Source organism: Euleptes europaea, chromosome 2, assembly GCF_029931775.1.
Source record: "Euleptes europaea isolate rEulEur1 chromosome 2, rEulEur1.hap1, whole genome shotgun sequence".
NCBI classification, from domain to species: Eukaryota; Metazoa; Chordata; class Lepidosauria; order Squamata; family Sphaerodactylidae; genus Euleptes; species Euleptes europaea.
In genome coordinates this window covers 17,576,552-17,706,915 of record NC_079313.1, presented here as the reverse complement: position 1 = coordinate 17,706,915, position 130,364 = coordinate 17,576,552, and the positions used below count along the sequence as shown (strand labels likewise).

General features: G+C 47.2%; 3 protein-coding genes across 3 annotated transcripts; all 3 read left to right on the top strand.

Annotated features, from left to right (window-relative positions):
- Positions 1–13,154: 13,154 nt before the first annotated feature.
- Positions 13,155–24,861, top strand: LRRC52 (leucine rich repeat containing 52). Its single transcript, XM_056844690.1, has 2 exons — positions 13,155–13,854; positions 24,599–24,861. The coding sequence occupies exons 1-2, from the start codon at positions 13,155–13,157 to the stop codon at positions 24,859–24,861; spliced, it is 963 nt and encodes a 320-aa protein (XP_056700668.1).
- Positions 24,862–47,290: 22,429 nt separating this feature from the next.
- MGST3 (microsomal glutathione S-transferase 3) lies at positions 47,291–57,436 on the top strand. The gene is made up of 5 exons (XM_056845116.1): positions 47,291–47,415; positions 52,903–52,976; positions 53,545–53,602; positions 54,923–54,995; positions 57,327–57,436. Exons 1-5 carry the CDS (start codon positions 47,299–47,301, stop codon positions 57,434–57,436), a joined length of 432 nt encoding a protein of 143 aa, XP_056701094.1. The 5' UTR covers positions 47,291–47,298.
- Positions 57,437–61,848: 4,412 nt separating this feature from the next.
- TEDC1 (tubulin epsilon and delta complex 1) lies at positions 61,849–115,050 on the top strand. Its single transcript, XM_056844689.1, has 9 exons — positions 61,849–61,928; positions 62,025–62,178; positions 64,320–64,398; positions 65,490–65,692; positions 74,704–74,871; positions 77,113–77,211; positions 98,795–98,881; positions 103,844–104,047; positions 114,670–115,050. Exons 1-9 carry the CDS (start codon positions 61,849–61,851, stop codon positions 115,048–115,050), a joined length of 1,455 nt encoding a protein of 484 aa, XP_056700667.1.
- Positions 115,051–130,364: the final 15,314 nt, after the last annotated feature.

Here is a 130,364-nt window from a genome sequence, read left to right as displayed (position 1 = left end):
CCGCGCCAGGAGACTGCCCGTCCCCAGCTGGCGGTCCCTTTTGGCCACCCCACCCCGGCCTCTCTGGGCCCTCTACTGGAGAAGGCAGAGCAACAGCGGCTCCTCCCCTTGCCTGCTGCTGGCTTCACATGAACACACATGAAGCTGCCTTCTACTGAATCAGACCTTTTGTCCATCAAAGTCAGTATTGTCTGCTCAGGCCGGCAGCGGATCTCAGGTCTTTCACATCACCTACCTGCCTAGTCCCTTTAACTGGAGACACCGGGGATTGAACCTGGGACCTTCTGCATGCCAAACAGATGCTCTACCACTGAGCCATAGCCCCCCTTCCAGGGCTCTCCAGGGTCTCAGGCAGAGGTCTTTCACATCACCTACTTGCCTGGTCCCTTTAACTGGAGACGCCGGGGATTGAACCTGGGACCTTCTGCATGTCAAACAGATGCTCTACCACTAAGCCACAGCCCCCCTTCCATGGCTCTCCAGGTTCTCAGGCAGAAGTCTGTCACATCACCAACTTGCCTGGTCCCTTTAACTGGAGACGCCGGGGATTGAACCTGGGACCTTCTGCATGCCAAGCGGATACTCTACAAACTGAGCCACGGCCCTTCCCTTTAACCCAAGACGCCTCTCCAGGGGCCTTCGTCGCGGCCCCGCCAGGTCGCTCAACGCGCCATCCTAACCTCGCACCTGTAGCCGATGACAGTCGACTACCGGTGGACCTCATTCGCGAGCCTTTCAAAACGAGCGGGGACCCCGCCCCGCCGAGTACGTCACGCCACGGCCCGCCCCTGATAGGCTGACGGGGAAACCTGTTTTTTCTTTCACTTTTTTTTAAATTTCGTTTCTCTTGTTTGCTTCCAATATTAATAGAAACGATATTATTTAAACCTGTATGTTAAAAAAAATTGTGGTTTAGAAAGTGTTTTTTTAAAACTCAGGGCATCGCTGGCTCCTCCTCCTCGCCCACCCCTCTACTGTGCTCATTATCCCATTCCCTACTGAGGCGGGCTCGTAAGGACGCTCTATCCGCCAGAGCCTCTATGGTGTTCTGTCTTGTGGGTAAGGTTCCTGGGTGGGAAACCGGAAGTGCCTCTCGAGGAAGCTAAGGGGGTGGGTCTAAAGGGCCTTTCTCGAACCTCTGATTGGAGAAAGGCTTGTTTGGGAAGTGGTCATTTGTTGGGAAGCGGAGGAAAGAAGGAAGTCTTGGGTGTAACCGACCACCTGCTTTATTTACTAGTTTATTGAGACTATTTCTGTGCGGTCGCTTCGGAGTCCTGTTCGTTTAAGTTATTTAATCCCCGTTTTATCTTTAAATACTCAAGGCGCTTAACAAAACATCTTCAGCGTCCGCCAAGTTAAAACCGAACAGTTAAAAAGCCGATAATACATGTAAAAGGGCCACAGTTAAAAACACACCCCAAATGGTATCAAAAGTGGGAGCAACGGAGCAGATTGTGACAGCAGGTAGACTTCCCCTGACTATGGAAGATCCACTGATTTAGCAATTTGTAATAATCTCTTTTCCTTTCTGTAAAATGTATTAGGACAGCCAGGGAATAGCTTGTTGCTGGGCAGAACATCCCTGTATGTCTGTGTGCTAAGGAAGTGGGTTAAGAGTCATGGAGAGTCAGAGTGAACTATAAACATTGATAGGAGAAACTGGATAGAACTGAACTGTACTGCGCCGCCTCTATGTCGAGTGCTATCAGCCTACCCTGAATGTTGATGGGTTGTCATATCTTGAATTTGGATAAATATCCCTTCCTCAGTATGATCGGGGCTCAGAGATTTCTGCCCATTAGGGCCTCTGAGTCAGCAGCTGCAAATAAACTGTTTTCTTGAAATATTGATCTCAGGTCTCTCTCTCCCCCCACGAACCCTTGTTTGCCATATCAAGATCATGGCCTTATTTTGTCTGGGGAAACATTATGTACTTATGTTTTTAATGGTGTTGCCAACAACCTGGAGGAAAAAAATGACCTGCCTCTTTAATAGAGGGTTAACGTGTGGAAATGGGCAGCTGAAGGTTTTCATGGCAGGGGAGTAAATCGCATTAAATAATAATAAGAGTTGGTTTTTATATGCCGACTTTCTCTACCACTTAAGGAAGGCTTAAACCGGCTTAAAATAACTTTCCCTTCCCCTCCCCACAGCAGTCACCCTGTAAGGTAGGTGGGGCTCAGAGAGCTCTAACAGAGCTGTGAGTAGCCCAAGGTCATCCAGCTGGCTTCGTGTGTAGGAGTGGGGAAACAAATCCAGTTCACCAGATTAGCGTCCGCCGCTCGTGGAAGAGTGGGGAATCAAACCTGGTTCTGATTAGAGTCCACCACCAGCAACATCCTCACAGCCCATAGTGCGTGGGGGGGGCTAAAACTGCATGCTTCACACCAGCCTTGCAGCGCAGTCCAGTGTTGCTGTCCCCAAGGTGTGATTAGGTATTTGACATGTGTGCATCAAGAAAGCATAACCCTGTGGCGATAGAAAGGATAACTCCAGCGACACCCTTGATCCATCCTTGCTCTTATACCGGCACAACTCTGCCACAGCCGGGGGGGGTGGAGTTGGATGTAATTGGGGATGTGGCACAAAAGGAATGTAAGATCGCTCAAGTCCTGTACTCGTTTGGGTCAGTCTCACCCCCTGACAACTACATAACAGATGGAGCAAGCTTGAGCAGGTCTACTGAGAAGGAAGTCTCATTTTACTAAGTGGGCCTTATTCTCATTATGCCTGAAAAAGAGGTGTGCTGAAGTTCTCCCTCACAGTGGAGTCAGTGGCCATTTATGCATGGCTGTTTCCTCGTGGTCACCCTGCGGACTACTTTGGGGCTTTGCTTCGATTATGCTTGCATTTTCCAACCATCAGAGGTTGCCTCTCTCCCCCCCACTCCCCCCCCCCACATTTCTGCGTGTTTTGCCCACATTTTCGGGATTCGTGTTTAGCCAATGTTGCAGCTTCCCGCTGCATACATAACACCCAACATCCAGAAAACCTGGGGGGAACCCACGGAAACGTGGGGAGAGCGAGACGACCTCTGACGGTGAGAAAATGCAAGCATACTCAAAGCAAAGCCCTGAAGTAGTCGGGGTGACCATGAGGAAGCAGCCATGCATAAATGGCCAATGATGCTTCGGTCATTTTTCAGCATGTTTCCCCAGGAGACCCAAGGCAGAGATCAAACCCACACCCACTAGGATGCAAGCCTGTGGTGCTCTGCTGAGCCAGGACTCTATCTTGAGCCTCTTCACTAATGAGCTATATAGCAGGGAGATTTGCTAAGTACCAAGTGTGTGTCAGCATTATGGAACAGCCCCAGAAAGTCTGTAAAGATCCCAGCGAGCCTCACTCTTCTTTGGTATTGCTCTGTGGTGCAGACGATCTCCACTATATTCTCACAACAACCCTGTGAGGTAGGCTACTCTGAGAGTGTGTGACTGGCATAAACTCACCCAGCAAGTGGGGATTCATACCTGGGTCTCCCAGAGCCTAGTACAGCACTAACCACTACTGTATATCACATTGTTTCTTTAACTACTGTAGGTAGAATGGTTTTCCTGAGACCAGTAAAATAATATACTCCCGAAAAATATTAGAGGTGGCCGCAAGATGTCAGTGTTGTATTACCTCTGTGACTCCCCGCTCCCATTTGCCTGCTGTGGGCAGGGGGGAGAATTTCAAGAGTTTCTTCCTATTTACCACAGGAGCATTCTGAGCAAATAGGGCTGGATCCAGCCAGCTTTTTCACTCAATAATACCTAATTCCCCTCTTAATTCCCCAAATGGCTTTTCTCTATTCAAGTCCCATAGCCCCCAGCATAGGCTTTTTGAAGGTCAAAAGGGTCCCCTTCCTCCTTTTCCCACCAGTGCAAAAACTGTTTGGATCCAACCCATAATTTGGAACCATGGTGGAGGGGGAAGCAATATATGACACCCAAGCACCCAGCCAATGGGGTGTAATGGTTAAAAGTGGTGGTTTGGAGCAGTGGACTCTGATCTGGAGAACCGGGTTTGATTCCCCGTTCCTCCACATGAGTGGAGGATAGGGTTGCCAGGTCCCTCTTTGCCACTGGCGGGAGATTTTTGGGGCGGAGCCTGAGGAGGGCGGAGTTTGGGGAGGGGAGGGACTTCAATGCCATAGAGTCCAATGGCCAAAGCGGCCATTTTTCTCCAGGTGATCAGATCTCTATTGGCTGGAGATCAGTTGAATTAGCAGGAGATCTCCTGCTACTACTACCACATACTGTAAAGGTTTAGCCAGAATATATTTGGCATCATTTATGGCTGGATTCCTGTACTGAATTTCTCATCTTTTGGTAATTGTACAGAGGTGTCTGATTTTTCCTTCACTAATGTGAGGCACTATGGCTAATTTTATGGATACTTTTTCATTTAGTGTGGCGGAACGTGACCTAATTTTGCAAGATTTACCTAGTGTATGTGACCTTAATTTTGATAAGGATGAGATTGATGTGTCAGCTCTCTGTTATGCCCTTAAAAAGCTCACCAGGACAGAATTGCATGCAGCTGTGCTCTCTGATTATGTCCGTGCTAATATCATTCCTAGAGGACTTAGGATGAATAAGATCCCTACATTGTTTAGGAGCAATAAGGAATTTAAAGACAAATGGATTGCAATACTGAATCGCTGCTCTGTAGATTTAATGCTACTCATTATTGAACAAGCAAAAAAGGAAGCAGCTAATATCAAAGTAGACACACAAAAAATGAGAACGACTAGAGAAGGATGCTGGTCCTGATAGTTTCAAAATACAAATGGGAAAATTGGAGTCAGAAATTACTAAATTCGCTGAAGATATTAAGGAGTTCAAGGCTAAGAAGTTTAGGAGAGATAAAGATGATTATGCTAACAAGAGAGTGTATCCATGGTACTACTCTGATGAAAATGTGAATCGGAAAGTTGGAAGAAATGGTGGGAATAGGCAAAATAGGCAAAAGACTTACAGAAAGGACAATCAGTTTAGTGAGGGAGATTCGAATAGTGACTCCATGACTAGCTCGGGCTCTAGTTACGGGCTACGATCACGAGACGGCCAAACTCATTTTTTCGAGAAGCGTCCATATCGAAAAAAGACCACTTAGTGGTCAATTTATCTTCCAGGACCTTGACTTCTATTGAGGAAAGAGTCCTGAGCTATGGATTGAATTTTGTGCCAACACCTAACTACTACTCCTTTCAAACCCGTGTAGACCTCTTCAAAATGCTTAGACTTGTAAAAATAAAAGATCATTTCAAAAACAAAAATATTTCTATGACTCCTTTTCGCCCCAAATCAAGATTTATTCCGAACACTAGCAATCCCATGATTACTGTTTTCCAGATGGCAGTTAGCAGAGACGTTGAAAAGCTAGAGAGGAGACATATTCCCAAGTATTATAATTTAACAAATACTGAGAAGGCTGCATTGGAGGGACTTGAGACAGATAATAATTTGATTATTCATCCCGCAGATAAAGGTGGGGCTATAGTCCTACAAGACAGAAATGACTATGTGGAGGAAATTATGAGACAGCTGGGACAAAATGAATATTATCAAAAAATTGCTAAGGATCCTACTAACATTGTCTCCAATTTGATCATTAAAGTAACACAAGACGCCGTGCAGGATGGCAGTATTGATAATACCATTGCTGAATTTCTGGTCAATAAATATCCAAGAATGCCAGTTCTATACACCTTACCTAAGATACACAAGCCAGGGAGGATTCCACCGGGAAGACCCATAGTATCAGCATCACAGAGTGTTTTGGAGCCAGTGGCACAATATCTAGATTTCCACTTGAGACAATTTGCAGTAGATACTGAATCATTTATTAAAGATACCACTGACTTTATTAGGTACATTGAGAACGTCCAGTTACCTGGGGATTGTATTTTGGCCACTGTAGACGTGGTGTCATTGTACACAAATGTCCCTTTAAGTGACACCCGCCGGATCATTGTAAGTTTGTTGGAATCCCGGGTAGACCCAACTCCACCCACTAAGTTCCTGGTTTCCCTAATAGACATAGTGTTTAAGAACAACTTTTTTAGATTCGATAATCAGTTGTATTTACAAACCGGGGGCATTGCCATGGGCTCGCCTGTGGCCCCGACCGTTGCAAATATTTTCATGGTCGATTTTGAGAACAGATTCATTTATAGCGACCACCCCTACAAACAAGATGTGTGGGGGTATCGACGGTACATTGATGACTTGATATTCTTGCTTTCCCCCGATGTAGATTTTGAACAATTCTTAGGCTGGCTTAATAGCTGTGCCAATATTCAGTTTACTGGGAAATCGGACAAGATGCAAATACCTTATTTAGGTACCATGGTATATAAGGACGTTAACAACAGATTGGCAGTGACTTTATATAAAAAGAACACAGACAGGAATGCCTTGTTACATTTTCAATCATTTCACCCCAGGCATATGAGGGAGAGTCTACCTTATGGGCAATTTTTGCGTATTAAACGCAATACTACTCGTGTAACTGATTATCAACAGCATGCAGCAGCACTAGAAAAAGTGCTAGATAATAGGGGCTATCCTTTAAATGTCATTCAAAAGGCTAGATGGAAAGCGGATGGCATGAATCGTGATGCTTTAATATATAATAACCCCAGGGATAAAGGGGCTGATAGACCCTTAGCTTTTGCTTTACAGCATAGCCATTTATCGGGGCAAATCTCTGGCATTATAAAATAACACTGGCATCTGCTAGCTGACATCCCCTGTTGTGAGGTACTTCCTAAGATAGGGTATAAAAGAACAAATTCATTAAAAGATAGACTGGTACATTCAGATATATATAAAGATCCAAAGAGACATTCAGTTGTGGGACACTTTAAATGCAATCAGTGTCTAGCGTGTAACTTTGCTTTGGAGGTGAAGGAGTTTAAAAGAACGGACTCTGCTTTTAATTTTCAAATACGTTCTTTCTCTAATTGTAGTACGAAGTATTGTATTTATTGCCTCATTTGTCCGTGCCAACTTATTTATGTTGGCTCTAGCATTCGACCGATAAAAGCACGGATTTTGGAACACAGGTCCAGGATCAGGGCGGGCATAACCACAGCCCCAGTTGTTGATCATTTTTTAAAGTTTAAACATAATGAGAATGATCTTAGATTTTTTGTAATTTGGCGGTTACATTCCAGTAGATTTAATAAGAGTGACAATGAAAGAATACTGAGACGCAAGGAATCCTATTTTATACATATTCTGAATACCATGGCTCCTCATGGCTTAAACTTGGAGAATGATTTGTCTTGCTTCTTGTAAAAATGTACGGTCACTTTAAAAATCATTCTCTGATGTAGGAACTGCAGCTGCCACAAGGCTTGCACACCGGATGGCTATTTAAGGTACTAAATGCATTGCTGCAATAACGCCACGGGAGTCCTTACCTGGAGTGGAAGGAATCCAATATCTTACCCCTTTTGGGGAAGAATTTTGCACTTTAATTTTGAATATGGTATTCAGCTGAAACCTGATATTATGAATGGTGATGTATAACTGCACGCAGTATATATTTTTGTAAGTATATGAAGTATTTTTGTATGTATTTAATTATTAACTGATTTTTAATTGTAGTAAATTATTACTTAACATAGAATGGATGATAAGAAGCTTGAGACTATGAAAAAGATTTATTTATTGTGTTGTATAGGAAGAACTGAGGAAGAATTGGGCTTTGTGCTCCGAAATGATCGTTTTCTCCTTCAATAGCCTGCTGTGCTGCAAAGAAAGAAATACACCTTAAAAGGACATTTTTAAGTGAACTTTGCTTCAATACTTACTTGTTAAAGGAATTAATTGTGAACTTACCTGTTGAAATATCCTGTAAATAAGAAAAAATACACTTGTTTGTTGGCATTATATGGTGTTGGTGGTTACATTACCACATACTGTAAAGGTTTAGCCAGAATATATTTGGCATCATTTATGGCTGGATTCCTGTACTGAATTTCTCATCTTTTGGTAATTGTACAGAGGTGTCTGATTTTTCCTTCACTACCTGGCAGTTGGCAACCCTAGCGGAGGACGCTAATTTGGTGAACTGGATTTGTTTCCCCACTCCTACACATGAAGCCAGCTGGGTGACCTTGGGCTAGTTCCAGTTCTCTCTGACCTCTCTCAGCCCCACCTACCTCACAGGGTGTCTGTTACGGGGAGGGGAACAGGGAAGGTGATTGTAAGCCGGTTTGATTCTTCCTTAAGTGGTAGACACAGTAGGCCTGTAAACACCAATTCTTCTTCTTCCCTCTTTACAATGTTAAATTTGAATATGGCCTTATTTGAGACACAGTTAGGGTGATCCTAAGCAGTGTTATACCCTTCTAAGTCAATTGAACTCAGTGGGCTTAGAAGGGTGAAACTCAGTTTAGGAGTGCAGTGTAAGAACCAGAGCACAGGTTTCATTTGCCATGGATACAACACTGAAAAAGGCTTCTCCAGCCCCTACCCTAGTATTTGGAAGTGTTCCCAGATGCATCGTATATTAGGATTGTCAACTCAGGGCTAGGAAATTCCTGGAGATTTGGGAGTAGAGCCTGGGGAGGACAGGGTTTGGGGGAAGGGAAGGACCTCAGCAAGGTATAATGCCATAGACTCCACCCTCCAAAGCAGCCATTTCCTCCAAGAGATCTGATCTCTGTAGTCTGGAGATCAGATGTAATTCTGGGAGGTCTCCCAGTCCCACCTTGAAGAAGAGAAGACAAAGAATTTGTTTTTATACCTCATTTTTCTCTACCGAAAGGAGTCTCAAAGTGAACACATGAAACTGCTGTATACTGAATCAGACCCTTGGTCCATCAAAGTCAGTATTGTCTACTCAGACCAGCAGCAGCTCTCCAGTGTCTCAGGCAGAGGTCTTTCATATCACCTACTTGCCAATCCCTTTAACTGGAGAGCCCGGGGATTGAACCTGGGACCTTCTGCATGCCAAGCAGATACTCTACCACTGAGCCACGGCCTCTCACCTGAAGTAGCTTACACTCACCTTCCCCCCCCACGCACACAACAAGCATCCTGTGAGGTAGGTGAGGCTTTCTGAGAGAACTGTGACTAGCCCAAGGTCACCCAGCAGGCTGCATGTGGAGGAGTGGGGAATCAAACCTGGTTCTCCAGATTAGAGTCCACCACTCTTAACTACTACACCACGCTGGGTCTCGAGGCTGGCAACCCTAACACATTGTGAGTAGGGTTACCAGGTCCCTCTTTGCCACCGGCAGGAGGTTTTTTTGGGGCGGAGCCTGAGGAGGGCGGGGTTTGGGGAGGGACTTCAATGCCATAGAGTCCAATGGCCAAAGCGGCCATTTTCTCCAGGTGAACAGATCTCTATCGGATGGAGACCAGTTGTAATAGCAGGAGCTCTCCAGCTAGTACCTGGAGGTTGGCAAACCTAATTGTGAGGCTTTTCACTTTCCTTCATAGCTGCTGGATTAAATGTCCAGAAAATAAAACAGACTCATATCAGCCTGACAGTCGTAACATTATTTTTTTTACCCCCTGGGGAAATATCACTTAACATTCCTAGTTCAAAGCATTAATATCTCTTTTATTCATATCACTTTTACTTCATTATATATGACATTGCCGTGAATTACACATCACTGTTGTAGTTTCATTTTCAAATTGTGATGATCGGGCAAAACATCCAGAAATACATTGATTAAAAAGGACAAGCGTATAATGTGGTGCTATCCTTGCCCTGAGAGGCAAGGCCACATGGTGTAGCCCGATTAGGGTTGCCAACCTCCAGGTGGTGGCAGGAGATCTCCTGCGATTATAACTGATCTCCTGTTTGATGGACCCTAATTATGTGGTTTTAATTTTATGCCTCCTAATCGCCAGAGCCACAGGTGCTCTTGAACAATAACTGTGTGTGATTGAACCACAAGAGATAGAGTTGCCAACCTCCAGGTAGTCGCTGGAGGTCTCCTGCTATTACAACTGCCAGCCGATACAGATCAGTTCCCCTGGGGAAAATGGCTGCTTTGGCAATTGAACTCTGTGGCACTGAAGTCCCTCCCCTCTCCAAACCCTGCCCTCCTCAGGCTCTGCCCCCAAAACCTCCCGCCAGTGGCAAAGAGGGACCTGGCAATCCTAAGCCTGATCTCATCAGGTCTCAGCAGCTAAGCAGGGTCGGTACTAGGATCAAATCAGAACCAAGCATAGAGATGCTACAATGGTACTGTGTCCCAGTTGTTTCTCTGTCTGCCGTGAAACGTCTTTCAAAAGCACGATAAGTCTGGTACCCCCATTTCTATGCAATGCTGCACTCCTATATGAACCCTCTGTAAAAGCTTATGATGATTCGCTAATCGACAGTTCACAGATGTCACCACAATGGGACATGCAAGGAGAGGTGAGAAAATTGGGTTCTCTACCATCCTTTGCCATTGGGTGAAACAGGCTCCACTAGGGTTGCCAACCTCCAGGTGGACCAGCATTAAGCTAGGAGAGCCCGTGGGGCTGCTGGTCATTGAGGTCGTTGTACCCTTATGAAAATTGATTAATCAACTGAAGAAGTTGAGGTCGTTGTACCCTTATGAAAATTCATTAATCAACTGAAGAAGCTCTTTCCAGGGAAAACACACTCAAATCCGGAGGTGTTGTCTTGGATTTGTTGGACTTTGGACCTTGATGAACACTGTTATTATTGCAAGTTTCATACCAGATGGTTTCTGGATCTTCCCGGAACCAGTTCATTTTCTCTTAAGAGGACTCAGTATTGGACTTTGATTTGAACTCGAATTGTACATTTTGGACTCTATTTCATTTTGATGTTTATAATACTTTTATTTTTCATTGGTGGGGTAACCTGTGACACCTTGGTTGTGACTGTTTTGATTATATCACTGACAAATGTACAGAATAGTACACCAATACTGAATTATTTTTGAGTAATCATTATAAAATTCAGTTTGATTATTGTTAATTGGAGCTGGTGCTGTTTTTCCCTTTAACCAGTGTTTTCTCAGCACACGTTGTGATTTATTGAGAAACCTCCAGGTGGTGGCAGAAGATCTCCTGCTATTACATCTGATCTCCAGCTGATAGAGATCAGATCACCTGGAGAAAACGGCCGCTTTGGCCATTGGACTATATGGCATTGAAGTCTCTCCCCTCCCCAAACCCCGCCCTCCTCAGGCTCCACCCCAAAAACCTCCCGGTGGTGGCAAAGAGGGACCTGGCAACCCTATTCAGTATTGTTTCTGAGTTAAATTGATTTTCATCCAGAACTAGGGTTGCCAGGTCCCCCCTCACCTCCGGCAGGAGGTTTTTGGGCAGAGGTAGTGAGAGGAAGTGAAACCTCCGTTTTCCCGCAACAGTAGGGAAAGATCGCAAAGGGGCCTGCATTTAAGTGGTAAAAGTCCCATTGCGATACAGCACTTCCAGGTGTAAACGCATGGCTAGCGGCCGTTTACCACTCAGACTCCCAGTTTGAGTGGTAAAAGGCCCCTTGTGATGGGTTTGCACCCAGAAGTGCAGCATCACAAGAGGCCTTTTACCACTCAAACTGGGAGTCTGAGTGGTAAACGGCCCCTTGCCATGCGGCGCTTCCAGTTGTAAACTGGAAGTGACGTGGCGCGATGGGCAGGTATGCGTGCACGTGTTGCCCACTGACCCTCAGGTGTTCGGTGGGCAGCCAGGTGGATTGGCAGGGGTTTGCCCGCCACCTAGGCTTGCCAGGCCCTGCAGCTCTACCGGAGGGAGCTTCGTGGGGCTGTGGCGTTAGCGCACCCGCGCACAATGCACCTACATCACTTCCGCTTTAACCTGGAAGTGACAGGGACGCTCTAGCGATCCCGGCCAAAACTCTATGGTTTCCATACAGTTTTAGCTGAGGGTGGTAGAGTGTCCACGTCACTTTCGGGTTTACCCGAAAGTGATGTGTGCGCCGCATCTGCGCACGTGTGCCCGCAGTGCCCACTGGGTCTCAGCTGGCCGGCAGGCAGCCCGGTGGATGGGCGGTAGTTTACCCGCCACCACCGGGCAATTGGCAACCCTACCGCCACCACCTTGCACCCTCTGTGCAACAGCCCTAGACTTCCTTGATGGTCTGCCACACAAGTATTAACCAGGGGTGACCCTGCTTAGCTCCTGAGATCTGATGAGATCGGGCTAACCCAGGCCATCCGGGTCAGGGTAGCTTTGTACATACAGGACATTGTTTTCTATAGGAAAATGCAAGTTAGGCTCCCTCTCATAAGGCCTGCCTGCTCAATCGGTCCAAAACCCAGCCTTCCTCCATTTATTTAGGAATTTTTATCCCCTTTTTCTGCCCAAGGGGGACCCAAAGCAGCTTAAAGAAACCACTGCAATATAATTATAAAACAATTTAAACCAACAAAATGCCATTTAAATAGACAGGGAATATACAAAGCCACTTCCTGGGCTGGCATATGGTCATGTCCTAAGGCTTGCAATTCTGGCTCCACCCAGGCTTATATACTTGCAAGCAGAGGAGAAACACACTCAACCCTCAACTTATTCAGCTTGCTGCTAGCAAGATTTTTCTCTTCCCTCCACTTTAAAATACATCCAGTTCTCTGGAAAGTAGGCACATAGAATCATGGAATCACAGAGTTGGAGGGGGCCATACAGGCCGTCTAGTCCAACCCCCTGCTCAATGCAGGATCAGCCTAGAGCATCCCTGACAAGTGTTTGTCCAGCCTTTGCTTAAAGATTGCCAGTGAGGGAGAGCTCACCACCTCCCTAGGTAGCTGATTCCACTGTCGAACAACTCTTACTGTAAAAAACTTTCCCCCTAATATCCAGCCCGTACCTCTCCACCTGCAATTTCACCCCACTGTTGCGAGTCCTATCTTCTGCTGCCATCGGGAACATGCGCCAACCACAAAGACACCTCCAGTCCAGAGGCACACTGGAGTCGATACACAGATAGCAGCAAAACCGTGTCTGCTCATGAGTTCCCCGGGGACGTCACCGAGGTGTCAACTGACAGTCAACATGACACGATGCTTCCAGCAGCCTGCAGTGGCTCTCTGTTTTCCAGCCGATGAGCTTTCTCTCGGCCCCAGATGCTTTCGCCGACAGTTCACCAGAGGTCTTGGTGAGCAAAGAGCCTCCTAGGAAACAGAGAACATCACCTCCCCTTGGGGTGAGTGGCGAGGAGAGATGGCTTCTCTCCCAGAAGTGCTCAGGCCACAGCAGTCTGCAAGGGAGAAGGTGTGCTGCTGGAGATACCACATCCTGTCCCCTTCAGATAGCTCCAAGGGTGTGTGGATGGTGCTTCTTGTTGGAATCGGCTGCGCGGTGGAAAGCGTGAGCTGCCCGAAGGGATGCACTTGCCAGTATCTGGCTGTGAACTGCACGGGGAAGCATCTGGAAGAGTTTCCAGCCGTCATCCCCCTGGACACCCGGCAGCTGATTTTGGCGCAAAACAAGCTCGGCTATCTGCCGTCAGTGGACCTGAACTTCCTCAGCGACTTGATCTACCTCGATTGCAGTGGCAACGTGCTAGGGGAGGACTTGGACTTCAGCTTTGTCAGCATCGTCAAGTTGGTCTACTTGGACCTCAGCTTCAACAACCTCACACAAGTCACGTTTGGGACCTTTTCCCAGCTCGGTAGCCTGGTGGTGCTGAAACTCTCAGATAACCCCAGCCTGGTGGAGATTGAGAAGGACTCCTTTGCCAACAACACTTGGCTGAGGCACCTGGATGTCAGCCGTTGCAGCTTGACATTCATTGACACAAGCACTCTCCGGGACCTGCCCAATTTGAGAAGCCTCGGCTTGAGTGGGAATCCCTGGTTTTGCAACTGCTCCTTTGTGGAACTGTTCACCTGGATGAAAGAGAGCGAAGTAACTTTTCTAGGTGAGTATTTGGGGCAGTGTCTCCCGCCTCACCCACCCTTTCCAGTAAAGGAGAAGACCGACTGTTGGGTTGAATTCAAGGAAAGGTGGATAGGATTCCACAAGGCCCAAACCCTCCCAAGGCCATTGATGGTCTAATAAAAAAGTAATGTGAATTCTATCTGACACCCCTTGCACACAGGGCATACACACATATACTGGAACATAGTCAGATATTTTGGTACCAAAGGAGAGGAGAACCCAGTGGCAGCCACTTCTACTAGGCTTGTTTGTTCTCAGACAAGGAACTTCAAAGGGGGAATCCTATGTGAAATTGCTGAATTAGAATTCATTAACAAGTTTGAGATTATTTACTCCCCAGGTCTCCCTCACTCACTGTAGGAGCTAGTATCTTGTTGTTTACCTTTCTGTAACATCCTATTGTATCTGCTTACTTTCCACTAGATTTTGTGTTAATCTCACTTCGTCTACCTATGGGTGGCCCTCACTCACTCTGTGTGAACCTATTACTCTTTTGAGTAGCTCTTGTTTTAAATTGGACTTTTTTGGTAACATCTCCTCCCACCCCTTCTGTTGTGAAAGTAAAAACATCAGCTTAACAGAGGTGCGCTCCAATGCATCTAATGAAGCGATCTTTCATTTGCAAAAGTTTATGCCGGAATAAACTTGAGTATGCCACGATGCTCCTGTCTTATTTAACTTCTGTTAGGCTTGTATGGCTCCTGTTCCATTAAAAGGGGAGAACTTGCCAGTGGAGAGCATCAAGGAACAATCTGCAACATGAGTAGGGTTGCCAACCTCCAGGTTGTGGCTGGAGATCTCCCGCTATTACAACTGATCTCCCGATGATATAAATCCATTCCCCTGGATTATATGACTGCTTTGGCCATTGGACTCTATGGCATTGAAACCCCTCCCCTCTCCAAACCCTGCCTTCCTCAGGCTCCGCCCCCAAAATCTCCAGGTAATTCCCAACCTGGAGCTGGCAACCCTAAACGTGAGGCAGCTACCCCATGTTTCCTAACATAGGCCTTTCAGGAGAACCAGTTCTGTAGAGCAGAGGTTCACCATCACCTCCCCTTGTTAGGGTTGCCAGGTCCCTCTTTGCCACCGGCGGGAGGTTTTTAGGGCGGAGCCTGAGGAGGACTTGGTTTGGGGAGAGGAGGAACTTCAATGCCATAGAGTCCAATTGCCAAAGCGGCCATTTTCTCCAGGGGAATTGATCTCTATCGGCTGGAGATCAGTTGTAATAGCAGGAGACCTCCAGCTAGTACCTGGAGGTTACAATCCTAAATGGAGAGCACCTCCGTGCCTATACCAATATGGTTAGGAAAACAGCACTGGAGATAAAGTGTACAAAGATAACAAAGTTCTTATATTGTGCTTAATTAACAATGACATATAAAAGTGGAATACATAAACAATAACACATCACAAATATATACAATATATACAATACATGTTTGATGCAGTCTCTGTGCAGAATAATGCAATTTTCTTGGTATCTTTTTGTAGCTAATATCAATTTAAATGGTCCAAAAGGTACACATTCAAACAATCCCAAAGGTCTACTCCCATCTACTTCCAATAAGTGTACCTTTGGGATTGTTTGAATGTGTACCTTTTGGACCATTTAAATTGATATTAGCTACAAATATATACCAAGAAAATTGCATTATTCTGTTGCACAGAGACTGCATCAAACATGTATTGTATATATTGTATTTATTTGTGATGTATTAGTGTTTATATATTCCACTTTTGTATGTCATTGTTAATTAACTATCTGGAGGTGGGCAACTCTATCTCTTGTGGTTCAATCACACACAGTTATTGTTCAAGAGCACCTGTGGCTCTGGCGATTACGAGGTATAAAAATAAAACCACATAATTAGGGTTGCCAACCTCCAGGTACTAGCTGGAGATCTCCTGCTATTGCAACTGATCTCCAGCCGATGGAGATCAGTTCCCCTGGAGTAAATGGCCGCTTTGGCCATTGGACTCTATGGCATTGAAGCCCCTCCCTGTTTGGCGTATGTTAGAAAGCGTTGCAGCTCTACAGGCGAGTAAGCACAGAAGACTCAGCACGTAGTACAAAAGTGCTCTTTTATTCACAGTGACAGAATGCTCCGCTTGGTCATCAACTCTCCACAACCCACAACCCAATACATATATAACACACCTATATACATATCTGGCATAGTCTCTCAGCCAATCACCTGTTGGCTGCCTTGTCTCCAGGACTATCTAGCTCAGTCCAGTACAAGCCAGTTTTTCTGCTCAGTCATTGAGCTGTCATGTGACACCACCAATCACCTGGCTGTCACATAGATCTTTTACATCTGCTTGCCATCTGCTTGCCATGTGCAGTCTCATATTCCAACACTCCTCCTAGACTGACATTGCAAGCCCCAATTTGCTTCTAAATAGTTCAAACTTTTCAGTAGACAAACATTTGGTGAAAACGTCAGCAATATTTACATTTGAAGCACAATGTTTCAGAACCATTAAACCATTGTTTACCGCTTCCCTGACATTCTGGTATCTTATTGTGATGTGTTTACTTCTTGTTCTTATACCTTGATATCCAGCCAATTGCTGTGCTGCAGTATTATCACAGTAAACACTTACAGGCATTTCATATTCAAGATTTAGGTCTTTAGCCAGTTGACACAGCCATTCCAGCTGAATCTCACTGTCGCTTAATGCAGAATATTCTGCCTCACATGTGCTGGTAGCTACATGAGTCTGTTTTAAAGACTTCCACATAACCAGTGCCCCATGTAGAAATAACACGTACCCAGTGGTAGACTTTCCTTCTTCTCTTTCCCCCCAACTGGAGTCACTATACACTGTGATTGTTTCCTCTGCATCAGCCTTTAAACACAACCTGGCTGAAGCTGAGCCTTTTAAGTATCGCAGCACCCTTTTTGCTGCATTCCAGTCTTTCATGTATGGACATGCACATTTCTGGCAAAGCAAATGTACTGCCATACAAATGTCTGGTCTTGTCCAACATGACAGATATAACAATGAACCCACCAACGATTGGTATTGATTTTTATCATGGAATACCTTATCATCCACCTCTTTCACATACCCTGTTGTCATGGGAGTCTCAGTGCTTTTGGCCTCTGTCATTTTAAATTTTTCTAGGAGCTGTTCAATCTTTTTCTCCTGGCACAATTCAAAATATCCTTCTGGGTTCCTGGTAATTTCTACCCCCAGATAATTTTGAATGTCACCAAGATGCTTCATTTTAAACAGTTTTCCAGTTGCCTCCTTAAACCAGTTTAGTTGTTCTTTTGTATGACACAACAAACAAAGATCATCAACATATAAAAATACAACACAGTCAGAGCCCTTTACACATTTGGTAAACATACAAGGATCAGCAACACCTTGCTTAAACCCAAGATTTGCCAATGCTTCACTAATGCATTGGGACCATGCACGTGCACTCTGCTTTAATCCATACAGAGCCTTATGCAATTTTAATACTCCTTGTTTACCCTTGCATTCAAACCCAGGGATCTGCTCCATATATATTTCTTCACTTATTGTTGCATTCAGATATGCAGTGGTGAAATCAAAATGGTGCACTAACATGTTATCTCTGACAGCTTTACACAATGCAGCTCTTATAGTATCAGCCTTCACAGTGGGAGCAAATAATTCATCAAAGTCTTGCCCTTCAACTTGGGAATAACCCTTAGCCACAAGCCTGGCCTTACGGAGTATCTTCCCTTCTGGACACTGTTTGACTTTGTAAAGCCATCTGCACCCTATGGCTTTTCTTTGAGCTGGCAGTTTTGTTACAGAGAATACCTTATTCTCTTTCAGGGAATCAAACTCAGTTTGCATGGCTTCTAGCCAGGCCTCCTTTTCCCTGCTTTCCAAAGCCATTACCTCCTGAAAGCTCTTTGGTTCTTTGACTTGTACATGATTTACATCAGTGGTCTCAAAACCATACCTCTCCGGGGGAATTCCTTTAGTGCTCCTGCTTGACACCTTAGGAATCTGTCTCCCCTCTTCAGCCCTTGGCGATGAAGCCCTTTGAGGAGACCCCTCCTGCTTCACCCCATCTGCATCCTGTGAGAGATCTGTCAATGGTAGCCCAATTTCTTTTGGCTCCTCCTGTCCATGAATTCTGGCCCAGTTATTACCCTCACAAAAATTCGCAGCTCTGCTGTAGCTGAGAGAATTATGTTCATCAGCAAACCTGTATGATTTCATGCCAGACTGATACCCAAGGAAGGTTAGTTTTTTAGCTCTCGCTCCTCCTTTCCTTCTCTTGGATATTGGCACATCAACCCAGGCTTTTGTACCAAACACTCTGAGGTAACCTAAGCTAGGATCCCTCTGGTACAAAACCCTATAAGGTATGTCTTGTATGGACCTGGTCCAGATCCTGTTGGAAACATAGGAGGCGGCCTTTATTGCTTCTGCCCAGTATGTCATTGGCAACCCTGCATCCTGCAACATGGAATACATTTTTGTTTGTAGCATTCCCCCATGTCGTTCAGCAACACCATTTTCTGCTGGCACCGCCACGTTGGCAACTCTGTGCCTCACACCTTGCACCTGTAACCACTTCTTAAACTCATTTGACATGAATTCTCCCCCAAAATCTGTTTGGAGAGAATCCAAGGTACATTTAAGTTGTTTCTGCACTCTTTTGGCCCAATACTTAAATGTTTCAAACACCTGTGACTTCTTTTTCAAAGGATACACCCAGGAGAATCTGGTGCAATCATCCACCAGAATCAACGCGTAATGGTTACCTGAGTGACTCTCCCTGTAGGGGCCTATTACATCTGCATGCACTACCTTTAATGCAGTGTCTGAGAGTCTCTCACTATGCTTAGCCACTGGGTAAGCCTTAGATTTGGAACTTTTGCATACCTCACAATCCAGGTAGTTCCCACACTCTTTAACTTTTTCCTTCCCCAGTAAGGCTAGCGTTTTCTTTATGGTCTCATAATTTGCATGAGCCAACCTTCTATGTAGCAGATGTATGCAATTGTCATGGGGGCTCTTATTAGTTATCATCTTTGCCTCCACATGCCTATTTTCTACCACATACACATTATTACACATTTTCCCTGTAAGAAGCACTTTCCCACCTTTGGATATCTTACAAGCCTTGTCTGTAAATGTTACAGTATATCCAGCCCTGTCAAGGGCACTTACACTTAGCAAATTATTCTCTAGTTCAGGGACACATAGCACCTTTTTAAATGTATAGTTCAAAGCTGGGAACCACACACTCCCCTCACGTGTCACCTCAGAATTCCTTCCATCAGCGAGGCTTACGTGCGGCAAACTTGAGTCCCGTGTGTCTTTTAAAAGTTCCTGATGCCGGCAAATGGTCTGTGACGCACCAGAGTCTAAAATCCAGACACCGGCTGTGTCACTGTGCTCAGTCAGCACCAATGATGCCTTCTGACCGCTCACAAACTCACGTGACGACTGGTCCCTTCGGCTTTTCTTCCTTGCTTCTGGGCAGTCACGCTTTAAGTGATTTGTAGCCTTGCAGATGTAGCAACGTCTGACCCTCAGAGCCACGTGCTGCTGTAAATCACCCGGCTTTCTCTGCTCCGCATTCCTTTCTCCGCCGGCAAACCTCCGCGTCTCCTGGCTTGGCAGGTTTCCCTCCGGCTTGGCAGGCTTCTCAGGATTTCTTGCAAGCAATCTCTTTTCATGTTCCAAAATTCTTCCAATAACATACTGTAAAGTTAGTTTATCAATTTCAACCGACTCCAGAGCTGTAATTAGCATGTTATACTGCTCAGACAGAGAGCTCAGGAGTATATAAACTTTATCATCCTCCGGTAGAGTCTTCCCCCTCTGCTCCAGCATTTGGAAACATTCAGTCAGTTCATTTATATGGTTTCTCACAGGAACTGACGGCAAAAGAAAAGTTCTGTACAAACGTCTCGTTATGGCTATCAAAGAGCCAGCTGTTTTTTGGACGTAGACCTGTGATAATGAGTTCCAGGCTGCTTTCGCTTTCAAAGCTCCCGTCACATGGACAAGCTGGTCGTCAGCCACGCTCAGCACTATGCTTGCCAGTGCCTTCTCATCTTTCACCACGTCCTGCGGCGTCTCAGGATCCGGTGGGTTGGAGACATAAATCCACAGTGCCTCTCTTTTAAGGTAGTGTTGCATTCGTAACGCCCACACATTGTAGTTGGTAGAAGTGAGCTTCTCCACAAGCAAGGACATTGCAGCTTGAGCCATAATTTCTCCCGCTCCCTGCTGCTCCTGCTCCGTGTCGCTCTCCTCCTCCGCCTCAGACGCACTGCTGCTGACAGACCTGCTGGGCACCTCCTCTGCTCCGTCTGACTCAACCTCAGACATCCACTCGCCTTCTGCTCACTACAGCCCTTGTTCCACAGATAGTACCTCTGCTCAGAACCTCCAGGATGTAGCGCAGTTGAGCTGTTCTGGGCCCATAACCCTGTTTGGCGTATGTTAGAAAGCGTTGCAGCTCTACAGGCGAGTAAGCACAGAAGACTCAGCACGTAGTACAAAAGTGCTCTTTTATTCACAGTGACAGAATGCTCCGCTTGGTCATCAACTCTCCACAACCCACAACCCAATACATATATAACACACCTATATACATATCTGGCATAGTCTCTCAGCCAATCACCTGTTGGCTGCCTTGTCTCCAGGACTATCTAGCTCAGTCCAGTACAAGCCAGTTTTTCTGCTCAGTCATTGAGCTGTCATGTGACACCACCAATCACCTGGCTGTCACATAGATCTTTTACATCTGCTTGCCATCTGCTTGCCATGTGCAGTCTCATATTCCAACACTCCCCTCCCCAAATCCTGCCCTCCTCAGGTTCCGCCCCAAAAACCTCCCACTGGTGGTGAAGAGGGACCTGGCAACCCTAACCATAGGCCTGGCGGAATAGCTCTGTCTTACAGGCTCTGCAGAACTCTTTATGGTCCCGCAGGGCCCTGGTCTCACTAGACAGGCTATTCTACCAGGCAGGGGCCAGGGCAGAGAAAGCCCTGGCCCTGGTCAATGCCAGCCGGACATTCCTTGAACCATGTGGTAAATCCATTTGTTGAATCCTGGCCCTTTCTACTGAAATCTCTAGCGCACGCACTTCAGCAAATCTTGAAGTGCCCATTTAATCTGTAAAAAGGGGCACGTACACCATCATGGATGGCGCTCTGAACGCGCTCTGGCCACAGCAGCTGTTGGGTGGCAATAGTGTTCCATATTGTTTTGTGAGTAGGAAACCTCATTGGCCATTTATGCATGGCTGTTTGCCCCTGCCAACTACTTCGGGGCTTTGCTTTTATCATGTTTGCATTTTCTGACCGTCAGAGGTCGCTTTGTTCCCCCTGCATATTTCAGTCCATTTTGCCTGCATTTACTGGATGCAGGCTAAACACAAATCCAGAAAATGTAGGCAAAATGCACGGAAAGGCATGGGGAAAGCAACGTGACCTCTGATGGTCGGAAAATGCAAGCATAATCAAAGCAAAGTCCCGAAGTAGTCAGTAGGGTGACCGTAGGGTTGCCAACCTCCAGGTAATGGCAGAAGATCTCCTGGTATTACGACTGATCTCCAGCTGATAGAAATCAGTCCACCTGGAAAAAATGGCTGCTTTGGACTCTATGGCATTGAAGTCCCTCCTCTCCCCAAACCCTGCCCTTCTCAGGCTCCGCCCCCAAAACCTCCCGCCGGTGGCAAAGAGGGACCTGACAACCCTAGGTGACCGCAAAGAAATAGCCATGCATAAATGGCCATTGTCTCTACACATCTGTTTAGGAGGGATACCTAGAAAAAGTCAAGGGAGGCCGAGGGGCAGGAGGTTCTTCATTCATGTATAACATTTATATGCACACCTTTCTCTTGACCAAACGTAGGGCCCAAGGCAGGTAATAACAGCCATATATATTTTTTTAATTTTATTTATTCCAAAAGATTTATAAGCCCACCTGAGCATCTCAGGACCCAACATGGCTCTGCAATAACTGTATACAACCAGGCACAAAAACAGAAAACGTTAAAGCAATAAATAAAAAACACATTCGCACTACATTAAAATCACAAATCAAACCCCTTGATGCATATTGCCTTTTGCCCAGACTCAGACTGCCTGCCCCCAAGCTCTTGGGAATAATTCTGCAGCCTCATCAGAAATCCTGAAGGGTAGAACCCCCCTGAACTCTTCCGAGTACTTTTTCCCCAAGCATGGGGCAGCCACTGAAAAAGAAGAAGAGTTTTTTTTATATGCCGACTTTCTCTACCACTTAAGGTAAAATCAAACCAGTTTACAATCTCCTTCCCTTCCCCTCTCCCCACAACAGACACCCTGTGAGGTAGGTGGGGCTGAGAGAGTTTGGAGAGAACTGTGACTGGCCTAAGGTCACCCAGCTGGCTTCATGTGGAGGAGTGGGGAAACCAACCCGGTTCACCAGATTAGCGTCTGCCGCTCATGTGGATAAGTGGGGGATCAAACCCAGTTTTCCAGATTAGAGTCCACCTCTCCAAACCACCGCTCTTAACCACTACACCAACCCTAGTCACCTGTGAGCTTCATGGCAGAGTGGGGAACTGAACCTGGATCTTCCAGATCCTGACCTCCCACTAACTAGTACACCACATCCCCCCCCATTCATGTTCATTGCACGAATAAATAAATTGGCCTTTTAAAAAACGTTTCCCCCACTCATTTGGCAATGAATACACATCACTACAAAAGCCAGTACAAAGCAAGTTAAGTTGCAAGAAGCTTCTTATTTCTTTCCCAGGATCATGGTCAGGGATGAATGAAGGGTGAAGAGGTGAAAGAAAGGGTAGTCGAGCCAAGGTTGCTCTGTTTCTCACCTTTTCCCTTGTAGCTTTGCAGCGCATCGTGTGTGAAACAGACACATCATTTTGCCGTTTCTCGGGGCCTTTTGTGAGAGCCATGGTTAAACTTTAATGCCGGTGTAAGCTTATCGGGTGGCACGGCTCCTCTTTCCTCTTGGAAGCGAAATCAGACACACCTTCTTCCATGTCAGCCTCTGACCCAAGATGGCTTTGATAGCGGGAGGGCTAGATTTGAAACCCCCCTGCCTACTTTGCGTGAAGGGATTCTACAGGCAGCTTCACACGTTATAGAGTACACAATGTTGGGTCCAGGGTCCGATGGGAGTTGCGGGTTCTCCTCAGTTCCTGCTCATGAGGTGCTCGATTCAGATTGGCACAGCTGGCTGAAACCAGGATCCTATTATGCGGTTTTTGCATCACTGCAGACCCTCCTCACATTTTTAGATGGCCTGAATTTGCTGTAGGGTGGCCAACCTCCAGGTACTAGCTGGAGAGCTCCCGCTATTACAACTGATCTCCAGCCAACAGAGGTCAATTGACCTGGAGAAAATGGCCGCTTTAGCCATTGGACTCTATGGCATTGAGGTCCCTCCCCTCCCTAAACCCCGCCCTCCTCAGGCTCCGCCCCCAAAACCTCCCAATGGCTTCGAAGAGGGACGTGGCAAACCCAATTCACTTCTAAAATGGTGGCGATGTCCCTGGGTTGGACCTAGGCTTGCCAGCTCTGGGTTGGGTAATACCTGGAAATGTTTTTTTTTTTGGGGGGGGGAGCCTGAGGAAAGCAGGGCTTGGGGAGGAGAGGAACTTCAATGGGGTATAATGCCATAGAGTCCACCTTCCAAAGCGGCCATTTTCTCCAGAGGAACCGATCTCTATTGCCTGGACATCAGTTGTAATAACAGGAGATCTCCAGCCACCACCTGGAGGTTGGCAACCTTAGTTGGATTCGTGGATGCCATAACATCTAGTTTGTCCTTAGAAGCAAACCAATAAGGGAGGCCATGTTATGAAAAGAATGATGGGTGCTGAGGCAGTGTACAATAATTCATACATCGATTGGCATGGCCACCGGCGTGGTGTAGTGGTTAAGTGTTAGAATTGAGCCTTACTTCTTAGTATCTGCTACCGATTCAGAGGGTTGGATCATTTGGTTATGGCCTAATGAAAATATAGTAAGTCACACACACGCACAAAAATAGACAAAATCCTTTTGTCTTAGTCAAACAACCTTTACTCACTAAATCAGGGATAGGGTTCATGGGAGGTAAAACAAATAAATTCTTTCTACATCTCTACAGTTACCTATACTGCCAGATGCTTCTGGCAGGCGCTAAGCTTAAACACGAGGCATTTCTAGATATAAGAATCACCCCTCCATCCTTCCAGGTTGATGGTCAAAAGTTAACTAGGACTGTGCTTTCTCTACTAAACAAAGGATATAAGGAAAGCACAGTAAAATGCAGATTCACTTGTGTAGGTGACAAGTGGCATGTCTCCAATGGATGCTCTTCACTGACCAAATGCTAGATTAACATATTACAGGTTACATCATACCTGTAATATCATATTAACCCTTGCCTGTCTGAAATGAAACAAAGCTTGCTACCTAATGCTCAACATTAAGAGCGGTGGTTTGGAGTGGTGGACTCTAATCTGGAGAACTGGGTTGGCTCCCCCACTCCTCCACATGAAGCCAGCTGGGTGACCTTGGGTTACTCACAGCTCTCTCAGCCCTACCTACCTCACAGGGCGTCTGTTGTGGGGAGGGGAAGGGAAGGTGATTGTAAGCCGGTTTGATTCTTCCTTAAGTGGTAGAGAAAGTTGGCAGATAAAAACCAACTCTTCTTCTCGTTCTCCTTCTTCTCTCCAAGGCTTGTTTTTATCAGTGTGTTTCCTCCACAGACTCAGACAACACCACCTGCTACAGCCCGGCTTTCATGCATGGCTTCAGCATGCTGGAAAAGGGCCCGGAACAGCTCCATTACAAGTGCTATATCCATTTCGAAGACCGAGATTATCTCTTCCTGGGCCTGATCGGCCTCTGCATCTTCTCGGCTGGCACAGTGTCGGCCTGGCTCCTGGGGGTCTGCGCAGTCATATATGAATTCTTGACCGCCACTGATGAGGATGAGGAAGACGAAGAGGATGAGGAAAGAGGCCACTAGATGTCACTGTATTAGGGTTGTCAACGTCCAGGTAACAGCGGGAGATCTCCTGCTATTACAGCTGACCTCCAGCCGATAGAGATCACTTCCCCTGGGGAAAATGGCCACTTGGACAATTGGACTCTATGGCATTGAAGTCCCTCCCTTCCCTGAACCCCGCCCTCCTCAGGCTCTCTGCCCCCCAAAATCTCCTGCCAGTGGTGAAGAGGGACCTGGCAACCCTACACTGTACCACTGTACATAAAGGTGGGTTTCGTGAAGCTTCTTGCCAGACCAGGAAGACGGTGCGCAACAGCGCCGAAACGAAGCTTTCCCTGTTAGAAAGAAAGAAGCAAAATAGAGTCTGCACCTATTTTCCAACTGTTTGAAAGCTGGGGCTGCAAACTGGAAATACTGCACACTGTGGCCAAGTCCTTTTACTTCCTCCAAAGATATGTCAGTTTGGGAATACCGAAAATCCAAACAATGTGCTAATATACTGTGTGTCTGACATTGTTGAAAGAAACTGACATTGTTTTGAGGGCAATAGGAGAGAGTTCCCTTAATGGCCAACTCTGGTTACCCTACATTGCCCAAACTGAACACTCAGGACAAGGTCAGTTCTGCCATGGGCCAGTATTTTGGAAGCATTCTCATGCTAATGAAAGTGAAGATCGGTCAAGTCGCTTGGCTAGATTAAAAGTTCAGAAATGAAGTGTTCTGTGCTTGGGAGCCAGGGTGGAACTAGGGTTGCCAACCTCCAGGTGGTGGCTGGAGGTCTCCCGCTATTACAACTGATCTCCAGCTGGTAGAGATGAGCTCCCCTGGAGAAAATGGCGGCTTTGGCCATTGGACTCTATGGCATTGAAGTCCCTCCCCTCCCCAAACCACACCCTCCTCAGGCACCCCCAAAATCTCCAAGTGTTTCCCAACCTAGAGCTGGCAACCCTAAGTGGGATAGAGCTCCCTTTGCCCCGACGCTCTGCAGGGTAGAGTCCAGAGGAAGTCGTGTACCCACCGGGTTGATAAGAACCCCCTTGGAACAGATGCCTCCCACTTAAGAGGACAGAATTAACACACAGCTCAATCTATATGGCCAAGGTGAAAACCCTGGCCGAGGTGTATCTATCACATCTGGCTAATGTATCCTCACCGGTGTAATCTTAATCTTGCTGTTATCAATACCATGGAGCACACTGGAGAAACTGTCACAGATTCTGTTGCTGACCCTGAAACTCACCAAATCGTATTTGAAATTATACCAGCAAATGCTCTCAAAGGAATTCCTCAAACAGAATTTGATACATAAGAAACTCCATGAATGATGCTATATTTGCATATATTCTGAATTGTACAATATTACCAATTGTGTATTAACAGTGGTCTCGCTTACCTATGGCTGTCTACAAATTTGTAAGGGAAGGAAGGGTTGAACAGTAAGTTTGAATGGGGATATGTGAATAGGATATGCAATTCACACATGAATGTATGAATGGGATGCAAGCGGAACTTGTAAGAGCCAATACACATGGACAGGTGTGTGTGTATGGAGAATGAGTACTGACAAGGATGTTACAAAAATGTCATTTTCAATTTTCCCAGGTCTCTTGTTTCTTTTTTATCGGTTTTTCCATACAATTTGTGAAACTGGAATATGTATACACACTCTCCAATTACACAAGTTCACAACAACCACATCAATAATCTATGGCTGCAATCCTAAAAGCACTTTCCTGGGGGAAAGTCCCATTTAATAAATAAGACTTACTTCTGAGTAGACCGGCTTAGGCTTGTTCTCCCTGTCATGTATAGTTCCATCCTATGCCGACACGCCTGCCTAAACCTATTGATTTCTACATAGGATTGCAGGAGAAATTACCTGTTTGGCCTCAGGAAGTCTGTACCAAAACCAAACTCAAGAATACTCCATGCTGCACAGGTATCTAAAACAAAACTAGCAGCATGCAAAATAAGCAGTGCAAAAATCTATTCAAAACGCCTAATACAAATGCCACTGTTAACACTGACATACAATAAATATACTGAATACACTAAATACAAATGCTACTATAACATTAACACACAACGAATATACTATTACAGCAATTGTTTAACAAATACATTTCCTCATGTGTCCAATAAGGCAAACACAGTTCGTAGCGATGAGGGAAACAGGGCTTCAAAAGAAACAGTTTCATTAATGAGCCCTGTGTGAGTTCAATATGCAAAGTGAGTGGTTGAGAGTTCCTGTAATAAACTTATCTTTATTGCGAGGAAGTAGGGTTGCCAACCTCCAGGTAGTAGCTGGAGATCTCCTGCTATTACAACTGATCTCCAGCTGACAGAGATCAGTTCCCCAGGAGCAAATAGCTGCTTTGGCCATTGGACTCCATGGCATTGAAGTCCCTCCCCTCCCCAAACCCCGTCCTCCTCAGGCTCCTCCCAAAAAACCTCCCACCGGTGGCAAAGAGGGGCCTGGCAACCCTACGAGGAAGATATCCACAAAGGCTGTGTATTGGAGGCAGAAGACAACTTTGCTAGCTGAGTTGCAGTCGTTTCGCCACACCCCCCAAGGCGTTTCTGGCTTTTTCAGTTCTCCTCCAATGCAAAAGTTGTTGACATTCATGAATTCCTTAAAGCCATAACATTTTACTGCATCTCCATCGCCAGAGTTCTGGTCAAAGATAATTGCTTTAACCTGGTCCTGATATGCATTTGCAACATGCCCAGAATGTCTGTGCCTGCCATCTTACAGTTGAAACCACAAGCAAGTCAAGTGCGCTCTGATACACATGCCATTTGCCTGAATTCGGTCATCTCACACACACTTCGTGCATGCATGTTGACGCACACACATCACATGACTTCCTTCACCCTGTGAGTGACCTACGTGTTCATTCCCAAATCCTGGGGCAGCCTTCTATTCTGGGAGATTACAGAGGCTGATAATACCTGAAACCGCTGGTAGGGTGACAGTGTGCCCTTTTACGCAGATCCTTAGTGGGTTTCAACATACAAGAAAATCTACCAAAGATATCTTTAAACGGGGAACACCCATGAAGCTGCTTTATACTTAGGGTTGCCATCATCCAGGTGGTATTCAACCAAAGGGCAATCACTATGGCAAAGTAGACAAAATAGAAAACCAATGATATTAAAGCAAAATTTGTATTAATTTGTTCCTTCCCACACGTTATATAAACTACAAGTATATTCCAGGACCAACAATCACAAATCAAGGCAGAATTCCGGTATTCATTCTGTTTCAAAACTTTCCTCAGTTGGAAATTGTTAAGGCCCATCCAGGTGGTGGCTGGAGATCTCCTGCTATTACAACTGATCTCCAGGCAACAGAGATCAGTTCCCCTGGAGAGAACGGCTGCTTTGGCAATTGGACTCTGTGGCATCAAAGATCCCTCCCTTCCCTCCTCAGGCTCCGCCCCCAAAATCTCCAGGTATTTCCTGGAGCTAGCCACCCTACTTATACTGAATCAGACTACTGGTCCATCAAGGTCAGTATTAGGGTTGCCAACCTTCAGGTGGCACCTGGAGATCTCCCGCTGTTACAATTGATCTCCAGATGTCCAAGATCAGTTCCCCTGGAGAAAATGGCTGTTCATTGGGAAGGACCCGATGACGTCCTTCCCCGTCCCATGCCCCGCCCTTCCCAAAATCACCAGGTATTTTCCAACCCAGAGCGGGCACCCCTAGTCAGTATTGTGTATTCAGACTGGCATCAGCTCTCCAAGGTCTCAGGTGGAGAACTTTCCCATCACCTACTGCCTGGTCCTTTTAACTGGATATTCTGGGGGTTGAACCTGGGACCTTTTGCATGTAAAGCGGAGGCTCTTCCACTGAGCCACAGCCTCTCCCCTAAGAGTGAGGGGCAAGAGAAAAAGGAGTTAGGGCTCTTCACTCAGGGGCCAGGACAGGAAATTCACTGTTTTACATTTTTTAATCCCTACCCCCACCCCAGCCCTGACCTGACCTGGATGGCCCAGGCTAGCCTGATCTCGTCAGATCTCAGAAGCTAAGCAGGGTCAGCCCTGGTTAGTATTTGGATGGGAGACCACCAAGGAACACCAGGGTTGATGTGCAGAGGAAGGCACTGGCAAACCACCTCTGTTAGTCTCTTGCCATGAAAACCCCAAAAGGGGGTTGCCATAAGTAGGCTGCGACTTGAAGGCACTTTACACACACATCCCAAGAGCTGGATTAGGACTGGACGTGGGTTCACATCCCTGCTCATCTGTGATGTGGTAGGGTTACCAGCTCCAGGTTGGAAAATGCCTGGAGATTTTGGGGGTGGAGCCTGAGGAGGGCGTGGTTTGGGGAAGGGAGGGATCTTTGATGCTACAGAGTCCAATTGCCAAAGCGGCCAATTTTCTCCAGGTGAACTGATCTCTATTGGCTGGAATCAGTTGCAATAGTGGGAGATCTCCAGCTAGTACCTGGAGGTTGGCAACCCTAAGACAGATGCATACGGTTGCCAGCTCCAGATTGGGAAGTACCTGGATATTTTGAAGGGAGGAGCCTGAGGAGGGCAGGGTTTGGGGAGGGGAGAGACTTCAGTGGAGCATAATGCCATAGAGTCCACCTTCCAAAGTGGCCATTTTCTCCAGGTGAACTGATCTCTATCAGTTGTAATTGCAGAAGATCTCCAGCTAGTACCTGGAGGCTGGCAACCCTAGTGATGCGGACTTAAGCCAGTCACTCTTTTTCACACTCATTGTTGCGGGATGAAAGCAACGATAGAACCATGTATACCTCCTTTAGTTTCTTGGAGAACTGGCAGTATAAAAATGTAACCGTTGGGTAGTGCAATATTCAGTATCTCAACTCTGTGCTTCACTAATAACCACGCGATTCCCAGAAGTTGTCAGGGTAACATTCAAATTAGCAGGCAGTGCATGACACAATTTAATGCAGCCTTTGGCATTCCCAGTTTGAAGTCATTCTGTTTTAGATTTTGTGGCTTTAACATCAAAAGACAGTGTGTCTCCTAGACAAGACTCTCAAAGAGAGGGCAGGAAGCAGCTAAGCATCCCTCCAGCATGCCTGAATCCCAATCTAGCCGAAATTCCCTCCACACAGAACAATAGTATTACATGTAGTAAAGCTGTTTTGAGGAGCCGTTTTGGGCTGAAAGGTTGGATTAAAATATAATTATGCCCTGTCAGTCTGAGGTTTCACTCTCCTGGGAGCGACTGCTACCAGCGTGGGTGTAGTGGTTAAGAGTGGAGCCAGTGGACTCTAATCTGGAGAACCGGGTTTGATTCCCACTCCTCCACATGAGCGACAGACTCTAATCTGGTGAACGGGGTTGGTTTCCCCACTCCTACACACGAAGCCAGCTGGGTGACCTTAGGCTAGTCACAGTTCTCTTCGAGCTCTCTCAGCCTCACCTTCCTCCCAAGGTGTCTGTTGTGGGGAGGGGGAGGGAAAGAGGTTGTAAGCCGGTTTGATTAAAAGGCAGAGAAAATCAGCACATAAAATCCAACTCTTCTTCTACTAGGGTTGCCAGCCTCCAGGTAGTAGTTAGAGATCTCCTGCTATTATAGTTGATCTCCAGCCAATACAGATCAGTTCACCTGGAAAAAATGGCCGCTTTGGCAATTGGACTCTATGGCATTGAAGTCCCTCCCCTCCCCAAACCCCATCCTCCTCAGGCTCCACCCCAAAAACCTCCCGCTGGTGGTGAAGAGGGACCTGGCAACCCTATCTTCTACTCACCAGAGCGGGAGACCCCTTCCTTGTTAAGCCTGTGGACACTTCCAGATTTTGAAGTCAAGCAGCAAGCATCACCACAAAATGGCTGCCATAGGGCCAACATCACTGAATGTTGAGAAGTTCTAAGATAAGTGTCTTCTTCTGATGAAATCCTTTCCCAAATGGCGTCTCCCTGCAGACAGAATGGTGGTTTCTTCTGGGGTTTTCTGAAGCATCCCATGATTCGCTCTTGGGTTTGGGGAGGAGATGCTCTCGGGCCAAATGGAGTGGGCACCAGGAAATACATAAGCTGGCACCACATTGGGGATCAGAGCACCAGAGGCTTTGACACTCTAACCGCTATACCACACCGGTTCTCAAATGTTCTAGGCACATATATTGGTTTAATTTACTCTATGAAAACAAGTTTTTTTTAAAAAATGGTTATATTCTTATGAAACACGATTAATTGATATTTCTGACTTGAGCAAAAAAAGGAACTGCCGCAAAAATATAAACCAACGAATAAGAAGTTGCAGAGAAACAGTATATTATCAATGTATATTATCAAAAGTAAATACAAACTATCTCTGTCTACATAAAATACCAAGACAAATCAGGAATCCACGATCAACAAAATATCTCAATTTACATAAAACATCAGAACAGATCTGAAATGCACAGCAGCGCTGGCTTTTTACTTAATACATATTTATTGTATCCTAGTAATGTTTCATTGTGGTATATTGTCTATATTTGATGACCACTGAAGAAGACATTGTCAAAACGCATCTGGTCATGCATTTCAGATCTGTTTTAATGTTTATGTATATTGAGATATTTTGTTGATCATGGATTCCTGATTTGTCTTGGTATTTTATGCAGACAGAGATAGTTTGTATTTACTTTTGATCATGTAAATGAAAAGAAAGGATTTCCACTCTCTTGTACTAGCACTTCTTCTGTGCCACTGTCATAGAATTTAGTAAGTAAAACTCTCCCTGGCAGGAAAGCCTTTGACAATGTTATTGTCAGAGAGCTCTTTAAGGGCCATAAAAAGTTTGTAATGCAAATCTCACTGAGTCCCATGATTGGTTGTAGCAGAGTATGGTTACTGTGCATGCATATATTCTCTTCAAATGTTACAGTAAAGGGGGGGATCAACCAGTGAGATGGGGGCAGCTCTGGGAGCATATGCCTCAGCAGATGCAGCTAGATCATACTGAACACAAGCAAGCAAAGATGCCTTATACTGAATCAGGCCATCAGTCCATCAAGGTCAGTATTTTCTCTACTCAGACTAGCATCAGCTCTTCAGGATCACAGATACAGGTCTTCCACATCACCTCCTAGCTGATCTTTTTAAACCGGTGATGGCGTGGACTGAACCCAGGAACCCAGGAACCAGTGTGGTATAGTGGTTAAGAGCGGTGGACTCTAATCTGGCGAACCGGGTTTGATAGTCCCTCTCCTCTACATGAGCGGCAGACTCTAATCTGGTGAACCGGGTTGGTTTTCCCTCTCTTCCACATGAAGCCAGCTGGGTGACCTTGGGCTAGTCACAGTTCTCTCCAAACTCTCTCAGCCCCACCTACCTCACAAGGTGTCTGTTGTGGGGAGAGGAAGGGAAGGAGATTGTAAACCACTTTGAATCTCCTTAAAAGGCAGAGAAAATCGGCATATAAAAATACTCTTCTCTGCATGCAAGGCAGAGGCTCTTCCACTGAGCCACAGCTGCTCCCTTTTTACTGTGACCATAAAACACAGTAAAACAGTCGGGAAAATAGCCAGGAGTGTAAGCCAGAGGGCAACCATAATGAAACACTATAAAATTAAGAACGTTGCAAAGTTCGCATGGAATGTGTTTGTCCATCGAACTTTCTAAGTTCAGCTCTGATGATCGATATGAGCTAGTCACTGGATCTGTTCAGTTGAGTACCAAGAGCACGAAAGCACTTGAACACATGCACTTTCAAAACTGTGCACGCATGAAAACGCTGCCAATTCAAACAGATCTGCAGCTATTATGGTTGCTAAGGACTACTTAGATGAAGGGCGAAGGTACGATGTTTTTAAAGACACAGTGTTTATTTTTACCGATTTATGTGAGTAGTGACTGATTTAATTATCTGTTCAAACAATTGTCATCAAGCAAAACAGAAGCACAAACTGGAGGGGGAAAGCAGAAACTCAATCAGGCTGTGAGTGAATATGCATGCACAAAAAGTCTATTGCGCTGTGCTCGATTGCAGTGTTAGGAAGGAATATGGCAAAGTAACCTATCAGGATTCCATAAACAGGCCACCAGACTGACAAGCAGTCTGTTGAAAAACTGGCTTCCTATTTGCAACTGGCAAACAGGGCACAAGCAAAATTGGTGGGTGCTTGGCCACCTCTAGTCAAAAGTGGGTTTTATTTTCTGGCTGCACGTGAGCAGAGAGCTTGAACACACATGATTGTCAAGGGCACCCCCAACATTTGCTTTCATTAATTGGCTTTAATAAATTCTTAAATCAGCATGCTTGCTTACTGTTTATTTGATTCCATGCGATAGGGGAAACATGTAGATGTGACACAGTCGTTTTAAAGAGCATTTTCATGAGGTACGTATTAGTTCCTTTTATACTAGTTCAATCGCTGATCGGGAAGGTTTTGACACGCTTCAAAAAAACCTGTACAATTTGGAAACATCCTCATCACGAGCATGCACCACTATGGGCAATAATGATTCTCACATTACCTTCATCTAGAGTTGCTGCCCATAATTTTTATAGGCCTTTTCATAATTTTATCCTCATGGCCAGCTGCCAGTACTGAACGATGTGAAGCTGGCAGAGACAACTGCTGAGTCATGCATGAAGTGCATAAAATGCATGAAGACATGCGGGGATAAGCACTTGAATTTTAAGTGTGTAAAGTGCATGAAGACATACGGGGATGAGCTTTTGAATTTTATGTGCATTGTGTACCACTAGAGGACTTTCAGTCAAATGATCATGGATGCCATTTTGCTCGGCACTGGGAGGATTCCAATGCGGAATTCAACACAAAACTGCTGAACTAGGATTCATCAAGAAGTTCAACATTATATGTACATGGCTTGAACAAGGACTTGGGTTTCTTCAGCCTCTATAGGGCTAATAGCTCAGCATGACCCACCCTTTACAGATGCTAATGAGTTTGACGGTACTTTGAGAAAGTCTCTGTACTGCCCTAATTAGATTTGCTTGTCATACCTTATGCTGCACTTTCCTTTATGAGATCTGATTTTATGTTACTACTACTTTGTCCGTCCATCTCCAGTTGGGAGTGGAATGCATTGATTTCTCTTTCCTTCTCATTTAAAAAATGGGCTTCTCTTTCCAACTACTCCCCATGCCTGCCATTCTGCTGCTGGAGGTATAAATATATCTCCTACAGATGTACATTTCATGCATCTAATAAAGCGAGCTCTGACTCACGAATGCTTATGCTGGAAGCACATTTTGCTAGTCTTTAAGGCACCACCGGACTTCTGTTTAATGTATGCTTGGGTCTCTCAACCATCTTGGAAACAGAGAATGCAGTTGAAAGATCTCTCCTCTGGCCTTTTTACCCTAGGTAAGCCTTAGAATTGATAGCCAGCATGGAATAGTGGTTAGGGTGTCAGTCTAGGACCTGGGAAACCCAGGTTCAAATCCCCATTCACGCCGTGGAAGCTTTCTGGGTGACCTCAGGCCAGTCACAGGGCGAAAGGAGGCTCAAGCGACCGTGCGTTTTCGCCCACACACTCTCAGCCCTGACTCTGGCTAGTGTTGGGTGGGAGACCTCCAAGGAATACCAGGGATGTGGCTCAGAGGCAGGCAATGGCAAACCACCTCCAAATATCTCTCGCCTTGAAAATCCTACATGGTCGCCATGTCACAGCTATGACTTGATGGCACAAAAAAAGCCTTAGACAGGAGGGGAGGTGGCATGATACAGCCTGGTCCCGTAAGATTTCGGAAGCTAAGCAGGGTCAGTGTTTGATAAGGAGACCACTGTGCTTGATAGGGAGATAGAGAGAGCCAGTGTGTAGTGGTTAAGAGCATATGCAAATTTTGTCTTATTTAATTACCTGGAAATAGACAACCTATGACAGGCCCAGTCTGCAGCTTCCTGCAGAGAGCCAGCTAGCGTAGTGGTTAAGAGCGATGGTTTGGAGCGGTGGACTCTGATCTGGAGGACCGGGTTTGATTCCCCACTCCTCCACATGAGCGGCAGATGCTAATCTGGTGAACCGGGTTGGTTTCCCCACTCCTGCACATGAAGCCAACTGGGTGACCTTGGGCTACTCACAGCTCTCTTAGAGCTCTCTCAGCCTCACCTACTTCACAGGGTAGTGGGGAGGGGAAGAGAAGGTGATTGTAAGCTGGTTTGATTCTTCCTTAAGAGGTAGAGAAAGTCGGCATATAAAACCCAACTCTTCTTCTACCAAGGAAGACTCTTCAGAGGAAGGCAATGGCAACCCCCTCTGCTTCTCACTTGCCTTGACAGCCCCTTGCTGGGGTCATCTTAAGTTGATGGCAACTTAACAGCTTTTAGGTGCATACGTCTCAGATAGCACAGCATGCAAGGGATCACTGTCACAGTGTACGTTCAAGGCGTAGGATGCCCGGTTCCACACTACAAGGTGGGTCCCCTTCCAACTGTAGGATTCTATGAAATCGGTCTCCTGGAGAGGAAAGGAGCCAGGCGAAGCTTGCACTCAGCAGGTTATCGTCCCCCCCCCCCCCCGGGAAAGAAGCAAGCCCTGACCTGGATGGCCCAGGCTAGCCTGATCTCGTCAGATCTCAGAAGCGAAGCAGGGTCAGGCCTGGTTAGCATTTGGATGGGAGGCCACCAAGGAAGGCCAGGGTTGCTGGGCAGAGGCAGGCGCTGGCGAAAGCACCTCTGAGAGTCTCTTGCCTTGAAAACCCCAATAGAGGTCGCCATAAGTCGGCTGCACCGTGACACACACACACACACACACATTGGGCGAAATGGCGCGGTCGCTTGAGCCTCCTTTCTTCCCTGTTCCAGCCAGGATTCAGCCAGGATCGAACGCACGGACGTTCTTCCCTGTTCCAGCCAGGATTCAGGCAGGATCGAACGCACGAACGTTCTTCGAACGTTCGTGCGTTCGATCCTGGCTGAATCCTGGCTGGAACAGGGAAGAACGTCCGTGCGTTCGAAGAACGTTCGTGCGTTCGAAGAACGTTCGTGCGTTCGATCCTGGCTGAATCCTGGTCCGTGCGTTCGATCCTGGCTGAACCCTGGCTGGAACAGGGAAGAAAGGCGGCTCAAGCGGCCGCGCGTTTGCAAAGCAGCCACGCCGGAAGGACGGGGGAAGCCCTCGCTCCGCACGCCGCTTCTGGCTTCTCCCTCCCGCTTGCACGCAAGGAGTCGCGCCGCCCGGCGTCCCTCCGCCAGAGGCGGGGCCGCGCCGGATCCTCCCCGGCGGGGGATGGCGGCCCTTCCCGAAGAGGGCGGGACCGCCTCGCCTTGCCCTGCCTCGCCTTGGGTTTTGCAGGCGGCGGCCGCGGGTTCCAGCTTCGGGGGGACGGGTTGCGAGGTAAGGACCGGCGCCGGCGAGGCGGCAGGGGCGGCGGGAGGCTTCAAGGCAGCGACCGCAGGCGGCCGTTGGCAGCCCCCTCCCGGGTCGCCCCTGGCCGGTGGCGAGCGCGTCCGAGCGGGTGGGGTCGGATGTCTTCCCGTTGCAGGAGTTGGGCTCAGCCCACCCTGGCTTCGAACGGGGAAACGCTCCCTTGCCCCCTGCGGCGTCCCGGTTGCAGAAAAGCGCGCGTGGGGGAAAAATCGGCCAGAGTGCCTCTGAGCTTCTGCAGAGAGCCTTTTCCCAATGTTGGCGCCGACCCAAGGTTTCAAGGGTGTGCGGGCGAAGGTCGGGCAGACGTCATCCTCCCCTCCCCCCCCCGTGCCTCATAGGTCAGAACGGCCTTGGTCTTTCCTCCGCCCCTTTCCTTCCCATGCTCGGCTATCATCGGCAATGCTTTAGATGCTTCCCCTTTCTCATGCCTCGTGTGAATCCTCTTGGCTGTGCCTTGCTTGTGCGTTCGTGCCAGGGACTGGTTAAACTTCAGTAACCTTGAAGGGACATCAGAAAGGCCCTGCTGGGTCAGACCAAGGCCCATCAAGTCCAGCGGTCTGTTCACACAGCGGCCAACCGGGCGCCTCTAGGAAGCCCACAAGCCAGACGACTACAGCAGCATTTATCCTGCCTTTGTTCCACAGCACCTAATATAATAGGTGTGCTCCTCTGATCCTGGAGAGAATAGCTATGCATCATGACTAGTATCCATTTAGGGATAGTCCTCTCCTCCATGAACATGTCCACTCCCATCTTCAAGCCTTCCAAGTTGGCAGCCATCCCCCCATCCTGGGGCAGGGAGTTCCACAATTCAACTATGCGCTGTGTGAAGAAATGCTTCCTTTTATCTGCTTTGAATCTCTCACCCTCCAGCTTCAGTGTTCTAGCATTACGAGCGAGGGAGAAAGCATGCCCTACTAGTTGTGGTGGGTGCGATCTTCCAGTGTGCGTGTCGGGCAATGGCTGGGAAGAGTCATGCACGCTCGAAGGAAAGAATGTAATAGCCCGTGTTTTATTTAGAGCATTGGCTTAAAAGTTAGGTCCTGCCTCTAGCTTCCTTCCTGTGCAGATGGGGCATTGGGTGGTTGTTCATAATTCTGAATGGAAGAGATGGATCTCTCTCTACCTATCTCTCCTCACGTGAGAGGTTCTTCTCACATGGTGGCTGTGCATGACCTCTGTCAGTGATGTGGAGCAGACAAGGACCCTTGTCTAAGTGAATGATAGTGGCTCAATTAATGCGCTTGTGACTGACCGATAGGGTTGCCAGTTCCTGGTTAGGAAATACCTGGAGAGTTTGGGGAGGGACTTCAATGCCATAGAGTCCAGTTGCCAGAGCGGCCATTATTCTCCAGGTGAACTGAATTGCCATCATCTGGAGATCGGTTGTAATAGCGGGAGATCTCCAGCTAGTACCTGGAGGTTGGCGACCCTACTGACGGAGTGGCTACACCCCAAGGGAAATGATCCAGGGCTTAAGTTTTGAACAAACGCCAGGGGGTATAATCTTGCCTGGAAACTGCTCCTCTGTCTTAAACAAATGCAGAGTGGTAATGGCTTTTCAGGGCGTAGCTACATGTTACACTGTTTATAGACCCGCCTTGTCTTCACCTTGCGTCAAGCAGGGAGTTCCTTGTTGATTCTCAGCACCTGGGGTCCCCAGTCTGTATCAGGCCCAAGGCAGGCATGGAGAGGGAGATTTAGGATCCCCGCCATTCTGTTTTTCTAGACTGCTGTCTGGATGTAACCTGTCGGTACACTGATGTTTCCTGCGATTTTTTTCAGGTTAGGAAAATGGTGCCAAGTAAGTGCTTAAGTGCCTTGTCCCTGCAGGGTGTGGTCCTGATCCAAATTGGGGCCCTGCTTGCCCCTCCTTGATATGGTGATCACACATGCCCATTGCATGCATGTGCTTCTGTTTCACTTAATATGACCTCTATATGACCTTGGCTGCATGCGGACCTGAGTCACCACTGGTAGCATGGGAAGACATTGCCAGTTCTTTGAACGGGTCCTCAGTCTCTAAGGTGGTGCAGCGCAAAGACTTAAACTGTGGAACTCCCTGCCCCAGGATGTGGTGATAGCTGCCCACTTGGAAGGCTTTAAGAGGGGAGTAGATGGGTACATGGAGGAGAGGGCTATTCATGGCTACTAGTAAAAATGGATACTGGTCATGATGCATACCTATTATCTCCAGGATTAGAGGAGCATGCCTATTATCTTAGGTGCTGTGGAACACAGGCAGGACAATGCTGCTTCAGTCGTCTTGCTTGTGGGCTTCCTAGAGGCACCTGGTTGGCCACTGTGTGAACAGACTGCTGGACTTGATGGGCCTTGGTCTGATCCAGCATGGCTTTTCTTACGTTCGTATGACTTCTGTTGTGGGCTCCCAGTTCAAATTTCACCTTGCTATGAACTCAGTAGGTAGCTTTCAACAAGTCGCTCTCTCAGCTTTGGTGCTCCTCTAGCTGCAAGTGATGTATCTTACAAGGCTGTTGTAATGATTGCACTAAAACAATGTAAATATTCTGAAAATGTTACAAAAATTGCAAAGAATAAGGTTCCTACAGTACCCGTTGTGGACAAATACCCAGTTCAGGCATTTCTCTGGAAGCATGGTTACTGCTGAGAAGCAGTTACGCACTATTTTGCATGGTTAATTTCCTAGCCTAGCAATGAGCCTAGCAATGAGCCTAGCAATTCTGGAAAGAAGATGCAGAGGGTAAGAAGGTGGCAGAGAGCTTTAGACTAGTGGGGCTATGGTTTAGTGGCAGAGAAGAAGAAGAGTTGGTTTTTATATGCCGATTTTCTCTACCTTTAAGGAGAATCAAACTGGCTTACAATCTCCTTTCCTTCCTCTCACCACACCAGACACCTTGTGAGGTAGGTGAGGCTGAGAGAGTTCTGAGAGAACTGTGACTAGCCCAAGATCCCCCAGCTGGCTTCATGTGGAGGAGAGGGGAAACCAACGCTGTTCACCAGATTAAGAGTCCAGCTCTCATGTGTAGGAGTGGGGAATCAAACCCGATTTTCCAGGTCAGAGTCCACCACTCTTTAACCACTACAGCTCGCTGGCTGTTGCTTTGCATGATGCAAGTCCCAGGTTCAGTCCCCAGCATTTCCACTTAAAAATAGGATCGGGTAGTAGATGATATAAAATACCTCATCTTGAGACCCATGAACACATGAAGCTGCCTTATACTGAATCAGACCATTTGTCCATCAAAGTCAGTATTGACTACTCAGACTGGCAGCGGCTCTCCAGGGTCTCAGGCAGAGGTCTTTCGCATCACCTACTTGCGTAGTCCCTTTAACTGGAGATGCCGGGGATTGAACCTGGGACCTTCTGCATGCCAAGCAGATGCTCTACCACTGAGCCACGGCCCCTCCTTGAAGAGCAATTGTCCAGAGAAGACAATACTGTAGACAATATGGACCTTGTTAGAATAATGGCTCGGTTCACTATAAGGCAGCTTCCTGTGCTCAGTGACTGAAGACCATGGATTGTGTGGTCTATTCTGGGTGGTAGGTAGAAGCATGCGAGTAAAGGTAGTGATCACTAAGGTTATGGTATATGGCAGTGTTTGTCTGACCATCATACAGTCGAACATTGGTGTCCAGAAAGTGGCCAGTCCATGAGGAAGGTTTAGGCTTAGACTGGTGGTGGAATTACTAGATCAGGGGTGTCAGTTGTTATGAGGGTTGGACATGACATCAATGTCACTTGGTCGGGCCAAGCCATGCCTCACCATCCCAGGTTGAGATTGGGGGTGGGGGAGTTGTCTCGGCTGGTTTGCGGGCCGGATAAGAGTTCTCAAGCAGTCGGATCTGACCCATCGGCCTTACGGTACTAGATGGTCCCCTTAAAATTTCACTTTATTTTGTTTACTTCATTTGTGCCCTGCCTTTCCCCCCTCTGTGGATCTGATGTGGCAGCGTTTTCAAATTCAAGATAAAACAGGTCTCGAAAAAGGCAAGGAAAACACAGGGGGAGAGCAAGGCGACCTCTGATGGTCAGAAATGGCATGCCTAATCAACACAAAGACCCAAAGTTGTTGGAGGGGTGACGGCGAGTGAAACAACCATGCATAAAAGACCTAAGAGTGCTGGTAGCTTGGAATCTTTGAAGTCAACATAGTCCTGAAATGAGATTGTCAGCTCTTGAGGCAATGGGACACCCAGGATTCCCCGTTTTGTGCGTCCTGTGTAGCAGATAGAGGACCCTTGTCAGCTCTGTGAAGATTTTGCTCCTGTGCACATACAGGAAGGTTCTTCAGCAGGTTATGAAGTTCTTGATTGTATTCCTCGGCAAGGCCTGAAGATAGAGGTCTGCAGAATGTGGTGATAATGTCAGTGTGGTTTCCAAGACTGTGGGTGGTGTAACATTCTGTAAGATGGAGATTATGGGGCTACTGATGCTGCTCGCCCACCATTTCAGCCTGAGCATTAACAGGGAACTGACCATCTGGGGTCTGGGGAACTGACCATCTGGATGATTGGTGTGTTGATCCATTGGTTCTAGAAGTATTTCATCTGAGACATCAAAATGAGTCTTTGGGTCACCACATCTTATTTCTGTGGATCTGGTGGAGTAGAAGGAGAATCCGTGAGACAGGATAGACTCTTCTGCCTGGCTCAGTTTGCCGCTGGACAGACTTATAGTATTTTGGGGGGAGCTGATAGTACCTATGTGTGATCGCTCCATGTAGCATATAGGGGTTTTCAAAGATTGGTTTCCTACTATTTCTGTAGAATACCTGCTGTAGGCGGTTTGACTTGGGTCTAAGAAGAACTTCTAGATGCAAGCTTGTGTGATAGGCTGGTTCATTACCTGAGAGTCTAGGTCAGGGGTGGGGAACCTTTTTTCCACCAAGGGCCATTTGGATATTTATAACATCATTTGTGGGCCATACAAAATTATCAACTTAAAAGTTAGCCAACCAAGTCCCAAGCAGGCAGCTGCCCCATATATCCCCCCCCCCCGGGCGCAGGCAAGCAGGCAGGCATCCAACCCTTTGTGCACTCGCCCACCTGGTGGCACAGGATGGTCTGTTGCACCAGCCGGGCATAGCCATCCAGCCGCACGCCAGAGTTGCTCCTGCTCCGCATGGTCGGGGCCGGATTCTACAGCCGGCTCCTGCTACCTCTGCCTGCAGGGGTGAAATGAGGACACACTGGCTAAGAACTCAACCCCCCTTCACATTCTGGCCCTGCCCCCTTTAACCCCTCCATTGTCACCACTTCTGCCTCCAGCCCTCTTATAGTACAGAGGGAACACGTTTCTCCGCCGCCCGGGTGGGAAAGGGTTAACACAGGTTCTTGGGCGGTTCAGCAGCTCCGTAGCTAATGACTCTTCTGCAAGGGGGAAAGAAGGTTCCTTTTCTCAGCAAAACAAACTCACATCTGCCTTGAATAGAGGCTATTCCTGTCTGCGGGAGGGGGCTGATTGCCAGTCTTAGATCCTTCTGAGGTAGAGATCTGCCATGGCCCACGGAGGGCCTTATATGGTCCCTGGGCCTGACGTTCCCCACTCCTTCTCTAAAGACACAGTGCGATCCTGCGCAGATTTCCATGGGTCTGTATAGGATTGCACTTGAATTTCAGCACACCCAAAGAAGTGTGCATGGGGTGCGAGAATGTTATCCTCTCATCTCTTTCAACAGGATTTAATTCTGTTCCATGGTGGTCACCGGGGCACTTCCGTTTCATTCGCTTGCATTACTTGTTAGCGCAATCAGACTGGTGATTATGAACTTTGAGAGGAGACCTATAAATAAGAATGTTAGTGTTGGTGTTCTTGGGCAGTCCTAACAGCTCCATAGCTAACGACTCTTCTGCAAGGGAGAAAAAAGGTTCCTTTGATCAGCAAAAAAAACTCACATCTGCCTTGAATAGAGGCTATTCCTGTCCACGGGAGGGGGCGGATCGCCAGTCTTAGATTCTTCTGAGCTAGAGATCTGCCAGGACCCACAAAGGGCCAGACCAAATGATTTCGCGGTCCTTAAACGGCCCCCAGGCCTGACGTTCCCCACCCCTGGTCTACGTTTAAGAGAGGGCTTTCAGTTTTCTCATTCGCTGAACAGGACAATCAGATGGTTATATAGTTTCTTTGGGAGTGTCTGGCTCATTTTGCTACTGTACCTTGTGCAATATGTAGATAGCAATAGATGTTTCAACCTGAGCCCATTTGGCACGATTTCTAGCTTGCTTGCATTTAGATAAAAAGATTATATCTTGGTATCTACACAAGGGGTGTGTGTGTGACATTGATGAATTTCCACTTCGTACAGCTGAATTCAATGCCTTCCACAAGGACAAATTCCAGAGGTCAGTGAAAGGTCAGTGAAAGCTGTGGAAACCAGGCCTTCTGAGCTCTCTTTGTAATAATGTGTTTGTAGTGGTCCGATGTCTCTGCGAGCTCTGACTTGGAAAAGATAATGCTGCAATAAATTTGTTAGGTGCCACAGGACTCTTGGTAAATTTTGGCTGCGGAGGGTTATCCTTCTGAAATTGTCTGTTCATGCAGTGGAAGTCTGTATTACCAGACTATTTCGATGTGCTTTGTTCAACACAACCTTTGATCCCGTGAATGCTATACAAACCGGTAAATCTAGTGCTAGAATCGAGCTCACAGAGTTGTAACATATCGTTTTGGCGATTATGAATCCACTGGGTGTGAAGCAATTATGACTCTGTTATTGATGAGCCAATAATGGGATCTATAGAAAAGTGTTAATGTTGGCTGAAAGGGCCCCCGGAATACCATCTTGCAATCTTTAATGTGATCTCTGACAACATCTCAGCTCCCTGAATGTTCATTACTACTTGAACTGAAATGAAGGTGGGGTCAGGGATAACTCAGTTATGAAGCTCTCTTTTGATGCAGTGGTTAATAGCAGCGGACTTCAATCTGGAGAGCCAGGTTTGATTCCCCACTCCTCCACATGAGCGGCGGACTCTAATCTGGTGAACCGGATTGGTTTCCCCACTCCTACACATGAAGCCAGCTGGGTGACCTTGGGCTAGTCACAGTTCTCTTTGAACTGTCTCACCTTCACCTACCTCACAAGGTGTCTGTTGTGGGGAGAGGAAGGGAAGGAGATTGTAAGCCAGTCTGATTCTCCTTAAAAAGGTAGAGAAAATCGGCATTTAAAAACCAACTCTTCTTCTTTTCTTGCTGTTGGAAAATTATCTTGGAAGGATTTAGGGTCTTCAGTGCAGATAGTGTCTTAGAATCATAGAGCTGGATGGGTCATGCAGGCCATCTAGTCCAACCCCCTGCTCAATGCAGGATCACCCTAGAGCATCCCTGACAAGTGCTTGTCCAGCCTCTGATTAAAGACTGCCAATGAGGGAGAGCTCACCACCTCTCTAGGTAGCTGATTCCACTGTTGAGCAACTTCTTCAAAGAGGGAGCCTTGAAAGAAGGTTTGCTAGGGGAACTATCAGAGTAGCCTAGGAAAGAGACTTCAGAAATGGATCACAGCATTGTGGCTAGTGAGGGAGCCGAGGCAGTAACAAGCAAGGTCTGTGGCATGTTTGTCTTTTTACCTGAGGGTAACATTAATTACACTTGCAGCAAGTGTAAGTTGGTAGCCCTGCTGGAGGAGAAGATACAGGGTCTTGAGGCACGCTTGTTCACACTCCATTTTTTAAAGCAAGGTGAAGAGTTCATGGACAGAACTCATGAAGCTCTCTTTAGCGAGCAACAGGAGCAGGAGAGTAAGGAATCTGAACAAATGGAGGTAGAAACAACACAGGAGGAGGATGCATGGAAGAATGTGGCCCACAGGAGTAGGAAAATCAGGACACATCCTGATCTTCTCTTGCTCAGCAATCGGTTCCAGGATCTCCCAATAGATACTGATTCTGGATCACTGGAACAAAGGCTATCCCCGCAAAGCGTGAAAGAAATTCCTCAGGCTCTTGAGCATGAGAGGACTCGATCTTCCGCCCCACAATTTAGGAAGAGGCATGTTCTCGTAATTGGGGATTCCCTCCAGAGAGGGGTAGAGTCTAAAGTATGCTGACCTGACTTGTTGTCCCGAGAGGTCTGCTGTTTACCGGGTGCACGCATCCAGGATGTGACGGAAAGGGTAGGAAGACTCATCAAGCCCACAGATTATTACCCTTTCTTACTTATTCATGTGGGAACAAATGATATTGCTCGGCACAGCCCAGAATGTATTAAAAGAGACTACATGGCTCTGGGTGAGAAGGACTTGGGGGCACAGGTTGTGTTTTCGTCAGTTCTGCCTGTTGAAGGTCGTGGCTTAGCAAGGGAAAGACGAATACTCCAAATTAATGACTGGCTGCATAGGTGGTGTCGTCAAGAAAGGTTTGGATTTCTGGACCATGGCTTACGCTTTCGAGAAGAAGCTCTTCTGTCGGGGGATGGTTTACACCTCACGAGGGTAGGAAAAAATGTGTTTGATGAGAGCCTTGCAAACCTGATCAGGAGGGCTTTAAACTAAATCCTATGGGGGAGTGAGACAACAATTTAAAGCCTTGTATGTTGATAATACCTGGAGACGAGAACAATAAAGATTTGCAGGGAGTGGCATGTATGCAAGGAAACATAAACTCGCAGGTAAGTACAGAAACGAAAACCACAGGGCACATAAACCATGGATTCCGATGTCTGTACACTAATGCGCATAGTATGGGAAACAAGCAGGAAGAACTCGAAGCCCTAATACAGGAAGGGGATTTTGACCTAATAGGCATTTCTGAAACTTGGTGGGATGTCTCTCATGATTGGAATATTAAGATTGAGGGGTACAACTTATTTAAAAGGGATAGATTGATAAAGAAGGGGGGAGGAGTCAAAGATGTGTACACTTGTGAAGAAGTACATGAATCTGAGCATGGTAGTGCAGTTGAAACTCTGTGGGTAAACATAAAAGGAATAAGAAATAATCATGACATTCTTGTGTGGGTCTGCTATCGACCACCAAACCAGGCAGAGGACTTGGATGGGACGCTCCTAGACCAGATCTCAAAATTCTTAAAGAGACGGGACATGGTGGTCATGGGAGATTTTAATTACCCGGATATCTGTTGGAAGTCCAACGCTGCTAAAAATGCAAGATCTAATAAATTCCTGACTTGTCTTGCTGACAACTTCCTATTCCAGAAGGTGGACAGGGAAATAAGGGGGTCTGCTATCTTAGACTTGATTCTCACCAACAGGGAAGAACTGGTCGATGAGGTTAAAGTAGTAGGCACCCTGGGTAGTAGTGACCACGTACTCTTGGAATTTATAATCTTGGGGAGAGGAAAACCTGTATGTAGTCAGACATGTAGGCTGGACTTCAAAAGAGCAAATTTTAACAAACTTAAACTTATGCTAGGTAGAATCCCATGGTCAGAAATACTTAAGGAGAAGGGAGTTCAAGAAGGGTGCTAGTTAATGGTTCCTCGTCCACTTGGGGAGAAGTGACTAGTGGAGTTCCTCAGGGATCTGTGCTGGGCCCTGTGTTGTTCAACATCTTTATAAATGATTTGGATGAAGGAATAGAGGGGATGCTTATTAAATTCGCAGATGATACTAAATTGGGAGGGGTAGCAAATACGGTAGAAGACAGAGCCAAGATGCAGGATGATCTTGACAGGCTGGAGAAATGGGCTAGAACTAATAAAATGCACTTCAACAAAGACAAATGTAAAGTTCTGCATTTAGGTAGGAAAAATCAAATGCATAATTATAGGATGGGGGAGACTTGTTTGAGCAGTAGTGTGTGTGAAAAGGATCTTGGGGACTTAGTAGACCAAACGCTGAACATGAGTCAGGAGTGTGATGCTGTAACTAAAAAGGCAAACAGAGTCTTGGGCTGCATCAACAGAAGTATAGTGTCCAGATCACTCGAAGTGATGATATTGCTTTACTCTGCTCTGGTTAGACCTCAGCTAGAGTACTGTGTTCAGTTTTGGGCACCACAATTTAAGAAAAATGTAGACAAGCTGGAACGTGTCCAGAGAAGGGCAACAAAGATGGTGAGGGGTCTGGAGACCAAGTCCTATGAGGAAAGGTTGAAGGAGCTGGGTATGTTTAGCATGAAGAGGAGAAGACTGAGAGGGGATATGATAACCATGTTCAAGTACTTGAAGGGCTGTCATATAGAGGAGCGTGCCAAGTTGTTTTCTGTTGCTCAAGGTCAGACCAGAACCAACGGGTTGAAATTAAATCAAAAGAGTTTCCGTCTAGACATTAGGAAGAATTTTCTAACTGTTAGAGCGGTTCCTCAGTGGAACAGGCTTCCTCGGGAGGTGGAAAGCTCTCCTTCCCTGGAGGTTTTTAAGAGGAGGTTAGATGGCCATCTGTCAGCAATGGTGATTCTGTGACCTTAGGCAGATGATGAGAGGGAGGGCATCTTGGCCATCTTCTGGTCACTAGGGGTGTGGAGGGGGGAGGTAGTTGTGAATTTCCTGCATTGTGCAGGGGGTAGGACTTGATGGCCCTGGTGGTCCCTTCCAACTCTATGATTCTATGATACAGCTTGAGCTTTGCATCCAGAAGGTTGTACCCCAGTCCCTGGTTGTTTTCCGTGAAAGGATTTAAGGAAGTGGGTCTTTGAAAAAGGAGAAGATTTAGTTTTTATATGCTGACTTTATCACTCAATGAAGAATTAAACCGGCTTACAATTGCCTTTTCTTCCTCTCCCCACAACAGACACCTTGTGAGGTAGGTGGGGCTGAGAGAGTTCAGAGCGAACTGTGACTAGCCCAAGGTCACCCAGCAGGCTTCATGTGTAGGAGGGGGAAACTAACCCGGTTCACCAGATTAGCGTCCGCCGCTGACGTGGAGGAGTGGGGAATCAAATCCGATTCTCCAGATTAGAGTCCACCGCTCCTAACCACCGCTATTAACAACCACACCACGCTGGCTCTCCAAGACCCAAAAGAAGCCCAAAACCCTAGAGGTCAATTGCCAGAATAGACAATGGTAAACTAAACAGACTAGTGGTCTCTTAGATGACGTACCCTGGGTGACAACAGTCTTCCAGGGATGGATCCTTTATTCCAGCATAAAGCAGTATCCTGCGACCTGTGTTTATCTTTTGAACGATGCCCACACATTTTGGGGGCCTCTTAATTCTCTGCCTAGGCTTGATACATCCCTTTGATTTCTTCACAGTGCCAAGATGGTGGTTCTGTCCAAAGAATACGGCTACGTGGTCCTGACTGGTGCTGCCAGTTTTATTTTGGTAACACACCTTGCAATAAATGTTGGGCGAGCACGCAAGAAATACAATGTGGAGGTAAGTTCTGGCTGGCCTCAGAGCTGCCCCACCTTGTGGCTTTATAAAGGGGTTAGAAGCCATAGATTTTCATGACCTGGGGGCCACATCCTGACCTCTTACTCTGGGTCTGTTGTGGAAACTATTCTTGGTGTCTTTGTTGTTGGGGAGGGGCTGTGGCTCAGTGGTAGAGCATCCGCCTGGCATGCAGGAGGTCCCAGGTTCAATCTTTGTTGTTGGGGAGGGGCTGTGGCTCAGTGGTAGAGCATCCGCCTGGCATGCAGGAGGTCCCAGGTTCAATCCCCGGCATCTCCAGTTAAAGAGACTAGGCAAGTAGGTGATGGGAAAGACCTCTACCTGAGACCCAGGAGAGCTGTCCCAGTCTGTGTAGACAATACTGATTTTGATGGACCAAGGGTCTGATTCAGTATAAGGCACCTTCATGTGTGCATGTTTCTTTGACTCAATCTCCTCCTGAATCTGAATGCGGTGGCAGGATTCTAAGACCGTAAAATGGATTGTGCCCTTCTAGGGGGGCGGGTGGATCGCATTTAAGAATGCTCTTCTCTAGGACTGTCAGGATGTAGGAAACAAATGTAATAGGGAGCGGCGTGAATTGGAACCTTTCTCCCACAACCGGTTTGAAGGCTTTTATCTGTGCAAGCATGCGGAAATGGTGCATTGCCCCCCTTCATTCTGCTGCCGGTGTAGACAAGGCCTTCATGCAAATCTGTGCAGTGATCACTGCTTGCGTTCAGGCTTTGTGGTGACACTGGAATTGCATCACTTGAGCCTTTCCTACACCTTTTTCCTCCTCTGAGTAAGATTTAAAGAGATACAATGCCCCTCTGGGAAGAGAGAATCTGACACAAATTTTAATACCTCCTCCAGCACTCTTAATAAATCAAAACCATAATCTTTCTCTCTCTCTTTTTTTAATGCTAACAGCCTTGTTTTTAGCTCTTATGGCTGAAGGGGAAGCAAGTTGGCAATTCAGTTTCAGTGATTTAGAAATGAGGGGTGAGTGGGCGGCATGCCAAACTAGTGGTTGGGGTAAGACTACGGTCTGGGAGACAGGTTCGAATCCCCACTCTACCGTGCAGCCTTGCTGGGTGAATTGGACCAGTCACTCTCACCGCTTAAGCTACCTCATGGGGTGGTGGTTGTGAGGATTAGCTGAAAGAGGAGAAAACTATTTCGTTAGCTGCTTTTTGTCCCCCGCTGGGGAGAAACACCCCCCCCCAATGTGGTTTAGTTGCAGCAACTTGCACAGAAAACTATCTACAGCATTCCTATCGATGGCCAAAGTGGATAGCCGTAATTGCTCAGTGAAACCTCCATGTTCAGAGGCAGTGTACCTCTGAATATCCTCTGCTGGGGGGAGGGGAGGAGAAGGAGACTGCCACTGCCTCATGGCCTATTTGTAAACTTCCCAGAAGACTAGATGACACCCCCTTTGGTATATTCCAACACTGCCAATTCTTGTAGTCTGTGTGAGGCTGGTCCTGCCTTCTTAAGAGTTGTGAGGAATTTGGTAGCGAGTCGGGCTTTTGTAAACGTGGCCACCCCTGTTTGCAGTAAAGTAACGTTTGCAAATCCACAGGCCTGCCAACCATAGAGCCTCTTCTGCCATTGCAGTCCTTGGCTGCTACCAATGTGTGATTGTGTGTGTGTGTTTGGCAGCAGCCAAGCCCTGGCCTAAAACTGGAGAGGAGGGAGGGAATGGCCTTCTAGGAATCTCTGACATGGAGGAGTCTTCTGGAAAAACGAGGGAAGCATTCCAAGCAAGTGCTGGTCTCCACCCACGGCCGTTGGGAGGCCTTGGGGCTAACAGCTGGGCAGAGGGCCAAAGGGTGTGGTCCGCATCTTTCATCCCTGTGAGTCGGACGTTGGTCTAATGGGTTTAAATAGAACCAGCAGGGTAGAGTTCGCAAAACCCTCCCTCTCTGGGCTTAGCAGCTTGAGGAAAGGGTGGAGTGCCTCAACCGTAAGGCGGGCCAACGTTGCCTGGCTCCCTTCAGTTTCTCCACACAAAGCTTTCTAACACCGTGTGCGGTAAATAACAGCCCTATCTGATTCAGTGATATATTAGCCTCGGTAAAGAGCTCATTGTGCCCTGACCTGGATGCCCAAGGCTAGCCTGATCTTGTCAGATCTCAGAAACTAAGCAGGGTCAGCCCTGGTTAGTATTTGGATGGGAGACCACCAAGGAATATCAGGGTCGCTATGCAGAGAAAGGCACTGGCAAACCACCTCTGTTAGTCTCTTGCCATGAAAACCCCCCAAAAGGGGTCGCCATAAGTCAGCTGTGACTTGACGGCACTTTACACACACAAAGAGGTCATTGTAGGACAATTTTTTTAAAAAATTGAGGGCCTGGGGGGCTTGGGCTTAAGTTTCCCTCTGCAGAATGATGTGTAGCTGTTCAGAATGATGAAGAAAAACTCCGCCTTGAGCGGTGCTCAGGAAGCCATGATGGTTTTTGGCACTGTCCGTAGCTGCTCAAACAGGCAACCTTCCTGTGCCAGAAGCAGGGCGGGAAGGTACATTTTCTTGTGCTGCTGTGGTCACCTTAGCTGGTGAGCAAGAGCAACTAGTTGAGACTTCGATCATGCCCGATAGAGGGAAGGGATCCAGGAATGGTGGAGGATGTACACATCCTTCTGCTGAGGGTGCCAAAATGCCTCCCTTATAGTAGAACTAATAAACAATGAGGATTTACACTTGGGGATTTCCTGCTGCACGGCAGGATATTGGACCAGATGCTTCTGTTCCCTAATACACTTGTGATTATTTGGAATATGAGTTGACCTCGTCTTGACCAGGATTTCAGCCAATTCACAGGCTCCATTTGGTGAGGTCCCAACCATCATGGATGGCTTTGTATGAGCCTTGTGTAGGATGCTGGCTCTTTGTCAGCATATTCTTGGGGTATTCTGTGCATCTTGTGGCTTGACCATTTGGGAAGGGCTGTGGCTCAGGGTTGCCAACATCCAGGTAGTAGCGGGAGATCTCCCGCTATTACAACTGACATCCAGCCTGTAAGCTCTAGTCCTGTGACAATTCCATAAACAGACTTCAGCAGCAGGTAGTCCAACAAAAGCTGATTTATTAGAAAAATCTACAAGTATCAGAAGCTATAAGTCAAAATGGGCACTAGTAAAAGCTATGGGTACAGTACAGGGCATATATAGAAGAGCAAAAGGCAAATCTGGGTAGATCTGGATACCATGGCAACCCCCCTCCCTGGAGCTGTTAGGAGGCTAGGAGAGGGGTGTAAGGCTTCTCGAAAGTAATGCACCCGGGTCGCTTCCGTTCAGTCGACGATTTTACTAGCGAGTCTCTGAAACTCATGAAACTTTAGAGCGTGTATTTCCTCTTCAGCCCCCCCAGTCCGTCGGGCTTGGCTGACTCGGAAGTTTGTATTCCACTCATCCGAGTCTTCTTTGTTGGGCTCGCCTTCATCAAAGTAATCCTGCACGTCAGATGCAAAGGCGAGTCGTCGCCAACGGGCCACATCCTGGGGCGGATAGGGTTCCAGAGAGAACAAAGGCCAGTCCAGACCCCCCCCCCCGCCTTTCGGTCGCACTATGGCCACTATGGCTGCCTGCTCCAGGTGGCCTTCGTCTGAGCAGCGGCCGCCTTCGCCAAAAGTTGCTCCGCCACCTGTTGTTGGGCAGCCTGAGCTTGAGCCGCTTCCAAGGCGGTGTCCCGAGCCGCCGCAGCGGCCGTCACCAGTGGCTCAGTCGCATGCTCCAGTAACAGCTGGATTTGCTTATGATTGCCCAGTAGCGGTAAGACCCTGTGGGCAAGATCCACGGAGGAAGAACCGAACTCTGGTTGCAGCACCTTTAGTACATCTTCCTCCGACGCCGTATTTGGCGGTAAATCCATAAGGGACAGAACTGTCCTGGCGGCTGCGTTTTGCGCATCCCGGCTGCACTGGCTGGGATCTGGAACATCTCCTCCCCCATCTCCTGCCATTGGGAACTGGGAATCGGGCACCTGGATTGGGGCCGCTGGCTCTCGCTGCGCCCCGTGGAACGCAAACTCGGCAAACAGCTGGGTCAGGAGAGTAGAGTCTGCCCCAACCGGGTCTCCTCCAGCAAGGTATCCAACCAGCAAAGTTCGTTGTGGGCACGGAGGTCAGCGTCCCGTGTCTCCCAGGGGGCCGCTGCCGCCAGACCATGCCACTGATCCGCCACCAACCCAGTCAGTCGGTTGGTCTCGGCGTGAGTCTGCTGCGCCTCCGCAAGGATAGCACGCAGAAGGTCAAGATCCTCGGGGAACTCGTCCAAAGCTCTAACCCGAGTTCCCAGCGAACCCTCCTGGGCTCCAGCCAGGGAGAAGGTCCTCGGGAAGCACGTCCTTGGCTCTGACCCGAGATCCCGGCGATCCCTCCAGGGCTCCAGCCAGGGAAGAGTATAGGATAGCAAGACTGGACTAGTGTCCAAATGTAACCTGTGACAATTCCATAAACAGACTTTAGCAGACAGGTAGTCCAACAAAAGCTGATTTATTAGAAAAATCTACAAGTATCAGAAGCTAGAAGTCAAAATGGACACTAGTAAAAGCTATGGGTACAGAACAGGGCATAAATAGAAGAGCAAAGGGCAAATCTGGGTAGATCTGGATACCATGGCAACCCCCTCCCTGGAGCTGTCAGGAGGCTAGGAGAGTTCCCACATAAAGAAATCTAAACACACTGTAAGTTTAAACACACTGTTTACAGGGCACGAAATTGGCCTTGGCCGGCACCCGGAGAAACTACAACATTCCTTTCTCAGACCCATGCCTGGCACAGCCGATAAGAGATCAGTTCCCCTGGAGAAAATGGCCACTTTGGCCGTTGGACTTTATGGCATTGAAGCCCCTCCCCTCCCCAAACCCCACCCTCCTCAGGCTCCGCCCCCAAAACCTCCTGCTGGTGGCGAAGAGGGATCTGGCAACCCTAGGCTCAGTGGTAGAATACTTTCTTTGCCTGGAGAAGGTCCCAGATTCAACCCCCTGAATCTCCAGTTCAAATAAAAAAGGATGAGGTTGCGGCTCGTGTGAAAGGCCTGAGACCCAGTCAGAGATGGCAGTACTTACTTTGATAGACCAATGGCCTGACTTGGCATAAAGCAGCATTTTTTTGTGTTCATGCGAACATGTTTCCAGCTTAAATGTCTTCGAAGCAGCTAGACTTTTGTTGTGCAACTGCATTTATGTTATTTATTTATATTATTTATTTGCTTGCTTGGAGAAAACATAGTATGAATTTCCCCCACTCCAAGAGCAAATTTAACCATTGTTTTGAAAATATACACCTAAAACTGTAATGTATATTACACTCTTTTCTGCCAAGTGTACGTTCCTAAGGTACCAGTGTTAGCCATGTTCACATGAGGACAAAGTGGTCTCCACTACATGATGCACAAAGCATTCTTCAATCTTCTCCAGCTTAACTACAATCTCCACTTAATGAAATATGGCCATCTACTAATGACGATTTCTCTCTCTCAACAGTACCCAATCATGTACAGTACGGACCCTGAAAACGGGCACATGTTCAACTGTATCCAGAGGGCACATCAGAACACGTGAGTGGTCGCTGCTGTAATGAACTCATAATTACTTGGGGGGGGAGGGCGTTGAGTGCTGACTTTGCAGCGAAGTCCGTGAGAAAGGAGTTGGGAATGGCTGAAGAACAGCTGTGAGCCCTCCATGGGGATAAATATTTCTCTCCTGGATACAAAACTCAGTAACTGGGTTATATGTAGTGATGGGCAAGGTCCCCCCAATTCAATTGGAATTGATTTTGGCAAACTACAGGTGTATGTTTGATACATTTCCTCCTAATTGGTAGGGGGAAATACTGTAAACAATTTCTGTAAAAGGAATACCTTGTCTTGAAGAACTGCTTAAGAGATGAAGCTTATCTGGAGGACTTCAATGGGGCTATGTTTGCCGGCCTTTGCTGGCACAAAACCTTTTTGCAAGTTCAGAGACAATCAGAAACTCCTCTCCCCTCTTCCTTGAGTCACTTTGTGGTTCAGATTGATGTTCAGGTCTGAGGAGGGCGGTTTGTGGGAACTGGGAGGGTGGTGGCGGTGGTTCTAGATATACTGCATTCCAGGTCTTTGCAAACATTTGTGTCTGTATTTTCAGGTTGGAAGTATACCCTTCTGTCCTGTTTTTTCTTGCCACAGGTGGAGTCTACCACCCAGTAAGTACAAAGCCGTAGCCTAGCTTTAATGCAGGCTGTTCAATATCTGTTCTTAACACAGCTTGTTCAGTCTCTGTTCTTGATTCAGTACTGCTTGCTGTCAGCAAAAGCAGTATGTGGCTGCAGAACCCAACATGGTTGGTTCCTCATACCTTCCCACTTTTTCTTAGTCAAGCTCTCATAGCCTTTCCCCATATCCTGGGGTTCCATGTGTTTGCAGAACTTGGTGTCCAACATGGAATACGGCAGGAGTCCCCAACCTTGTTAAACCTAGGGTCAGTTCTGGAACTTTGTGAACAGAACACTAAAAAAAGTACTGTGTACTGTGCAAAGCGGGAGGATCGCAAGTAACGCACGCTCCTGATACTTGTGGCTGGCAGGCTCTGGATATGTGTGACTATGTCTGAAAAGGTCTTCTCGTGATGCTGAGTTAACCAAAGTGTGGAGCTTAGCCCCTTCCCTCCCTCCAGTGCAACATTTCAAACCCTCCAGTAATATTGGGCACACACTTCAGTGAGAAGGCGTCATTACCAGGCCACAGATCACGTCCGTGTGCAACCTCATGGTCAACATCTGGAGAATTACAACTGGGTAATTCCTCATGCTTACTGAGGCTGAAGCTTTCCAAAGGATAAAATTCAGACTTTTAGATATAGGATTTTAAGATCTAAATAGTGCTGCTAATAAAACATGTTCTCCATTAAATACAGGGGTACCTTTTGGTGTTTACCAGCCCTCCCCATACTTATCTCACCTGTGTGATCCTTCTCAACCTGGAGTCATTTCTATGGCTAGATTTAACGTTTTGCCATCTGTGCTACTTGAAGGCAGATTTCGGAAAATCCATCTGTCTGCTGGGCTTTGCCTCTGTGACAACAATTGTATTGAAACAGTTTTTCATGTCTTATTTTATTGTAGTTTCTACAGAGTCTCACAATGATCTATTAAGCCCTCTGTTGATTGATAGACAGAATGTCCCAGATTCTTTTAATATCTCCTGTTTACTGAATGACTGTTCGCCTCAAATATTGGAGACGGTGGCACAGTTTTTAAAGTTTGTTTTAAAAGCCTGCCAAACAGTTAATGAGATGGTATTATCAAAACACAATGTTATTCGATGTAACTGTCTACTAACTATTTTTTATAGGGCACATTTTAATATTTCCATTCTTTTCGTATCCTTTTGTATTGTGCCCTTTTATGCCAATAAAGGAATGATTGATTGATCGAACTGGGTAATTCCTCCCCTGTGTACCCACCTGTTGGCCAACACCACTTCTCCCAGTGAGCACTAACTGTTGCTATTTCCTCCCTTCCCAGCGTGCCGCTGCAGGACTCGGTGTAGCGTGGATCATCGGAAGACTGCTCTTTGCCTACGGCTATTACACAGGAGGTAAGTCTGTCAGCGGGAGCGATGATCAGCTGCTGCTTCCAGGCAACTAATTCCCAGGGATCCAACTTGTTTTTGAACCCTGCTTCCTGATCCTTTTCTTTTCTGTGTTATGCGCAAGGGCTACGTAGCACAGCAACCAAATGGAGATGAGCGGGCAGTCCCTATTCATTCTCCCCCCCTTAAATTGAGCACCACCATCCCGCTAGATTAAAAAAATGGCAAAAGGGAAAATCGAACAGGGTTTTATCTGGATCCTTTTCGAGAGCCCTTGGCAGTTCCTACTAAAGATGCTTCAGTGCCCAGAAAGTAAAGTGGTAGGGGCCGTGGCTCAGTGGTAGAGCATCTGCTATGCATTCATAAGGTCCCATGTTCAGTCCCTGGCATTTCCAGTTCTAGTAATCTAGCAGTAGATGACGGGACAGACCTCTGCTTTGAGTAGGGCTACCAACTTTCAGGTGGTAACCAGTGCTAATCGGTATATAGTTATTGCTGTGGTCCATATGAAAAAATACCAAATAATGAACAAAATTTACAACTAAACCTTGTTTGCTTTTACTGGATATTGTATATACTTCATACTTAGTCATATGGCTTAGCTCATACACATACATACAGATTTACATATCTGAATACACAGGCATAATATGCCCTTGCAATTTTTCCAAATCTGGTGTAATTGCCAATTTTTCTATGAGCATTACTTGCCCTTACAATCTATGCTGTGCCATATGCCATGCCATGCCAACTTTATTTCCCGGGATTGGGTACAGTTTCAATAATCTTTATCAAGGCATCAGCTTAAAAAATAATAATGAAAACATTTATAATCAAATATAAACACCATAGATTAATTCCTTTTACCTACTGAATTGGAGGCAACAGCCTTTCCCTGCCGGTCACAATTGAAAAGTGCTGGACCTAACATGAGGTCCCTATACTTTTTATTCAACTTAATGCACTTAACTTTTTAACTTTTTCAAAAAGAGGACAGATCCTTTCAATACTTAAAGAAAAGCTGACAATCCCAGTGCTCTGTTTAATCCCTCTGGCTCAAGAGTGTTATATTTAAAAATATATTTTGATTCCATTCTGGATAATGCCTTTTCAGTAGAAACATGTGTAGAACACCTATCTGCTGAATCCAAAACACAAACCTTAATTTTGTTACAATCATGATTATTGTCCAAACAATGTTTTGTTAAAGGAGCCGACAGTTCCTTCCTTCTAACGCGAGACAGGTGTTCCACGATCCTCAGTTTAACCGGGCGTGTCATTTGCTCCCGCTATTATAACTGATCTCCAGGCAACAAAGATTAGTTCACCTGGAGAAAATGGCTACTTTGGAAGATGGACTGTATGGCATTATACCCCATTGAAGTTGCTCCTCTCCCCAAACCCCACCCTTCCTAGGCTCCACCCTCCAAAATCTCCAGATATTTCCCAACCTGGAGCTGGCAACTCAAACTTTCAGCCTCCGCCAGAGTAGACAACACTGAACTTGATAGACCAGGATTGTAGCGCATCAGTTCGCAACTTAGTAATGATCATTGACAGAACACGCAAGAATACAATCTAATTAACTCTATATTTATGTTAAATAGTTTAAAGTACTAAAAAAAAAAGATTTAGCTGGTAGCTATGTTAAAAATATTGTTTATAATATTAGTGGTTATTTAAAGAAGATGTAGACTATAGACTGAGGACTAGTGAAATAAGTAGGATCAATCCTATAATCTATTAGGCTGTTTACTATATTTCAATTAAGAGATTTAGAAGTTTTTTATAATTGGGTTTTCCAGGTTTGATATTTTTATTATCCAGCTGATTTAGAAGGCAGTTAACATATGGCACTTATTGGAAGGTGTGATATACTGTATGTATGGTTTCATGTGGGTATGTTGTGTTTGATTTGTTTTTGTGTTTTTTGACAATAATTTTTTTTTAAAAAGACCAGGAATCTGACTCAGCAGGCAGCTTCACATATAAAGAAGTAGAAAATGCTGCTGTTTTTTGTTTACCTTGATTTTTAATTAATTTTAATGTATTTAAATTACTGCTAATTAGTAGTATTGATATATTAGATACCTTATTATTCTTTTTGTTCACCTCCTTGAATGGTTTTTAAGTAGAAGGGTGGGGTGTAAATCTTACCGACAAACAAAATGTGAATCATAAAGTTGGAAGGGACCACCAGGGCCATCAAGTCCAACCCCCTGCACAATGCAGGAAATTCACAACTACCTCCCCCCTCCACACCCCTAGTGACCAGAAGATGGCCAAGATGCCCTCCCTCTCATCATCTGCCTAACCCTCCCACTTTTCCTCCTGCAGAGCCCAAAAAGCGAAACAGAGGAGCCATTGGCTCATTTGCCCTCTTGGGCTTAGCGGGGACTTCCCTGTGTTCAGCTTTCCACCTCCTTGGCTGGTTGAACCGTGTCTAGACAGCCTCCCCTCTACAGCTCCCAAAGAAGTTTCTTGGGCTTGACGTCTTTGGAGAATGAAATTCACTTCCGGTGTGACTGACTTTTGTAAAAAATATATATAAATAAAAACCAAAATGAATCGCTGTTGGCTGTTCTTTTGCTTTTCTTGCTGGAACTTGTTTGTTCATGCCTTTTTGGCTTCTGGTACCAGGCCTTTTCAGTGGCAGTCACCTCCAGCTACCTTCCCTGGCCAGAACTCTGAGATGCAACCATGGCCTAAGTGGATAGTTAGTGTGGCAACCTATTCCATTACATTTCCCTGGACTGAGAAGAGCAAGATGGGGGCACTGAATACATTCCTCCACGCTCTTTGAGCACCTTGACTGCTTTCTCCTCCTGAGCCTTCTGCTTACTGACTTGAAGCCAGCGTGGTGGAGTGGTTAAGAGAGGTGGTTTGGAGTGGTAGACTGATCTGGAGAACTGGGGTTGATTCCCCACTCCTCCACATGAGTGGCGGAGGCTAATCTGGTGAACTGGATTGGTTTTTCCACTTTTACACATGAAGCCACCTGGGTGACCTTGGGCTAGTCACACTCTCTCAGCCTCACCTACCTCAGGGTGTCTGTTGTGGGGCGGGGAAGGGAAGGTGATTATAAGCCAGTTTGAGTCTTCCTTAAGTGGTAGAGAAAGTCGGCATATAAAAACCAACTCTTCTTCTTTGTCTTTCTTTTTCTTCTTCTTCAACAAAGCTTTGCAAAATGTGGAAGCAGCTCCTTTTGCAGTCTCTAACCGGGAGGAAACAAGAGGTATAAATCCAGGACAGTTGTTGCTTTGCGGTTAACCTGTTATAGCTTATTAACCAGCTTATTTACCCTTCACCCAGAATCAAGCTGGCACCTTTCCACCAGCCCTGCCATCAGCAAGGAAGACACCCAGGGGCATTCCATTGCTCTGCTTGGCCTGTGCCCTGATTGCGACAAGCTTATGATTCACCACTTGCTTGCTGCCTAAGTACATTGCCCATTACCTCCAGCAGCGAGAATGTAGAACGCACTAGGGATCCTATACTTGTGTTTCTAAGCCTGGGCAGCACTGGCCGTGAGTAAGGAAGACTGGGAGTCGCCTCTCTCATTCAGTTTCTAGGCGAGGAAGCCTTAACAGTCGCTCCACCGCGACCAAAGGGCAATATCCAGGGAAAATGAAACCCACTGTCACCGGAGGGGGATGGCCCTGTAGACTTTGATCTGGGCAGAGGTCAGGTGGCTTCCAAATCAGCCAAGGCTATTTGTTCATTACCCTTAGTGTGCACCAAAGTTCCCTTTCTAGGGGGCAGGCTGAGTTTCTGTGCCATCACAGCTCAGTCCTGCACCTTAAAACAGCTGACGTCTCACTTTCCCCGCCTCTGGCTCACATCTCCATGTGTTCTAGGGCAGCCCTTAGATGGTTGTACCCGCCACAGGAGACACGATCTGAAATTTGCTTAGAAAAGGCGCGTACAAAAGTGTTTCCTCGGGAAAGGCAGCAGAGATGCAATCCACAGGCTTTGTGCTGGATTCAGGCTGTGCCTAAGGTCTTGCAGGGGAGTATGAAGATGAGAACCAGGTGGGTGTTGTCATCCTAAACCGAGTTACAACTGTCTGAGCCCACTGAAGTTGATGGGCTTAGAAGGGTGCAACTGCTTCGGACTGCGTTGAGGGACACTCACCTGCATACACGGAGATAATGGCCCACCTTGATGCAAACTCTTACTTAGGGTAAAGGTAGTCTTCTGTGCAAGTACTTGGGTCATTACTGACCCATGAGGTGACATCACATCCTGACATTTACTAGGCAGACTTTGTTTATGGGGTGGTTTGCCATCGTCTTCCCCAGTCATCTACACTTTACCCCCAGATATCTGGTTAATTCACTGTGGGTAGCTGTGTTAGTCTGTCTGCAGTAGTAGAAAAGGGCAAGAGTCCAGTAGCACCTTAAAGACTAACAAAAATATTTTCTGGTAGGGTATAAGTACTCTGGGTACTCATTTTATCGACCTCGGAAGGATGGAAGGCTGAGTCAACCTTGAGCTGGCTGCCTGAAACTGACTTGTGTTGGGATCGAACTCGGGTTGTTAGCAGAGCTTTGACTGCAGTATTGCAGCTTATCACTGTGCGCCACGGGGCTCTTACTCATTCCAAGGCAGAGCCTGCTATATCCCCTGCACTGGAACACCCTTTTAGAAGCAAAGACCAAGGTGACACAACTCATAGCAGATCCCTTCCCCACTGCTGTACAAATAAAAGGAACATAAGAAAAACCATGCTGGATCAGACCAAGGCCCATCAAGTCCAGCAGTCTAGTGGCCAACCAGGTGCCTTTAGGAAGCCCGCATATAAGATGACTGCAAACAGCATCCTGCGCATGTTCCACAGCACCTCATATAATAGGCATGCTCCTCAGATACTGGAGAGAATAGGTATGCAACATGACTAGTAGCCATGGGTAGCCCTCTCCTCCATGAACATGTCCACTCCCCTCTTAAAGCCTTTCATGTTGGCAGCCATCACCACATCCTGGGGCAAGGAGTTCCACAATTTAACTATGTGTTATGTGAAGAAATACTTTTATCTGTGTTGATAAATTAACTTTACAACGTAATTTAACCACGTCCTGGGAAACTGGGTGGGCCTCCTAACCTCCGTGCAACAACTTCCCACCTGCTATAGCACGTACTGGAGGCAAAAATGGGTCTGGTAGAACAGGAGGAAGGGGTGGCCTCGAAGGGACAGCTTCACTGTTGCAAATGCCTCTGCAATTAGTGTACAACGACGGACAGTTGCTGTGTGGAAGGAGAAGCAACCCATGTGTTAGCAATGCCCCCTACGCTGGCAAAAGTGGCATTCTTAAGCAAAACAATAAATGGAAACAAGTCATTTAAAAAGCCAATATTCAAAAACCAATGGGAAAACATTTCAACTTGCAGTATGTGCTGCTGCCGGTTTGGAAGTCTCAATTTTCCAACACAGGAGCTTCAAAGGGGAACTCTGAAAGCTCTAAATGAGAATTTATTAGGAAGCCCACCATCAACTCTACCCCAGCAACAAATAGACTTGTAAGGGTTGCCAACTCTGGGATGGGAAATACCTGGAAATACCTGGGCGGGGTTTGGAGAGGGGAGGGACTTCAATGGCATACAGTCCAATTGCCAAAGGGGCCATTTTTCTCCAGGGAACCTGATCTCTGTCGCTTGGAAGTCAATTGTAATAGCAGATCTGCAGCCACCACCGGGAGCTTATGGCAACATGTGTTGAAGTGAATAACAGCAGAAAATTGCCCAGCTTTTTCTAAATAAGTGATTACACTTTTGGTTATTTAAAAAAAGCTGGGCAATTTTCTGGTTATTAATTTCACCGCCTGGAGGTTGGCCACTGCAATTTATGATCCACTCCAAACATCGACTGTCCTAGCAAACCGCAGTCTTGACAAAAATCGTAATTCGTGAATGGGCTTGCTTTGTTTTTTGATGGAGCCGCATCTCCAGGGTTGCCAGCCTCCAGGTGGCGGCTCTCCCGTTATTACAACTAATCTACAGGTGATAGAAACCAGTTCACCTAGAGGAAGTGGCCACTTTGGAAGGTGAATAGGGCATTATGGCCCGTCGAAGTCCTTCTCCTTCCCAAAGCTCACCCTCCTCCAACTCTATGGGCGAAAACGCACGGCCGCTTTGGCCTCCTTTCTTCCCTGTTCCAGCCAGGATTCAGCCAGGATCGAACGCACGGACGTGCGTTCGATCCTGGCTGAATCCTGGCTGGAACAGGGAAGAAAGGAGGCCAAAGCGGCCGTGCGTTTTCGCCCTCTCTCTACCTGGAGATTTTGGGGGCGGAGCCTGGGAGGGCGGGGTTTGGGGAGGGACTTCAATGCCATGAAGTCCCAACGGCCAAAGCGGCCATTTTTCCCAGGGGGAACTGATCCGTATCTCCTGGAGATCAATTGTAATAGCGGGAGATCTCCAGCCCCCACCTGGAGGTTGGCAACCTTATCTCCATGAAGTCCAACGGCCAAAGCGGCCATTTTCCCCCCAGAAAGTGAATGTACCTGATTCCTTTTGTATACACACTCTATTTTGTATGCTGAATTGTGTACAACACGTCCTTGCTCTGGATTTTATCCTGTGGATAGTGTTATTGTGAGGTTTTCCTCAATATATTCACCATTGCAGTTGCAGTGTATGTGCTTCATGAAGCTTTGTACAAGTGCAGAGTTTGGATTCCTCACCCACCTGGAGGTTGGCAACCCTATCTCCAAGTATTCCTCAACCTGGCAACCCTACGCACCGCTGACGTTTCAGCCTCGGCCGTTCCTGTTTGGCTCGGGCTTCGTGACCGCTGAACCAGAGGCGCCCCCTCCCCCACCAAAGCTTTTGCCTGAATGGGACAGAGCCAGTTCCGCGCATGGATTTGTGCGAGATGAGACCGAGGACTCGTGATGGGGCTCTTTCCGCCGGATCCCTCCGCGCTCCCCGCTCAGCCGAGTCAGAGGCCTGGAAAGGAAAGGAAAGGGCGCGTTCTTTCCGCGCATGCGCTCTGTGGCTTCTGCGTCCGCGCATGCGCAATCGCGCCGTTTGAAGGCGAGGCGCGACTGAGGCGATGAGGAGGCAGAAGTCCGCCCGGGCGGCGGCGGCGGATCTCCCGGGGGCCGTCGGGGCGCTCAGCCTGGCTTTACCCGGGGCGCGAGTCTCCCCGGAGGCGTTCCGCTTGGCCAAGTTCGACCGGCCGGAGGCGGTGGGTGCCGAGGAGAGGAGGGCACTCTGTACATGCTCAGGGGCGCCCTCGTCCTCATTCTAGGCTCGGCGGCTTTATGTCCCAGACGTCAGTGCCAGTTTATCAATGAGCAAACTTCCCGCCACGCCAAGTGGGAGATACAAGGGGCGAGCATAGGGTTGCCAGCTCCAGGTTGGGAAATACCTGGAGATTTGGGGGGCGGAGCCTGAGGAGGGCGGGGTTTGGGGAGGGGAGGGACTTCAGTGCCATAGAGTCCAATGGCCAAAGCGGCCGTTTTCTCCAGGGGAACTGACCTCTGTCGCCTGGAGATCAGTTGTAATAGCAAGAGATCTCCAGCCACCACCTGGAGGTTGGCAACCATGCTTTCGTGGCCTCTTTCTCGGGCCTGGCTCCAGTGAAGCTTTTGGTTCATTGTCATCTTTTGGGAAGCAAGGACTCTTCTCCACCCCCCACCCCCCAACAGTGTATTTATTTAAATGTTTATACTCTGCTCTTCTCCCCGGGGGGAGGGGCAAAGTGTCTTACAACATCGTTCTCCCTTTTATCATCACACCAGCCCTGTGAGGTAGAGCAGGCACAGACAAAATGACTAGGCCAAGGACACCCAACAAGATGCCGTTGTGCAGTTAGGGATTCAAACCTGAGTCTCCCAAATATTAGTCTGACACTGACCACTACATGATGCTGCTTATTATTTATTATTATTTTTCAAGCCAGCCTGCCTTTCCCAGCATAGCTGGGATCCAAGGTGACAGAAGCATATAATAATTACAGATTTTTTTTTAAAAAAAGGCCAGCATGTGCCATCTCAGGACAGCTAGTGTGCCCCATGTGCTAACAGCCCTAGAAGCACTGCTCAGTCTCCCCTCAATCCCTCCTAAATAATTGTTTTCCACCCCACCCCACCCCACCCCACCCCACCAGAAGATCAGGAAGTTGGGAACTATCCTCACCTATTCTGGAAGGCCAAGCTGTTTTTAGGGGTAGTCGCTGATCACACCTAGACAGGGAGGAGACAGCAAGAAATCCCTTTTGGGGGCCACCCTTTTATTTTGCAATCCTTGCCTCTTTCCCCAACCTAGAAGAAGAAGAGTTGGTTTTTATATGCCGACTTTCTCTACCACCTAAGGAAGATTCAAACCGGCTCACAATCACCTTCCCTCCCTCTCCCCACAACAGATACCCTGTGAGGTAGGTAGGGCTGAGAGAGCTCTAAGAGAGCTGTGACTGGCCCAAGGTCACCCAGCTGGCTTCATGTGGAGGAGTGGGGAAACCAACCCTGTTCACCAGATTAGCACCTGCCTCTTGTGGAGGAGTGAGGTATCAAATGCAGTTCTCTATATTAGAGACCACTGTTCTTAGCCACTACACCACCCTAGCAGGATTTGCACTCTGCACTGCCAATGTTACTAGGTGTTATAACTTGAAACCCAGAGAGAAACCTTCCTGGTTATTCTGCTGAATAGGGGAGAGTATTTATTTTACTTCTTTCACATTCTATCATTTTTCTGCAATGGGAGAGGCTTACATAGTTTCTCTCTCCATTTTATCCTCACCACATCCTTGTGAGGTAGGTTAGGCTGAGGAGGTTCTCTTGAGGATATATTTGAGGAGAACAATGTAAGCTGCGTTGGTTGCCCACTGGGGAAAAAGTCAGGGTATAAATGAAGCAATACATAAGTAAAGTATTGTGGAAGGATGCTTTCACTTTCTCCATACTATTTGTAATTTTACAAATCTCTGTCAAGCCTTTCTTAATAGCTTTTTACTCCTAAAAGAAAAAAACAGACACTTGCTTTTCCTCCTAGGGATGATCCTCTAAATTCCAGATAATTCTCCAGACCCAGCTCTGTGATACCCTTTTTGAGATCATGTGAGCAGTTCTGTTGTAGATTTACACAAGGCCATTATGTATGGTCTATTTAGGGCTGTTAACTATGGCAGCTCAATGGAATCTTAATTTTTGACGCACTATGTTACTGAATACGAGTAGCTGGAGAACACCAGGAAGGGTTATTGTCTTTAATCCCTGGGCTTCCTTGAGACTTGCTGTTGTATGGAAATCAAATGGGCTTTGGGTCAGATCCAGCAGGGGTCTTCCTATGATCTCATGAGGTTTGCTGTCTCCTTCTCTTAAACAGAGTATCGTTTTCTGGAAGCTACTGTACTCTCTGCTGAAGCAAATCCAAGGTGGAGAATGGAAGGAGCCTGTTGATACAGGTAGCAAAATACTATGTTAATTTATGCTGTGATCTTATGCAGAGTTAGGTATGCCTATGTTCCTTGGGTTGGATCCAATGACTCCTTTCTGCTACAAATTCCTCTGGTAGAGAGCCAGCATGGTGTAGTGGCTAGGAGCAGCGGACTCTAATCTGGGGAACTGGGTTGGTTTCCCCACTCCTACACATGAAGTCAGCTGGGTGACCTTGGGCTAGTCACAGTTCTCTTTGAACTCTCTTAGCCTCTGTTGTGGGGAGGAAGGGTAGGAGAAAATTGTCATATAAAAACTAACTCTTCTTCTAGATGTAGCAGAAGGGAGGGTCATTGGATCTAACTAACTGATTGTGTGACCCAAACTTGGATAGGATCAGCTGTCGATAGTATTGTTGTGCTGTTTCAAGGCTATGCGAAGAAGGCACTACCACAAAGGAAATGAAAGATAAACCACAATATGCACCCCAGATCAGCGTCTTAGTGTGTTGTTAACTAATGACAGATGACTTCAGATTAATTAGATTAGACCTATGATACTGTCAGTAAAAGTATATCAGTGGTAACTAGTTAATGAAATGTAAAATGTTGGATGTCCACAATAGAAGTCCCCAATAATTGTCAGGACAGAGCTTCTTGGCTGGTTTTCCTGCTGTGGTGTTACTTCTTTGGCTGCACCTGTTGCCCGCTGACGAGCGGGTTACTGAGATTATTGAGCAAGCCTCCTAGGAAATCCAAGTAGGCTTTGCATCAGACGCTTAAGTCTTTCATGTGGTTTAATCCTCCTGTGTAGTGGCCCATGCATTGAAAATTGGCTTCCTGTGGTGAGCTCCGGGGATGAACATCTTGGAAACATGGAAGCCAGTTTATGCTTTCTCTACCTTTGGGCCTTCCTACCCTTAAACAGGGCCTGGTGGTTGTGCTCTAAGCAGAAAGGCACACGCTGAAAGTCTAAAGTTCTCTCTCAGGGAGAAGTTTTGAGTACCAGTTCTTTGGCTAGAGCCTGCTGCAAGCCTTTTTCTGCTCAAAACCCATGTGTGACTGTTATATGTCCAGTCAGTTACAAACCAGGAACCTAGCTTTCTGTCTTACCTCCTTAGGCACCCAAGTCCGCTTTGTTAAAAGCGTGGCCTTCAGCCATGGCTACAGAAGGCTGGAATTCTATGAGCTTCCTTCCAGTGGCTCGGTGGGGAGCAGGGAGCTGCTGTTGGCGTTTTCCTGGTTTCTGTGCAGAATCAGCCTGATGGAACAGCTTTTGATGCTGAACAGAGTGAAGTTCTGGGATGAAGTATCAGTATGCACAGTGAGTCATTAGTGGTTTCGAACATATATTAATTTTTTTTCCATTCAGTTTGCTGAACGTGAGATTAGGCTGAACCTCTCAGATTCTCCTGTGTATTTTCTGGATGTCTGGGGCTTGGTGGCATCATCCATAGGAAGTGTACTGGAAGACAGAATCAGGTAGCCAAAGGCAATCTTTTTGCTTTACGTATCACTCAAGCAGTTCAAGTTACCATATAGAACTGCCCCCCCTTTGAACTTAGTAGACCCAAAAAAGGTCTATGTGTATTGCTGTCTCTTCTTTTAAAACTGCAAGACCTTGATCATTTAAAGAAAACTGTGCTTTTACGGCATCATCTTCTGGAAACATTGCAATACTGAATTCCAAGGTATAATTCATTCCATCGCATGCCATGGTAAAATCCCCATCGATAAAGACCGTCCAATGCTAGAATATCCAGTTCCCCACTGTCGGCCGTTTACCCACAACCTTGTGTTTCCATTACAAAGTTTGACTTTTCTTGTCACTCAAATGCTACACCAGTCACTGAAGACTACTATGATAGAGAGGCCTTTATCAAAATCCATTCTTAGTGTAATGATTTCTTCAGGGGAAATATTCCTCGCCACTGTCCAGCATCAATGGGGTCCCATACAAACTGGTCTCAAAGCATGTAAATGGCAACCTAAGAACAGCAACAAAGTGTTCCTTCTCACATAGTGGCCTGGATCCCCATTGGTTGTGTGGATGTGATCATTGTTCTAGTGCAGGGGTGGGGAACCTTTTTCCTGCCAAGGGCCACTTGCACATTTATAACATCATTCGGGGGCCATAACCAGGTGTAGATCTCCCGGCTGGGGGGAGGCTAGGGTTTCCAGGTCTCCAGCCACCACCTGGAGGTTGGCAACCCCAGGGGAGGCAACGCAGAGAAGGCCTGCCCCCACTCCCCCCGTCCTCCCCCCCTCCCAGGCAGGAGGGCAGCCAGCGGTGGGCCCGAGCAAATGAGGCTCCAGGGGGGCACAGCCCACAGTTGATCCACAGGGAAGGAAGGAAAACAGAGAAAGGAAAAGGGAGGGAGAAAGGGAGAAAGAAATGGAGGGAGGGGGAGAAAGAAAGAAAAGTACGGAGGGAGACAGACAAAGAGACAGAAAAAGAAGGAGAGAGGGAGAGAAAGGAGAGTGACAAGAAAAGAGGAAGAAAAGAAAGAAAAATCTTCCCCTACACACACACACCCGTGCACGCCAGCCCCACGCGACCAGCCCCCAGCCTCCACGCCTCCCCCCCCCACACACACACCCCTGGCCCCGGAGCTCCCGAGGGCCAAGGAAAATGTCCTCTGCCTGAGGTTCCCCATCCCTGTTCTAGTGTAAGGGATCAATCAATATCCTCAAAGAATCCCCTTGGAAAATCCCCTGGAGGGTAGTAGAAATTGTGATGCTGGTCTCACAGGACTATGAGGAGTTGGGAAAACTTCCACTTTTATTTGGAAGCTTCACTGTCGAGCACCAGCTTTCCATTTGATTTCTGCAAGATCGGAAACAGCAAGAAGTTCTTGCGTGTGGAGGAGTGGGGAAACCAACCCGGTTCACCAGATTAGCCTCCGCCGCTCATGTGGAGGAGTGGGGAGTTAAACCCGGTTCTCCAGATTAGAGTCCACTGCTCCAAACCGCCGCTCTTAACCACTACACCACGCTGGCCTAAGGTAACTCAGTGAGCATCATTACTGTGGGGGTTTGAATCCAGGTTGCCTTAGTCTGACTCTAGCTGCTGCATGGTACTGTTGGAACACCAGAATCCAGAGCTCAGTATCAAACTTGACCTTCTGTGGGGACGAGACAGTTGCCATTTTTGTCTCCGTATGTTTTCATTACAAGAAAATGTCAGATCTGTTTCATTTCGTTACACTCGAGTGAGCAGAAGACTTTTCTCGTTGAAAATTGGGATGGGCTTCCTGTGTCTGTAACTCCCATCTTTCTGTGTCTCATTGATCCTCCACTGGGTTCTGTGGGGTCACAAAGCTCTTTCCTCTTCAAAGCCTGGGCAGTACACTTGATCGGGCTGAGAAATAGCTGCATTAACTTTATGTTCTGCCTGCCATTCAAAGTGGAATTCTCTTTAATGTAAGATGAGATCATTCAGGACCTTGTGGGGAAGGAGTGTGGGGGAGAAGAATTCCCTAGCCTGGGCCCCAGGTGTTATTTGCTACAGAGTATGATCACAGTCAGGAACAGCCAGATGGTTGCAATCCTCATGGTACATACAGAATATGGTTTTGCTCCAAAATCGCCATATATTTAATTCAGCCGTCGCTTCTCTGTGAATTCTTTTTATTTCCTCTAATTGTGTCTTTTTAAGTACTGTTAACTAGTTATCCTTAAGGGTTTGTCCACGATAACGAAGTCTTGCCTTCATGGTCTTTTCATACGAAGATTTTTATTTATTATTATTATTTTATATAAAGGGGGTATAGAAGAAAAAGAAGGAGGGGGAAAAATAAAATAAAACATACTTCGTCCTCCGAGCCTTAACATAGTTACAATTTTAAAAGGAAAAAGGAAAATATTACCAAATATTCCTTCCTTGATCTTAAAGATTAAAAAGGTAAAGGTACCCTGTGCGAGCACCGGGTCATTTCTGACCCATGGGGTGACTTCACATCCCGACGTTTTCTAGGCAGACTTTGTTTACGGGGTGGTTTGCCAGTGCCTTCCCCAGTCATTTTCCCTTTACCCCCAGCAAGCTGGGGACTCATTTTACCAACCTCGGAAGGATGGAAGGCTGAGTCAACCTTGAGATTACAACATCTTAAAGTTCACTTTAAAAATAAGGGTATATCCCGTCCCCTTGGCCTCAAAAAGGATCTAATCATATGAAGATTTTGATTAATGTATCCCATTGCTTTGTTGGGAGCGGGATGGAGTGAGGAACGCAGAGAATAAGGTGGCTATTTGCAAACAACAGCTAGCATTTAGACACAGATGGGAGCGTGTCTCCTACTAACTAAGCCATACAAGCAACTGCCTGGGGCAGTATAATGAGCAGCCAGCAGGGTGCGCTGCTTGCAAACTGCTCAGAGCATCCAGACGGAGGGTTTTCTCTGCTTGGGTTTCCAAACCTACGGTGGGTTTATTTTTGGTCTTCTAATGTCTGATGTCATCCTCCTTAAGTGTTCCACTTCCCAGGCTTTGCTTATCCATTGTGCATTCTTTCTCAGACTTAGTTTGGTATGATCTTTCCCAGAAAGAATGCTGTCTGTGCACATTAGCAAGCCATCCAGATGGGAAGATGCACAGTTTAGAGCAGTGGTTCCCAAACTTTTCGGGCCACCGCCCCCTTGGTTCCACAAACTCAACCCCAGCGCCCCCTACCCTATCCAACAACACAGTTGAAGGGGCCCACCTCTATCGCCCCCCTGCTGCCCCCTTGCCTCTTAGTGACCCCCTAGGTAATCCCAACGCCCCCCCCCAGGGGGTGGTACTGCCCACTTTGGGAACCACTGGTTTAGAGGATCCCACCCCGCAGTTTTCATCCCTTGCCTCAGTATCACAGCCACTTCCCAGCCCTGGAACTAGAGGGCTTTTTTTGGGGTTTATAAAAAATAAGTAATCACTGTAGTTCTGTAGTGCAACAATGTTATAATGATCTGTTGCCACAATCTGCTAGTTCTTCTGAATCCCAGCGTGGAGCCAGCATGGTGCGGTGGTTAAGAGCGGTGGTTTGGAGCAGTGGACTCTGATCTGGAGAACTAGGTTTGATTCCCCACTCCTCCACATGAGCGGCGGAGGCTCATCTGGTGAACTGGATTTCCCCCCCCCACACACACACACACACACACACACTCCTGCACATGAAGCCAGCTGGGTGACCCTGGGCTAGTCACAGCTCTCTCAGCCCGACCTACCTCACAGGGTGTCAGTTGTGGGGAGGGGAAAAGATGATGATTGTAAGCCGGTTTCTTCTCATAAATTCTTCCACCTTCAGAGTGTTTCATTGCAACAAATAATGCTGGTTTATGGTCAGAAAAATTGAAGGAAGAGCTGCCCTTGAGCTTGTTTGGAGGTTTCAGCAGGGAGTACAGCTGTCGTATACCCTTGACCGAAGAATGGTACACTCCTTCTATCCAGGATGGTCGTCCTCTTCCACCGAGTGCGCAGCTTCGGGAGGGAAGCACATGGAGTGGTGAGGGAGGTAGGGGACACCCGCCTAGCCACCCCAATCAGCCGAATCAACCCTGGCGATCAATGGGGTGACAGATGTCGCATCCAGATCACCCTCACATCCAGAAGAGCCATCCTTGGCTGTCACTACAGCTTGTCCTGCCTTTGGGGAAAAGGCACATACTTCTGCACTACCCATTGATGACCTTAATTCTTGTAAAGACCAGCAGAAGGGTATTTGTGCTGCCTTCTCCCCCAGTCCAGGACAGTGGCAGAGGGGAAGTTGCTAGAAGAACACTGCCTTCTCTAGCTGGATTCGCTGCGTACAATGAAGGATTAAGATGTTGCCTTCACATACCACCCATCTTTAGAAGCTTCTGCTGAGCTCCCAGCAGGGCACAGTTAACCTACTGAAAGGGCTTTTGTTGCTGAGAAGAAATGTGCTTCTCAGGTACATTTCTGTGATGAAAGAGAAGCAGCTCAGAACGGCTGGCTTTTAGGGAAGAGCCAGAGTTTTTGGAGACACAGCTTTTGATCTCTCTCTTTCACACACATGCAGACTGTCAGGTTGATGAAAAGGCAGAGGCTGGTTTATTTCCCAAGCCGATCCATAAGCCTCCTGGGCCATCGCAGTCTGCTAGCCTAGGGCATTGCCACAATGATAAAATCGCCTCCAGTTTTCATCGAGAACACCGTTTACAGACAATTCAAATAAATAATACATCCCTTTTTCCCAACAGTAGGTTGTCAGGGAGGACGGTTACCGGGACAGGGCAAGGAGAAAATAGTCCTCATGGAATTAAAGTGGACCCCCGAGGATTAAGAGTGGGATGCTAAATTTTTATTCCGTGAGAATGTCCAGTTTTTTTTTTAACGTAGCCTTGGAAAGGAGTAATGTAAAATATCTCTAGGTTATGTCTGAGAGTGGGTCGGCTCTTCTGCTGCTGTTGTGGCTTAATGTGCCAGCAGGTGGCAGCTGAGTGGTGCTGCCACCACCTCTTCTGAGCCGAGAGCTTGTTCCGTGGAGCTTTCCCGATGCAGAGGTGCCTTGCGGTGCTCTCCCCGTGTCGAGGATCAAGCTGCAGAACAGATGCTCGGCCAGCTCGCTTGCTCTGTTCAACGCAACAGAAAACAAACAACTGATATCTTTACATTAGAAGAGTGGGGGGGAAGACCTGATTGTGCCACCTGTGTAGCTGTAATGGGGTCCTGTAATGGGGCCAGCATGGTCTAGTGGTTAAGAGCGGTGGTTTGGAGCGGTGGAGTCTAAGCTGGAGAACCAAGTTTGATTTCCCACTCCTCCACGAGAGCGGCGGAAGCTAATCTGGTGAACTGGATTTGTTTCCCCACACCTACACATGAAGCCTCCTGGGTGACCTTGGCCTAGTCACACTCTCTCAGCCTCACCTACCTCACAGGGTGTCTGTTGTGGGGAGGGAAAGGGAAGGTGATTGTAAGCCGGTTTGATTCTTCCTTAAGTGGTAGAGAAAGTTGGAGTATAAAAACCAACTCTTCTTCTTTCAAAATCTGCAGGAAACTTTATCATCGTGAGTTTGGACCAGAGGGGGGGTGGGAAAGGGTGAGCCGTTCTTGAGTTTTACTGGTTCGTAACATTCTGGAGAGCACAAAATGATATTTAAAAAACATGTTTTTTAAGAAACGGCTCCTAAGCCTGTGCCAGTCTTGACAGTGCCTTGTGCAGGTGCTCAAAGCCTGTTTGGGGAAGGGCCGTAGTTCAGTGCTAGAGCATCTACTTGGCATGAAGGTCCCAGGTTCAATCCCCGGCATCTCCAGTTAGAGGGGCTAGGCAAGCAGGTGATGTGAAAGACCTCTGCCTGAGACCCTGGAGAGCCGCTGCCAGTCTGAGTAGACAAGACTGATTTTGATGGATCGAGGCTCTGATTCAGCGTAAGGCAGCTTCATGGGTGTCATGTGTTTTATGATGTAAAGGTTAGAGTTTCAGGCTAGGATCTGGGAGACCCAGGTTCAAACCCTCACTCTGCCGAGAATTTTATGGTTGTTACCCGCTCTGAGCCTGGTCTTGGCCAGGGCAGGCGGGCTATAAATTGAAATAATCATATCTCATAGGGTGACCTTGGTCCAGTTACTCTTAGCCTAGCCTCCCTCACAGGGTTGCTGTAAGGGTAAAAACGGAGTTGCACAGAACAATGTACGTTTACCCGGGCTCTTTGGAGGAAGTGCAGGGTAAAAACGTATAAATAAGTAAACTGAAGATGCCACCTCTTAATTCCCTGCCTGTCCTGACCTTATATGAGGATGGAACTTTCATCCCCTGTTGGATTTTTAAAAAATGTATTGGTTGTGCATCCTTGCCCCAAAATGTCTGCCACCAACATCGCTTCAGTCTGTCGCAGCACACTGGTCTCTTCGCCCTTACTCCTGGTGCCTGGGAAGTTTGGTTAACCTCTTGTGCGTTACTCTGGGGAGTCACTTGATGGAAAGACAAGTGTGAGAGCCAGCATGGTGTAGTGGTTAAGAACAGTGGTTTGGAGCGGTGGTCTGATCTGGAGAACCGGGTTTGATTCCTCACTCCTCCACATGAGCAGCAGAGGCTAATCTGGTGAACTGGATTTGTTTCCCCACTCCTACACATGAAGCCAGCTGGGAGACCTTGGGGTAGTCACACTCTCTTGGCCCCACCTACCTCACAGGATGTCTGTTGTGGGGAGGGGAAGGGAAGGTTCTTGTAAGCCAGTTTGATTCTCCCTTAAGTGGTAGAGAAAGTCGGCATATAAAAACCAACTCCTTCTTCTTCTTCTGATTGATTGCTGCTGACACAGGGGGCTGGCCGAAGTAAGGGACTGCATGCTGCTCTTTGTCAATGAGCAGCCAGCTCTTCAAAAAAACCGACCATCTTCATACCAGAGCAGACATCCGTCACAGACCTTTTGGAAGCTGTGGCAGCTGAGCCGTAGCACTTACCAAGAGTGTCTCTCTGGTGCTCTTGAGTCTGCCTGACCGACTAGCGACAAAGAGTGCAGGATCATTGCACACCTCAGCCTAAATGTCAATGGATTTCTATCAATTGCAGAAGCACTGTGAAATAGGTCTTTAGATAATGTGATCCTTTGAAATGAAGAAGAGTTAGTTTTTATATGCTTTCTCTGTCACTTAAGGAAGAATCAAAGTGGCTTACAATCTCTTTCCCTTCCCCTTCCCACAACAGACACCCTGTGAGGTAGGTGGGGCTGAGGGAGTTCAGAGAGAACTGTGACTAGCCTAAGGTCACCCAACTGGCTTCATGTGGAGGAGTGGGAATCAAACCCAGTTCTCCAGATTAGAAGAAGAAGAAGAGTTTGTTTTTATATGCCGACTTTCTCTACTACTTAAGGGAGACTCAAACTGGCTTACAATCACCTTCCCTTTTCCTCCCCACAACAGACACCCTGGGAGGTAGGTGGGGTTGAGAGAGCTCTAACAGAGCTGTAACTTGCCCAAGGTCGTCCAGCTGGCTTTGTGTGTAGGAGTGGAGAAACAAATCCAGTTCACCAGATTAGCATCAGCCGCTAATGTGGAGGAGTGGGTAATCAAACCTGGTTCTCCACATCAGAGTTCACCGCTCCAAACCACCACTCTTAACCACTGGCTGTCAGCGTGGTGTAGTGGTTATGATGGAAGATTGGAAGATAATGGAAGATTAGAAGAAAAATCTGGATGGTATGGAAGGCCCAAAGAGAAACAAACTGGTATGGAAGGGGGAAAGGGAAAAAAATAAGAAGGGAAACTATTTGGAACAGATGGCGGGACATGAGTTGGAAGGGGAAGGGGGCATTCAGTAGCACTGTGGGTAAGAGAAGGAGCTGTGGTCATGCTCGGTTCACATCTTGCCTTGGCCTCAAGATGGGCCAAGCCAAGCGAAGCCACTCTCAGCCCAACCCTCTGCAGAACGGGTCCCATTCGCTTTAGCAGGGCTTACTCTGCAAGATGTGTGCGTAGAAGTGCAGCCTCCCAGCACAGTCAGATGTGATGTGGGGGATCAACTGTCCGTTGCGCTGTTGCCGAAAAATCAGCTGCTTCCTTGGAAAGACAAGTCAGCAGAGTCTGCAGCGATGGCCAAGTTGACAAACTATGTAAATAAAAGATCCAGTGAAGAGTTCCCCCCCAAAATTGGAAACTATATTATGCATGTGTCTCGTAAATTATGTATAATTATAAATGAAAATGTTTAGAAGAATAGTTGGTTTTTATATGCCAACTTTCTCTGCCACTTAAGGGAGAATCAAATCGGCTTACAATCACCTTCCCTTCCCCTCCCTACAATACACTCTGTGAGGTAGGTGAGGCTGAGAGAGCTCTAAGAGAGTGACTAGCCCAAGGTCACCCAGCTGGCTTTGTGTGTGGTAGTGGGGAAACAAATCCAGTTCACCAGATTAGCCTCTCCCGCTCATGTGGAGGAGTGGGGAATCAAACCCAGTTCTCCAGATCAGACTCCACCGCTCCAAACCACCGCACTGAACCACTGCATCACATAGTTATGATGCTATGTTGGAAAAGCATATGATAGAATCCAGCGAATACAAACAAGTTCATGTAAGATTATGTAGTAGCTAGAAAGATTTAATAATGGTCAGTTTTATTATGCAGGTTTAAATTACTTGTACTATGAGACTGAAAGGCTGAATAAAAAGCAGTAAATTCAGTTATATAAAGCAATAATAGCGTATCATAGGGAAGACAGTAAGAGGGTAACAAAACTATGTATTCACCCGTTCAAAGCTTGTTTTTGTATATCTTAGATTTTGTGCATGTACTGTGTTGTGTTTCTTTTTGTTATGTATTTTACGTTTGTATTTTTAGTTATGAAATAAAAATGTAATAAAAAAGCAGCTGCTTCTTGTTATTGCTCCATCTTAGTGGGATACCACTTCGAGAAGCCAGGGAGAATGGAACAGCCTGGTGGTGGAAACCCACCAGGAAGGCCAGAGAGATGCCCGATACCTGCAGTGGTTAAACGGACGCCTGCAGTTTCGATGGCGGAGTTGGCACGCCGCACGGCAGGAGCAGTGCAAGCTGTGGCACAAGGTACCTGTTCAGAGGGATCTAAAAGGCACAGGCCATATTTCTGAAGGGATCTTTTTCCGGTCATCAATTCTGTCTAAGAAGAGAGTTAAATCGGCTTTAGAAAGGTAAAGGTGCAAGCACCGGGTCATTCCTGACCCATAGGGTGATGTCACATCCCGACGTTTACTAGGCAGACTGTGTTTACGGGGTGGTTTGCCAATGCCTTCCCCAGTCGTCTACACTTGACCCTCAGCAAGCTGGGTCCTCATTTTACCGACCTTGGAAGAATGGAAGGCTGAGTCAACCTTGAGCCGGCTACCTGAAACTGACTTCTGTTGGGGTCAAAGTCAAGTAGTGAGCAGAGCTTTTGACTGCACTGCTGCAGCTTACCACTCTGTGCCACAGGGATTTAGCCTGTACTTTATGCTTAAAGTACAAAACGAAATCCAGGAGTTAAGAATCTAATTGAAAAGGCCTTCCCAAACAAAGTCTTCAGCTGGTGTCAGAAGGCCTGTAATTGGGGGGGTGGGGGTGGATGAGACTTGGTTTCTAAGGCAGGCAGCTCTAGAGCCTAGGAGTGGTCGCCAAGAAGGCCCCGATGCAGGTCGCCACCTAATTCACCTCCACAGTGGTTTGTTCTCACTGCAGTGGCAGCTCGGACAATCTTGGCATACAGGCGAGAGTGCATGTGGGCGGGTGCAGTCTTTCAGGTACATTGGATTCAAGCCGTGCAGAGCTTTGAAGGCTGAAAACAGCACTTGGCATTGAGCCAGGAAGCAAACGCAGTTGGGTACACATTTCTGTCTTCCTCCTGCATTATACCTTAAACTGCTCCTGCAGGCCCCTTCAACCCCAGAGTAGGAGTGGGCTGTGGGGGGGGGGGGGTTAGGTCTCCCATTTACCTTCCTGGGGCAGGGATTTTGCCCACTCCTGGGCCCAATTTCCCATCCCCAGTTAATTGCGGAGAAGGAGGAAAAAAATGACCTCTATGTAGTGATGCTCCGTGACAAAGACCATAGAGACTGGGGAAGGCAGCCTAGAGATTCACCTCAAAGCGGCATCCCATCCATACCAAACGTGGGCCAAAGACACTGGCTGGGTCTGAGGGGACTATATGAAGCAGTAAAACAAGGAAAATGGGGAGAATGTATGAAAAGAGAGGACAATGAATTGGAAGAGTTAATAAAGAGTGAAGCAAATATTAGAAAGGGATTAGCAGGGGAAATATACAGAATGATGATAAGAGATAACTCATGATTAGAATACTACAGGCAAAATGGGCAAAGGAAACTACAATATCAACACAAATGGTGAATAAAATGATGAAGGGTATTAAAATGTTGAAGATGGATAGATATAAAGTGTTGGAAAGGAAAATAATGCTGAAGTGGTATAGAACACCAGCCCAAATAGCACATATGATCAAAGGAATGAGACCGAATTGTTGGCATTGTAACGCAAAAGAGGGGTGGTTCTCATACTTGTGGAAGTGCCCAAGGGTAATAGAATTTTGGAATAAAATACTTAGTAAAATTAGAGAATTGTTTAAGATTAGACTTCAAGTAACTGTAGACCTGATGTTTATGGGAATTATGGGGTGTGAGAAGGTAGAAAAGAGAATGAGATGTTTAAAGCAGTGATATTAGCGGCTCACGCAGTTATAGCTTTTGGATGGAAAGATAAAACAAAGTGGACTATGGACAGGTGGAATAACTATGTGTTTGAATATGTGCAAACAGATGTGCTAGGATACTTAAAACAACAGACGATGGGAGAAACAGAAGAAATGGAGTTGAAGACTAAGTGGAACGCATACATTAATTGGGTGAAAAGTGGAGAAGCCAACAAAGAGACTTTAGTAAAACTAAAAAGGCTATGCTCATGACTGAAAATATGATATTATGGATTGGTCCGGGTGGGGGGGAAGGGGGAAAATTTGTATTGGAAGAAGGAAAGTGTAAATTGTAATTATAAAGGTATGGAGATGTAAAATGACTTCCAATGCAATTAAAACAAACAAACAAAAAAAAACATTCATACCAAACTCCACCCTCTCTAGGCACTGCCTCCAAAATCTGGCATTTTCCAAGGCAGTTTTGGGAACCCTAGTCGGGTGGGGGTGATGTCTCTGAATGGTGCTCCAATTGCTATCAGTTAGATACAGCCCACTAACCCCAAATATGTACTAATGGTATAAAATAATTGACAATGTGAGAGGTGGACCATGTGCATCGCCTTTTCTAAACCATGCCTTTGTTCCAGGTCCATTCATACACAGCGGGTTCTCATGCTAACTCTGCAATTGGCCATTTCTCCATCATGGAAGCAGATGCTCTGAGGCAACCAGATATTTGCACACAGGTAATTCTCTTGATAATGCGCCGGCTGGGATTCTACCAGTAAATGTCCTTTTATGCACCCTTTTCCATCTCCATCCTCTCCCCACCCCCCAAGGTTGTGACATTGATAGGGAGTATGGAATGTGGAGAAGTTTTGTGCCATCGGAGCGGGATTGGAATGTATTTCTGTTTTAGATTGTTAAACTGTATGATATTTATAATCCTGTTTTATGTTTGCATTTTACATGATGTTAGCCGTCCTGAGCCCAGTTCACCGGGGAAGGGCGGGATACAAATAAAATTGTTGTTGTTTTTGATAATAATAATAACCTACCATGGGTTCTACCAGTAAATCCATATATATATTGAACGTTGGTACTGTTTTCAGTCCTTGTGCCGTATTCTGCCTATAATGTGGGAAATGCTGGTTTTGTGGCTACTAGCCATGGTGTGTCAAGGCAATCTCCATGTTTAGAGGCAGTGAGCCTCTCAATACCAGTGTCAGGAGGCAACGTCAGGGAAGGCCTCAACCTCTGTGCCTTTCTGTCGGACCTCCAGGGTAACTGGTTGGCCACTCCGTGAAACAGCGTGCTGGACTAGATGGACCACTGGTCTGATACAGTAGGACGCATGTCATGCTCTTACATTAGCAGTTCCAGCAAAATGGTGGTTAGTGACTTGATGCGCTGGACCTCGAAATGGCCTCTAGACACGAAGGGGCTGATATCATCAGCATTTGCGAACTCTGCTGCCTACACAGCGAAAAGCAAGCCTTTCGTGATACCTTTAAAGCATCATCTGGCACAAGTGGTTCCCAAACTTTTCGGGCCACCGCCCTCTCGGTTCCACAAACTCAACCCCAGTGCCCCCTACCCTATCCCATAAAAAGCATTATTCAAAATAGGGGTTTGCATGACTCACTAAAGATCATAACAATAAAATGTCAAAACAGTAACAATTAATACCACATCCATTCAAAATCAAATTAAAACTTTTTAATTGAAATTCATTCAACAAAACTGATGAACTTGATCCAGCGGTACCACCTCTTCAAAGTCTGGAAAAAAAATTCTGATAGTTTCCACCAGATTTGCCAGCACGGTGCCAAAGCTTGAGCTATTGTAAATTAGTGAACAACACAGTTGAAGGGGCCCACTTCTAGTGTCCACTTTGGGAACCACTGATCCGCATAAAGAGCCCAGGACTGCACGGCGTGCATTGCAGAGTTTTATGATGCTTCCTCACATGCGGGGGGCAATCCGACTAATGTCCAACGGCTCCGTAGTGAGCATATATGCCCTCACGCTGTCACACTCCGATCTTGAGAAGCCCACCATCTTCAGGCCCTGGAAACTGCTCTTCAGGCTTCCCCACTTTGTGCTGGTGTAATTCTTAGCCTCTCTGGAGGATCCTGCTGGGCTGCCTGCCTTTAAGTAGCAAGGAGTTACTGCTTTTTTTTGGCTTCTAATTGTTGGTCTGTTTATCTGCATTAAAGTATTCCATTCAAATATTTTTATCTCACTCTCTCTCACAAACGCCGGAGGCAGCTTGCAAGAAGATCATTAAAACAGATTAGTCATTTGCTAATTGTCTTCCCTTTATCTTTGCTCCCTTTCCTCCCCCTGCAGATTACATGTCAGTTGTTTACTTTCTTTGTTTATTACATCAGACTACTAAAAAAATTGGCATTGAAGTTTTTTGGAGATTTTTTTTCCTTGCTAGTTTAGTTACTACTGTTTGACTGAATTCAAATTGTGTGTGTGTGTGTGTGATGAATGCATGCTGTCTTCTCGGTGTAGTGGTTAAGAATGGCAGACTCTAATGTGGAAAACTGGGTTCGATTACCCACTCCTCCACATGAAGAGGAGGGGCTGTGGCTCAGTGGTAGAGCATCTGTGTCAGGCTTCAGCAAATACACAGCGTTTCAGGCAATAGACCTTCAATCCAGGCAGAGCAGCGATTCAAAGATTTATTCCAGAAGTCAGTGATTTCAGTAAGAGACGCGCAAGGTTGGAATACATGACATGGGGAGTGTGAATACATTTATAGGGCTGATATAATAGGGTTACAGGAACAAAGAAACAATGTAGTCGTTTCCTGCCGGTAACGACTTAAGTAAAACTGAAACAGAAACAATCATGAGCAATCAGTGGAGGAGATGGCTGAGCTCTCGGCTTTGTGCGTGGGACCCGATATCAGATCGAAGATTTACACGGGCGGGTCCCAATACAATTGTAAATCCCTGGCCGGAGCTCGTGTGCAAAACGGGGGGGGGGAGAGGAGTGCACGGAGAACTCCATTTTGTTTGCGGGGAAACCATCTTGTTTGAGGATGGAGCTGTCAGAAGCCCTATCTGACAATCTGCTTAGTATACAGAAGGTCCCAGGTTCAATCTCCGGCATCTCCAGTTAAAGAAACCAGGCAAGTAGGTGATGTGAAAGACTCTACCTGAGACCCTGGAGAGCTGCTACCGGTCTGAGTAGACAATATTGACTTTGAATCATAAAATCATAAAGTTGGAAGGGGCCGTATAGGTCATCTAGTCCAACCCCCTGCTTAATGCAGGATCAGCCTAGAGCATCCCTAACAAGTGTTTGTCCAGCTTCTGCTTAAAGACTGCCAGTGAGGGAGCTCACCACCTCCCTAAGTAGCTGATTCCCCTGTTGAACAACTCTTACTGTAAAAAAATTATTTCCTAATATCCAGCTGGTACCTTTCCGCCCACAATTTAAACCCATTATTGCGAGTCCTGTCCTCTGCTGGCAATAGGAACAGCTCCTTGCCCTCTTCTAAGTGACAGCCCTTCAAATACTTAAAGAAGGCAATCATGTCCCCCCTCAACCTCCTCTTCTCCAGACTAAACATTCCCAAATCCCTCAGCTTTTCCTCCTAGGGCTTGGCCCCTGATCATCCTCGTCACTCTCCTCTGCACCTGCTTGATTCTGTCCACATCCTTTTTGAAGTGAGGCCTCCAGGACTGCACACAATACTCCAGGTGTGGCCTGATCAATGCAGTGTACAGCATAACTTTGGTGTCTTGCGATTTGGATGTTATGTCTCTGTTTATGCACCCCGAGATCTCATTAGTGGCTGCTCATATTTAACTTACGGTCCACCCATACCCCAAGATCTTGGTCATACCCAGAAGTGTATCCCCTATCCAGTATGCATTTCCCTCATTTCTGTTACCCAAGGGTCTGATTCAGTGTAAGGCCACTTCATGTGTTCATGTGAAGCCTGCTGGGTGACCGTGGGCCAGTCACAGTTCTCAGAACTCTCTCAGCCCACGTGGAGGCAGGCAATGGCAAATCACCTCCGAATGCCTCTTGCCTTGAAAACCCTATCGGGTCACCATAAGTCAGCTGTGACTGGTTGGCACTTTACACGCATGTGTTGTCTTCTGTGCATAGCCCCACATTGAGAGCATGTTTCCTGTAGTTGCTAGAGTGTCAGACTATGATCCGGGAGACCCAGGTTCGAATCCTCACTCTGCCGCCGCAGCTTGCTGAGTGATTTTGGGCCAGTCACTCTCTCAGCCTGACTGGCCTCACAGGGTGGTTGTGAGAATAAAATAAAGGGGAAGAGAATAACTTGGGCTTCCTTGGGTCCCCATTGGGGAGAAAGGCAGGGGTATAAACAAAGTCAATATATAAATAAAAATTGACTTGCCATTAAGGAAGCGGTCAGCTGTTTTTTGACCATTGGGAAAAATATTTTAAAATTACACGCAGACTTTAGTTTAAGAACTAGAGCTGGCCTTTTGGAACATAGAACACCTATGCTTCACCCTGGTTACCTGTTTGTTTCTGGGCCCAGTTTAAGGTGCTGGCTTTTAACTTTAACCGTGCTGGAACTCAAGACTTAGATGAGCCCCGTGGCGCAGAGTGGTAAGCTGCAGTACTGCATCTCCCAACCTGAGTTCGATCCTGATGGAAGTTGGTTCCAGGTAGCCTGCTCAAGGTTGACTCAGCCTTCAGTCCTTCCGAGGTCGGTAAAATGAGTACCCAGCTTGTTGGGGGTAAAGGGAAGATGACTGGGGAAGGCACTGGCAAACCACCCCGTAAACATAGCCTGCCTAGTAAACGTCGGGATGTGATGTCTCCCCATGGGTCAGTAATGACCCGGTGCTTGCACAGGGGACTACCTTTACCTTTAACTTAAGACTTCAGCAGCAGTGAAGCTAATTGCCTGCTTGCTTCTCACCGAGGATGCACGCAAGATCAGACCATAACGTCATGGCCCAGACAGTCTGCCTTCTGACCCTTCTGCCTGTTTAAAAGGTTGTTAACACCCAGCTTGATGAAGAGTTCTGGTGACCCCCAGGGCTCGCATAAGGTGTTATGTCCATTTAGTGGCTCATAATAGAAGGTATCACATGGCTTTCGTTCTTGTTTTTGGATTTCACCTTTAAAGCCTTTCAGATAATTCCCTCTTTGCTGTGCCCTCTCTCAAGGCAGTCTACTCCCCTTCAGCTCAGGCCTTTTTGGTGACATGGCTGATCCTTTGGAATGTTCCTTCCCTTGGGAACGTTCCTTCCCTTTGGGGAAGGGCTGTGGCTCAGTGGTAGAGCATCTGCTTGGCATGCAGAAGGTCCCAGGTTCAATCCCTGGCCTCTCCAGTTAAAGGGACTAAGCAAGTAGGTGACGTGAAAGACCTCTGCCTGAGACCCTGGAGAGCCGCTGCTGGTCTGAGTAGACAATACTGACTTTGATGGACCGAGGGTCTGATTCAGAATAAGGGAGCTTCATGTGTGAATGCCCTGCCCAGAGTGATGCAGAGGGGGCCTCCTTCACTTCTTGTTTGTTTTTGGTCAGGCATGTCAGGGTACCTTATTTTGGAGAGCCTTCTGCGGTCGCTAAGAAGTAGTGAATTCTGCGCCAGATGTCACAGAAGACGAGTGGGCGTTGTAGGCTGCCTAGTACACATAATTTTTAAGTTTTTTTAAACCTGTTTTGCAGCCTAGCGTTGCCTTTGTAAGCAGCCTTGAGTTTTCAGAGAAAGGCAGGGCGCACATGTTTTAACAAAAGGCTTTTGATGGCATTTTTGTATCTTCAAACTGTGGGCTTTACCCCCAGTTAATACGTCCAGCATCAAATGCTTCTGGATCTATGCAGGAAGGATTGCGTCAGACTCTGAACATGCCGACTCTTCGGCTGAGGTTACCTTGAATGATCCTCAGCACCACAGAGGAGGAAAACAGCTAGCACCTTTTGCTGTGAATATGCCCGTTGTTGGAGGATGTTATAAATTGCCTCGCCTGTTTGCTATCCTTCAAAGGATAGACATATTGAGCCTACGGAAGGCTCTGAAATTAACCAGACGGGACATCGGCTTGCCTTTAATGAGCCCAAGAACAAATTTTCCGGAAGCGTTCCCATGAGGTGACTTGCTCTGATTTATTACAAGGGAGGGAGTTGGTTCTGATGGAAAAAAGGCAGAACCGATAGAGTGAGGCAGCAATTGTATTTCAATTAAGGTAGAAAAAGTCACGGCGAGCCTTTTTGGGAGAGGTTCAGTGCCCACTTTTATATTGAAAGCAGTTGCCTCAGAGGGGGTTCCTTTTTAGCACAGTTTTGTGTGTGAGGGATATTGCCAGTTGGGGCTTATTTATTCAAAATCATTATGCCATCCTTTCTAGTATCAGTACCTAAACACAGCTCTGGCAAGAAGATCTGTAAAATATCATAGCAAAGGCTCCAGCTTCAAAGAAGACTAGGCTGGCTGCCTGTCCTCTAGTGGTAGAGCATCTTCTTGGCATACAGAAGGTCCCAGGTTCAATCCCCGGCATCTCCAGTTAAAGGGACTAGGCAAAAAGGTGATATGAAAGACCTCTGCCTGAGACCCCGGAGAGCCACTGCTGATCTGAGTAGACAATACTGACTTTGATGGACCCAGGGTCTGATTCAGTATAAGGCAGCTTCATGATTTCATGTGACTTCTGTCATTGCCTGGCAAGGGCCTGTAAATGGTACTAAAGGAACCAGTTGCTCGGAGGGAGAGAGGAGAGGGTACGGTGTAACTTTTACTGCAGTGAAATGGTTAATGGGACCCTGTTTGTGAAAGGAGTTAGGGAGAAAGGCACAGTTAAATAAACGGGGTGATGACCCCCAGTCCCTTGAGCAAACCAAACAGATCCCCTGTTTAATTCTCTGTACCGCTGCAACAGGCAGTGCATCTTCTCTCTGAAATTTTGATTACATATGATACCCATGAGCCAGCATGGTTTAGTGGTTAAGAGCGATGTACTCTAATCTGGAGAACCAAGTTCAATTGCCCTCTCCTCCACATGAAGCCTGCTGGGTGACCCTGGGCCAGTCACAGTACTCTCAGAACTCTCTCAGCCCATGCAGAGGCAGGCAACAACAAACCTCTGAACGGTTCTTGCCTTGAAAACCTCAGTAAGTCAGCTGTGACTTGACGACATGCACGCACGCACAATACCCATGTAGCATTCTTTTATTTCATTTCATCCTTCCCAGTCACTCAAGGCAATACACATGTAGACAGTTGGCAAATCAGTGAAGGCCAGGTTAGATATATGTTTCGAGCATGATTTGTCTGTGGAGTTCATGTAACTGCTGTATCTACAGCCGGATTCCATACAGAAGGTGGACTTGTGGAACCTGTGTCTCCAGAACACTCTGGGGGATTTATTCATCACATCTGATGGTCGTTGTCATTGAGGACTAAGTTTGTCTTTGGAATAATTGTCTGATGGTGGACTTGACTCTGTTGACTCTTCACCAATGAAGTTTCCATTGGCACATCAAAGAGCTAAAGTTGATAGAGAAGAAGAAGAGTTGGCTTTTATATGCCAACTTTACCACTTAAGGGAGACTCAAACCAGCTTCCAATCATCTTCCCTCCCCCTTCCCACAATAGACACCCTGTGAGGTAGGTGGGGCCAAGAGAGCTGTGACTAGCCCAAGGTTACCCAGCTGTCTTCATGTGGAGGAGTGGGGAATCAAACCCAGTTCTCCAGATCAGAGTCCACTACTCTTAACCACTGCTCTTAACCACTACACCACGCTGGCTCACTACACCACACTGGCACCGATAGATGGTCAGATCCTAACTTGCAGAAAACATGGCCTAAATCTTAGCACTCACGATGCAGAGCATGGCTGAAGCATGGTGTTATAAAGCTTTTCTTCTCTACCAGACTACCTGTTCCATTTCCACAACTGGATTACATAAAAACAGAACCAGTTATTTCCAGTCCCTTTTGAATTCTGAAGATCTCTGTTCAGCTGTGATCCATCCTTTGAAGATCTGAAAATAACTGTAACAGTGGACTCTGGGTGGAATTGTCCTAGGAGGTTGTTGTGGCAAGACCAGACTGGAATTACAACACTTTCAAATGCCAGGTTCATTGATTTCAGTCAAAAATCCAAGTGGACAGTGTGGAACTGTTAGAACCTCCTATAGCCAACCTATTCCTTCTGTGTTTTCTGTGTGTGTGTGTGTGTGTGTGTGTGTGTGTGTGTGTGTTAGTTAAGTATTGTCAAGTCGCTTCTGACTCATGGCGACCCTATGAATCAAAGTCCTCCAAAATGTCGTATCTTTGACAGCCTTGCTTAGGTCTTGCAAACTGAAGGCTGTGGCTTCCTTTATAGAGTCAATCCATCTCTTGTTGGGTCTTCCTCTTTTTCTGCTGCCCTCAACTTTTCCTAGCATGACTGTCTTTTCTAGTGACTCTTGCCTTCTCATAATGTGACCAAAATATGATAGCCTCAGTTTAGTCATTTTAGCTTCTAGGGTCAGTTCAGGCTTGATTTGATTTATAACCCACTGATTTGTTTTTTTGGCAGTCCACGGTATCCGTAACACTCTCCTCCAACACCACATTTCAAAGGAGTCTACTTTCTTCATTGTCCAGCTTTCACGGCCATACATAGTAATAGGGAATATGATGGCATGAATTAACTTGATCTTGGTGGCCAGTGACACATCCTTACACTTCAGAATCTTTTCTACCTCCTTCATGGGTGCCCTTCCCAGTCTCAGTCTCCTCTGATTTCTTGGCTGTGGTCTCCCTTTTGGCTGATGATGGAGCCAAGGAATAGAAAGTCTTCAACAATTTCAGTTTCCTCATTGTCAGCCTTAAAGTTGTGTAATTCTCCTGTAGTCATAACTTTTGTCTTCTTGATGTTCAGCTGTAGTCCTGCTTTGGCACTTTCTCTTTTAACTTTCAACAGTAGTCATTTCAGGTCTTTGCTATCTTCTGCCAATAATGTAGTATCATCAGCATATCTCAAATTGTTAATGTTCCTCTCTCCAATTTTCACTCCACCTTCGTCTAAATCTAATCCAACTTTCCTAAGTATATGTTCTGCATATAGACTTCTCCCTTTCCTGTAGGTCAAAAGCCCATTTTCTGAAACTCAGAGAGCAAGTGTGAGGGCCATCTGTTTCTGGCTCTTATCTGTTGCCATCTCTCCCCTTTGAACTCGTACAAGCAGTTCGCACCTCCATGTATCTTCCTGAGTCCCCCGCCTCGTTCATGGCGCCCAGGTGCCACCTCTCCTCCCCTGCTGTGCTTTCTGCCTTCACTCCCTCGGGCCGAGTCCGGCCTTGAAATGCTGATAGCCCTCACTGTCTCTTCGGGTCTGTTTGATGTTTTGTGCTGCACCACTTTGCCTTGTAACCTCCCATGCCTTGCGTGTGAACCTTCATGCCCTGTAGTAGATAAATACTGTAACCCCGATATGCTAGTCACTCGCAACTTTGAATCCATGAGACTGTCTTCTCTATCTGAAGCCTTCAATAAATCTTTTGTTTCTGCATTCAAGTCTGAGCAATTGATTTGGCGAGGTTTGCCCAGCTAGGTTGGGGACTCTCACATTAAGTTGCGAGTCTTTGCCTCTTCGTTCTGCACCTGTGCCCTACGGGACAGCAATGCCAGGCGACGAGGATAAGACTACTCCTCCGGCCTCGCCGGACGGAAGCGGCGTACTGGAGAAGCCGGACCCAAAGGATGAGGAAGCCAAGCGGAAGGTACCAGGCATGCCGCACCCGGGACCGGGTCCGGGCACAAGACCCAAGAACACCTTTAACACTTGGCTGGATTCTCCGAAAGGTTGGTCACTCTCCCGGACCGAGGCAAAGCACCGCCGCTTGGCCTTGACGGGTACGGGATTCGAGGACGACCCCGCTCGTAGGGACGCTCTGATGGATGAGGAGCGGAGACAGTGGCAGGAGGAACGCCAATCCATGGTGGAACGCATAGATGCCATGCAGATTGTGATGCAGGAGATGGCTGCTGCCATGGACGCGCTGAAGGTTCAGCCTCCGCCCGGTAACCCTCCGGATGGGACACCGGCGGCTCCCCCCGCGCCTCCTCCCAGCACTCCGGCCCGCCGGGACCTGAAAATCACGTATGATGGGTCGGGGGACCAGTTGACCTTTTTCATGGTCCAAGTGGACATTTTTATGCGGGAGCAGGGCCGGACCTTTACCTCCGAAGAGTCCCAGGTCCAGTATGTGGCCTCCCTCCTGCAAGGCGAAGCGGCCGCGTGGATGGTGTTACAGTACGAGCTCCGCTCCCCTGTGCTACGGAGTTTGGATGACTTTATGATCGCCCTCCGAAACCGGTTCGAGGACCCGAATCTGGGGGAGCGGGCCAAAGCCGCTCTGATGCAACTGCGCCAAGGGACTAAGTCGGTGGCGCAGTATGCGAGCGAGTTCCAGTCCTTATCGAGTCGGATTTTGGACTGGAGTGAGGCTACCCGTGTGCAGTGTTTTAGAGAGGGCCTGAACCCGGACCTGCAGCATTGGGCCTTTATGCAAGGTAACCCCCCTGATGTTGAGGGTTGGGTGCGCCACGCCGCCGACATCGAAAATAGGAAGCAGCTCCTGTACTTGTCCAAGCAACGTTCCGGCCGCGACTTTAAACCGAAAGGAGACAGATCAAGTGGGGTCCGTGACCCTCGTACCCCAGGCGGTAGCGGCCCCACGTCAGCGGAGCGCCGCAAACGCTTCGAGGCAGGGGTGTGCTTGGTCTGTGGAGGAAAAGGTCACTTCGCCTCCCAATGCCCGTCCCGCTCCGGACGCCCTGCTTCCATTCGTCCCATCCCGAATGAACCAGAGAAGGCTCCCGCAGAGGGTCAACCTCGACGCCGAAGCAACGCTCCGGGACGACGGAGCACTCCCTCGGCGCTACACGCGCACGCCTTGGATGGGGCCGCCAACTCGACGGGTCCGTCGGGACCCCGGATTACCAATGCAACCTCTGATTCTGCCGAGTCGCGGATTACAAATACCTCGTCCCCCTCGTCCAGCGAGGAGGAAGAGTGGGAAACGCCGGCAAAAAACGCCGTCGGTCTGCTGTAAGGGGGGCTCCTCAGCAGACCGCTCCGTCCGTTGTGCAAGGAGCTCCACCGATGGTAAGCGCCCAAGAGGATAATGTTTATATCCGGGTCCACCTCTCCTTACCAAAAGGGGGTCCAGTTTTAGAGTTCCCCGCGCTAGTGGACTCGGGATGCGCCCGCACTTTGATTAGTGAGGAGGCGGCCCGGAGGTTGCAGGTCCGCCGCAAACGTCTCCCGGGTCCTCTCCGCTTTTCCCAGATGGACGGGAGTGACTTTAAGAAGGGGCCCGTCACTCACCGAACTACCGCGGTAGTCATGACTGTAGGGGAGCATTGGGAACAACTGTACTTTACCATTGCCCCCATAGTTGCCCCCGTAGTTTTGGGGATGAACTGGCTGCGGGGCCACAACCCCTCCATTGATTGGGTCAAACGAATCCTGACTTTCCCAGAGAATCCCTGCGCCATGCATGACAGGGATCGTCTGCCCGGTACCCCGGCGGCCGCCCTAGTGGGTTCCCCGGGACCCGTTCCCAACACCCCTAACTTGCCCTCGGAATACTCCCAGTACTCTGATGTTTTTGATGTGCGGGAGTGTGACGAACTGCCCCCGCACCGGGAGACCGACTGTGCGATTGAAATTGTTGGAGACGGCAAGTTATCCAAGGGGAAGGTATACCCCATGAGCCCCGGTGAAAAAGCAGTGTTGCGGGACTATTTGGATACCAACTTGGCGAGGGGTTTCATCCGTCCCTCCAAAGCTCCGTACTCCGCCCCAGCCTTTTTTGTCAAAAAGAAAACGGGTGACTTAAGACTGTGTATAGACTTTCGGAGACTCAACGCTGTCACGCAGTCTAACGCTTACCCCCTCCCTCTCATTCCAGACCTGCTAGCACAATTGAAGGAGGGCCGGATTTTCACCAAACTGGATTTAGTGGAAGCCTATCACCGCATCCGCATAAAAGAGGGGGACGAACCCAAAACGGCTTTTTCGAGCTGTTTTGGCATGTTTGAGTATTTAGTGATGCCGTTCGGACTTTCTGGGGCTCCGAGTGTGTTTATGCAATTAATCAATGAAGTGTTACATGATTTGTTATTTAGGGGGGTGGTGGTATTTTTGGATGATATACTCATTTATTCTGAAACCATGGAAGAGCATGTCCGGCTGGTGCGAGAAGTCCTCCAGCGGTTACGGGACCACAAGTTATATGCTAAGGTGTCTAAATGTGAATTCCACCAGCCTTCCATTACCTTTTTAGGCTATGTAATCTCCCACCAGGGGTTAGAAATGGATCCCGGAAAGGTTCAGGCAGTGCGGGATTGGGAACCCCCTACCACGCGCAAGCAACTGCAACAGTTCTTGGGGTTTGCCAACTTCTACCGCAATTTCATCCCCAACTTTGCACGGGTGGCCCTTCCCCTCACTTCCCTCCTGCGCACCAAGGGAAAGGGTGCTAATGCCGCTTTGCCTTCGGCCCGCTTGCAGTGGTCCCCTCCCTGCCAACAGGCTTTTGAGGACTTGAAGCTACTCTTCTCGTCCGAGCCGGTCCTGGCTCACCCGGACTGTACCAAACCGTTTGTGGTCCAGGTGGATGCCTCCGATGTGGCTATGGGAGGGGCACTTCTGCAGCGGGACGAAAACGGCGCCTTAAGGCCATGCGCCTATTTCTCCAAGAAGTTTACCCAGTCCGAAATCAACTGGGCCATCTGGGAGAAAGAAGCCGCGGCAGTCAAGCATGCTCTCACTGTGTGGAGGCGTTTTCTAGAGGGGGCGGAATTCCCGTTTGAAGTGTGCACCGATCACAAGAATCTGGAAGCCCTCAAAGGGGCTAGAAAGCTTAACGCCAAACAAATACGTTGGGCTCAGTTCTTTGCCAAATTCCGGTTCACCCTCAAACACGTGCCCGGCAAGGAAAACGCTCTAGCGGATGCTCTATCCCGACTCCCCCAGTACCGCAACGATTTTGATCGTCCAGTGGACTCGCTATTCACTCCAGAGCAAAGGGGAGAGATCCTTGGTTTGGCGGTCTCCACCCGGTCACAAACCCGCCACCCCAGTGGTCCCTCGCTCAAGGGAATTCCGGAGGCTTTTCAGCAACGCCTCCGAGAAGCGTCCCTACAGGAAGCGGAGCAGCAGACGCTCCCATCCGGTATAGAGCAACAGGAATCCTGGTGGGTGCAGGGAGGGAAACTCTATGTCCCAGCCTCCCTTCGCAAGGAGGTTTTGGGACTGGTCCACGGAGCCAAGCTGGCCGGTCACTTTGGGTTTGTCAAGACGTTACATTTAGTGAGACGACAGTTCTGGTGGCCGGGCATGAGGGCGGACGTGGAACTGTACGTGCGCAGTTGTCCCATATGCGCCACCGCCAAGAACAGGGGGGGTAAAACCCCAGGGCTTCTGAAACCCCTGGAGACCCCCGCCCGGCCATGGGAGGTAATCGCCATGGATTTCATCACTGATCTACCCCCCAGCAGGGGCAAAACCGTACTATGGGTTATTACAGATCTCTTTTCCAAGCAGGTCCACTTTGTCCCCTGCACGGGACTCCCGTCGGCACAGGGGTTGGCCAAAATGTTTGTCACCCATGTCCTCAGACTTCACTCGATCCCTAGGAAGGTCCTCTCCGACAGGGGGGTTCAGTTCGTCGCCAAATTCTGGCGGGCCTTCCTGAAACTCATGGGGGTGGGGGAACAGGGTCTCTCGTCTGCCTACCACCCTCAAACTGATGGGCAAACCGAACGGGTGAATGCCGTGGTCGAGTGCTACCTCCGATGCTATGTCAATTACCATCAGGATGACTGGGTGGACTTGTTACCTTTCGCCGAATATGCGTACAACAATGCCCCCCACTCCTCCACAGGGTTTAGTCCTTTTCGAGTGGTGTACGGGACTGATTTCGGCCCTTTTGGTGCCGCCCCCGTCACCCCCGAACTCGAGGCAGTGCCTGAGATGCAGGAATGGGTACGGGCGGTCAGTTCCACTTGGCCCTGGCTACAGAAGAACCTTGAACGGGCCAAGCGGAAATACAAGGAGCAGGCCGACAAACACCGAACGCAGGGATGGGAACTCCGGGTGGGAGAACAGGTTTACCTTTCCACAAAAAATCTGCGTTCCCTCCGACCCTGTAAGAAACTCAATGACCGCTATGTGGGTCCCTTTCCCATTACCCGGGTGATTAACGAGGTGACTGTGGAGCTGGATCTACCCAAAACTCTTTGGGGCGTGCACCCCGTTTTTCACATTAGTCTACTCAAACCTTTCGTTTCCGCTCCCCAGTTCCACCCCCCTTCCAAACCTGAAGTGCCCACTGTTGTGGGAGGGGATACCCACATGGAAGTGTCCAAGGTCTTAGATTCCAAGTGGAAAAAGGGGAAACTGTTTTACTTTGTACGGTGGAAACATCTGGGCGCTGCACACGATGAATGGGTCGCAGCCCCCCATATGGCAGCCCCCCGACTCGTACACGAATTCCATTGCGCCTACCCCGAGAAGCCTCGGCCTCCCGAACTCGCGGGAGGGGGGCCTTAAGGGGGGCAGAATGTGAGGGCCATCTGTTTCTGGCTCTTATCTGTTGCCATCTCTCCCCTTTGAACTCGTACAAGCAGTTCGCACCTCCATGTATCTTCCTGAGTCCCCCGCCTCGTTCATGGCGCCCAGGTGCCACCTCTCCTCCCCTGCTGTGCTTTCTGCCTTCACTCCCTCGGGCCGAGTCCGGCCTTGAAATGCTGATAGCCCTCACTGTCTCTTTGGGTCTGTTTGATGTTTTGTGCTGCACCACTTTGCCTTGTAACCTCCCATGCCTTGCGTGTGAACCTTCATGCCCTGTAGTAGATAAATACTGTAACCCCGATATGCTAGTCACTCGCAACTTTGAATCCATGAGACTGTCTTCTCTATCTGAAGCCTTCAATAAATCTTTTGTTTCTGCATTCAAGTCTGAGCAATTGATTTGGCGAGGTTTGCCCAGCTAGGTTGGGGACTCTCACAGCAAGCTGCAGTTGGCATCCTGAATGCCTCTCGGTGTCCTTGTCTCTGTAACCCATCATCTCTGGGTGTTTTAGAGACAGCATCACAGTAGCATAGCCAGTTCAAGGCAGGGTCATCTGAATGGGCACATCCTGATTTATAGGTCAGTCTCTCTAACCTTCTGCCACACTGGCGCAGTCTGACCATAGCTACACAGTCTGATGATATCTTGTAAGGAAGCACAATGTGCGATTTTTTTGGGTCTCATCTTATATTTCCGAGGTGTACACGGTTATGTTTTCTCCCCCCCCCACCCCCATTTTTCATTTTTAGCCACTCATTGTTAAATTTGTTCTTTGGTGATTTCAGAATCTTATATTCACTGACCTTTCAAGGTCCACCTGTAAAATGTGTTTATGGAATAGATTTTGTCCAGGGCTGCAAGGTTTCGTTAAGGTGATCTGCCACGGTTTCTTAGATTTTGCATAATTCACCCTACTGTTGTTAGGGAACAGTACTGGATGTTTGCTCACTTGTTTAATAAGTTGATATTTTTAAAATACTCCCTGCCTCTCAATCTTGCTTTCGATGAAAAGCCATTGTTCAGAAGCTGGGGGAGGCTCCCAAGGTTATAACCGTCTTTGGTTCCCCGCATCTGGCATTCAGCTCTAGACAGCCTCTGAACAGTGGGTGTTCCGTTTAGCTCTCCTTTCCGAGTTTATCTAGTTCACGCAGAATCGACTGGGTGGATTTGGGATAGGGGCGGCAAGAATTGCCTTACTGGGAAAGGCTGCCATTCCGGTTTAAAACAAGGGCGCATGATGTAGTGGTTAAGAGCGGTTGTTTGAAGCGGTAGAGTCTGATCTGGAGAACCGGGTTTGATTCCCCACTCCACATGAGCAGCGGAGGCTAATCTGGTGAACTGAATTTGATTCCCCACTCTACACATGAAGCCGCTGGTTGACCTTGGGCAAGTTACAGTTCTGTTAGAACTCTCTCAGCCCCACCTACCTCACAGGGTGTCTGTTGTGGGGAGGGGAAGGGAAGGTGATTGTAAGCCGGTTTGAGTCTCCCTGAAATGGTAGAGAAAGTCGGCATATAAAAACCATCTCTTCTTCTTCAAACAGATATGTGCTTCAATGCTGGAGATGGGAAATGGACATCCCCAAAGTAAGAGAAAAAGGTTTACGTTGCTGCAGGGAAGGGAATAGGCATTGTTGATGCTTTTCGCTTGTCAAAGAGAAGGCTAGATGAGCGTTTTGCCCAGAATTGATGCAGCGCTGGGATACTTACTCCCTGATAAAAATAGTAATAATAATAAAATCATAAATTGATGCAAAGGACACGTTATCTGGGGGAAGAATCCCATTCCCCCTCAGGTAAAGAATATATCACGTTTATTGCTGAAGAATGCAGTATCCTCACAACAGAAAGTCATCCCCGAGGAAAGACATTTGGGCAACGTGACAAATGCGCCAAAAGCTGTGTGCTTTTGTGCTCTGAATATCGACTTCCACGAAAGACCCCGAGGCTACAACCCGCTCTCATTTCCCCTGGATCGGGCAGGAATAGTGTCCTGAATACTATAAAAGCTTCAGTCAAATATCTACAGTTTGCTTACTGAAGAACTGAAGCACCCGAAGGCATGGTTGTCGAAGCACTTTGGCATGCCAGCGGTGCCTCCAGCTTTACTTTTCCTGCCCCAGCGCACCATTTTGGCAGCTATCCTTCTGAGCGGCGATTTGTGCCTTTCGCTTAGTCCACCTGGCTCCCCCCTCCAAGAGAAAATCTGCAGCCTAGGGGAGGAGGAGCCCCTAGAGATGGTCCCAGGTAGCTTTGATAGCTTGCACAACCAACACTTTCTCTAAACAGTCTCCTCTTCCCGGAAGTCTTCCAGTAACTCTGGATTAGGCCCTCAAATCTAGTCTAATGCACAATTTCATCGTCAGGTCAGCATCGCCATTAGCCTAGTTATGCGTTAATGAGAGGTACTATAGCTTGTGGGCATTCTCAGGCTGCACTGGGCCTTGCTAGAAATGCACAAGAAGATGAAGAAGAGTTGGTTTTTATACCCCGCTTTTCTCTATTTTAAGGGGTCTCAAAGCAGCTTACAATCCAAATCCCCCTCCCCACAACAGGCACCTTGTGAGGCAGGTGAGGCTGAGAGACTTCTGAGAGAACTGTGACTGACCCAAGGTTACCCCACAGGTTTCATGTGGAAGAGTGGGGGATCAAACCTGGTTCTCCAGATCAGAGTCCGCCACTCTTAACGTCTATGCCACTCTTAACCTTTATGCCATCTTCAAGTACTTGAAGGGCTTTCATAGAGGATGGTGCCGAGTTGTTTTCTGTTGCCCAGAAGGTCGGACCAGAATCAACTGGTCGAAATTAAATCAAAAGAGTTTCCATCTAGACATTTGGAAGAACTTTCTAACAGAGCGGTTCCTCAGTGGAACAGGCTTCTTCGGGAGGTGGTGAGCTCTCCTTCCCGGGAGGTTTTTAAGCAGAGGCTAGATGACCTTAGGCAGATCATGAGAAGGAGGGCATCTTGGCCATCTTCTGGGCATGGAGTAGGGGTCACTGGTGGTGTGGGGGGAGGTAGTTGTGAATTTCTGGCATTGTGCAGGGGGTTGGACTAGATGACCCTGATGGTCCTTTCCAACTCTATGATTCTGTGGCTCTCAAAAACCTCGGGAACTGCCACAGATCCTACAGAATCCTCTGTGCACATGTGGCCACCTGGTTTCTTGAAGGCTTCCAAAGGCATTGCTAGTCTTTTCTGGGACTGCTCAGCAAGCCTCTTGCCTGGCCGAGTGCAATGATGTAATTGGATCCTGGACTTCTGTAGTCAGGGACCAAAAAACACTGAAATTTGCAAAGAAATTTTGCATATAGAATTTTAATGGGAGATGCTGCCCCACCCCCCAAAAAATAATTGGATCTCCAGAATTTGGACTGCATTCAGATTTGGAGATAATTGGGCAGTGTCTTAGAGCCAGCGTGGTGTAGTGGTTAAGAGCAGTGGTTTGGAGCAGTGGAGTCTGATCTGGAGAACTGGGCTTGATTCCTCGCTCCACATAGGCGGCGGAGGCTATTCTGGTGAACTGGATTAGTTTCCCACCCCTACACACGAAGCCAGCGGGGTGACCTTGGGCAAGTTACACCTCTGTTAGAACTCTCTCAGCCCCACCTACCTCACAGGGTGTCTGTTGTGGGGAGGGGAGGTGATTGCAAGCCACTTTGAGTCTCCCTTAAGTGGTAGAGAAAGTCGGCATATAAAAACCAACTCTTCTTCTTCCTAGCTTTAACCTGTAAATACCTATAATCCTTTTTTTGCCTTTCTCCCAGCATGATATACACGATCAACCAAAACCAGTCCTTCCCTATGGCAAATCTGCAACAAAAATGTCCAATTCAGTTATCATTCTCGTAAAGTTTAGAAGACATAGCATGGATGGGGTGCATCGAACGCTGGTTTTTGCACATGGAATTTTAACAGGAGATGCTCCATATGAATATTCTAAGAGCCTCTGACTGTAAACAATATTTGTTGCTCTCCCCCCCCCTCCCAAAATCACGACACTTGGGAGAACTGTCAAAACATTCTGCTACGTTGGCAGTGACAGGAATGACAGCTTGAACAAATGAGAGAGGAAGGGGAGGTCTTTCTATGGAAAAACCCTTGGGTTTTGTTAATCTTCAGTTATTTATTTAAATTTCTTTCCTGTTCCCAGCTATAGGGCTTGGTGCAGATTGAAGTGTGTATGTTTTTAATGCAGTGTAAAAATAAACTCTCAAACCTTAACTGGTTCCTAATAATTTAAAATCGCAGTTACTCCTGCCACTTGGGACTTGTTTTAGATTCTGGAACAAGTTTTTATCCTTGCTATAGGGCTTTTTTTCCTTAATAGATTCAGCACAGTCTCCCTAATTTAAAGCATTACAGCTAAAAATATGCAGATTCTGAATTATCTACGAGACAGCTAGCAATGCCAGACAAGTCTAGATCTGATGCTCGTCAAGGGGGGGTATGCAGAGGGGAAAGGTCTATTTGACTTGTTTGTGGGAAACTATTAATGAAGAAGCTAGCCCAACATTTCCCCTCTTTGTCAGGTGAACATGAAACTCCCTGTGACTAGTTGATCTGATTATGCCATTGATATCCTTTGCTCCCAGATTTGGCTCCAGAGGCAACTAGCAACAATTAAATATAAGACAGTCTACTTTAGTATCAACAAAGACTGTAAGGCCAAGCATAAGACCAGTGTCATTAAAACACTCTAGACTAGACAGTTTTCACTGGAAAAGACAATCATGCTAGGAAAAGTTGAAGGCAGCAGGAAAAGAGGAAGACCCCAACAATAGATGGATTGACTATACAACGGAAGCCACAACCCTCAGTTTGCAAGACCTGAGCAAGGCTGTTAAAGATAGGACATTTTGGAGGACATTGATTCATAGTGTTGCCATGAATCGGAACCGACTTGACGACACTTAAAACACAGACAATTTTGAGGCACATCAGCATTATTCAAGAGTACCACTAAAACATCTCAGAAATAAGAGCCTCGTGGCGCAGAGTGGTAAGCTGCAGTACTGCAGTCCAAGCTCTGCTCATGACCTGAGTTCGATCCCAACGGAAGTTGGTTTCAGGTAGCCGGCTCAAGGTTGACTCAGCCTTCCATCATTCTGAGGTCGGTAAAATGAGTACTCAGCTTGCTGGGGGTAAAGGGAAGATGACTGGGGAAGGCACTGGCAAACCACCCCGTAAACAAAGTCTGCCTAGATAACATTGAGATGTGACGTCACCCCATGGGTCAGTAATGACCCGGTGCTTGCACAGGGGACCTTTACCTTTTTTAATGAGAGTGCAGTCTTAGTAGTCACGCTCAATCATCTATTGGGCCACCCCTTGGAGACATGCTGTTCCCCCAAAAGATGAATTCCGTAAGAACATAAGAAGAGCTTTGCTGGATCAGATCAGTTGTCCAGGAAGTCCAGGATCCTGCTTCGTACAGTGACCCGCTAATCACCCTGAAGGGCCAACAAACAGGGCATAGAGGCCAAGGCCTTCTCCTGGTATTCAGAGGATTACCACCTCTAGATTTGGAGGTTCCATTTAGTCATTATGGGTAACAGCCACTGATTGACCTCTCCTCTATGAATCTGTTGAATAATTTAAAGCCATCTATATTCGTGTGGAGGTGGAAAGTGCTGTCATGTCACAGCTGGCTTATGGCGACCCCGTAGGTTTTCAAGGCCAGAGACATTCAGAGGTGGTTTGCCATTGCCTGCCTCTGCATGGGCTGAGAGAGTTCTGAGAGAACTGTGACTGGCCCAAGGTCACCCAGCAGGCTTCATGAGGAGGAGTGGGGAATCGAACCCAGGTTGGCCAGATGACAGTTTGCCGTTCTTAACCACTACACCATGCTGGCTCTCATCTATATTCATGGCCATGACTAAATGTTGATCTAAACCCAGCGGGGACACAGAGTAGCTTACCATGTCATTCCCTTTCCCTCCACTTTATCCTCACAACAACCACCCCATGAGGTGGGTTAGATTGAAAGTGTTGGACAGGCCCAAGGTCACCCGATTTGTTTCCTGGGTCTCCCAGATCCTAGACCCACACTCTGAACCAATACACCATGCCGGCCGACTGTCCATGTGTCTCTCTTGACTCTTCGCAGGAGGAAAGGCTTGGATGGACTCTGTCTGCCATGCCCGTCCCCTGCTGTGCTTGTAATTGACCAGTGTGCATCTGTCTGCTCTGGGGATGCCAACTCTCACATTGTAGTCTGGCTCCTGCGCCTTTTCAGGCTGCTTTACAAGCATTGGTTTGACCAGCATGGATGTACCTTGTTCCTGCCGTACATGTTTTTGATGCAGGCTATTCCCCCCCCCCCAATTGGTGCCAAATTCTCACCGTGGTTTAAATGGTTTAAAAGGGATCATGTCAGAGCTTCATACCTGGTCAGTATCCCCTTCCATAACCTCAGAATAGCTTTTACCTCCCTCCGGTTTCAAACCATGCCAACGGCTTGGATAGCTGGACGTCACTCGCAAACACCATGGGCCTCTTGCCTATGTATCTGTGGATCTGCTCCAGAGGACCTAATTCATTACACCTTATTCTGTCCTCTTTACACAGAGCCCAGACTTAAATTTCTCGGTGCGTTTCTTGTGGATTTCCTGCATTGTGGATTTCCTGCATTGTGCAGGGGGTTGGACTTGATGGCCCTGGTGGTCCCTTCCAACTCTATGATTCTATGATTCTAAAGGACCTAAATCTTTTTCCAGATCCAGAGAAGCTGCTCTTTCTCCCATCAGATGCCAATCCTGATGTTTCCTACAAAGTGTCACTTTTTGCTTTAGCAGCCAAGGAAATCCGAGCTGTTTTTAATCAGGGAACTTAACATATTTAAATAGTAGCTTCTTGGAGGGTCAGACTGTTTTAAAGTTTTTTCAATGTTATTTTATGTTATTTTAATGTTATTTTAATGTTTTGTATGATAGATGGCCTTTGGCCACAAACAATACACTTTATATCATATCAAATTGGTGTGTGTGTGTGTGTGTGTGTGTGTGTGTGGAAATCCATAAAGTAGAGGTTTTTCTGTACCCTTTAAAAACAATCCCCCTTTTTTAAAAATTAAAATAACTAAAGATCTTTGTCTGCTGGTTGTTCTGGCATCCCATTTATCCCACCAACTTACCTTATCTTAAAGATTTCTAATTGGTGTGTGTGGGGGGATCCATGAGTTGCTACTTAAGTCTGGTTAATATATCTAAGAAGCTCTTTAGTCCCATAAAGTAGGGGTGTTCCCTGTACTCTTTGAAAAATAAAAATCTTTGTCCGCTGGTTATTGTGGCATCCCATTTATCCCTCCAACTTACCTTATCTTAAAGATTTTATTTTATTTTTTTATAAAGAGCCATGGCTTGTATTCCACCTAGATTTTCACAGGTGCAGAGGTGGGGGTGATTTTTGCTGACCACCTCCCACACACAGGAGACTTCTTATCCTCCCCCCCCCCAGCTATTCCTCGGAGTCCCCCATCCCCCAGAGGCAGCATTTCAGGATGTGTTTTGGACTACCATGGTGGGAGGGGGGGTCCGCAAAAATCTCCCGTCCCCTCCACACACACACACAAATCTGGGTGGGATCCAAGCCAATATTTACTTCCATATCCCCTGGTACAAAGTAACAACATTTTGTCTTCAGAATCATGAGGTTGGGTTCGGAATTGCAGCTGCCGTGGTGTAGAGTTGCACAAAGCCCAGCATTAGTGAGGCAGGAATTTTCTCTCTTCTTCCCCCCACCCCCAGCTGTTGCAGTCGATGGAATCTGAAAACTCCCGATTGGAAGCGTTTCTCAAATGGAAGCCCCTGGAGCTGGTTTATTGGCGTTGGATGGTATGGTTTTAGTGTATTTGCTCAGAACGTTTTATCCTTCCTTTCTCAAGTTCAGGGCTGCGTACAGATAATATAGATATCAAAATACAGTTAATACTGGGGGGTGTAGTGCCTTAGTTTGATCTTAGTTTGAAAAATAACTTGCACAAATGTGTTTTGCTGTCTCCTCTTTCCAGATATGCAGAGCTCCATAAAAAAGGACAAGGCCCTCCTTCAATGGAGAGTTTATTTTGCGCTTTAAAAATAATCAGTACGTATTGAGTATCCCTTATCCGTACTGCTTGGGACCAGAAGTGGTCCGTATTTCAGATCTTCCATATTTTGGAATATTTTGGAATTTTTGCATATACATAATGAGATATTTTGGGGATGGGATCTAAATTTATTTACGTTTTATACACTTTACCCACACAGCCTGAATGTAATTTTAAACAGTATTTTTAATAATTTTGTATACATTGAACCATCAGAAAGCAAAGGTGTAACTATCTCACCAGGCTCTGGAGAGGCCGGATGGCGTGGATGTGAGTCAGATCTGTGCCCCCTGGCCTGTTGGAAGTCAGGAGAGGCCAGGCAACGCAGATCTGCCTGCATTCCAGCTCGAAAGGCCCAGTTTTCGGATCAGTCTGTATATTAGATGTCCGGATAAGGGATACTCAACCTGTACTAGCTATAGTGCTACAACATTGTAACAATCTTATTTTAACAATTACAGCTTTCCAGCTTTCATTAAAGAAATTTCTAGCCCTTTTGACTGCATTTAGAAGAGGAAAGATGCTGGGGTGGATCTGACACAGTGTTTCCACGGGCACGAGGCTTTCTGCTTTTGGAGCACGTTTCATGGTTCTCCCTTGCAGCCCAGAACGCTCCTCGAAGTCCTGCTTCTGAGGGTCCCCCCTCTCCCAGTAGAAGGATTTAGGGTAGTGTTTGGGGCTGCTGCAGGAGAGGGGAGAGATGGAAGTCGAGCTTCATGAATGAAAGGTCTGTGTTGGATCCACCCCTCAGACTGCACCTTTCTCCTTTTAACTCTGCAACCAAAAGGGGCTAGAGACTTGCTTTTTAAAATGGAAGCTGGGAACTAGTACATTGCTGCTGTGTCTTTTACCTATGTTTTTTTTAACAAAGCCTGGTGGCAGGGGAAATGGCAGCCACGTAAGGATGAGGCAACTAAATTGTCTTCATGCTGAAGCAGCTCAGTATATGGATTCACAGCTGGGGGTATGGATGGATTCTCTGAAATTCAAGACACAATTTGGAGTGGAGTAGATTTATGACAGTGGATCAACTTGCCATCTCTGCTGATAAGGGAGATGATACCAAAGCTGCAGTGAAATATTCATGCCCTTACCATTAAAGTATGTCCTGGCTAGGTCTGTGCTTTGGAGCTGCTAGGAGCTTTTGTTATAAGCACTTAGATTACATCCCATTGGGTTTGATTTCCAATGAAAATTTTTACTAGCAGAATCTCCCTTCCTGGGAAAGCCAGCATGGTGTAGTGGTTAAGAGCGGTGGTTTGGAGCTGTGGGCTCTAATCTGGAGAATGGGTTTGATTCCCCACTCCTCCACATGAGCAGTGGACACTAATCTGGTGAACTGGATTGTTTTTCCCACTCCTATACATGAAGCCAGCTGGGTGACCTTGGGCTAGTCATAGCTCTCTTAGAGCTCTCTCAACCCCACCTACCTCACAGGGTGTCTGTTGTGGGGAGGGGGAGGGAAGGTGATTGTAAGGCGGCTTGGGTCTTCCTTAAGTGGCAGAGAAAGTCAGCATATAAAAACCAACTCTTCTCCTCCTCCTTCTCTTTGATTTGCCCCCATGCTGTTCTTGTGTGTGTTTGGGAGGGTAGTAATCCCTGTCCTCCAGGAGCTGCATTTGGGGAAGTTCAGTGGGCTCCAGTGGGAGGGGGAAAGTGGGAAATCCCGTTCTGGCAAAAGAAGTGCTTTCCATTAGCGGATATTATCATCTGGATCCGAGCCAGCGTTTTTTGACTCCTTTGGTGGCTTATCATTGTCTTGACTGCAATATGAGATTCAGGCCAACAGGAGAAAACCTCCCTTCATACATCATCACAAATAGAAATGCCTGTTCTTCATCTTTTATGCCTTCTAAAATATGGCAATACCTAGTTTGCTATAATCCAAATGGCTTTTCCAAAGAGAGATGCTTAAATGTCAGTACCAATTATAGGGCACTAAATTTCGGGAACTGCCTGAAACTGCAGTCGGGTAGCATATTTGGAATTGCAGATTTCCCTGAGTGGCACTGAATTATGTTAAAAATCAATAAGGTAACATGAGAAACAAGTATATCCATTCTGCTTAAATATGACCCTTCAATACTTTTTGAGCTGTAGGAAATTGTTTTCTCATAATGAGAATTTAAAACTTGTGGTATCCAGTGATGAGTTTCTTCTATGCAGTATTGGGGTGAAAAGTATCTTCCCATAAAATACTTCCCAAACTTAAAAACATACATGTGCTGACTTATACAGGAGCTTTGTTGTCTATAAGGTTCATAACCAAGGCTTGTAAAATATTTTAAAGTCCTAGCAATTTTTAAGGAGTTAGAAGATTTCCAAGAGTGACTGTTAGTTTAGGAACCTAGGACCACAGCCTGGAAATTCAACCCTGTTAATACTTAATTTAAATGTGTGTGTGTAAAGTGCTGTCAAGTAACAGCTGACTTATGGCAACTCCGTAAGGCTTTCAAGGCAAGAGATGTTCAGAGGTGGTTTGCCATTGCCTGCCTCGGTGTGGGTTGAGTAAGTTCTGGGAGAACTGTAACTGGCCCAAGGTCACCCAGCAGGCTTCATGTGGAGGAGTGGGGAATCGAACCCGGTTCTCCAGATGTGAGTTCACTGCTCTTGACCACTACACCACACTGGCTGTCACTTAATTTAAATGCTTACAGTGAATTCAAGAAGCTAAGTGATACTACCAGTAATTGTTTTTACACTTCACTAATTAGCAAACCATTACCTGTTTCAGTGATTTAAGGAACTAAGATCTCTCTCTAGCTTCCCTGAATTAGTAAGCATAAGAATTTTATTTTCAGGCACATCTGTCTTTTAAAGGCTGTGGTGCAACTTTCTCTCAACCCTTCCCCCAGAGGACTGAGTATAAATTATCCAGCTGGGGGAAACAACCATGGTTAGCAAGCTGCCATTTCCCTGCATGAACTCTCCTCTGATTTTAGAGGTCACTGGGTGCAATTTCTGTAATTGACTGGGGCACCCCATTAAAGCACACGCTGCAAACCACATGTAATTGGGATGATTTGCTGGTGTGGGCTGTTAATCGTTGTGGCAGAGAGATGCATTAGCATCTGATGGTCTAGTGGAGTGCATGGGCGTGGGGTGACAGCTTAAACTGATGGTGCAGCGGAAAACTGTACAGTGGCTCAAAAACTATTTTTTTAAATCAAGTAGGGGAGGTGCCGTGGCTCAGTGGTAGAGCATCTGCTTGGCAGAAGGTCCCAGGTTCCATCCCCGGCATCTGCAGTTTCAAGGAGGTAGTAGGGGATGTGCCATTTGGATATTTATAACATCATTCACAGGCCATACAAAATTAACAACTTAAAAATTAGCCAACCAAGCCCCAAGCAGGCAGCTGCCCCAGATGACCCCCCCAAGCAGGCAGGCATCCAGCCGGTGGTGCACTTGCCCACCTGGTGGCACAGGATGGTCTGTTGCACCAGCCAGGCGTAGCTGTCCAGCCGCACGCCGGAGTTGCTCCTGCTCCGCACAGTCGGGGGCCGGATTCTACAGCCAGCTCCTGCTACCTCTGCCTGCAGGGATGAAATGAGGACACACTGGCTAAGAACTCTCCCCCCCCTGCGCATTCTGGCCTTGCCCCCTTTAACCCCTCCATTGTCACCACTTCCGTCCCCAGCCCTCTTGTAGTGCAGAGGGAATAGGTTTCTCCATGGCCCGGGTGGGAAAGGGTTAACACAGTTTCTTGGGTGGTCCTAGCAGCTCCATAGCTAACGACTCTTCTGCAAGGGGGAAAAAAGGTTCCTCTTCTCAGCAAAACAAACTCACATCTGCCTTGAATAGAGGCTATTTCTGTTTGCGGGAGGGGGCAGATCACCAGTCTTAGATCCTTCTGAGCTAGAGATCTGCCAGGACCCACGAAGGACCAGACCAAATGATTTCGCAGGCCTTAAACGCCCCCCGGGCCTGACGTTCCCCACCCCTGGACTAGAGTAACACACCCTCCTTTCAAGTGTGCTGTGGTGGATTTCTGCCAAATCTACCTACTGGTGGGGCGGCGGCCCTGGTCCTAGCAGCAGGGTGGGGCTGTACATGAAGAAGAAGAAGAATTGGTTTTTATATCCTGACTTTCTCTAGCACTTAAGGAAGAATCAAACCGGCTTACAATCACCTTCCCCTCCCCACAACATACATGTGAAGTAGGTGGGGCTGAGAGAGCTGTGACTAGCCCAAAGCCACCCAGCTGGCTTCATGTGAAGGAGTGGGGAAACCAACCTGGTTCTCCAGATTAGCGTCTGCTACTCATGTGGGGGAGTGGGGACTCAAACCCAGTTCTCCAGGTTAGAGTCCACCGCTCCAAACCACCACTCTTAACCACTTCACCACACTAGCTCTCATGATTGGTGGCTGTAAACTTGTTGGGGCATGGACACTGCTGTATACTGCTGATACTGTTCCAGTGTAAACCTTCTGTTCCCTGATGGACTCCTGTTCCTTGTTCTTGGGAAGCTGCAGCACCATTTCCCCGTGCAAGAGTGTAGCAAGCCCTTTTGTCAGGAATGAGCTTCGTTGTTGCATTTTTCTGAGAATAGAATCTGTGTAGTATTTGACAAGTAGATATAGTACAAGCTCACCTTGTTTTAGCACGTAAGGTTCTCTAGGTCACATTTGGTAACAACCCCCTCTACTGAATTAAGGGCCACAAAATAAATCAACGAACCTTTGAGAACTTCCCCCTCCTCTCCCTCAGGAGTCTGTTTTGGATCCTGAAGTGGAAGACCCAAGACCTCACAATGAGCGTCACGAGTGCCCTGTTTCACCAGACGCCGCCCTGAGTTGCTACAGTGTGGTAAGAATTGTGGAAGAAATTGACAGATGCAAGAAAGATCTGCTGGCACTCAGTGACACTGTGTGTGACCTTGTAAGGTGCAGAAAATTGAGCTGCCAAGTAAAGGTAAGGGTCAATCAGAATGCTGCTTTTGCCGATGTCAGAATTCTGTTTTCGTGGCCTCCGTTTGTTCTCTTCCCCACTTCTGTAAATGACATCTAAGATGTCACGTGACATTAATCAGAGAATTCACTTAATCACCCCCCTCCCCTAATCCTGCTGTTGCACGTTCTAAGAAATTTGACAGAGCAAACTGTGATATAGTTAGATGCGGATCATGGGGCCCATCAGTTAAAGGTCAGGAAGGAAGAGTTAGCTAGGCTTACTGGTCACCACACCTAAAAAAGGATATTGCAGAGCTTGAGAAGGTGCAGAAAAGAGCAACCAAAATGATCAGGGCACTAGAGCAACTTCCCTATGAGGAAAGGTTAAAGCACTTAGGGCAGTTTAGCTTGGAAAGAAGGCAGTTATGGGGAGATATTCTCTCATAATACCAGAATGTGGGGTCATCTGCTGAAGCTGGAGGGTGAGAGATTCAAAATAGATAAAAGGAAGTATTTCTTCACACAATGCATAGTTAAATTGTGTAAGGTCTGAGTTCACCTGTGGATTCCCAATCACCAAACGTCCAGACAGAGTATTCTAAGAAGCTGGTTTATTTAGGAAGCAGGAGGTGAATAGCAGGAACTTACGGGGAAAGGTACGAGGACTCTAATGGGGGGGGGGGAGGGCTGGTTGGAACATATACAGAAAACCAAAGGCACAGTTAGATCCCAGGCCTAGCCTGGTTCCCATGGTAGATTACAGTTATCACGCAAACAGAGAGCGAGCAGACATAACAACCTTCTGAGCTACACAACCTTGGAAGCCAGCTGCACTCACAGGGCTGGAGCTCATATTCGGGGGGCCCTAGGCCCCCCCCCACTTCCGTCCGACGGTGCGGGCTTGTCTGGGTACGAGGCGTGGAATTGACGCAATAGGCGAGGGGCGGAGACATAACGATGCTTAACCCATTCGTTGTGGGAGGGGCTGAAATGCTTCCAACGGACTAGTTACTTTAGCCCTCCCCCCCAATGTACACAGGAATCAAGAATTTTGGACACCTCGCAGTATTCCTCCCCCCACCACCATTTCAGGGACCTCTGGGGCTCTGTTGGATGCCACTGAGGAGCCAGCACATACTGTTTTAGTAAACTAACATGAAACACTGGATGGACTCTTCAACTTTTTGGGAAGCTGCAATTCCACTGTTACTTCGCTAATGATCCGAGCAATAGGAAATGGCCCAATGTACTTCTCACTCGATTTTCTAGAGGGTTGTAGAGACCGCAGATTCTTGGTAGAAAGATACACTAGATCACCCACCCTGAAGGTCCAACCAGGAGCCCGATGTTTGTCTGCCTGGGCTTTGTACTGTCTTTTGGCCCTTTCTAAGTTTTTAGTCAACCAAGGCCATGTAGATTGTATGTTCTGAATCCAGTCCGATATCTCAGTGCTCCCCTCCTCCCCCGACACATCCACTTGACCGACAGGTCCAAACTCCTTGCCATGGGCAATGTGAAAGGGGCTGAAACCAGTGGACTGATGAACAGAATTATTATACGCATACTCTGCAAAAGGCAACAGGTCAACCCAATCATCTTGGTGGTAATTCACATAACAATGGAGGTAACATTCTAGGACAGCATTAACTCTCTCGGTTTGTCCATCCATTTGGGGGTGGAACGCACTTGACAACCCTTGTTCCACTCCAACCAATTTGAGGAACGCTTTCCAAAATTTGGCTACGAACACCGATGTGCGGTCAGAGATTATCTTGCACGGGAAGGAATGATATTTGAAAACGTGTCACAAACAAATGAGCCAGTCTTTGAGCAGAGGGCATGCCAGCGCAAGGGATTAGATGTACCTGTTTGGAAAAAAGATCAGTAACCACCCACAAAACTCTTTTCCCTGACTTAACGGTAAATCAGTCATAAAGTCCATGGCAATGACTTCCCAGGGCCCCTGAGGCACCTCTAAAGGCTTTAATAGACCGGTCGGCTTGCCGGTTGGGCGTTTCGCAGTGGCACACGCTGGACAGCTGCGGATGAAGGAGTCCAGGTCTGAATGCATACCTGCCCACCAGAATTGACGACGGAGCAAATGTAACGTTTTAACGAAACCAAAATGTCCAGCGGTTTTCGCTCCATGAGCAAGTCCCAACACTTCTGCCCACAAAGCTTTAGGCACGTACAATTTAGCATCCTTAACCCAAACTTCCCCCCGCTTTTCGAGCCCTGAAGGTAGAACCTTGGCATCCACTTCCGCCTGGCAATGATGGATTAGAGCATCACGGAAGGAATTGGGCAGTCCCTCCGGGACGACGGGTTCGCTTTCTGCTGGGGACTGGGTTGCAGGGCGGCTGTTAGCATCTCCGAGTATTGGCAGAGAAACGGGAGAGGTAGCCCTCCCGGTGGGCAGAGAGGAGTCAATCGCTGTCTGGGTGTGCCGCGCTTGGGCGCGCTTTTGAACCCCCAAGGTGGGCAAGGTGCCCCCTTGCTCTGGAGTAAATAGGGATTCGGTGGGGCGTTCTACCTTAAACGGGTACTGAGGGAGTCGGGAGAGAGCGTCAGCGAACAGGTTTTGCCTGCCTGGGATGTGTTTGATCACAAAACGGAACCGGGAAAAGAAGTCCGCCCATCGAACTTGTTTTGCTGTGAGTTTATGAGACCCGGTTAAGGCTTCAAGGTTTTTGTGGTCCATCCAAACCTGGAAGGGGGTTTCTGTTGCTGCTTTGGCTGCTTCGGCTGCCTGTGCGTCGTTCAGTGCCTTAGTCCGCGCCGCTAACAGTTCCACCGTCCGGGCTTCTGCTTTACCCAATGCCACTCCTAATTCCGCCGCTTGAGCCACAGCGGTGTTCCTAAAGAGTTGCTTCAAAAGAGGAGTTAGAAACATCTTCGCTTCTTCCAGGTTAGTAAGAAGCGGCATCACTTGTCGCTCCACGTCCCCCGAAGCCGACCCAAAGTCTGTTTGTAACAGTTCCTGGATTTGAGTTTCCATAGTCGACTGCGGTGATAGTTCCATAATGTGCAACACAATCTTGGCGGCAGCGTTTCTCGCCTCCAACTGGAAACGGTCGCTTCCCCCAGTGCTCTCCGCCTGTAAGCTCTAGTCCCATAATTATCCCATAAACTGACATCCATAGACAAGAAGTCCTAAGAGAGTTGATTTATTGGGAAATCCACAGGTTAACAGAAGCTAAGAATCAAATGGACACTAATGGAAACTACAAGCACAGTACAGGGCATATATGGAAGCATAGGGCAAATTGGGGTAGATCTGGATGCCATGGCAATCCTTCTCCCAGGAGCTGTCAGGGAGGTAGGATTCTACCGGCATTCCCACAGAGTTCAGTCTAAACACGTTGTTTGCAGGGCTATAGCTGGCCTTGGCCAGCAGCTGGAGAAAACCGCAACATTCCTTTCTCAGGCCATGTGTCAGATAGGGCTTCTGACAGCTCCGTGCTCAAACAAGATGGTTTCCCCACAAACAAAATGGAGTCCTCCGTGCACTCCTTCCTCCCCCCGTTTTGCACACGAGCTCCGGCCAGGGATTTACAATTGTATTGGGACCCGCCCGTGTAAATCTCCGATCTGATATCGGGTCCCGCACACAAAGCCGAGAGCTCGGCCATCTCCTCCACTGATTGCTCATGATTGTTTCTGTTTCAGTTTTACTTAAGTCATTACCGGCAGGAAACGACTACATTGTCTCTTTGTTCCTGTAACCCTATTGTGTCAGCCCTATAAATGTATCCACTCTCCCCCAGTTATGTATTCCAGCCTTGCGCGTCTCTTACTGAAATCACTGACTTTCTGAAATAAATATTTGAATCGCTGCTCTGCCTGGATTGAAGGTCTATTGCCTGAAAAGCTGTGTATTTGCTGAAGCCTGACACTATGCCTGACACCTCCATAGCGGCCCGTAGGAAAGGACTGTCCAACAAATCCTCGAAAGCCGCGGTACTTGCGATCAGCTGCTTTAGTAGGGAAGTGCCCTCCTGCCAGCTTTGGTCTGTCCTCCAGAAAACCCTGAAGATGCCTCTCAAGTACTTCCCCAGGGTTGTAAACCTGAGTTGTCTGCCTGTGACAGCAGTGAAGCTAGCATTGACTGAATGGGCCATATGCATTCCTAAGCAATATTTTCTCCTGGCTACGTCCAGGAGAATATGGGGAATACAAGCATGCTGGGAACCCTCTGCATCATGAAGTTCTTATGGAGCGTAATGTTTAACAAAACCAATTTCTAGAAGAAGATGAGTTGGTTTATATATACCGATTTTCTTTACCTTTTAAGGAGAATCAAACCGGCTTACAATCTCCTTCCCTTCCTCTCTTCCCACAACAGACACCTTGTGAGGTAGGTGAGGTTGAGAGAGCTTGGAGAGAACTGTGTCGAGCCCAAGGTCACCCAACTAGCTTCTAATCTGGTTCTCCAGATTAGAGTCCACTGCTCCTAACCACTCCACCACACTGGCTCTCTAGAGTTTATACCGGAGGGCCTTATACTGGTAGGCATTGTTCCCTCTTGGAATGCCGCTTTTAAAAGGAACTTCGATCACATTATATCTCTCCCTTTTAACATATAAATCTAATGCCTCTTGTCTGACATAACACCTTCTTTACTAAGTGACAGGGATCCCAAGGCTACATTGTCAGTGGCAAATTTTGTTTCAGTCCTTACATCCCTCAAACATTAGATATATGCTGCTCAGGATCAATGGATCAAGGAGCTTCTAAGAGATAAAGAAAGGTAGACATTGTATGCCAGCTTTAAGAGAACAGATATTCTCAGGAAAATAAGCAGGTTGTGCCCGCATCCTTTCCAAAGGTGGGCTTGTCGCTTTGTTGCCATCAAAGGTACACAGCCAGGATTTACAGTGCAGTCCTAAGGAGAGTTACTCCAGTCTAAGCCCATTCATTTCAATGGGCTTAGACTGGAGTAACTCTCCTTAGGAATTCACTGTTAGAGCACTATGAGAGTACCAGAGATGCATCTGTAGAGCAGTGTGTTTGAAAGGCTGCCAAGATGCAACCTCCTTTGCTTGGCACGCTGCCCATGTAGTTGCCACCTTTCAGGCCAAGGGCATATACCTTCACGCTAACCACCGTGCAGAGGAGCAGATCTTGCTACCTTCCCAGCTCCTGAGCAGACAGCCTTGCACAATAAGCAGTGCAGAGTTCCAATCCACCTCTCTCCCCTCTTCTCCATAATGTTGTGCTTGGAAACTTGGACAGGTGAGGCTGGAATGTTGTTGGGCAGACAGGTGTAGGAGCTTTACTCTGCTCTGGTTAGACCTCACCTAGAGTATTCTGTTCAGTTTTGGGCACTGCAATTTGAGAAGGATGTAGACAAGCTGGAACGGATCCAGAGGAGGGGAACAAAGATGGTGAGGGGTCTGGAGACTAAGTCTTATGAGGAAAGGTTGAAGGAGCTGGGTATGTTTAGCATGAAGAGGAGAAGACTGAGAGGGGATATGATAACCATGTTCAAATACTTGAAGGGCGATCATATAGAGAGATGATGGTGCCCGAGTTGTTGTTTTTCTGTTGCTCCAGAAGGTCGGACCAGATCCAACAGGTTGAAATTAAATCAAAGGAGTTTCCGTCTAGACATTAGGAAGAATTTTTGAAGAGTTAGAGCAGTTCCTCAGTGGAACAGGCTTCCTCAGGAGGTGGTAAGCTCTCCTTCCCTGGGGGGTTTTAAGCAGAGGCTGATTCTATGACCGTAGGCAGATGATGAGAGGGAGGGCATCTGGCCATCTTCTGGGCATGGAGTAGGGGTCACTGGGGTGTGGGGGGAGGTAGTTGTGAAATTTCTGCATTGTGCAGGGGGTTGGACTAGATGACCCTGGTGGACCCTTCCAACTTTATGATTCTATGAGAAACTGCCCACTCATCCTCCGCTGGGAATTGGTCCCTTCTGAGGGCTTGGCTCCTGCTGTCTCAATATGTCCCCCCCTTGTGATAGAATTTGTAATTTCAAGATATTTCCTTATATTCGTCTAATGTGTTAATTTGAAGACCTTCCTTAAGATCACATGTTCAAGTAGGCAGTTCAGCTAGTTGAGAGTGGTTGTGTGAACCTGTTGGAGTTGCTCCTTAGATTAAAACTCTTTGAACTACTCCTTGTGCTTTTGGTCTCTATTTTGGAATCCAGAAACATTACACACATATGCACAATATTCTTGTGTAGAGAGCCAGCGTGGTGTAGTGATTTGGAACGGTGGACTCTGATCAGGAGAACCGGGTTTGATTCCTCTCTCCTCCACATGAATGGCGGAGGCTAATCTGGTGAACTAGATTTGTTTTCCCCACTCCTACACATGAAGCCACCTCATTTGGTTTTAATGTGATTTGGGAGACCTGTGACTTGTTCAGTGAAAGTGGGAGCAGGTTGTTAACAAAATGCCGGGTGCCAGTGGCTTGGCCTTGTGTGTGGACACCTTGTGCCCTTTAACTTTTGGGCTAGTCACCCTCTCTCAGCCCCACCTACCTCACAGGGTGTCTGTTGTGGAGAGGGGAAGGGAAGGTGATTGTAAGCCAGTTTGATTCTTCCTTAAGTCGGCATATAAAAACCAACTCTTTGTCTTCTCCTCCTCCTCCTCTACAATATAACCAGCACCTCCTTTTTACAATGTACTTCCTCGATAAACACATTCTGACGTCTTTTTCTGCTTTTGGTTTGTTCGTTTGTTTGTGTTTTGAGAGAATCTCACTTTGTGTTTTGCCTTACACATTTGGCATCTCTTTATTATTCTCTCTTTCGACATTCTCACATTTTTGTATTTGTGGCATACTTAAACTAAGGCATTGTTGCAGTCACTCAAGCTGGTTCCTTTAAAAACCACACTTATTAGTTAAGACTAGGAGATTCTTATTTACTTATTGGGATATTTTGATCTTGCCTTCTGTCGGATTGCAGATAATATTTGGCCATATTTTTCTGTATGGATGTGTTTCCCTTAGGCACCTTGCTTTCCCTGTCTTGTAAAGGCTTTCCAAGTCTCAAAAGGATTCAGAAGCTTACAATGTACAATGCAAGAGAACTAATTTAAGTACACAATGGCTGTGCTTTCTTTTAACGGTTTCTGGGTGCTTTATTTGCAATGCAGTTCTTTCTTTCCAGCATCCAGCTTCAAAACTTAGACTCAGACACCATTCAAAAGATTCTATTTTCTTCTTCTGTTAAGAACTCCCCCTTTCTGGGTGAAATCGGCTTTCTGCAGTCCTGCAGCCTCCATGTCTTCCAATGTGTCTCAGAATAACAATTAATACTCCTGAGGTGGCTTTGAATAGGAACGTCTTGTTTCAAAATGTATGAGACAGGGGAGTGCATTTTAAAGTTCAGCGATTGCAGAAAAGTACTGATCCTGACAAGATCCTATGCTCAAAGGGTATGGTTTTGTTAAGACTTTTCCACCAACCAAGGTGGGCTTGATTTGTAAATGGGGGTGGTGGCTTATTTGGTTTTAATGTGATTTGGGAGACCTATGACTTGCTCAGCGAAAGCGGGAGCAGGTTGTTAACAAAATGCCGGGTGCCTGTGGCTTGGCCTTGTGTGTGGACGCCCTGTTCCCTTTAAATACGAAAGCCTTTATTGGCTTTAAAAGGGAAAACATACAGTGGAGTTTACAGTAAAATCATGATATAAAGTATTCAGGTATCATATGGTAAAGTTTACTATAGAATCATTTTTATAACAACATACATATCCCACTAGATGGGTTACTTGGTTATTTAATCCTGAGTTAACCATTATATGGTGTAGAGTAGCAATCATGTTCTCTAATTACAAGCAAAAAAACCTTGCCACTGAGTCAGTAATTGTTGTATCTTGCGTGGTCATAAGGTAGGACACCTTTGAACTGGTAGGTAACCTTTCCCTATCAGCAAGTAACGGGTCTATGAGATTGGAACTGCTCCTATCGTAGAGTGGACACTTAAGGAGGATATGTGAAACTGTTTCTATGTCGCCTTCTCCACATGGGCAGACCCGATCCAGATATGGAACTTTATTAAATCTTCCATATAGTAATGCAGATGGTAATACATTTAATCTAGCGAGCATATTTGCTCTCCGCTGTTGGGGTACAGTTAGGCACGTGAAATATTGCGCCACAGATGGGTTATATGGCCAAGGCTCCCAGCACAGGGGCGAACATCTACTACTTGCTAATCTTTTAAGCTTCTGCAGTTCTATATCTATAAATCTATGCATAATCATCTCAAATGCTGCTTTTTCTGTAAGGCAGTACAAGGAATCCAAAGGGATTGCCCTTTAACTTTTAGCACTTTGTGAAGGAAGAACGGGGGTGGCTTTGGAGATAAGACTTTAATTTGGAGGCAGGCGGTGCCCTGGGGGATGGGAGTTCCCCGTTTGCTTGGGACAATTCTCCCTTGCCTCAGGTCTTAGTATGATTGTGTGTGTGTGTAAAGTGCCGTCAAGTCGCAGCAGACTTATGGCGACCCCTTTTGGGGTTTTCATGGCAAGAGACTAACAGAGGTGGTTTGCCAGTGCCTTCCTCTGCACAGCAACCCTGGTATTCCTTGGTGGTCTCCCATCCAAATACTAACCAGGGCTGACCCTGCTTGGCTACAGAAAAAAACAAGCCATCCTCCCCAAATACAGCAAGAGAGCTAAGTTACCTGGGAAGACAAGAGCCACAAAACCAGCAATGCCACCTGTTAAATAGTCCCAAGGAGGCATCCACAGCAGTAAAAACTATTTGTCCCTTTTCCAAGAAGGGAAGCGATGGCAGGACCTTTAGCAACGTCAGCAAACAGAATGAGGGGGACAGCTCCTGGATGCAGGAAATGAAGACGCCGTACCGAGCAATACACGTCAGTCTGATTTACTTCACTTCAGCAGAGCCTGATGACGGTGAACTTCAAGGATCCTAAGGGAGTTAGCTGGGCAGGTCTCAGAACTATTAGCTATCTTATTTAAAGGCTCAGGGGAGAATTGTAAAATGGCAGGAGGGAAGGAAGATCCTGTCACGGCACAACCTAGTTTTGCTCACCCCACTCCTGAATGACAAATCATTTTTTCTTGTGTACGTATTAAACGTGACAAGTTTACACTTTTATTTTCCAAATGTAGAAACCAGTCTGATACATATATTTCCTGTGTCTAGTAAAGGGCTTGAAGTACACCCAGACCTGGATGGCACAGGCTAGCCCGATCTTGTCAGATCTCAGGGCTAAGCAAGGTCGGCCCTGGTAGTACGTGATGGAAGGCCACCAATGAAGTCCAGCGTCGCTATGCATAGCCTGGCAATGGCAAACCAACTCTGTTCATCTCTTGCCTTGAAAACCCAATGGGTTTGTCGTAAATCGGCTATAGACTGATGGCACTTACTATCACATGTACCCCCCTCATTCAGATAGAAGAAGAAGAAGAGTTGGTTTTTATATGCCGACTTTCACTACCACTTAAGGGAAACTCAAGCCGGCTTACAATCACCCTCCCCCTCCCCCCAAGAGACACCCTGTGAGGTAGGTGGGGCTGAGAGAACTCTTAATAGAACTGTAACTTGCCCAAGGTCACCCAGCTGGCTTCATGTGTAGGAGTGGGGAAATCAAACCCAGTTCACCAGATTAGAGTCTACCGCTCATGTGGAGGAGTGGGGAATCAAACCAAGTTCTCCAGATCTGAGTCCACCAGTCCAAACCACCGCTCCTAACCAGTACACCACACTGGCTCTCTACACCACACTGGTGTCTTCAGTCCCCTATGTGACTACAGTGATCTTGCACATGGTATAATTCTGTGGAGTTACTTTATTAGATACAGAGATGCTCATTTATTGATTTTTCGAAATGGCCTTGGTATTTTACTCAAAGATATCAGGGTATATTATCACACTTGTGCACAGCTTTCATGTACAAGTCCGTACAGATTCCTATAACGTGCTTAAGGCAACTTCGTGTGTGCACTGCTGCCTATGGTGAAATCTCTTAACTGTCTCTTTCGTTTGAAGAAGAAGAGTAGGTTTTTATATGCTGATTTTCTCTACCTTATAAGGAGAATCAAACTGGCTTAAAATCTCCTTCCCTTCCTCTTCCCACAACAGACACCTTGTGAGGTAGGTGGGGCTGAGAGAGCTCGAAGAGAGCTGTGACTAGCCCAAGGTCACCCAGCTGGCTTCATGTGTAGGAGTGGGGAAACCAACCCAGTTCACCAGATTAGTGTCTGCTGCTCATGTGTAGGAGTGGGAAAATCAAACCCAGTTCACCAGATTAGAGTCTACCGTTCATGTGGAAGAGTGGGGAATCAAACACGGTTCACCAGATTAGAGTCTACCGCTCATGTGGAGGAGTGGGGAATCAAACCTGGTACTCCAGATTAGAGTCCACAACTCTTAACCACTACAACTTTCTGGCTCTTGTCAGATCTTGATTACTACATTCCAGGAAGGTTACATGGTGTTTATGAATTTGGAGGGTTTGATGTCTGTACATTCGTTTGTACCATCTCTTAAATCTTTGTGTAAATTTATTCTCAGTTGCTACCACAAGGGAGGAAAAAGGACAGAAATAAGAATTGTAAGCCAAAATGGTCAGGGGAGTTTGGTTTCCTGCAGCGCTCTGTTTTATCTTCGCTGTTTTGCGGGACTTGACCTGATCATTGTTTCCTCTTCACAGGCGGGAGCACAAAAGCAAGAACTGCCGGGCAAAAGGGAGTTCTGCAGCATTGTCCAAAGAGCACAAGAAACCGTGAGGCGGAAACTGTCAGATCTTAAAGGCCAGAGTAGTCCCTGTAGAGTCAATGGAGTGCACGGCCCGTACAGGCTCGTGTTTACAGGGAGGCGTTCACACCCCATTAAGACTGGCTTCATCCGGCCAGAGGCCAAGACTGCTGTCAGGGAAGGAGTCACCGCCACCGACGTAATCAGCGAGCTGAAGAAGAGAAAAGCCGGACTAATGGTAGAGCTGAAGCAGCAGCAGGAGGCGTGCCGGCGGAAGGTTGGCGAAGCTATCGAGGGGCTCAACCAGGTGCTTTTAATCGCCCCAATGTATCGGTGAGAAGCAAGAGAATACAGACCAGTTGGTTGAATTTGGTAAGATTATTTTGTGGCAGGGAGAGCAGACTTTGACCCTGGCCTCAGACACTTAACATAAACCTCAGCTTTGGGCCACGTATTGAGGATACTTGCCTGTTTGTATCTCTTCTTTTCAGGATGGCCATTGTTTTATTTTTAATTTATTACTGTGATTTTGTGTGTGTGTGTGTGCAATTTTGGATCTTACTTTATAATGTATTTTTTACAGTATTCTGTACATTTCCCTGTGTTTTAATAGAGAATATATATATATATAATTATATTTATATTATAAATTAATGTTGGCAGTCTTCTGGTTGTCAGTGGGAACTGTCTGCCCTTCTTTCTAATATGTGGAAAGGTGCTTCGGATCACTTTTTGCTAAAGTCGTCCTGAACAAGAGAGAGTGCAACAAATTGCAGTGCTGAGTGGATCCTAAGTGTACGGGCAGGAGACATTGGTTCTAAAAGTTCAGGAAGAGTGCAGAGATGTCCATAGGCAACACTGGTGAAACCAATCATTGAATGAAAAGCACCATGGATGGTTGAAACAAGGACAGTTTCAGAAGGGACTCTGCCTTTTGGACTGCTTTTTGGACCACTATGGAATGGCTGATGAGTACTTGAGGGGGTCAGACTTCTGAACTTTCCCCTCCAATCCACAAACACAGGTGATTAATTTTTTTTTTTGTAAGTATGCTCTATAGCAGGGTTGTCAAACATAAGGCCCGTGAGCTGGAGCCTGCCCCTTGAGAGCTCTTATCCGGCCTGCGAGCCAGCCGAGCAGCCAACTCCCCTTCCCCCCACTCTTGATCTGGGCTGGCAAAGCATGTCCCGGCCCGACCAAGTGACATTTATGTCCTATCCGGCCCTTGTAACAATTGAGTTCGACACCCCTGCTCTATAGGTATCTGAGGAAAAACACACCCACATTTTGGAGTGGAGAAACAAACAAAATTAGAAACTCATTCAAAACAAGCCCTTTATGCACTTTTTGTAGCTTTAACTTTTCAGCACTGCTAGGGCTAGTTTTTAAAAGAATTGCTGTTAGTTTGTTATTTGATGTAGCAATACATAGATACTATTTTTCCAGCTTCCCTGATTCTTGTGGTTCCAGAAGTGCATACCTGTGAGATTGTTCCTCTTCCTCTTTATTATTTTTCAATCTCTCAGCTTTTTCTGTGCCTTGGAAGCCTACCAAATTCAGTGGATGATCATTGAAGCAATCCCTCTGGATTAAAACGAGAGGCCAAATCCTAATTGGGATGGAACTGAAGGAATCCAGTCATTCATAGCTAAAGAGCCTTGTTCAGGCTTCTGCAGTAGCCAAAGGCTGGTGATGTCACTGAAGAATGATAGACGACCTCATGTTAAAACTCACATGTGGACTAGAGACATTAGCATATATGGGAAGACACTGATATAAAAAAGACAGTTAAACATTTAAAGAAATTGCAAGAATTTGGAAGAAATCCTAAGTAAGTCTAATTGGAAGTCAGTTGTGTTTTATTCAGTGGCGTTTACTGCCAGAAAACAAGAAGAGTTGGTTTTTATATGCCAACTTTCTCTACCACTTAAGGGAGAATCAAACCGGCTTAAAATCACCCTCCCCTCCCCACAACAGACACCCTGTGAGGTAGGTGGGACTGAGAGAGCTGTGACTAGCCCTAGTCAGGGGTCAGCAAACTGCGGCTTGAGAGCCGCATGTGGCTCTTTGGCCCCTTGAGTGCGGCTCTACAAACTTAGTTCGGAGCCCCTGCTCTCGCACCCGCTCGCGCCGGCAGCCGGGCTGCAGAGCCGGCGCGCCTGAGAGAGAGAGAGCAAGCGAGAGAGCAGGTGAGCAGATGCGCTCTCTCACCACCACCACTCCCGCCATGGAGAATGGCCGGGTCCCCCTTGCCCTCAATGGTTGGGAGGCTAAAGCCTACCTTCCCCCCTAGCGGCGCGATTGCTGGTCGGGCGGCTGGGCAGTTCCTGGCCCGGGCCCACCCGCCTATCAGCTGTTGGGCGGGCTTCCTTTGGCGGCGCGTCCCCGGCAGTGGCGCTGGGCCGCGGCGCCCCGTCTTCTGCGGCGCCGACTCTGTTCCCCTGTCTTCTGGGCCTGCGGTTCCCTGTAAGCCGGGAAGAGGCACACTTTGGAGCCAGCGCAGGGGCTTGTCTGGTAAGTGGAGGGTGGCGGAAAAGCCCCCGACCCGGGACACACGTCATGCTACAACTCAGGGTCGTCTGCTGAAGCTGGAGGGTGGGAGATTCAAAACTGATAAAAGGAAGTATTTCTTCACACAATGCGTGGTTAAATGGTGGGACTCCCTGCCCCAGGAGGTGGTGATGGCTGCCAACTTGGAGGGCTTTAAGAGGGGAGTGGACCTGTTCGTGGAGGAGAGGGCTATCCATGGCTACTAATCAAAATGGATACTAGTCATGATGCATGCCTATTCTCTCCAGGATCAGAGGAGCAGGCCTATTATATCAGGTGCTATGGAACGCAGGCAGGACAATGATGCTGCACTGTTCTTGCTGGTGGGCTTCCTGGAGGCACCTGGTTGGCCACTGTGGGAACAGACTGCTGGACTTGAAGGGCCTTGGTCTGATCCAGCACAGCCTTTCTTATGTTCTCATGTGTTTACTGCGTCTGTGAATCTAGAGAAAAGTTTGCTCACATTGTTCACATTAAGTGTTTGTCAGTCATTGTCATGATTTAATTTTATGGATACCTTACTTACTTTTTTCCCTCCTCAGAGGCCATGTCTACCCACTGGCTTTCTTGGCGGTAGACCTGGACTCCGAGGAGGGGAAAAAGTCCCCCTTCAGAGGCCAGGCCACCAATTGGCTTCTATGGGCCTCCAGAGGCCTGGTCTACTGCCAAGAAAGCCAATGGGTAGACCTGGCCTCCCAATGGGACTCAGCCGGAGGCCAGGTCTACCAATAGGCTTTTATGGCGGTAGACCAGGCCTCCAGACGAGGACCCCGGACGGGGAGGGGGAAATGGCAGGGACTTACAATTTAATTGTTATCAATAAATAAGATCATTATTAAGTATGATATCAAGTTTTATTCAGTGTACCTATAGTTTAATTAAGACTTAAAACTTTAATTAAAGTTTATTAAGTTAATAAACAGTGTACCTACCTATATAGTTTAAGTTTAAGAAATTTGGCTCTCAAAAGAAAACTCAATCGTTGTACTGTTGATATTTGGCTCTTTTGACTAATGAGTTTGCCGACCCCTGCCCTAGGTCACCCAGCTGGCTTTATGTGTAGGAGTGGGGAAACAAACCCAGTTCACCAGATTAGCCTCCGCCGCTCATGTGGAGGAGTGGGGAATCAAACCCAGTTCCCCAGATTAGAGTATACCACTCCAACCATCTCTCTTAACCACTGCACCACGCTGGCTCTAGTGTTCCGAGGATTACGACTTTTGTCTTGGAGATTCTCCCCCCACCACAACCACCACCTTTAACACAGAGGTTTCATGTAGCATTTTTTTGTGCTGGTCAGGAATCCCAGGACTTTTAAAATAAGAAATAGGATTTAATAGCATGCCGTTATTTAAGTCCCTTTTCTTTCCCTTTCTGCTTTGCAGAATTGAAATTGCTTCTTTCTGTTTGGTCTCCCTGGTCTGCTTCAGCCTTGTTATTTGCAGGGCACACACTAAGAATAGAAATAGGTTAGATATTTTTAGTTGGTTTTTCTTTTTCTTTTCTTTTTTTGCCTAGTAACTTCTAGCCAGTATTACTGAGAATATAAAAAATGTAATTTCTGTTAGCATTGCTGGGCACACAGTACTGGAAAATATTCCATATATCTCCAAAATTACACTGCTGAGGAAGCCTTTGTGAAAGAGTTTTTTAAAAACATCTAGTACTCACGATTTTCGTTGTGATTTCCTCCATGCGATAGATCAGTCCTGTCATATATATGACTTTGACATAATATATATTACAGTCTGGCCCAAACTCATCAGGGCTTGAAAACTAAGCAGGGTCGGCCACGGTCAGTACTTGGATGGGAGACCTCCAGGGAAGACGCATGAATACATGAATCAGATGTGTTCATGCCTTCTCTGCCTTCTACTGAATCAGACCCTTGGTCCATCAAAGTCAATATTGTCTACTCAGACCGGCAGCGGCTCCCTGGGGTCTCACCTGCTTGCCTAGTCCCTTTAACTAAAGATGCCAGAGATTGAACATGGGACAGTCTGCATGACAAGCAGAGGTTCTATCACTGAGCCACAGGCCCTCCCCTGTATTCCTAGATACCTATTCAACTGTGAAGGGTTCTATAACATGAGGCTCTCCCATCTCCCATTCTCTGAAGGGTGGGAAGGCAGATTTTAAAAGAAAACCACCTTCAGACTGGACCTATGCAAAATTTGCTAAATGGAGAATTTTTTTAAGATTCAAGCTCTTGGCTACTTTTGGGAAGCATACAAGAATGCAAGAATCAATGTAAAGGCACTCACAGATTTACAGACTCCACCTAGGTACCCCTAACGACATAAGGAAAAGGGCAGAGGGGGGAAGACCGGAGTTGCTCTGCAGAGGAAGGCAATGGGAACCCACTTTGGTTTTGTCTCTTACTTGAAATAGCCAGAGGCTGGGGTTACCATGAATCAGTTGCAGCTCAGTAGCACGTTGTTATTATTATAGCTGGGAACGATTTTGGAAGTACCTAGGATGAAATTTAACTTGAGAGTCACTTTTCTAATCTTGGGGTTTGGCCACCATTTTTAAAAACAACAGCCAAAACTAATGAGGTGAATTAAGGTCAGTATCTTGGTACTTATGAGACCGATTTTGAATTACTACAATGCTTAGCTATTGCAATAACTTACAAATCTCATTTGTCTTTTGGTGAATAATACTCCATTGTTTGGCAGGTCTAAGCCTTTAAATGCAAAAAAAAAACATTATTAGTTTAATCATATATATGAAGCTTGTGGGGATTTTTTGGCAGACTAGTTTTATTTTTTTAAATCCATTGAGCTGCTAAGGAAGAAATTTAGCCTCCTGGGGTCACTTCTCTAATCTTGGTGTTTGACTGCCTTATTAAAAAAAATGCTGGCTACAGGTAAAGAGATGAATAAATGTCAGTATCTCAGTACCCTTGAAGCCAGTTTTGAATTGCAGAACAATTTTGAATTTATGCGCTGGTGGGAAAATCTCTCAAAATTTTGTGCTACCATCCTTTAGATGTGAGACAGTAACATAACAAGCCATTTTCTAAGGCTTGTTAAATATCAAGTGCTCCCTCCAAGTGAAGAAGTTGTTACAGATGCGATGGATCTCCCAGAAAATTACTGGCCTGAAGAAGATGCCATTGAATTCCTTAGCTGAAGATCAAGTATAGATATAATGAAGAGGCCTTTGTGAAGATGAGCAGGACATGCCTGGCCAAGCCGAGGGTGAGGCAAGCTGAGGGTGAAGCAGAATGGGTGAGGCAAGGCCTGGACCAGTCTCTCCCTTGCCAGGCCAAGTGAGCATGGCCTATGCCGTGGCAAAGCCAGGCGGGGTGGGTGTCCTCCCTTGATGAGGGCAGAGCGAGTGATCCAAAGGACAGGCCGTGTGCATCCTTCACCACTGTGGGCAAGGGGAGACCAAGAAGAAGAAGAAAAGTTGGTTTTTATATGCCGACTTTCTCTACCACTTAAGAAAGAATCAAACTGGCTTACAATCACCTTTCCCTCCCCACAACAGACACCCTGTGAGGTAGGTGGGGCTGAGAGACTGTGACTAGCCCAAGGTCACCCAGCTGGCTTCATGTAGAAAAGTGGGGAAACAAATCCAGTTCACCAGATTAGCCTCCGCCGCTCATGTGGAGGAGTGGGGAATCAAACCCGGTTCTCCAGATCAGGTGTGTGTGTGTGTGTGTGTGTGTGTGTGTGTGTGTGTGTGTGTGTGGCCACAGATGGGAGACAGCCCCCCCCCCAGGCCATTGGCCCACTGGGACTTTTCTTTAACTGACATTCCGCTCCTGGTAACTGGTGGGTTTCACAGTGCAATGTCTCATTTCACTGCTTCAGGAAGCAGCATTGCAGGTTGTGATCTTGAAGGATTAGCTGGTGCTGCAGGTGTGGTTGAGCATTTTTGGGTTGCCACAGAGGAATGCACCTCTACAGATGTCGCGACAGAGGAATGCCCCTCCACAAACAAGTCACAGAAGGTTTGCTTCATATCCAGAAGATTTTTGAAGTCGTTGACAGCTTAATACGTGTAGCCAATACTGCTACAGAAGCTGGACATAACATCTGTCAGCTTGATAGCATTTCAGGAATTGGTATGTTACACGTTCAAAAGAGGGTTTAGCTTTGAATCATATATGACCAAGTATTTTCAGCCCTGCATTTGAAATCAGTGTTGCTGTTGAAATCAGTATTACTATGGTTTGTGGTACACATTTCACTGTGCTTCCACGTTGGCCATGGAACCCTGTGCTGGGCTGAGGACCGGGGTTCATGAGAGCTGCACTGGGACCAAGGAAACCTGGGTTTAAATCTTGGTTTGCCATTAAACTTGCTGGGTGTCCTTGTGCTAGCCATCCTCTCTCAGCGTTACCTTCCTCATAGGGTTATTGTGAGGATCAAACATACTGTTTTGAGTTCAGTGCAGGAAGAAGGGGACATGGAGCCATTGCCCCAAATGGCTGCTTGGTTAAGCCTGGTTAAAGCTGATGGGACCAAGAAGAAGAGTTGGTTTTTATATGCCGACTTTCTCTACCACTTAAGGAAGAACCAACCAGCTTACAATCACCTTTCCCTTCCCCTCCCCACAACAGGCACCCTGTGAGGTAGGGGCGGAGAGACTGTAACTTGCCCAAGGTCACCCAGCTGGCTTCATGTGGAAAAGTAGGGAAACCAACCCGGTTCACCAGATTAGCATCTGCCGCTCATGTGGAGGAGTGGGGAATCGAACCTGGTTCTCCAGACCAGAGTCCACTGCTCCAAACCACCACTCTTAACCACTACACCACACTGGAAGGGTGTTTGCCTTGCACTTTCTTTGCAGTTGTTCCCCTGCCTTTTTCAGACACTTTTCTTAGCTCCCCACCCCACAACGGCTTTAAAAAAATAGTTTCACTTGAGCACTGGCTGTCTTTAGAAGCTACATGATCCACCCGACATCCTCAGCATGGTGCCACTAAACCCACAAGAAACTGTCAGGGGTTTTTGAAGTCCATGTTTTAATAATTCCACAAAACCCGGATCATTTTCTCATTGCAAAACATATTTGTAAGGTCACTTTTGCAGGCCAGTTAAAAAAAAATTTGAGACCAGGGACCAGTAGAGTAACATCATAAATAAGATTGCTGATACAAATTGCTATGCTTTACAGCTTGTAAATATGAAAAATGCTGTGCTGTGCATTCAGCAGCTGGGAGTGAGTTAGTCGTTCTCTCTCGGCGACTGCGTTCCTCAGCTGGAAAATGCTAATATTAATTGGCTGCCGTGGCCAAGACTTAGTACAGCATCTTTAGGGAGGTTGGGCTAGAATCCCTACAGTGCCATAACTTAAGTGTGAATCTTTGCGCCGGCAGATGTCCCGCTCATGTAATGGCTACTGACTCTGCCCCCCTGGAGAGGCCGTCTTGCGTGGAACTCCAGTTGGCGTACCCTCTGGTTCTGACAACAGCAACAATAAAAGCATCAAGTCCCTCAGCTCTGACCCATGCATATTTCATAAATTGTAATGGGTTCTGGCAACTCCCTCCTAAGCAGAATGACTATACAAGCCCCCATGGAAATGCATACCAATGAGGTACTCGTTCCTCCAAGATGTGAACCTTGAAAGTGCACGAGAATGAGACGGGTGTGAAGCACAAGAGCAGATGGAATATAACATGAGAAGGACGGGGCCCCAAGAGAAGATCCCCCCCCACCAAACAACAACTGTGGGCCAAATTATACCCTTTAACAAGTAGATTCTTTCTCCCAAATCACAGTGGGACTCGGCCTGGATTGTCTTAGAATGTTCAGGCATGGAAATAGAGAGCTTTAACTAGAAATAATTTAACTGTGTTGGTGCTTCCCTGCCACTCCAGTTCTCTAGCCAGTAATACCGTTGGGGTTTTTTGTTTGTTTGTTTATTAGGTGTTATCCAGCGTTATCAGAATTGCCTGACATTTCCACAGGCTGAATTTTTCCCTGTGAATGCGGCAGCCATAGAATCAAGCCATCGAATAGAGTTGGAAGGGGCCATACAGGCCATCTAGTCCAACCCCCCTGCTTAATGCAGGATCAGCCTAGAGCACTGGTTCCCAACCAGGGGTCCATGGACCCCCAGGGGTCCGCGAGAACTAAATTAAGGTCCGCGAAACAAAGTTATAAACCCATAATAAATTAATATTTTCAATTAAAAGTTCTCTATTATAAAAATATATATTCAAATATTATTCTAAGTTTAATGTTTAACAGTTATGATTAAAGTTTATTTTCAAATTCTCAGAATTTTTAGTTTGAACCTTGGGGTCCCTGCACCGAACAAAAAAGTCCTAGTGGTCCCTGGTCAAAAAAAGTTGGGAACCACTGGCCTAGAGCATCCCTGACAAGGCTTGTCCAGCCTCTGCTTAAAGACTGCCACCTCCCTAGGAAGCTGATTCCACAGTCGAACAACTCTTACTGTAAAAAACTTTTTCCTAATATCCAGATGATACCTTTCCGCCCTCAATTTAAACCCATTATTGCGAGTCCTATCCTCTGCTGCTAACAGGAACAGCTCCCTGCACTCCTCTAAGTGACAGCCCTTCAAATATTTAAAGAGCAAACATGTCCCCCCTCAACCTCCTCTTCTCCAGACTGAACATTCCCAACTCCCTCAGTAGGGTTGCTAGGTACCTGCTGGTGGCGGGCAACCCCCCGGCAATTTACCCCTCTGCCTGCCAACCACCTGAGGGTCGGGGGGCAAACGTGCATGCGCACATCACTTCCGGTTTAGAACCGGAAGTTCTGCCTCGCAAGGGGCCTTATACCTCTTAGTTTGAGTGGTAAAGGGCTGCTTGCGAGGCAGCACTTCCGATTCTAAACCAGAAGTGACACGCGTGCGTCAGCACGCATGCACACACGCTTTCCAACAACAGCCTCCCACTGGAGGAGAGGAGGGACCTGCCAACCCTATCCCTCAGCCTTTCCTCGTAGGGCTTGGTCTCCAGGCCCCTAATCATCCTTGTCGCTCTCCTCAGCACCTTCTCCATTCTGTCCACATCCTTTCTGAACTGAGTCCTCCTAAACTGCACACAATACTCCAGGTGCGGCCTGACCAATGCAGTGTATAGTGGAACCAATACAGTGTACAGCCGCCACGTCATTCTTGACAAAGTGCATTTTGTGTTCTTTGGAACCTTACTTTTAAGCCTTCCTGCTTGCTTGCTGATCCCAATGACTGTTTGTAGAAGCCAAATTAGACATTACGTGTGAAACATGTCGTTGCATGTGACAACTTGTATGTGTTGGGTGTAGCCTCCATTAATGCTCTCCACTGTTTTATTGGGTTCCAGAGTGATGTGTGTGTGTGTGTGTGGGGGGTTTCTGGCTTCCCGCCTGCACTGTTTTCACATGCAGAAATGCCCATGGGGCGGGGAGGAAGTGGACCTGTTTTCCCTTCTGGCCCCACGTGCCCTTTTGAAAGGGCAGTTGTTTTAGGATTGTGGGAGGCGACTGTCTCCAGACTGCTCTGTTAAGCAACAGAATACATTGCAGTGTTGGCTGTATCAACATGGCAGTAATGGCCAGTCAATAGGCAGGACAAAACAAAGCACTGATGTCAGGGAAGGGCCACGGCACCATGCTTTGCATACCAAAGGAGCTAGGTTTAGCCCCTGGCACCTCCAGTTCAATTGAGCAGGTGGCAGGCAATGTGCAAGACCTCCACCTGAGATGCTGGAGAGCTGCTGCTGGTCATAGACAATACTACCTTGATGGACCAGTGGTCTGACTCAGTATTAGGCAGCTTCATGTGTTCAGTCACGAATGTCAGAGGGGCTTTGGCCATGGTAGAGCATTTGCTTTGTGTACAGAATGTTCCAGGTTAAAAATCCAGTTACAACAATCTGAGAGGGGTGTCAAACATACGGCCTGCAGGCTGGATACGGCTCCTTGAGAGCTCTTATCCAGGGGTGTCAAACATAAGATCCAAAGCCAGATTCTTGAGAGCTCTTATCCGGCCTGCGAAGCACCTACCACCACCACCCCCATCCCTATCTGGGCAGGTGAGGCATGGCTCCGCAAGACCAAGTGACATTTATGTCATATCTGGCCCTCCCAACAAATGAGTTTGACACCCCTGTGTTATCCGGCCTGTGAGCCAGCCAAGGCAGCCGCCCCACCCCAGTCCCTATCTGGGCTGGCGAGGCATGGCCCATCCCATCCAAGTAATATTTATGTCATATTTGGCCCTCCTAACAAATGAGTTCGACACCCCTGCCCTAGAGAGCCGCTGCTAGTTAGAGTAGACAAGACTGATAGACCAAGGATCAGACACAGGATGAGGCAGCTTTATATGTGCTGTCGACATAAGGACGTAAGAGCCCTGCTGGATCAGGCCAGTGGTCCATCCAGTCCAGCAACTTGTTTCACAGTGGTCAACCAGTTACCCTGGAGGGCCAACAGCCATGGCTTAGAGGCCAAGCCCTTCCCCCTGTGTGGCTTCCTAGCACTGGTATTCAGAGGCTTAAGTCTGCTGCCTTTGAATATGGAGGTTCCTTTTTCTCCCCCTGGCTAGTAGCCACTGATGATGAAGAAGAAGAGTTGGTTTTTATATACCAACTTCCTCTACCACTTAAGGAAGAATCAAACTGGCTTACAACCATCTTCCCTTCCCCTCCCCACAACAGACACCACCGCTCTTAGCCATTACACTGAAACTGCAATGGAGGCGGAAAAATAATTCTCACATTAATATGCTTGAGTAGCACTGAAAACAACGAAAATATGCTCAAGTGATTACAGTAACAGTATAGGAGTTGCTACAAAGACCAGTTTCGGACCAAGCTAGCACAAATCTCTGTGCACAGTTGGAATGTCTATTTTAACACTACGGAACGTGCAAAAATCAATGCGTTATCTTGCCAACTATTTACTAGAGAGTTTGGAAGGAAAACATCTAAGCCCAGACTGAAGCAACTATGCAGTCTGCTCATGTCTGGTATCTCAGGGGGCAGAGAAAGGAATGATCCGCATCTCCCATCTCGCTGGCCCTTTTCCAGCAAGGTGGTGCGGTCAGTTTCTGAGAGCAGAGAGGAATGTTGGCAGAGAACAGGCAGACAGCACAGCCGGACAGGAATCTGCCTAGTTCACCTTCGCATAACAATAAAAACGCCTCCAAACCCACAGAGAAAATGGCTCGAGTCCGTTTATACCTGAAAGATTTATGCTACGATTATGGGGGAGCCTTAAATATCACTACAAACCCAAACTGGAAAGAAGTGGGACGGCACCAGGGGAAACGCAGGGAAGCAGTGCTCAAAGAGGGATGTTGCCCAGATGCTCTGGAGCAGATGAGTGAGCAAATGAGAGCAAGAGAGGCTCTTGCAAAACATCCTTCATTGGTCTCTCACTTAATTTGGAAGCAGATTCCCCCCGCCTTTGCATGCTATAGATCTCAGTGTGATTCTCGCTGCACAATTACACCCCCTCCCAAGAAAAGCATCCTGAAGAGGAAACTCAACTGCATGTTATTTACTGTAGACCATTACAGTTGTCAGAAAGTAGTATAATTAGCCCTTCTCTGGGGAGGAAATAACATTTCTGATTAGTATCAGTGTTAGAAAGCCTACTGTTAAACACACTGCGTTTGCATTCTTCTCCTAGACTCGATTTCACTTTCGGTACAGGAATCTGTCCCCTCGCAGATATCTGCCTGCCTTCTGAGTGCTGCTTTGGATATTCCAGACCACGGAAGGCTAGTTAAAAAGGAGGGGAGGGCGAAGGAGGCTCAAACAAACAGAACCAAGTATATGGCATTATCGTTTGGAGTGCTTTGGGCATGTATACTCGCGCACCCGTGCCCAGAAAGGAAACACCACACCTCTTTCCAAGCAGCGGAAAAAATGATCAAAGCTGTCATTGTTTTGGCACGACTGTGGGAAGAAGAAGAAGAGTTGGTTTTTATACCCCGATTTTCTCTACCTTTTTAAGGAGACTCAAACCAGTTTACAATCTCCTTCCCTTCCTCTCCCCACAACAGACACCTTGGGAGGTAGGTGGGGCTGAGAGAGCTTGGAGAGAACTGTGACTAGCCCAAGGTCACCCAGCAGGCTTCTTGGGTAGGAGTGGGGAAACCAACCTGGTTCACCAGATTCGAGTCCACTACTCTTAACCACTACACCATGCAGGGATTGGGTATAAAAGTATGGCGAGCAGGTGCAGGGGAGGAGAGCGATGCTGGTGGATACACAACTGCTGTGAGACTTTTTGCAGGTGCTGTATGACGTACTGCCAAGAAAGCCAGGGTGGTGTAGTGGTTAGAGGGTTCTGGATTCAAAAATCCACTCTGCCCAGGAAGCTCACTGGGTGACCTTGGGCCATTCGCACTCAGCCTAACTTACCTCACAGGGTTATTGTAAGGATAAAATGGAGGAGAGAAGAAGAACAAGAGTTGGTTTTTATATGCCGACTTTCTCTACCACTTAAGGGAGAATCAAACCGGCTTACAATCACCTTCCCTTCCCCTCAACAGACACCCTGTGAGGTAGGTGGGGCCGAGAGAGCTGTGACTAGCCCAAGGTCATACAGTTGGCTTTGTGTGGAGGAGTGGGGAGACAAATCCAGTTCACCCGATTAGCCTCCGCCACTCATGTGGAGGAGTGGGGAATCAAACCCGGTTTTCCAGATCAGAGTCCACAGCTCCAAACCACCGCTTTTAACTACTACACCACGCTAGCTCTCCAGAATGTACTGAACGAAAACGAGGTGAAAAATTAGGTTTGGGGGATGTGCACCATTAGACATGCATCCCCCAGTTTTAAGAAAATAACTCATGTGCGATGTTGGGAGGAAGAAGCTCGTATTTCTCTTTCCCCGGGCTATACTGTTCAGGTTTGTAGCTAGGTGGCAAACAAGTCCTGCACTACCCCGACCCCCACATCTGCATTTTATTACTATTTCACTATAGGAGGGGGAGGGAAAATAAACTTGACTTCCCCCTCCCTTTCTCAAGCCCCTTTTCTCAATCTCTCGGACAGCAAGTGGGTGACAATTCAGAGGCAGCCCATGCCTTCTGAACCAGTTTCCCTCTCTGGGATTCATTAAAATACGTTGCGGCTTAAACATTGCAGCTTTTGGAAGGAAATAACAATCAGAGAGAAAACATGCCTAGAATCATAACTTGTCTCCCAAAGGGCCACAGGGCTGAGTTTGGGAGGCCCCTCACATGAAGCTGCTTTATGCTGAATCAGACCCTTGATCCATCAAAGTCAGTACTGTCTACTCAGACCGGCAGCGGCTCTCCAGGGTCTCAGGCAGAGGTCTTTCCCATCACCTACCTGCCTAGTCCCTCTAACTGGAGATGCAGGGGATTGAACCTGGGACCTTCGGCACGCCAAGCAGATACTCTACCACTGAGCCACGGCCCCAACCCAAGCATGGTAGGGGGGGACTAAGGCATATGTTCCTGAGCTTTGGGATATAGCTGCCGCTTCCCAGCTATTTACAGCCCAGTTTACAGCCCTTTGCCTTGTGAAACCTCAAAGGAGAGAGAGGCCGTCATAAAGGAAAGGTAACCTATAGCCCTGAGGTTGGGGGGTAGGCCAGGCGCAACTTGGGTGCCCCGCTTCAGCACAGGCCCAAACACACTGCGCATTTCGGTGGTATGTTATCCCAAGTCGCTTCCACTACAAAATCAATGTCCTCGTGTCTAATCGGTATGACAGACGCGTTAGGCGTTTCTACCCACTGGGGCGCCTCCAGGTAAGCAGAAGCAGGTGAGCGTGTGAATTTCAAAAAGGAGAGAGAGGACCTTCCCTCCCTCGCGGAGAGCGCTGGCGGGGAGGGAAGAAAACGGCAATACTTCCTCGGTTTAAGCAGCCGCAGAAGTTGAGTCGCCTCGTGATTCTATCCCAGCCAGTAAAACAGACAGCCCCAGGGAAAATTGCCCGTTGGATTTTGATCAGACCTTCTTTTACGCTGATCTGTCTGTGTAACTGCTCCCTCACCCACCCAGCCTTGCTGTGACCCTGTGGGTGTGCATTCCAGTAGATCTTATGAAGTGAATTTTGATTTACAAAAGCAAATGCTGAAATATAGTCTATAAATTTTTTAAATGCCACTGGGCTCCGTTTATAGTCCCAGTGAAATTGTATCCCCTCGTCGATTGAAAGACTGTTAGCAAAGGGGGAAAGTTGGGTTCTTCTGTATGCTAGAAGTTAAAAGTATTCTTTCTTTCCTCCGTTCATACCCTGCCTTTCTCCCTGCTGGGGACCCAGAGTGGCATACACCATTCTCCTTTCATCCATTTTATCCTCACACCAATCCTGTGAGGTAGGCTAGGCTGACAGTATGTAGTGGGCCCAAGGTCACCCAGCAAGCTTTCATGGCAGAGTGAGGGTTTGAACCTGGGTCTCCCAGATCCTAGCCCGAGACTCTGACCACTACACCACACTAACTGGGTGTTAGGGTGTTGTTCAAGCATCATCAAGGATTGATGGTGAGGGGTCTGGAGACCAAGTCCTATAAGGAAAGGTTGAAGGAGCTGAGTATGTTTAGCCTGAAGAGAAGACGACTGAGAGGGGATATGATAACCATCTTGAAAGTACTTGAAGGGCTTTCATAGAGGAGGGTGCCGAGCTGTTTTCTGTTACCCCAGAAGGTTGGACCAGAACCAAAGGGTTGAAATTAAATCAGAAGAATTTCCATCTAGACATTAGGAAGAATTTTCTAACAGAGCGCTTCCTCGGTGGAACGGGCTTTCTTGGGAGGTGGCAAGCTCTCCTCCCCTGGAGGTTTTTAAGAAGAGGCTAGATGGCCATCTGTCAGCAATGCTAATTCTATGAACTTGGGCAGTTCATGAGAGGGGAGCATCTTGGCCATCTTCTGGGCACTGGGTGTGTGTGGGGGAGGTAGTTGTGAATTTCCTGCATTGTGCAGGGGGTTGGACTAGATGACCCTGGTGGTCCCTTCCAAATCTATGATTGAAAGAGGTGACCCACACACACCAGCTGAAAGGAGGGGGCAGGTGTGCACCTGTATGTGTGCATGCGTGCGTGAGTGAAGAAACAATAGTTTAGATGCTGGAAGAGACAGAAAGAGACAGACTTGGCTCATGCATGGGACCAGGGGTGCAGAGTCTCTCTCACTCTCTGGGGGGACCAGA

Coding starts and splice junctions, on each gene's coding strand:
- LRRC52 (XM_056844690.1), top strand. CDS start 13,155: ATGGCTTCTCTCCCAGAAGTGCTCAGGCCACAGCAGTCTGCAAGGGAG. Junction 13,855..24,598: donor GAGCGAAGTAACTTTTCTAG/GTGAGTATTTGG, acceptor TTTCCTCCACAG/ACTCAGACAACACCACCTGC.
- MGST3 (XM_056845116.1), top strand. CDS start 47,299: ATGGTGGTTCTGTCCAAAGAATACGGCTACGTGGTCCTGACTGGTGCT. Junction 47,416..52,902: donor GCAAGAAATACAATGTGGAG/GTAAGTTCTGGC, acceptor CTCTCTCAACAG/TACCCAATCATGTACAGTAC. Junction 52,977..53,544: donor CAGAGGGCACATCAGAACAC/GTGAGTGGTCGC, acceptor CTGTATTTTCAG/GTTGGAAGTATACCCTTCTG.
- TEDC1 (XM_056844689.1), top strand. CDS start 61,849: ATGGATTTGTGCGAGATGAGACCGAGGACTCGTGATGGGGCTCTTTCC. Junction 65,693..74,703: donor ATGAAGTATCAGTATGCACA/GTGAGTCATTAG, acceptor GCTCCATCTTAG/TGGGATACCACTTCGAGAAG. Junction 77,212..98,794: donor AACCAGATATTTGCACACAG/GTAATTCTCTTG, acceptor CCCCACCCCCAG/CTGTTGCAGTCGATGGAATC.